Below are 144,179 nucleotides of genomic sequence, written 5' to 3' on the forward strand. Positions count from 1 at the left end.
GAAATTCCAGTAAAATATCAGGACAGCTTAGGACAATAAGGTTTTCAGTAGCCTACGAAAAGTGAGGTGATCAGCAGTCCCCTGAAGAGCAAAGGGGAGGACATTCCAGGCTTTTGCAGCCGTCACCGAGAAAGCTCGCCCACTGGTTCATGACAGTCTAATCCGAGGGACCACAACCAGAAGAGCAGACTCAGAGCGGAGGGGGCGAGTAGCCTTATTGTTGCAACGTGAGCAGTGGACGTGGCCAAAGGACGTGGCTACAAGCGAATGGCCAAAGGCCATGGCTGGTGGGATATGTTTTTTTTTCAGAAGTTGTTTTATGATCTGTCATGAATTTTGTATGATGAGAGTGGAATGAATGGTGTGAGAGTGGAATAGTGTTTTGAATGAATTCATCTAGATGCGAGTTTGCACAGCACTAGTCACCTTACAGGTTAGGAAATCAAAAAAGGTTTCATCTTTCCTGTGCCCTGTACTATCTGTTTTGTCTTCACCGTGACAACATTAACTAAACTGATGTGTCTTTGGTAAGATTTTAACCATGTTGGAATTATATCAAAATATGTAATTTTTTTAAATGTAATCTTGTATGGCCTGATCAATTGATATGATATGACATTTATAACGTGCCTATACACAAGTGTTTCAAGGCGCGACGAGGCAAGGGAGGGGGAACAGAGGGAAGACAGACAATGATCTTACTAGGCCAGGTGTCATTCAGATCGCGCAAGTGCAAGGGAAGGGGGAAAAGGAAATGTGCGCGGGGGGAGGGGAGAGTGCAGTACATGGGACAGTGCTGGAGTAGCAAGAATCTTCCTTGAATAACAGGCACTGTGGCCACAAGCGTTTTTCTGTTTGCTTACTGGAGGTGTTTAACCTGTTTGAGGGATCGCTTTCTGGTGCGTGTTCCCACATGCCTCTCATGGTTGTTATTTCGGGATATGGTTACTTACCAGGCAGGGGTATGTGGCCACTGTCATAGGCTGGGGCCACTGGCATTGGCTAAAGGCCACAGTCAGCAGACCTCAGCCTTTTATAATTATTGGTGCTAAAAGGACACAGGCCATGGGGCCTGGAGAAGATATATTCAGTGGTCGAACTGGGCGGGAGCAGTGCTCTTCTTATTTTTAAGTTTTACAATTATAATTTAATTTAAAAAATAAACCATTACGGAATGGTTTAGTTTTCAAATAAAAGCATAGGAAGAAGTTGAAACTTGCACTTCAGTGCCCTGCACCGAACATTTCCTGAAACAGCAGGTGTGTTTGTTTGGGGGTTTTGGATTGCACAGGGAGAGTGTGTGGCAATGGGGTTTGTGGGGAGCGGGGGCAGGCCAGCTGGGAGCATAGTCCACTACTTCTTTTCGCACACTTCGACCACTGGATATAGTATAACAAAACCCTTTCAATTCAGTACAAGAGCGTTAGTTAATACGCAGTTAAGATGATCCGATTTTTGGCAACCAAGCCCATGAAATTCAGCTGGTGTGGGAAATGAAAACCATCGTATTTCAGAGTTCCCCTGTTGCTCAGCACATGAGCATATACATGACATCACAGCAGGTGTGTTAACACTGAGATACGTGACACAGTGGGGAACATTTAAGGGGGTTCTCACAGTTAAGATAGTCATCACTTCCCACACCTGCTGAATTTCATGGGCCTTGTTGCCATAAAAATGCATCCTGGACATATGCGTATCATAGTCCGTGAGAAAAGAATTATCTTGCATGGTGCGCAGTATCATGCATGGTGCGCAGTTTCATGCATGGTGCACAGTAACGTGCATGGTGCACAGTAACTTGCATGGTGTGCAGTATCTTGCATGGAGCTCAGTATCTTGCATGGTGCGCAGGGCCATGTTAAGCACTTTTGGGGCCCTGGCACGGACATCTTTGGGGCCCCCCTCCACCAAACGAAAGGATCAAGAATATTGGTTGCGCCCCCCGGCCTCACCCGTCGTGCTCACAACCTATAGGTTAATATGATGTCTCGCAGCATAATAAGCACGTTTACTCCCTTTAAATCCCCTTACCTTCTTTGTTCTTGCTCTAATCAGAATGATAAACAAGTAGAATTTGAAGACCAACATTAGCAGTCTACAAAGAGGTTACTGTTCTAGTGCATACAGGATAATTTGTTATCCATAACATCCAGGAAGGCATGCAGCCTGTACTATTAATGCAGGGCCGTATGTAAAATGTACATGTAACCCATAATAGACAGAGAACTCACATTAGCTGCCTCACAGAATGCAAAAGTGCTCGTGCATGGATAGAGGAGACCAATTGAAAGGAAGGAGAAAGCTACACATACCGTAGCATGGATAGTGGATGCAGATTAGTAGCTACCAGGAAGGTGTCTTTATCCAGACAGACTGAGATTAAAAGTGGGATATGGTTTTCCAAATAGTGTTGCCATTAGATATCAAAGGAACACATGCCTGTGGTGTGCGATATAAATATGCTCACTATTAAAGTGGAAGCAACCCTATAGCCAGTGAAACCATGAATAAGTATTTTATGAAGATAATACCATGAGATGGAAATCACTTTGAAGGGCTGACAAGTTTGAAAGGTTTAGGGACTGGCAATATAAGATTACATGAGATGCCCAGGATCACACATTGGTTAAGGGCTGAAGAGGTAAAGCTGGGATGTGTGCCGACTCTGCAATTTCTTTATTTGAACACTTTCTTTTCCAGTTCTTACCATGAACTAAAACAATCTCATTTTATAAAAACGGACTTGGAAAGTACACAAATCACATTACCATACATGACAATTTTTGAACAAAATATTATAGAAGGGTGTTATTCAAAATGGGAATGGTTCTAGCTTCATCCTCTCCATCATCAAGGGAAGTATATAAGTGCCAGCATACCAATCAATGTGATTTAACAAATTTAATCTGGGTTTGTCTTTTGTATTTTAAAGCTTTAAATACTTCCAAAACAATGGCTTGTGACATTTTCATTTATAAACGTGCATAAAAACATTTGACCTTTACCAAAAAGCGAACCGTTTTTTGTGTCGAAACAATTAGACCTTAAACTATGCTTGCCTGAAGCCTGCAACCTCTGGTCTGCTCTCTTTTGTCTACCAACCCTTCCACAAATGGCCTACATAAGAAGAAAGATCAATTTATGGGCTAAACGATAAAAGCAGCATGCAAGAAGGCAAACCTCACAGAAGACAGCAAAGTAATGTAAGATATATTAGATGATTGGACCAGGATCACTGTATCGTCTGCTGGCAAATCCAGGATACAAGCATGAATGCTTTCGTTCCATAGTCTTGAATTTGGATACTTATTCATCTCTTGGACTAGCAGTTTATGCCATCGTTGAAGGCGATCGCCTAGGTTTTATAACACCCCATCTGAACAAACCGATTTCTAGACCTTCAGCATACGGATGATATGTTAGTTTTTATAGCATTCCCTATCTGGTGCAGGTACATTGCTGATACCTTCAGATGTTGTTCTGCAGAGCCAAGTACATATGCATGCAGTTTTATAAACTTCAGATAAAGGAAAGGCTCAGCCAGTCTTGCTGGAATGTGATATTCTAATTTTGCATATGAACACATATCTCTGCAATGGGTATTTCACACACTGAGCTAACTTCTGAACCATTGTGGCACTCAATTTATCAATATGCATTTCACTGTTGCCTATTGCACATGATCAACATTATTCCCACAGGAAGGAAAGAATGCGACAGAGTTGTGCCATAAGGAACACACAGTGAACACAGAAAGCAATACACGATGAATTGATCAAGGCATAATGTTCTTGTCAAAACAGAAAGGCAATGGGGTTTGAGCCTCAGCAGTACCCCATAAAATATCCGGACGTGTGCTATTTAAGACTGGTGAACAATGGAATCTTACTTCTTCAGATCAGACGGCCTTGTGGGGGCCCCCCTCCAAGGTGGGGACCGGCCCTGGACAAGTGCCCCTTTTGCCCTCCCATAAAAACGTCTCTGATGGTGCACAGTAACTTGCATTTGTGTGCAGCATCTTGCCTTGTGTGCAGTTTCTTGCATGGTGTGCAGTAATTTGCATGGTGTGTAGTATCTTGCATGGTGCTCAGTATCTTGCATGGTGAGCAGTATCTTGCATGGGGCGCAGTAACTTGCATGGTGTGTAGTATCTTGCATGGTGCTCAGTATCTTGCATGGTGAGCAGTATCTTGCATGGGGCGCAGTAACTTGCATGGTGTGCAGTATATTGCACGGTGCCCATTATCTTGCATGGTGCCCATATCTTGCATGGTAAGCAGTATCTTGCATGGTGTGCAGTATCTGGCATGGTGCCCAGTATCTTGCATGGTAAGCAGTATCTTGCATGGTAAGCAGTATCTTGCATGGTGTGCAGTATCTTGCATGGTGCCCAGTATCTTGCATGGTAAGCAGTATCTTGCATAGTAAGCAGTATCTTGCATGGTGTGCAGTATCTTGTATTGTATGGTGCCCAGTGTCTTGCATGGTAAGCAGTATCTTGCATGGTGCGCAGTATCTGGCATCGTGTGCAGTTCATCTGGTTGGTATAATCAATTCCACAGTGAGCCCATTGCGTGCGTAGATGACAGTCGAGGGCATTACATTTGAAACTCGCTGCTCCAGACATGACATTTCATCATAACCCAGAAGGACAGAGAGGTTTCAAATGTAAGGATGACCTGGAGCTAAGGACAACGTTAATCGTTTGAACACATTTCTGTGGCACCATGACACTTCCTTGATGAGCAATCGCCACTTACAGGAGTGGGGAAACCTCGTGAAAATATACCAATGAGCATTTAAATAGGGGGTTTACCCTGTTAGTAAGGACCCAGCCAGCTTGTCATTCTGGATCTCTGATTTCCTTACTTCCTATTAGATACCGAATTAGAAACAAACCATGTGATTTGTTCATTTTATTTATTTTCATAATGGGTCCTGATCTGATGATCTAGTTTGATCCATTTAGATGCAGTACACTGATATCTATCTCTTTAAGAACTGGTCTGCCCTCGATAGCATCTAACTGTCCAGATCACTCCTCAGTGTATGTTTTAAGTGAAAGCAGTTATTTTACCTGGCTCCTGCTGTGTGAGTGAAGTCCTCGCTGTTTCACCTTCAGCCAGATCATCATAGGTTTTCACAGGGCACAATGGTCATCGGAGCACAATAAAGGAACAAGTAGTGGTGTCAGGATATCGATAGCAACTGGTAGAAAAAGAGCAGAAGGTGATAAATCAAATCATAATTTTATTTTATTGAAATTTGAATAAAAAATCATCGTGAACATTTTTAATTAATTCATTTTTTATAAAAAAACATCCTAAACATCAAGCATTCATACATTCATTCAGCTAATAAAGATCTTAAAACATTAAATTATTTTAAGAAATTCGAGAAAGTGCAAATTCAATTCCATTATTATGCTAATAGTTGTTCATTCCAGACAAAATATCGACTATTAGTGCCCATACATATGAATCTTCTTTATCAAACAGGCTTCTTGGTAAATAGTTTCGACTTGGTTGATTATATATGTCTTCATCAGGATTTGGATGAACCTAACATCAATTCTAAAATCAAACAAACAAAAATTATTTCAATTAAAATGTTGTTAAAAATATACCTTACTGTCTCTTTCACTCAGTTACTCTCATCAAATAGCAAAGTCCAAACCCGGGGAGAGGCCTATATGGTCTATCTCTATACCCAAAAAATAAAAATAAAAAAAGGTTTGGTTAAATGAAGGGAACTAGTTCCGATTCATAATTCACAAAAATGCCTAAATACAGCATGTGACACAGAAGCCACCCAAATATACCGTGACTCACTCCCATCTACCTCTAAGTGAAGTTAGACAGTCAATTCAAAAGGAAAAGAATCAAAAATAGTCATTTCCCCATTCTTAGGCACTATCAATTCATGCCAATGTACTTTCTCTAGTCCAACACCCTGTCCCCTGCATGTCTCAATTTCGATTTAATCATACCTGAAAACCAAACTACGGCTCTTCGTCTGGTTTGTACTTTTTCAACCTCTGATATGTACCAGAGGTAATGGATTAGATTATAGAAAGACTGGCAATCTACTACTGTGGTTCGCTTGGATTTTACTGCATCCGCTTCTTGTGTATACCAAACGCAGGAAGTAGACACCATGGGTCCAAAAACGTACTGTTCCCTCCGTATTGGGAAAACCTATTCCCTGTGTAAATGCGCTCTAGAAAGCACAGAAAATCGGAGGTCAAAATCGCATGTTTAGAGATGAGGAAGTTAAAAGTTAAAAAATGTCTTCTCACCTAATGCTATTTACGTAGAACTTGCTACAGCGGCTTTGTGTTTATACTAAAGACAGAAAGTAGACAAAATGGGTCCCAGACATACAGTTCCTTGAGAATTGGAACACCTATTCCGTGTGTAATTACACTCTGAAATACACATAAAATCGGAGATCAAAGTCCCCTATTAGAAGTGAACTCCTTACTGCGTATTAAAGTGACCAAAAGAAGCTAGAAAGCGGAGCTGAATAACAGGCGGCAAACCGTTCCACTTACCTCGCAGTATGTTTCAAAAACAAACGCTGCCCGCAATGACTTCCGAGGAGCCAAGGAGACAGCCTATCATAATCTGGTCCCTCTTTTATATCCAATGTCCGTTTACAGAACACAAAAAACGGACAAATGCAAAAGTGAAACTTTCAAACATGGTGAGAAACATCATTGTTTCACCGCAGAACTTTCAAACATGGCGAGAAACATCATTATTTCACCGCGGAAATCCGTGCATGTCAGTAATGCTCGGAGTTCCATGCGGATAATGCATAACCATTTTGAACCGTACTAATCAAATAATCCAAACAATATTAACGAATGATAAAATGTGTTTAACTGATCATTACCAGGCGGCAAGATGGAAAAGTGTACAAAATCTAAGAATGAGTTAGAAAACCATTTAACAATAATATAAAGCCAAATATGATGCAAGAACAATCCTACCTCTCAAAAAGGTCTGAATAATGAACCTAGTTGCTTCTTACATGCCAAGGGCAGTCTAATATTATCTTGTAGAAAGCCACCTGACTCCAAACAAAAATAGGGGAATGAATAAGGCGCACTCAGTTCCTTTCCTCTTGCTGATTCAACCTATATTGAGGCTATTGGTGTGATAAATCCACCACTGTTCTTTCTGGGATAGTCGTGCCGCCACATTAGCCGCATCTGTGCCGAGTACCTTTTCTACAGCCCACCATTTTATGTCCTCTGTGCTGTGATTAAATTCCAAAAAATGCGTAGTCAATGGGGCATTTACTTGTCCTGTTCTAATCTTGGATCTATGTTCCCCTATGCGTAATTTTACAGCTCTGGTCGTCTTGCCAATATATGCCTTCTTACAAGGGCAGATTATTACATAAATAACATTGGAACTAAGGCAGGTGGTATGTTGCCTAAGTTTCCAATCCCTTTCATGGATTTTAATAACAGAAATGGCCGAGGTGCTAGAGCAGTTACAACAATTGCCACATGGGTAATGTCCAACAACTGGGGGCATACCCCAAGCTGCAGTAATGGTAGATTGAGTCTCTTGTAGATGATTTCTGTCCGCCTTAGAGACCCAAATTTTGATGTTCTTACCCTTTTTGAAGGCATAGATGGGTTTGGGTAACTTCTGCATATTCAGTTGGAGTAAATGCCAATGATTAGAGATAATTTTCTTAATTTGGTTGTGCTGTGTATTAAACGTAAGTGCACAAACTATTTGATCTTCTCTCAGTTTCTTTTCTTTTGAATCTTTTTTCAATAAGACCTCTCTATGCTGATAACGAGCTCGTTTTTTACAGCGTTTTAAAAGTTGTTTAGGATAACCTCTCTCTGTTAATCTCTCCTCAATAATAGAAGCCTGCTTGGTAAAGTCTTCGATTTTTGTACAATTTCTACGAGCTCTTAGGAACTGCCCGTAGGGGATATTAGATTTCAAAGATTGAGAGTGAAAACTCTGATGGTGCAGTATAGTGTTCCTGTCCGATTCTTTTCTATACAGATCCACAACCAAACTCTCATCGTCAACTTTTATCAACAAATCCAGAAATGCAATCTCTTTATTGCTAGTCTGAATTGTGAATTTCAAATTAGGATTTAAGTTGTTGATCCAGAGGAAAAAAGCATTGTGATCCCCTCTGGAGCAGTCCCAAAAGATAAGTATATCGTCAATATACCTCTTATAAAGTTTCAGGGCTGGTTTAAATGGATTGGATTCTGTCAAGATGTTGGACTCTTCAAAGTCCCACATATAAAGGGTGGCATAATTGGGGGCAAATGATGCCCCCATAGCCGTCCTCTTTATTTGCATGTAATATATATTTTTGAATCTAAAGAAATTCTTATTAAGCACAATTTCTAATAGTTCCACCAAAAACTCACTAGGGACTGAAAACTTAACTGCCCTAGTTTGAAGGAATCTCTTCATAATCCCCAAGGAATCACCCTGGGGAATATTAGAATATAACGACTCTACGTCCAATGTGATAAGTATATCGCTGTCACTATTGAAAGGCAAAGACTCTACTATTCTTATAACATCCAAAGAGTCAGCAAGGTAAGTAGGAGTATTTTTGGCCAGGGGTTTCAGAAAGAAATCTAAGTATTGACCAATAGGCTCCAAAATTGAGCCGCTCAACGATACAATGGGTCGGCCAGGTGGCACACTCATACTTTTGTGTATTTTAGGCAACATATAGATCAAAGGAGTCCTGGTATTGATGGGCAATAGGAAATTAAGTTCCTTTTGAGTAATCATTTTTCTTTCCAAAGCATCTTTGCCTAACGTTTCAATTCCTTTCCGAATTCTTTGCGAAAGGTCTCCTTGTAGTTTTACATATACCTCCTGGTTGTCAAGTTGTCGCATAACCTCATGGTCATATTTCATGGCGTCCCAAACTACCACTCCTCCCCCCTTATCAGCTTTTTTTATCACAATTGTTCTATCTGACTGTAATTCCTTAAGCCCTGCCCAATCTTCAATGGGGAAATTACTATTTTTGATTCTTTTCCTTTTGAATTGACTGTCTAACTTCACTTAGAGGTAGATGGAAGTGAGTCACTGTATATTTGGGTGGCTTCTGTGTCACATGCTGTATTTAGGCATTTTTGTGAATTATGAATCGGAACTAGTTCCCTTCATTTAGCCAAACCTTTTTTTTGGGTATAGAGATAGACCATATAGGCCTCTCCCCGGGTTTGGACTTTGCTATTTGATGTGAGTAACTGAGTGAAAGAGACAGTAAGGTATATTTTTAACAACATTTTAATTTAAATCATTTTTGTTTGTTTGATTTTAGAATTGATGTTAGGTTCATCCAAATCCTGATGAAGACATATATAATCAACCAAGTCGAAACTATTTACCAAGAAGCCTGTTTGATAAAGAAGATTCATATGTATGGGCACTAATAGTCGATATTTTGTCTAGAATGAACAACTATTAGCATAATAATGGAATTGAATTTGCACCTTCTCGAATTTCTTAAAATAATTTAATGTTTAAGATCTTTATTAGCTGAATGAATGTATGAATGCTTGATGTTTAGGATGTTTTTCATAAAAAATGAATTAATTAAAAATGTTCACGATGATTTTTTATTCAAATTTCAATAAAATAAAATTATGATTTGATTTATCACCTTCTGCTCTTTTTCTACCAGTTGCTCTCGATATCCTGCACCACTACTTGTTCCTTTATATTGCTTTACCTCAAGGTGTCAGAGATCTTGTGAGGTTCCCACCATTGTGTTAATTTCATCGGAGCACAATACCATGCGATGCAGGGAGAAAGGGGAGAAGGGCTCTGAACGTCATGCTTGAAATGATGGCATTGGCATCAGAAGTGGTTTTAGGACACATTAATTGTGTCGAGTTTCTGGCCATATCATTGTGGACCAGAGTAAAGGTCACCCGAGGGCCGGAGCGGGACGTGGACTAGACACTTGGAATATTGACCAATGAGAACAGCGAGTAGTGAACTGGTCGCCTGAGCATCGTAACTGAGCCAGAGTGGGTACTGTACTAGGAAGTGTGTGGCCTGTTGGGGAAGCGTTTGCAGTTCACAAAAAGACGGTTACTCGGGGGAACAATTCTACATTGGGTTTGGTTGCCCCTTTTATTGCATTAAATTTCAGGAGTCCTATTCAAAGGGCGCTGGATGATGAGTATGTGCTGAAACAAGGGGGGAGACAAAACACCCATTGCGTCTTAGATTGCTACGAGAATGAAAGAATGTCTCGTCGTGATGTCATACATATCTGGTGACTGGCATGAAAAGAGTTTCAGAGATGTTGGGATTTCCTGTGTTACTCTTTATTTACCCAAACAAACTGGAGGTATATTTCATGCGGGTGATTGTCTCCATAAAAAATGTTAAAAATAACAAGTGGTAAGAGTCATCACTTAGATAGTTATTTTTTAGAAGCTAAGAAATGCTGTTTATACACTTGAGGTGCTAAAAAAACCCCATCTGTGGCTGGGTTGTGATCTTTTAGTCTTGGGATCCTTCCTCTTTCTTCAAAAGGTATCTTGTGAAGGTGTGGAGAAGCCACACCTGTCAGGTCGACCGGTTTCGATGGTTAAAAAGTGTTGTAAACCATCTTCTTCAGGACACAGAAGTGATTTAAAGGGTGACCTAATCAAAATCCGCCCTCGGGTGTGGGGCAGTTTGTATGCGCCAACGGCAGGCTCATCCGTAGAATCCGGGTATCAAATAGCAAAAATGCTATCTGCTGGCGCGGTACTCAACGTCTCGGTAAATCGGAGGGAGTGTAAAGGGGCGGTTTACACTCCCTCCGATTTACCGAGACGTTGAGTACCGCGCCAGCAGATAGCATTTTTGCTATTTGATACCCGGATTCTACGGATGAGCCTGCCGTTGGCGCATACAAACTGCCCCACACCCGAGGGCGGATTTTGATTAGGTCACCCTTTAAATCACTTCTGTGTCCTGAAGAAGATGGTTTACAACACTTTTTAACCATCGAAACCGGTCGACCTGACAGGTGTGGCTTCTCCACACCTTCACAAGATACCTTTTGAAGAAAGAGGAAGGATCCCAAGACTAAAAGATCACAACCCAGCCACAGATGGGTTTTTTTTAGCACCTCAAGTGTATAAACAGCATTTCTTAGCTTCTAAAAAATAACTATCTAAGTGATGACTCTTACCACTTGTTATTTTTAACATTTTTTATGGAGACAATCACCCGCATGAAATATACCTCCAGTTTGTTTGGGTAAATAAAGAGTAACACAGGAAATCCCAACATCTCTGAAACTCTTTTCATGCCAGTCACCAGATATGTATGACATCACGACGAGACATTCTTTCATTCTCGTAGCAATCTAAGACGCAATGGGTGTTTTGTCTCCCCCCTTGTTTCAGCACATACTCATCATCCAGCGCCCTTTGAATAGGACTCCTGAAATTTAACGCAATAAAAGGGGCAACCAAACCCAATGTAGAATTGTTCCCCCGAGTAACCGTCTTTTTGTGAACTACTATAACCCTACGGTTAGGGATGGTACGAATGCTTTACGGTCAGAAGAGACCGCAATTTGCCCTGATGTCTATTTGCGGGGAAGCGTTTGCCCCTGATGTGTGGCACCCCCCTGGTCCCTGGACACCCAGCCCTGTATTGCTCCTATTGGTGGGCTCTTACCTCCCACGTCATCCTTTGACTGGCACTCTTATCCTGTGACTCTCAGGTGAAGGATTTGGACGGATACTGCACATGCCCGCCCAGTTCTCAGGCCTTTTAAAGTTATCACTGCTATAACCCTTTCTTCTAATAGCTTCCTGCAGTGCTACATTTGGATGGGGGTGTTGTATATCTGGGACCTGCATCTGGTTGCGGTCCTCCTCCCGTACGCCTGGGATTATGGTCTGCTGTTCCAATGGGCTTGGGCAAACCTTGAGATTACTGCTTGCCTTCTGCTGTGGCCCTGTAGATGGACCTGTCAAGCTTCCCTCTTTAGTTGGACGAGTTCAGTAGACAAAAGACAAACCAGTCACTCAATCCTCTTCTAATTTAAACCAAGAGGTTCTTGCTGTCTGTTAAAACATGTTATGATAGGTTATTTATAACGCACTTAATACCCAGTGGTTTCTTAGCGCGGACCCGGGGATTGAACCTGTGCTGCTCCGTGTTGTCTTCTTTCCAAGGCGAGCACGTTGCCCTTGATGGCGATAACGACATACCGGATGAAAGTTATACATTCAAATACCATAAAATAAAGCATTTGATAGTAAAATTATTGACGGAGACAGACCCACTTCTTGAAGCAAGTTGAAGCTTTTGCGCTGTATATAAAAAGCAATGATACTTGATGAAAACTATTGATGCAAGCAATAAAATAAGGCCATGTGCCACATGTGGATCTTTTGTTGGACTGTATTTGAAGACTAGACAATACTCACATCAGCAAGCAATCGTCATTCCTCGTCCTCTTCATCTTTTTGCATGTTCCTTGTCTGAACCTGCAAGCCCTGCTGCATGGGTGACCGACCTAGACTTGCGGGTGTAGCAGGTCCCATGGAAGAACCTGATGAGGGGGATCAAGATCCAGAGTAATTAGCTGAAGATCTCTGTCTATACAGCTCAAGCCATACTGTGCTGGGTCTGGAGCATCCCTGGTCACAGTCTCCTATACCACTAACTGTAGATGCACGCGAAGCAGACAAGACGGTGCTGCATTGTGCGAAGAAGGAAACCACGCAATGTTATACATTCGTGTTTGTAAATGGATATTTTGCTCAAGCATTGTTTATAGCATGGTGAATTCAGGTGTTCTGTCTCTTGATTTCTACCATGTTGAGAGACCCATCATGTCATGTACAGCAACTTCTGGTGCTCTAAAGAGAAGAGCCCAAATGTCTAACAGATGACAGCTGCTCTTCCCAAGCAAGGCCTTTATAAGCATGGGAGAAGGGAATGCAAAGGTCTCGTATTCTCGTCTCCATTTGCCATTTTAATTTCAAGATCAGCTTTTTTGCAGATTTGTGGTTGATTCTATCAGACTCTTCCCTTTGGTATGAAACAGAAGCAAAATCAAGATGGCTATACCTTCAGGATGTCTATACCTTCAGGATGTCTAGACCTTCAAGGTGTCTATACCTTCTGGATGTCTTTACCTTCAGGATGTCTATACCTTCAGGATGTCTATGCATTCAGGGTGTCTATACCTTCAAGATGTCTATACCTTCAAGGTGTCTATACCTTCAGAATGTCTATACCTTCAGGATGTCTATACCTTCAAGGTGTCTATTCCTTCAGGATGTCTATACATTCAGGGTGTCTATACCTTCAGGATGTCTATACATTCAGAGTGTCTAGACCTTCAAGGTGTCTATACCTTCAGGATGTCTTTACCTTCAGGATGTCTATACCTTCAGGATGTCTATGCATTCAGGGTGTCTATACCTTCAGGATGTCTATACATTCAGAGTGTCTAGACCTTCAAGGTGTCTATACCTTCAGGATGTCTTTACCTTCAGGATGTCTATACCTCCAGGATGTCTAGACCTTCAAGGTGTCTATACCTTCATGATGTCTTTACCTTCAGGATGTCTATACCTTCAGGATGTCTATGCATTCAGGGTGTCTATACCTTCAGGATGTCTATACCTTCAAGGTGTCTATACCTTCAGAATGTCTATACCTTCAGGATGTCTATACCTTCAAGGTGTCTATACCTTCAGGATGTCTATACATTCAGGGTGTCTATACCTTCAGGATGTCTATACATTCAGGGTGTCTATACCTTCAGGATGTCTATACATACAGGGTGTCTATACCTTCAGGATGTCTATATCATTAGCCTGCCAGACACATTGGTTGGTCGGAGATATTGAAATGAGGCATGGGTCTTCAAGGGCATATCTTATGGGGGCACAGACTTTCTCAAACTGCTTGCTTACCATTCAAAGAAGGGATTGCCCCTGCAATGTTCCTGTGGAAGACATGATTATCCCCCCTAATGAAAAGAAGTCTTTTCCATCAGTGGTGGAAATGTTGCAGTACACATTGTCAGCTACCCAGAAAATGCTCCACACGTTTTAAGGTCATTTGCATTTACAATCCATGATTGTAAACTGTGGAAACCGTTGTACCCTGTGCTTCAAGTGGGCTGGGACTGGCGGGAACCGAGCCAGCCAGCGTCAGAAAGTGTGCATGGGTGACTGAATGATTGATAAGCATACTGTGAAAGAAACACTTACAGAGAAGTCCACACCTGATTCCTGAAGTGGGAACGTGTCCAAAGCAAATAGTTCTATCGGACTCATGTTTTGCAGCCATTTTTCTCCAGGATGTCATTATAAATGAAATAGTCAGGAATGCCAGGGTGCCTTATGTGCTCAAAAGTGTTACAGGCTTGAATCACTCTCATTCATATCTCATATTTAATAATGTGCGCTCATTTATTTGTTCATATAATGCTTTTTAAAATTTTAGGCAAAGCAGAAGAATCTTGCACTGGTGTTTTCTCATTTGTGACTTCAGAACCAGGTGAAGATGCACGGGGGCTTGTGATGGCCGACCTTAACACTCCCCTCCTTTAGGCCACACCCGGCACAATTTGGCCACATGCCCTTTCCAGAGCCCCCCTCCCCTCGATTTCGTGCCCCACTTATAGCACTGGTTATTCCTCATCATGAGAAACAGTGAACCTTTGTCTGTGTAGCTCATCCACAAACACCCTTGATAAAGTCTCAATGGCGTTGAACACTAATTCCAAGTGGGACTGGCCATTTGAAAGATGCTTGCTCTAGAAATTGGCCTATGAAACCCTTGGACAGATTGACATCAATGCCTATCCTTGAAGCAAGACCTGTTTTGTCTTCAAGCATGCCATTTCTGCTGCAGAACTATGCATAGCTGCTGGGACAACTTAATTCCGGTTTGGATTCCTCTGGGGGATGCTTCAGTGAGACGAGAACGATTTTAGTTCCGGGTCTTCAGTGCTATGTTGCTTGTGTTAGTCCCCAGTTATAGTAGGAGGTGCATGGTAGATAGTTGTCAGGGTGTTCTTATCTTCCTAACAAGAAACATTGGGCCTCATTACAAGTATGGAGGTAGCCATGCCGCTTTTCCCCATACCGGGTACCCGGTCGGGGTTCCTGGAATGAGGAATTACCGGGCCATTCCAACCTTGGAGGGCCCGGTAATTCCCTTTCCAGGAACCCGTACCCGGTACATCCCCATTCCCATTGAGCCCTGTTAGGGCTCAATGGGAATGGGGACGATGCTAACAACGGGCCCGTTAATGACAGGCCCGTTGTTAGCATCCTGGTCCACATGGTAAAACCATGCGTCCTTAGCGGGTCCCGCGAGTGGACCTCGTAATGGGGCGGTAGAGGGTTAACGGCACCGGCAGCTCTAATCCCTCTACCGCATTCCTCGTAATGAGGCCCATTGTGTCCATAACGAAGCATTACATTCTGCTGAAAATAAGTACTGTATCAAGACAGGTTTTGCAGTCTGCAGCTAAGCATTGTGTGCTCTTTTGACAACAGAACATTAAAGATCCTGCCTCGTCCTCATTTTTCAGAGCCATACTCTTCCAGAAAGGCTCTGCTGCTTCGCTGTGTCGCTGGGATGTCCTGAGGCTCTCCTGGCCCATTTCCCTTTCTAATACTGATGCTCCCTGCCTGATGCTACTGAGCAAACGCAGCAGGCAGCTCAGGCATGCACAGCGCTCGTGCTTGCATAACGGCTGGCCAGATTCCATCCCTCTCTTCATACACAAGCTCCACTGGCGGAAACTGCAGAGTTGCGACCAGTGGAGCTTCTGATGAAGCTGTCGTGTCACTGGTATTGAGTGTATTACTACATTACTGCAGTGATAGAAGTGTACCAAAAAAGTAGTGGAACTGTGACTCCAGCGGGGGACCGAGTAGGAAGGAAGGGAGCATGGTGCAAAACATTTTCCAAGGGTTGCAGTCATGCTTGTTGACAGACAATTGAGTTGGAATAGATATCTGTTTAGCTGTAACTGATATCAGGTGGTAAAGTGGAGAAGTGTGCTTTAACTTCATAAAGATCGGATGTGGAATGGTGAAAATGGTTGCAAAAAGTAGTTGAGCTGTTCACAATGAAAAGTAAAAGTATTGGAACACCGCTCCTGACCGTTCCCGCTAACTTCGATTGCTGCATTACAGACAGTCCCTGAAGTGAACAATGGCTGTTCTGAATGCAGGACCAGACCTCTGCTCGAGCTTGTTATTAGCGTGGTTGTTTCCCTTTTTATTATCCTCTCTCGGTGTACTTGCATTCAGTGATTTCTCCCATATTCCTTATCTTGCACTGGCTATGTATAGCGCCATGAGATCCACAGGTGAACACAAGAGTTAATATTCATATTTACATGAAATCAGTACACATCTAGAACAATGATGTCACCCTCTTGGTCTAGTGCCTTGCAAGAGGTCCACAACCGTCAGCTCTTCAGATGTTATGGACTACAGCTGCCATGAGCCTTCACCATTGTCTCCGCTGGCTAGAGCTGATGGGAGTTGAAGTCCAAAACATGTGTAGAGCCAAAGGTTGTGGATCCCTGCTTGAACAGCAAGAGCGTCCCTGTGAATGGACCCTGAATGAGCACCTTGCCAGGGGGTTCACTCTCCCCCATTTTTACTGGACCTTCTGTCTGCTTCCAGCTGCTCTTCCACTCTACTTCGGCGACACCTGCCACTCATCTCAACAACATTCAATTGGCTCGCCGTCTCCGGGGTGACAGGGGCTCAGTTCTGCCAACTGCTGCCAGCTCGTTCTTACTGCACACACACAGCATCAGGTCTCTTACAAGATCTTTCTCAGCCTTTAAATCAGCAATGCACATCAAAGCGACTTGATAGGAATTCTGCTTTCTATATGAAGAAACTGCCTGGCGCCTGCGGCAAAGGGTCGGGCATCGCCATATATTACAATGCAGTTGCCGCTTTTGCTGGAATCCCCCCTAGTAAAGTCCAATTCAGTATCTCGGCAACAGAGTGATGTGCTCGGAGGATGAGGTGGAGCAGGGAGGGATGGGGGAAACGAAAGCAGGTCACCCACAACAGACGCAAGTTCACCCGTGGGACAATTCCGCTGAAGGACAGGCAGCTCTGCCTCTCTCCCTGCCGCTGTCTTCTGAATGCAGAAAGCGCTGGCAGCCAGTGGGTGCCGCTATATTCCGTATACTGACACAGAAAACCATACATGCCAACATTCTGTGATCAAAAATCTGTAGGAATCCTTAAGTTTCAAAAATAGTAACTAGCATCATGACGAAATGATGTCACATGAACTTTGGCCTTCAGTCACCACAGAAAATGACCTGAAGTAACATATGGCCTTGAAGAGATCACAGGAAAAGACTACCTGGTGTGGCCTATCCAAAAATCCTCTGACCCAGCATTAGAAAGAAATGTACCAAATACGTGAGCTGTGAGCAGTGTGACCAGCTTCTTCCTCATTAACACATATTTTCCTCTTCAAACATACCCGATGATAATCACGAGGTGGCCAGCAGGGAGCTGAAACACAAAATACCCACTGAAAAGCTATAAATCCTTCGATTTGAACAAGTGCCTGCTGTTGAGGATCCGGTGTGAAAGACAACAAGGTCATAACACTTCTGTATACCCAAAGAGAAGTGACAGCCGCAAGGACTCCCGCAAATGCAGCTTGTAAGGCAAGCCCCAGAACAAAAGTAATATAGAGAAAAATATATTGCTGTGTTATTCAACTCCTGACTGGCAAAATGCGGCAGTTGCTGGGGGCCTCCCTCAGGCTCATGGCCACTTTCAACTAAAAGGTTGAAAGGCCCTGATGCCTTTCATGCCCTTGACACATCAGATATTTCAAAAAGTTACTAATTAAACCTGCCTCACCTCAACGGAAGTGACAGTCGCAAGGGCTCCCACAAATACAGCTTGTAAGGCAAGTCCCATCTGAACAAAAGTAATATAGAGTTAAATATATTGTCAGGTTATGAGACAGCTAAATGACAACATGGGGCAGTTGCTGGGGGGGTTCCCTTAATCGCTGCTTGGCTTTTTAACAGTTGCTCTCATGTCCCCTCAGTGTCTCCTGCCCTCCTTTCATCTTTCTCATCCATCTGCCTGTTTTTTCTCATGTCCCCTCGGTGCCTCCTGCCCTCCTTTCATCTTTCTCATTCATCTGCCTGTTTTTTCTCCTGTTCCCCCTGTACCACCTACCTTCCTTTCATCTCATCCATCTGCCTGTTTTTTCTCATGTCCCTTCAGTGCCTCCTGCCCTCCTTTCATCTTTCTCATTCATCTGCCTGTTTTTTCTCCTGTTCCCCCTGTACCACCTACCTTCCTTTCATCTCATCCATCTGCCTGTTTTTTCTCATGTCCCTTCAGTGCCTCCTGCCCTCCTTTCATATTTCTCATCCATCTGCCTGGTTTTTCTCCTGTTCCTTCTGTACCTCTTGTATTCCTCTCATCTTTCTCATCCACCTGCCTGTTTCCTCACCACCCACAGCCTCCTTGATCCTTTCATTTTTCCCATCGCTTTGCTTAACTTCCGGATTTCATATCTCCCCCCCTCTTGAGGCTTCTCTTGTATAAGCACTTGCTCATTCCCTTCCCATTGACCCCCTGCTTACCTCTCTCACCCCTCCCCCACTCTCCCTCTCCCGCATTTCTCCTTACCTGCCGCCGAGATCACGTGGCTCTGCTCTTTCAGTCAAGCTTTTCCTTCTAAGTTTCAATCTACGTCATGGAGCTAATGGGTCTGTCCCGGGCCCCGGAGGGAAGGCAGCATTGACATGATTCTACCCGCTGCCACTGGGCTTTTGTACATGGCCCCCTACCCAAAAGCCTTGCTATTCAAGAGTCCATGCGCCTCCATTCACGAAGTTGCTTCTGCACAAGTGTGGGGCATTCTTTCACTAACCCAAGTTCTTTTTCCAACTCTAGGACAGGAGCCAAATCACATTATTGAGCGCCCATCACGAGAGGCTGTTGGCTCGAAAACAACAATAGGGAAAAGCAGCCTAACGTGTTTGTGTGCAATTGTTCCACAAGAGTTGAAACACATTTACTGCAGAGTGTGTGGCTTTTTTCCTTTTTCATTGCCTCCGGAGCCTGACTACACATGGTCATTTTCGCAGTGCTATTCTTTGATCTGCCACCCTCATTTTTGTCTGAACACTTACAAAGTAATAATTCACAAATGTTACCTGCAGAAATTTGGGAGAAGACGGGTTTGCAACTAGCAGCTGTATAGTTGCAGCTCAGCTGAGCAGAGACCGAGAACAGCGAAGAATTTCTAGTGAGAGACGCGAGCTCGGAGCTCATAGCACGATGATGAGGCAGAAAGCATCCTCTTCCAAGAGAATGTCACGGGATGCCAATGGCAGGCGTCGCACGCTGGCAGTGACTGTCTGGACTACGGGGTGCACAGGGCAGTGTAGAGTGTCTCTTTCAAGCTAGCCAGGCACGCAATGATCAATCAAAATGATGCCAGAGGATGCTGATCATGCTGTGCCGGGCCTCAGGCAGCCAGGCCAAAAAAAAACTGGTCTGGTGTGTAACACTATATTGCCTGCTTGAGGATTGTGTCAAGCACTTGATGAAACCAAGTGCCAGGCATTGAAACCATTTTTAACAGCATGCTAGCAGCGAGCGTTGTGTCCACACACTAGTCAGACTGTCTTTGGTTGATGGGCAATGCTGTGATGGTTCTTGCATTCTTGGACATAGGGCTCGCACACTGAAATCAAAGGACTTGAGATGTGTTCCTGACATTAGTCTTTCTCTTGTGTATGCTTTGGTATGGCAACATAACTGCATGAGCAGAACATGTGCCCAGTAAAGTTGTGTTGTACTATTGCAGCTACTGGACTAGGCAGAACCAATAGCTGCCACCAGCTGCACTGCAGTTGTTAGATGCAGTATCCACTGACCGCACACACATCACTAATACATGCTGCATCACTTCACCATGTTGAGTTATGCTTTTTTGTGACTCATCAAGCATACAATCATTTATCTTATCTCATTATCATTGGCAAACTGTCAGGAGAGACAGCCCAATCTGGTCTATTTGCATACATGCAAACATTCTGTGACCAAAAATCTGTAAAAATTTTTTTAAAAAAATGTACTTTTTTTTTAACAAAAAAATCGGTCTTTGTTGTCACAAAATCGGTAGGCGGTAGGACTGCTTAAAAAGCGGTATCCTACCGCCTAAATCGGTAGGGTTGGCAAGTATGGAAAACAGGCGAATTTCACTAGTCTTGGTGCTCATAGTAATTGAAAGAGGGTCCGGGAAGCCAAAAGTCCTGCTCCGCCGGGAAGGGGGTACATTTAGTAAACTATAAATATACTATGCATGGAAGAGCTACACAATGCTCCTCTAGTCCTCTGTGCCAACCGGAAGTAAACAATGTCATGTCACCACTAGGCTTAACACGGCCTCAGAAGTGCATATGAATACCAAACAGCTTTTTACCCACTGTTAAACAGTACAGAGCTCTGTCAGCGTGTTTCGTTTGTTGCCGAACTGCAGAAAATGCACACAGCTCCACACAGCACTGGCCTGCCTGTTGGCCTTCAGATTAATGTTACTTTGGCACAGGGATTGATAGAACAGTCTGTGAAAATGCCCCGAGCAACTGTGCTTCTTTGGTTTTCCAATATGAAAAGCTCAACCCGTCCGCTGCCTTCCTGATGAGCAGTGCTCCCTTGCCTTCACATGGGTTAGGTGTTGCTGCCTTCTTCCTGCACACCTCGTGCTTGCCCGTGCGGCCTGCCCCTGGCAGTAATAGTAGCAGGCAGTGCTTTAAGTGGGGTATGATATGATATGATATGATATGGCATTTATAACATGCCTATACACAAGTGTTTCAAGGCGCAACGAGGCAAGGCAGTGGGAACAGAGGGAAGACAGAGACAACGATCTTACTAGGCTAGGTGTCATTCAGATTGTGAAAGTGCAGGGGGAGGGGAAGGGGAAAAGTGTGGGGGGTAAGGGTAGGGGCAGTGCAGTACATGGAATAAATAGAATAAATAAAATCAATAAGTTAAAAGTACGGCCAGCTGGTGGCAAGTGCAAGGGTAAGTGCAGAGATCAGGTGTCAAGTGCTGGTAAGGGACTGTAGGGATACAGAAAACAGTCCCCAAGTGCAGGGATTGCCAGGGACCCAGTGCAGGTGTGCAACTGGCGGGAAGGGGACCTGGGCCCGAGAACAGAGGGTGGCCAGGTAACCAGTGCAGTGTCAGTGTCAGCCAGGAGTTCAGCAGGGGAGAGGAGGAGAGAAAGCAGAAGCAAAGAGGAAGATTTTAAGGTGTTTCCGGAACCGGAGATGGTTCTGCACAAGTTCCAGGGAGACAGGAAGGCTGTTCCAGAGGGAGGCCCCATCCGAAGAAAGAGATTTACCACCAACTTGTTGCTTGGAGAAGCGACTGACCCTAAGGGAGTTGGAGGCAGATGAGCCCCCCTCAATAAGTTGGAGGGGCCCTCCTCAATAAGAAATGGAGGGTGGGCATCATTTGGGTGTGTGGCTTGCCTGATGGGTGTGGCCTAAAACTTGAAGGCGTGGCCTAAAGAAGAGCATGTAAAATGAACCGGGGTGGTCTCATCTACATAACTAAGCTCATACTTCAACACTGCTGGTACAACCAAAACGTGTGGTCCTGGGCAAATCATTTAACTTATCTGCAGCACTTAAAGTCCTGGTGTAGTAAATAGTGATGATATAATGCTACGGTATACAGCAGTGTAGCCCCACAGCGTACAGTAGCGCTGTGGGGCTACACGCTGAAAAGGGACAGGTTGCGTTTTTGAATAATCATAACCATTTTTTCCAGAATTACAGAAAGCCAAAAACCTAAACAAATCTAGATAAGTCCCAATGGTAGAACGGCCAGCCAATCCTCAACCTCTGTCCTATGGAGGCCATAAGCCACTCCAGACATGGGTGAGCCTCATTGGTTTCAATAGACACATTGGGAGGTGGGAGGCACAACAAAGTGTCAAAAACTCTTATAGCAGGCGTAATATTGGGGGACTTGTAGGTAACGTGTGTCAATTAGTAAGAAGTGCTTCAGGTGCAGCTGGGAAGATCTCGAGGCCACTCGGGATCCAAAATATGAAACACAAAACAAACACCGGACATTGCCGACCGGTAGCCCTATGCTGCACTCCCAATAGGATAAAATACCAGAAGAAATTTCCCAACCTGGTGGTATTCACAGACTCCTAGAAGGAGCCAGTTGACCCAAGCAGTTGATGGTGTTAGGTTATTTTCAGACAAAAATACTCAGACATTTTTCATTTTATCACAAAATTATTATTAATAAAGCATATCCATGCTCACATCTTCCTGTCCACCAGCTTAAACACAGTCAGGTGACACCAAACTGAACTGAGGCAGGTTAGAGCAGGTAAAAATAGTGTTTATATGTCACAAAATCAATTTACACCACACTGTTAGGTACACAGTATGGAACACAAATTCAGCAAAAAACATACAATGTGGTATTTCAAAAAACAATAGTAACACAGCTGAGCTGATCATACGCTCAAATTATCCTAAAGGAATATGTAATAACCACGAATAGATTAAATTATTTCACATAACTTTTGTTTTGTTCTGAGCAATACAATACATTCTGCTCAAACAATCACCATCATAAAGAAACACTCCTATATGGTAGTGGGTGCCAACGCGTTTCGGATTATACTAATCCATCTTCAGGGCAGGGCGTGTTTAAATTTCACAATATGTTCAGGACAATTCCTCAAGGTTTGTCCTAAAAATGAAAAGAATATACTAATTAGGTCTCTGAGCGTAACTATGGAGTGGTTGGAGCTATAGTAAAAGTGAAAGATGCACCCATGCTGGTTCCTGAGAGTTGTAGATAAAACTTGTCTTGGAATCTGAAGAAGTTGTTCATCAATACTACTTTAAATAGTGTCAGCACAAACAATTTGTCACCCTGGCAGTTGTCCGAATTCAGTAGTAACCACTCCACGGCCTCTAGGCCTGCTTCATGCGCAATATTGGTATACAGGGATGTGACATCCATAGTGATCAAGGTGTCCCTTTCTCTGACAAACTCAATCTCATTTAATTTTTTCAAGAAATGCGTAGTGTCTTTAATGTACGTCGGGGTATCCTGTATGAGGGGTTGTAGGATGATATCCAAGTATTTGGCAAGAGGTTCCAGGAGGCTCTCTGTTGCCGCTATGATGGGTCGCCCTGGTGGGTCAACCAATCTCTTATGGATCTTCGGGAGGATGTACATCACAGGGGTGATTGGGTGTGTCTTCTCCAAGAATCTCTGTGTCTTCTCAGTGATCACCTCTCTGTTTTCCGCCTCATCCAGTATTTCCTTGATCAGGGTTCTCACCCATTCGGTTGGGTTGTAATCGATTTCCTGATATGTTTCACGGTCAGCTAGTTGACGTTCCACTTCGGCTATGTATTTGTTCTTGTCCATCAGGACGAGGGCACCACCCTTGTCAGCTGGTTTAAAGATGATCTCAGTGTTATCTAACAATCTTTTGAGGGTTTGCCATTCACTTGTCGTAAAGTTCCCTCTACCCTTAGACTTGAATGGAATTTTTTTAAATTGATCCAGTACCATTTTCTCAAAAACTTCCAAGACTTGGTTGTTAACTGGGGGATTGAATACACGCTTCGGTGCTAGCTCTAGAAATTCAGAGGGTTCCTTAACTTGTTCCTCCTCCTCAAGAGTATCGAAGAAAACGTTGAGTTTGAGTTTCCTCATCAATTTGAAAAAATAAATGTTCTCCCTCAAGAGGCTGGTGTTATACTGGCGTACAAAAGAAATGCCTTTACGCAGGACTTGTAATTCCAATCTGGACAATTGGTAAAATGAAAATGTTCACCACTATGTCTTTTTCTTGTTTGTTTCTTCCTCTCTGTTTGTTTTGTGAGCCTCATTGGTTGTCATGAGTAAAGCACAGACAGGAGGTCTGGGCACCGCCAGCTTCGGGCCACATCTAAGCATAGCCGTGCCACCCAAGGCATCTTTCCATCCAACACTTTTTGGTGTTGTTCATTTAGTGAGTGGGTCAGAAAGGTATCCCCTGCTCTTTTTGTTTACTGAACCGAGCTGCACTTCACTGACAAGGCCCTACACAGTCCAAATATTTCGGGGGTTCTTTGTATTCCCTTGCAGAGTGGCCATGAAGTTGCATTTAGAACGGATAACTCCTGGCAGTGGAAGGACGAAGACTGATTTGCGTTTGGTTGGTACCCTTGAGCAATGGTCCAAACAAACACCAGTCCACTTAAAGCACTGGTAGCAGGTCCACAGGCACATGCACTTGCATGGCTAACTGTGCCTGCTGCACTGCCAGACATCACATCTCACGTCGATCTCTCTATGCAGCCTCGTCAATGGGTGTATGTCACTCTAGCATGCATCCCCCATTTATTTAGACAGATTTGAACCGTTGGTCGATGCACCGCAATATTTTCCAAAAAAGCCACAACAGAAATACTAAAATATTCTCTGCCAATGCACCTCAGCCATATCATTTATCACAACTTCATATATAATAAGAATAGGGACACATGGCTACCAAAGAAATTACCTCACTCCCAAGAATTATTGTGCCGACCATATGAGTTACTGGTCAGAAAAAAGCTTTAATTTAACCTGGCTTACATGCAAACATCTCGAAGATGATTATACCTGGGTGCACTGGAATACTGCTTATTGTGGTTGGGTCACATTTAGAGGGGGCTGTGGGAGTGGAAAGGGGGACTCCAGGGGTTAAGGGTGACCTCCAGCTGAATGATATGATGAACAAATGCCTCCCCGGCATGGATAACCTGCAGAAAATGTCTCCAGGAAATCTCTTCTAACTGACAAACCAAAAGTGCCCACCGATTTTTCAAAACCTAAATTCATCACAACTTATAATACGGAAGCATAAACAATTACTGCCGCGAGAGCGTAAGGCGGGCCGCGAGCATGCTATGTGATGACGGCGCTGCACGATCGTGCAGCACTGCATGACGTCATTACGTGACACAAACGCGCTATAAAAAGTGCGTTCTGCCATTTTCACAATATGCCTCCAACAGGAAGCATCCAGGAACGAAAAGGCGGACCCAAAAGCCTACAATCAATACTTTTTTAAGCTCTAACAAAAGGTAAGCTAGACTAAGCAAATGATAGAGTGATATATTAATGACAAAATCTCCTCACACGGGTAAGAGTATACAAGCTCTTTATTGCGTGGACCCCACAGGCACCACCTCCTCCTCCAGCGTCCCTGATCAACCGTGGAATGTTGACTCCTGAACCGGCATCAACATTCCACAGGCGCCCGTGCACATTACAACATATCCTCTTCCCTTACATAACAAAAGTATTAACAACCTGTAAAACAGTTAAATGCAAAACATGAATTGAACAAATGGAAACATAAACGGTAACATATATGTGACCTTCATACATAACAAAATGCTTTGCAATAATGCAGTACCATAATAACAACCAGTGCATCTGAAACACACAATTTTGCACACTTAACAAATGTAGTCTCTAAACCTTATGGGGGGCCCACACCGCCTGGCAAGGCGGCCCCCTTCTAGCCCCACATCAGATTGCTGAGCAGGAACATTCTGGCACTCCACATTCACAGCTGAGCTAGAAGGGCCTGGAACAACCTCTTCCTGTTCACAAGTGACCGCTTGTGAACCCACAGGATCATAGTCCAGCACTGATTCCTGAGACTCCAGATTAAACTCTGCATCTGAACCATCAGCACGCTTGCGGCCATCCACCACCACCCGTCTCTTACTCCACACAGAGCCATCCTCCAATTGTACATGACCCTTTCCAACCTTAACAACTCTCCTCGAGGGTAAAAACGTGCTGTTGCCTTTGTGAACCATCCTGGGATTTTTTATGTGCACATCATCCCCAGGCTTGACCCTCAATTCCTTCCTGAATTTCTGGGAAGAGACCATAGCTTCCTGGCGCGCCAGAATACTACGATGTATAGCCTGTAGATCCACATTACATGGCCCACAACCACCCATAGCCAGAGTTCTCAACATTGTACCTGCTTTCCTGCCCCTCATGAGCTCAAATGGAGATCTACCCGTAACCACAGCAGGGGTTCTCCGATATGCAGCCAGGTACTGTGTCACAACTTCCTGCCAATCCAAACCGTTGGCCAAAGCCAATTGTAAAGCCGACTTAATAGTACCATTGGCCCTCTCAACCAATCCATTTGCAGATGGATTATATAAAGCCGTTCAGTAATGGGAAATAGCATGCTGCTCCAAAAACTCTCTCATGGCTCTGGATGTGAACTGCACACCATTATCTGTAACTAAACTGGCAGGTAATCCCTCACGATCAAATACTTTCCTCAGAAAAGCAATAACAGAATCGGTATTGACACTAGCACAGGCCGCCACTTCAATCCACCTGGACGTATAGTCCACCAACACCAACAGATATCTACACTCAGGCTGTAAGCATTCAAAAGGACCCATAATGTCCAAAGCTAATTTGGTCCATACTTGCTCAGGAACCTCTACTGGATGTACAGGTTGGGGATGCAGTACCTTGCTTTTATCACTGACAGCACATGCCTGACAGTCTTTCACCGCCTGTTCTACATCCTTGTCCATGGACAGCCACCAGTACTCCTCCCTAAGTCTCCTCTTAGTCAAAGACCGACCCAAATGACCAACATGCGCCAATTCCACCATTCTACCTCTTAGACTTGCAGGGGGAATTAACCTGACGCCTCTGGACACACCCCAGGGACCCTCAGCCAATTCATGCAAAACTTGGGCATAGCCTTTCCCCTCGGGTTTATGCTTGACGGTATGCCAACCTTTGACCAGTCCTTCCCTAATCCATTTCAATTCAACATCAGCCTCAGACTCCACATGCCACAACGATTTCTCTACAGCGGAGGCCACATAAGCAATCTGACACCCCTGCAAGTCCTCTTCTTTCGCCAACCCTGCCTGACTGTCCGCCTCCATCACCGGCAAACGGGATAAGCAGTCCGCCACAACATTAAACTTCCCTGGAAAATATTGCAAAGAGAAATTGTAATCCTGTAGCTCCACTGACCACCTCGCAATCCTCGGGGATACCGCCATGACACCTTTGGTAGAAAACACTTGCACCAACGGTTTATGGTCCGTCCTGACAATATACGGTATGCCCCAGAGGAATGTCCTGAAATGTTTTGAGGCCCACAACACGGCCAAGGTCTCTCTCTCAATTACCGAGTACCTAGTTTTCACATCTCTCAATGTTCTCGAGGCAAAAGCCACCGGCATCCATTCACCATTCACCCATTGTTCTAGCACTGCACCCAAACCCACCTCACTCGCATCCACAGTGAGAACAGCCTTGTTTTTTGGATCGAATGACTTCAGGCACAGAGCATTGTCCACATCCCTCTTAACCAACTCAAATTCTGCCCCACACTCCTCAGACCACACAAATCTGACAGACTTCCTCATGAGGGCTCTCATGGCCACAGTCTTTTCAGCATAATTGGATATAAATTTAACATAATATTCCGCAAGCCCCAGGAAAGCCCTCAGCTGGTCTTTATTGGTCGGAGCTGGTGTGTCTCTCAAAACCTGTACCAACTCCCCCTTGGGACTCACACCTTGCGAATTCAGGGTATGTCCTAAATAGGTAACCTCCTCCACACCCACCTGACATTTGGTTAATTTTACAGTCATACCTCTAACTTTAACAATCTGCATGACCTTCCTAACCCTAACATCATGTTCTTCCCTGCTACTGCCCCACACCAAGATGTCGTCCTGAAAATAACTTACTCCAAACACCCCTCCAAACATCTGCTGCATCAACCGTTGGAAGACCGCAGAGGCTGAAGCAAGGCCAAATGGCATGCGACAAAAACGGCATGCCCCAAAAGGAGTCACAAATGAAGTTAACGGCCTAGAATCCATGTGCAAGTCAATTTGATGGTACGCCCTTGACAAATCAAAGGTGGAAAAATACTTGGCCTCCCCCAAAGTCAACAACAACTCGTTAATGTTCGGCAAGGGATGCCGATCCACCCATATGCTAGAATTTAGCTCCCGCAGGTCTACGCACATTCTGATGCTCCCGTCACCCTTCTTGACCAAAACCACAGGAAACAACCACTCTGACGACTCAATAGGCTCAATTATTCCCACCGTCTGTAGTTTGGTCAACTCTGCTTTCAATGCCTCCCTTGCTGCCACTGGCACTCCCCTAACTTTGTGTACTTTGGGGACTGCACCCTTCTTCAATACAATGCGATGGGTAAAACCTCTGATCTTACCAAGTGTGTCTGAAAATACTTCGGGAAACTCCCTCATGAGCACTTTTGGGGTAACTATGTCGCCCTGCACCACTCCCTCCTCCATACTGAGAACCAGCACTTCCTCACTCGGATGAATCTGCATTTTCAAAGCTGCCTGCTCATCCCAACTCAACACACTAGTGCCCTTTGAAGCCACATACAGTTTACCCAAAGCATGCCTCCCTTTGAAGGAAAAATTAGACCAATTGTATCCCAGTATATCAATAGGGTTCTGCCCATATGCGCATGGCTTGATGTCCGAAGCCAACAAAGTTGAAACTTGTTTACCCAATACTTCCTGATACACCTCTGGGGCCACCAATGTGTAAGGTGACCCTGAATCCACCAGCATATCCACCGGATGCTGATCCACCAGTACTGACATCCATGGACCCTTCCGCCCACTTCCCTCCACATGCAGAATCACACCCTGTCCAGGTCCGCCTCCTGAGGCACCTTCTTGTAACATTGTGGAATCATCTGGAACCACATTAGCCACCACCTGCACCTTACACATGCGTGCAAAATGCCCCAGACGTTTGCATTTCCTGCATTCAACATTGCAAGCAGGACAGGACTTAGAATCGGCCACATGGCTGGACCAACCACAATTTTTCACCCATCCTTGCTCTTGGATCCCCTACTCCCTTGACCAACCACCTTATCCACACTTTTCTTGTTCCTTGGCATTACAGCATGGACCACCTCCCTAGACGTATCCCTTTCAGTAACAATCTGTACACTCGTCTTGGAAGCTTCAATTGCTCTAGCAATCTCCAATAACTTATCTAAAGATGGATCACTCTCAATCCACAATCTTTCTCTAATTTTTTGATTAGATGTCTTCATCATAATTTGGTCCCTGATATGTTCATCCCCATTAAGAGGAAACCCACACGTGGCCATGAGTGCGCGCAATGCCGTAACATAAGTATCTATGCTTTCCGTGGATCCTTGTGCCCTGGAAAAGAATTTACATCGCTCCAAAACCACATTAACTCTTTTACCAAAACGTATTTGCAATTTCCTTAAGGCAGTCTCATATGCGCATATAACCATCTCTCCCTCACCGCCCCCTTGAACCATTACATTCTCTCCAGGCAGGTGACGAAAACCACTCAGTACCAATACAATTGAGCAATGCCGCCTCCTTTTCATCATCGTTGAACTTTGCACCACCGGCAGCCCTCAGGTACACTTTGAAGGCATCCACCCACTGCTCCCAAGGGGCAGTAGGTTCACCGGGGTTTGGCAAAAAGGCAGGTGGAGGCCTGGCAGCTGTATGCAACATGTCAAAATTAGGATGCCTTGGTCACTAGGTCCCAAACCTGAATCTGCCCACCACTCTCAGAGCCTCTAGGATTCCTGTCCCCAACCAATGCCGACAGCACTCTTCAAGACAAACGAAGGACACAGGGAAAACACGCATCCGTGTCGCGTCGCAGGTCACTCCTTCACTAGTGTCCCAGCTGGACACCTGGGTGGCTGCCGGAGACCACCGCTAGCCTGCCCAGCCCGTGGCTCACGCAGCAGCGAAACGACGAGGCAAAGCTGCTCACATGCAGGCGGGGACCGCCTGCAACCGCCACTGCACTGCCCAACTCGACGGGGCAACAGCGCAAGTGGCACCAATCCTCCGGTACCCCACGGGGTTCCCAGCAATCCTCCAGCGCCCAAGAACGGTCTTCGGCTGTGGTGGTCGCCGCCAAGACTCTGGCGTCCCAGCGCTGATCAAGCTGGAGGTGGGTCTGCAGCAGCAGGGACAGCCGCCCAACGCACGCGTGGAACCGGGGTCCACACGAAGCCTCGTCGCCAATGACAAAATCTCCTCACACGGGTAAGAGTATACAAGCTCTTTATTGCGTGGACCCCACAGGCACCACCTCCTCCTCCAGCGTCCCTGATCAACCGGCCCCTGTGGAATGTTGACTCCTGAACCGGCATCAACATTCCACAGGCGCCCGTGCACATTACAACAATTAACTTTAAACTTCTCCATTTCCTCCCCCCTCTTTGGAGCAAACCTCTATAAATGTGTTTATCCTTTACTTTTCTTATTTTTTTTTCTCTTCTTTGGGGCACACAATAGCAAACTGCCAGTTTATGAAGAGAAAGCTTACTTGTGTAAATACATAAGAAAGTCCAATTGTTTGACCTTTTGAAAATAAGGAATCTTCATTTAGGATTAACCCGACTAAAGAGTAATCCACAAATATGTAGCATGTAACTTTGAATTGAATGTTTCTTTCTTTTTAAGCATAGAAGAATATGTTTTTGATAAATGACATTTTTGGTTTAAATCCTCTCAGGATTAACCTCTAGCAACTATTGGTAAATCTCTTCTGATGAGCCATTTAAGATCTTCTGAATGGTGAAACACGTGTTGAGAGTCAAGTCTGAACACAGAGAGTCTTAAAATAAATACTTCTCTAATTAAAAAAACTATCTATCATTGAAAGTTATTTCTTTTTTTTCATTTTATTAGATTTCACAAAGAAAAACCATTAAAATAAAACAAACAATACACACAACAAAACACATCTCACTTTCCTGATTTCAACTTTGTTCCTCCATTCGCTTTGTATTCCATCCCACACTTCCCCAACTCATATGTGCTGTGAATTTCCACCTACAGTGGTTCCAGCTGCAGCCGATTTTCTATTTCTGCTATCAAAAATGTTAAAGGAATTAACAATTTCATGTCTGTGCCAATGTACATTCTATGCCACCAGTCGTCAGCACACAAGGAGGGATGATTTGATGACCAAGGTCCCAAATGAATTGTCCTCACAGTTCTTAATTCGCCACAAAACAACACCAACAGGGTAATTCATAGAATTTCGCACAAAAGTAGCGCACAGTGTGCGCGTGCAAATGTCTGCGCCAGCCGCGTGCGCTAAAATCGATTTCCGCGCACAGCATATTCATGGATTTTAGCCTCCAAAACCACCCGTGGCGCAGAGTGGCGCAGCGACCCTGCAGCAGCTCCAGTTACGCCCCCAAGAACACCCTCGCGCAAGGAAAAGCCATCAAAATTCCCAATTCAGCGCAAAGGGCTGCGCTAACCCTGGACCAGTATACAGGGCTGCCAAACAGCAAACGCCAAGCGGGGAACGTGTATTACTGGGGTGCGCGGGAAGTTCCACACGCGATTTCAGCAGGGTACGTGTATTTCTGGGGTGCGGGGAAGTTTAACATGCGATTTCAGCAGGGTACGTGTATTTCTGGGGTGCGGGGAAGTTTAACACGCAATTTCAGCAGGGTACGTGTATTAATGGGGGGCGCGGGAAGTTCCACACGCGATTTCAGCAGGGTACGTGTATTTCTGGGGTGCGGGGAAGTTTAACACGCGATTTCAGCAGGGTACGTGTATTACTGGGGTGCGCGGGAAGTTCCACACGCGATTTCAGCAGGGTACTTGTATTTCTGGGGTGCGGGGAAGTTTAACACATGATTTCAGCAGGGTACGTGTATTACTGGGGTGCGCGGGAAGTTCCACACGCGATTTCAGCACGGTACGTTTATTTCTGGGGTGCGGGGAAGTTTAACATGCGATTTCAGCAGGGTACGTGTATTAATGGGGTGCGCGGGAAGTTCCACACGCGATTTCAGCAGGGTACGTGTATTTCTGGGGTGCGGGGAAGTTTAACACGCGATTTCAGCAGGGTACGTGTATTACTGGGGTGCGCGGGAAGTTCCACACGCGATTTCAGCAGGGTACGTGTATTTCTGGGGTGCGGGGAAGTTTAACACATGATTTCAGCAGGGTACGTGTATTACTGGGGTGCGCGGGAAGTTCCACACGCGATTTCAGTAGGGTACGTGTATTTCTGGGGTGCGGAGAAGTTTAACACGCGATTTCAGAAGGGTACTTGTATTACTGGGGTGCGCGGGAAGTTCAACACGCGATTTCAGCAGGGTACGTGTATTTCTGGGGTGCGGGGAAGTTTAACACGCGATTTCAGCAGGGTATGTGTATTACTGGGGTGCGCGGGAAGTTCCACATGCGATTTCAGCAGGGTACTTGTATTTCTGGGGTGCGGGGAAGTTTAACACGCAATTTCAGCAGGGTATATGTATTACTGGGGTGCGCAGGAAGTTCCACACGCGATTTCAGCAGGGTACGTGTATTTCTGGGGTACGGGGAAGTTTAACACGCAATTTCAGCAGGGTATGTGTATTACTGGGGTGCGTGGGAAGTTCCACACGCAATTTTAGCAGGGTATGTGTATTTCTGGGGTGCGGGGAAGTTTAACATGCGATTTCAGCAGGGTACGTGTATTACTGGGGTGCGCGGGAAGTTCCACAAGCGATTTCAGCAGGGTACGTGTATTTCTGGGGAGCGGGGAAGTTTAACACGCGATTTCAGCAGGGTACGTGTATTTCTGGGGTGCGCGGGAAGTTCCACACGCAATTTCAGCAGGGTACGTGTATTACTGGGGTGCGTGTGAAGTTTCACACGCGATAGGCCCTGTGCGAGTGGGGTATGTGTATTTCGGGGGTGCAGGGGAGTCCTACACGTGAATTGCTAGTGTGGGTCCTCCCAGGTGTTCCCTCTACACCCTCCACGGCCCCTGCAGGCAGCCCACACCACAGGGGACTACCCTGCACCCCTGGTCATGTCCCGCAGGCAGCCCATCCACCGTGGGCATGCCCCCCCAGCCAAGCCACATGTCACCTTGCACTAGTGATCACCAACGCATTACCCCCTTGCACCCCCACCCCCCAGCAGTGCAGGGCACCTGCCAGCAGGCCCCCACTCATGTCCCCTTGCACTCCCACCCCCCAAGCAGTGCAGGGCACCTGCCAGCAGGCCCCCACTCATGTCCCCCAGCACCCCCACCCCCCAGCAGTCAGGGGCACCTGCCAGCAGGCCCCCACTCATGCCCCCTTGCACCCCCACCCCCCAGCAGTGCAGGGCACCTGCCAGCAGGCCCCCAATCATGTCTCACTCATGTCCCCTTGCACCCCCACGCCCAGCACTGAGGGGCACCTGCCAGCAGGCCCCCACTCTTGTCCCCTGCCCCCCACCCCCCAAGCAGTGCAGGGCACCTGCCAGCAGGCCCCCACTCATGTCCCACTCATGTCCCCTTGCACCCCCACCCCCAAGCAATGCAGGGCACCTGCCAGCAGGCCCCCACTCATGTCCCCCGGCACCCACACCCCCCAGCAGTCAGGGGCACCTGCCAGCAGGCCCCCACACATGTCCCACTCATGTCCCCCAGCACCCCCACCCCCCAGCACTGAGGGGCACCTGCCAGCATGCCCCCACTCATGTCCCTCTGCACCCCCACCCCCCAAGCAGTGCAGGGCACCTGCCAGCAGGCCCCCACTCATGTCCCACTCATGTCCCCTTGCACCCCCACCCCCAAGCAGTGCAGGGCACCTGCCAGCAGGCCCCCACTCATGACCCCTTGCCCCCCCATCCCCCAAGCAGTGCAGGGCACCTGCCAGCAGGCCTCCACTCATGTCTCCTTGCACCCCCACCCCCAAGCAGTGCAGGGCACCTGCCAGCAGGCCCCCACTCATGTCCCACTCATGTCCCCTTGCACCCCCACCCCCCAGCAGTGCAGGGCACCTGCCAGCAGGCCCCCACACATGTCCCCTGACCCCCACCACCAAGCAGTGCAGGGCACCAGCCAGCAGGCCCCGACACATGTCCCCCAGCCAACACGTCATCACAATCTAGATCCCTGGCCCTTATGGCCAGCCTCCACAGACCAAAGACCCTCCCAAGTATTGCACCCACCCACATAGAAATGCCAATAACATGATACAACCCCAATGGCAAGTATGTAAATGAACACATGTCTGTCACACACACACAATGGGTGTAAGTGAATGTCAAAACCCATATCATGACATGCATGAAACCAATGAGATAATACCACAAATGCAAGTATAAAAAAATATATATTAAAGATAACATGAACGTAAATCAAATTAAACACACAATAATGGGAATAACAAAAGAAATGGTCCATGTCCGATAAATAATGAAAATCAAGAAAACATAAGCAAAAGAAATCCAAAAAGAAATGTTGTCCAAAGTCACAGTCTAAAAAAGCAAATCCAAGGGAAAATAAAAAGTAAAAACCATTGCTCCATGGTGAACACAAAAAAAATATTAAAAAAGATGAATCCAATGTAGAACTAGGTACAATTGAAGAATCCAGGGTCCATGAGCCCAACTTAAGAAATGAAACCTACCAAAAACTACTACCTAATAAAAAAAACTATATACAAAAATGTGGTGCATTGTCCAAGCGGTCCAAAATAAAGAAAAAATGAAAGGAAACCTAATGCTAACTAACTATTTACAAGAGCAGCGGGCAAGTCCAACGGCTCACTTGTTGATGTCCCGGGCCAGGGCATCATCGAACTCCTGCTCGATGTCCCGGAGGTGGTCCTCTTCCATGGCCCCGAGGGTTCGCAGGGACGATGACATCTGGATCTCCAGGTCCCTGCGAATGGCCTTGAGGCACTCGGCCTGCCTCAGGGCCCTACGCATGGAGTTCTCCACCCTGACCATCGTGAGCCGCGCCTCTTCCGCCCACCGCCGCTCCGCACCTATCTGCTGGCCCAACCGCAGCCACACGGAAGACACTCCCATTCCTGGGTCTTCCTGCCCTATGGCCGATGCCTGCCCCTCCGATGTTGATGGCCCGAGCCATCATTGCTCCCACCTACAGCCTGCTCCTGCTGCTGCTGTCCATGTGCCCTGTCCGATGGTGCCTGCACATCCTCCATCTGCTGGTCTCCAGTTGTGGTGTCCACCCCTGCTGGACCGCCAACTCCCGACTGTGGGAGGGATGGGATCTCCACCAAGCTGGCTGTGTTGGTCAGGCCAGGTCCACAGGGGGCCTTGGTGGAATCTGGGCCGGAAGACGATGTGGAGAACGACCGGCGCATAGCCTCCACAGACGAGGAGAGGTCCGCCAGAGTGCGCGTCACATGTAGGAACCCACTGACCAGGGCCCCTCCCAGCAGTGCCACATCACGACACTGCTCTTTGTGATGGCGTGCGTTCTCTGCCCAGGAACAACACACGTCATCACGAATGTCACGCGTGCGCAACGCGACACCCATCAGGACGGATCCCATACGGTCGCGGGACCCCTCGCCCACAGGTAGTGGAGAGGCAGGTGATATGGCACTCTCCCCTACCTGCGGACGTGCCTGGGACAGGGCCTCCCTGCTGTTGCATGATGGTGCAGTCACAGGGTCAAGGACAGCGACATGCACAGGCCCCTCCGCGGTGACCTGTGCTGCCTCCTGACCCTGGCCCTGGACTGCACCACTTGCACCAGTGGTACTAACCCCACCAGGCCCCATGTGCGGCTCAGTAGCAGGCTCCTCCTCCTCTGTGGAGACCACCAACCTGGATGTCTCCACACCATCTTCCGCCATTGGAAGCCCCTGTGGGGGCTCACCCGGCCCTTCCGCCACAGCCGTTGTGACAGACGCGGCACCAGCCCCCTCACTCCCGGATGATGGTAATTCCTGGCAGGGTGGCTGGGCCTTGTGTCGCCGCCCAGTGGAGGTAACCCCGCCGCTTGGCTCCACAGCGCCGTCTCCGTCCTCTTCTTCACTTGACGCTGCGTAGAGGGAGACATAGAACACAAGCATCAGGGAACAGCACAAAATACCATAGACAGGAAGCAATAACACATGAGTGGCACTGTCAAATGTCACTTCCATCCTGTCCTTCCACAACACATGGGTCAATGCATGCAACACACGTGCAGAAACACTCCCGGCACCTGCAATCAACATCAACACCCATGTACAAGGGCCGTGTAAACCAAGATGTTGCCTTCAAAGTCACATGCATCCATGGCGTTTCAAAGTCAAACACACACTTCTCTGGTGCACACACACACACACACGTGCACCATACATGTATATGACATCAGCACCCATTCCTCACCCCCCCTCCATGTCCAGGAACAGAGACTGGCATGCTTTCAGGTGTGCATTCTGCATAGAGCTCCCCATGTTGCATTAAAACACATGCACCTACCATGTGGTTCACACATAACTGGTCCCACATGCATGACCATGATGTCCCTGCACACACACATCCATACATGGCCTATGTCACACATACAGGCAAGTATCAGACTACCAGCACACTGCAACATGCCCTGTCTCACACAGCAATGCTTGGCCACTTACCGCTCAACTCCAGACGGGTCTGCCTCCGAAGGATCTGGGCGTGGAGCGCTGGGCCTACGCGTTCCAGGACCCTCATCTGGATGTTGCTCAGGCTGACCCGGCCCCCCTCCAGGAGGCGCAGGGCCTTGTTGAGGGTCCTGGACCTGAAGTCCTCCCAGCGCTTCTTGACATGTTGGTAGTTGTGGGTTGCCACCCCCTCCGCGTTGATGGCAACCACTGCGTCATCCCAGATCCTCTCCCGTACGTCCTTGATGGCGCGTCTTGTTCCGAAGAGGGCATCATAATGCCCCAGGACATGCTCCACCCTGACACCAACTTCGGTGGCAGTGAAGCTGGTGGCCCTCTGCCTCTCTGGCTGGGGGTTGCCAGTGGTGCCAGATGGAGATGTGCCCGACATGGCAACCCCAGAGGCAGGAGTGGGTGGGCAACTGGGTCCTGGGGCTGGGCTGTGGAGCGATGGAATCCCAGTCGGGAGTCTTCTGATCCAGCAGGGGTAGACACAGCAACTGGACCCCTGCAGATGGCTGACGTGCAGGCACCAAATAGCAGGGTATGTGGGCAGCAGACAGGCAGCAGCAGATGGCTGGTGGGAGCGTGCTCGGGGCTCTTGGGGGCAGGAAAATGACCTTCAGGGCAGGACTATGGTCTTCCGTGTGTGTACGCGTGGCCAGCTTGATACGGAGTGATTTTGCACGTGAAAATCTTGCACGTCAGCGTGTAATTCGAGGAAAGGCCCTTAGCGCGTAAGCGCGTCAGCACACGTACGGGATATCATTGGACCAAAGGCCCTTAGCGCGTAAGCACGTCTGTGACATATTGTGCACGGGCGTTGCCCTTTCGCGTGTAAAACTTCACGCGCACCCCTGAAATAAACGTACTCCCTCGAACAGGGCCCTTTCGCGTGTGTAACTTCACGCGAACCCCGTAATAGACGTACCCTGCTGAAATCGCGGGTGAAACTTCACGTGAACCCCAGGAATACACATACCCTGCTGAAATCGCGGGTGAAACTTCACGCGAACCCCGTAATACACGTACCCTGCTGAAATCGCGGGTGAAACTTCACGCGAACCCCAGGAATACACGTACCCTGCTGAAATTGCGGGTGAAACTTCACGCGAGCCCCGTAATACACGTACCCTGCTGAAATCGCGGGTGAAACTTCCTGCAAACCCCAGGAATACACATACTCCGCTCAACAGGGCCCTTTCGCGTGTAAAACTTCACGCTGTACCCCAGAACTACACGTACCCCGCTCGCTCGCACATGGCCAATATTCCTGGGGTGCGTGAAGTTTCACACGCGATAGGCCATGTGCGAGTAGGGTATGTGTATTACTAGGGTTCGTGGGAAGTTTCACACGCGATAGGCCCTGTGTGAGTGGGGTACGTGTATTACTGGGGTTCGTGGGAAGTTTCACACGCGATTTAGCTGTCAGAGCGGGGTACGTGAATTCCGGGGGTGCGTGGGGAGTCCTACACGTGAATTGGCATTGTGGGTGCTCCCAGGTGTTCCCTCTACACCCTCCATGGCCCCGGCAGGCAGACCACACCACAGGGGACTACCCCGCACCCCTGGTCATGTCCCGCAGGCAGCCCATCCACCATGGGCATGCACCCCAGCCAAGCCACCTGTCCGCTTGCACCACTGATCACCAACTCATGTCCCCCTGCACCCCCAACCCCCAGCAGTGCAGGGCACCTGCCAGCAGACCCCCACTCATGTCCCTCTCATGTCCCCTTGCACCCCCACCCCCCAGCAGTGCAGGGCACCTGCCAGCAGGCCCCCACTCATGTCCCCTTGCACCACCACCCCCCAGCAGTGCAGGACACCTGCCGGCAGGCCCCCACTCATGTCCCACTCATGTCCCCCTGCACCCCCACCCCCCAGCAGTGCGGGGCACCTGCCAGCAGGCCCCCACTCATGTCCCACTCATGTCCCCCTGGACCCCCACCCCTCAGCAGTGTGGGGCACCTGCCAGCAGGCCCCCACTCATGTCCCACTCATGTCCCCCTGCACCCCCACCCCCTAGCAGTGCGGGGCACCTGCCAGCATGCCCCCACTCATGTCCCACTCCTGTCCTCTTGCAACCCCACCCCCCAGCAGTGCAGGGCACCTGCCAGCAGGCCCCCACTCATGTCCCCTTGCACCATCACCCCCCAGCAGTGCAGGGCACCTGCCAGAAGGCCCCCACTCATGTCCCACTCATGTCCCCTTGCACCCCCACCCCCCAGCAGTGCAGGGCACCTGCCAGGAGGCCCCCACTCATGTCCAACTCATGTCCCTCTGCACCCCCACCCCCCAGCAGTGTGGGGCACCTGCCAGCAGGCCCCCACTCATGTCCCCTTGCACCCCCACCCCCCAGCAGTGCAGGGCACCTGCCAGCAGGCCCCCACTCATGTCCCACTCATGTCCCCCTGCATCCCATCCCCCAGCAGTGCGGGCACCTGCCAGCAGGCCCCCACTCATGTCCCACTCATGTCCCCTTGCACCCCCACCCCCCAGCAGTGCAGGGCACCTGCCAGCAGGCCCCCACTCATGTTCCCTTGCACCACCACCCCCAGCATTGCAGGGCACCTGCCAGCAGGCCCCCACTCATGTCACACTCATGTCCCCCTGCACCCCCACCCCCCAGCAGTGCGGGGCACCTGCCAGCAGGCCCCCACTCATATCCCCCACAACATGTCATCACAATCCACAATCATGGGCCTAATGGCCACCCAAATCCCAACCCACGCCACCCCAGTCGAAACACACAACCAAGTATTACATACACCCCACATTGAAATCCCCGTCACATGAAACATCCCAAATGGCAAGTATGCACATCAATACATGTCCATCACACACACACAATGGGTGCAAGTGAATGAGAAAACATGCATCGTGACATGCAGGAAACCAAGGAAAGCATACCACACAATGAAGTATCAAATAAAAATGTATTAGACACAAAAGCAAGGGAATGAAATGAAATCACACAATAATGTAAATAATAAATAAAAAGCTGCATGTCCAAAATATGAAAAAGAAGATGTGTAAAACCAGAATAAAAATCAATCCAAAAGCAAATGGGTCCAAAGAGTCTGTCCGTCAAATCAAATCCAAAGTGAAAAAAAAGAAAAATCCATTGATCCATGGTTAAAATAAATGGCAAATGAAGTGAAATCCATTGTGGAACTATATACAAAGTACACATCCAGGGTCCATGAGCCCAACCATTGAAAGGAAACCTACAAAAACCCTACATAATGAACAACTATATACAAAAAGGTGGGGCATTGTCCAAGCGCCCCAAATGAAAAGAAAAACAAAAGGAAACCTAACACTATATAACTATTTACAATGGCAGCGGGCTAGTCCAACGGCTCACTTTCTGATTTCCCGGGCCAGGGCATCATCGAACTCCTGCTCGATGTCCCGGAGGCATTCCTCTTCCATGGCCCTGAGGGTTCGCAGGGACGATGACTTTTGGACCTCCAGGTCCCTGCGAATGGCCTCGAGGCACTCGGCCCACCTCAGGGCCCTATGCATGGAGTTCTCCGCCCTGACCACCGTGAGCCGTGCCTCTTCCGCCCGCTGCCGCTCTGCATCTATAGCATGGCCCAACCGCTGCCACACAGAAGACACTTCCCATCCTGGGTCCTCCTGCCCTCTGGCCGATGCCTACCCCTCTGATGTTGAAGGCCCCGAGCCATCATGGCTCCCACCTTCTTGCTGCTGCTGCTGTGCCTCTGCCTGTGCCCTGGCTCCTGCTGCCTGCACATCCTCCTCCGGCTGGGGTGCAGTTGTTGATATGGCCACCCCTGATGGACGATCAACTCCCGACTGTGGCAGGGATGTGTCCTCCACCAGCCTGGCCGCAGGGTCAGAGGCAGCTCCACAGGGCACCCAGGTGACACATGGGTGGGAAGATGGCACGGAGGACGACTGGCGCATAGGGAGTTCAGTTGAGGAGGGGGTCAGAACAAGGTCCAGAAAACGGAGGAAATACAGCCCTGGTGAGCTGTCCCAGTGGGTCAACGCGGTCGACGAGACATGCGAGAAGACGTGCAGTCTCCTCATGAAAAGACTGCAGGTCAGCTCGCATGTCACGTTGACGCAACACCACACCACCCAGGACAGGCTCAACCCGGTGCCGAATAGCCACATCCACAGGGAGAGGAAGACCAGTCGGTGTAAGCCGAACCCTCCCTGAGAACGGGTCTGGACGTAGGCATCCCTGCTGGTGCGGGATGATGCAGTGACAGGATCAGGGACAGGATTACACACAGGCACCTCCACGGCAGCCTGTGCTGCCTCCTGTCCCTGCCCCTGCACTGCACCACTAGCACCAGTGGAATCCCCACCTCCAGACCCCGTCTCTGTCCCTTGCATGGCCTCCTCATCCACCAAACCCCCCACCAACCTGGATGACTCCGTGCCATCTTCCTCCGTCGGGCCCTGTGGGGTCTCAGCTGCCCCTTCTGCTGCCGAGGAGTCCAACTCCCACCTCCGCCTCTTGGACCTCCCCTCGGCAGCTGCAACCTGGGACGCGGCACCGGACTCCTCACTCCCCGACGAGATGACAACCTGGGAGGGGAGCCGGGCCTTGCGTCTCCGGCTGGCGGTGCGATCCCTGCCGCTGTGCTCCACAGCACCCTCTCCGCCCTCTTCATCAGTCGACTCTGCAGACAGGGAGAGATAGGACACAGGCATCAGGGCACTGTACAATGGACTCATACACACATGACAGTTGCACACGAGTGTCATTGTCAAACTTCAGACATGGCATCACAATCCCCAACACACATGTCATTTCAAATCACACACATGAGCTATTCCACAGCCATATCGCAACAGCCAGCACCATCCATACACATACAACAGCATGAGCCGGCAAAGGTGAGCCAGACATCACATGAGACACAGGGAGTGCACTAGACATGCACACACGCCACCACACTTACATGCATGTGTACACCTCCACCAAGTGTCGCAGTGATGAGATCGGCATCCATGTCACATCTGGCAATCAGTCTTCTACATATCAGTCTCACATGCATCCATGTTGCATGACAGTTGCACACTTGTCAGATACACATACATGCACATGTACACAGTGCAGATACATGCAGCTGGAACCAACATCCATGTGTGACACCACAACCTTGACAACTGATATACACAGTCATTCAAACATGTGTGCTCACACATCTGCATTTGGCCTGCATGCTTACCCACAAATACACCATCCATGTGTCTCACACATGAAAGGACTCGCATGTGTCAGAGCTTTCACGGCCCTGTATATACACATCCATACATGGCCCTACAAAACCACATGTGCAACCTGCACACTACTGGCACACCACCACACGCACAGCTTCCAATCAGTATGCATGTACACTTACCACTCGACTCCAGACGGGTCTGCCTCTCAAGTACCTGGACGTGGAGCGCTGGGCATACGCGTTCCAGGACCCTCATTTGGTCTTCCGACAGGTGGCCCCGGCGCCCCTTAGCATCCGCTGCCTTCAAGAGGCGCCGGGCCTTGTTGAGGGTCCTGGACCTGAAGTCCTCCCAGCGCTTCTTGACATGATGGAATTCGCGGACTGCCACCCCCTCCGCGTTGATGGCAGTCACGATGTCCGTCCAGATCCTGGTCCGTCCTTGCTTGTCGGCGCACGACCTTCCGAAGAGGGCATCATACTGCCCCAGGACTTGCTCCACCAGGACACCAACTTCGGTGGCAGTGAAGCTGGTGGCCCTCTGCCTCTCTGGCTGGGGGTTGCCAGTGCCGCCAGATGGTGTAGTGCTGGACATGGCAACCCCAGAGGCAGGAGTGGGTGGGCAACTGGGTCCTGGGGCTGGGCTGTGGAGTGATGGAATCCCAGTCGGGAGTCTTCGGTTCCAGCAGGGTTGGTCACAGCAACAGCACCCCTGGCTGACGTGCAGGCAGCAAATGGCAGAGCACATGGGCAGCAGGCAATCAGGCAGCAGCAGATGGCAGGTGGGAGCGTGCTCGGGGCTCTGGGGGGCAGTAATTCGGCCTTCTGGGCAGGAGCGTGGTCTTCCGTGTGTGAACGCGTGGCCAGCTTGATACGGAATGATTTGGCACGTGAAAATCTTGCACGTCAGCGTGTAATTCGAGGAAAGGCCCTTAGCGTGTAAGCGCGTCAGCGCACGTACGCGATTTCATTGGACCAAAGGCCCTTAGCGTGTAAGCGCGTCTGTGACATGATGCGCGTGGGTGTTTTCCTCATAGCACGTGATGACAGAGCACACGTGGAAAAGCTGCACGTCCGAGTGTCAGCGCGTGTACATAGAGGAAAGGGCACGTACACGCGTAAGTGACGTTTATGTGTGGGCCGGTTTAAAAGGTACATGTAGGACGCCATTTCCTTGTACGTGCTTTTTGTGGAGAGCGAGTGGGTGGTTTCTGTACTTCTTGTCGGTTCACACGTGATTACTTCACAGTGTTTCAAGTTCGTACTCCCTGTTACCTCTGACAGCTTTCATTTTTTTTTTTTTTTTTTGGGCCTGTTTCCTCAAACAGTGTTCACTTCTCCTTTTGTCCTGTCTCCTCAGACAGCGTACAATTCTTCTTTTGGTGGGGGTGTTGCCAACGTGCACACGCGCATATTTTTCACGTTCTTTTTCCAGGCAGACGGTGAGTTCTGCACGTACTTAGCAACTGCGCTTGCCCCGTGTGTCGCGTACCCCTTCAGAGGTCATTGTAGGCTGCGTGTATCACGCGTACGCTTATTTTTGTGTTTCTGGGTGCCACAGCATAGTGCGGGTTAATTTTTCCACACACGTGGTCTACGAGGGGTTGCGTGCACGTTTATTTTTGTTTTTGGGCTGCTTGTGCATTGCGTGACCCGTCATCTTCCCCCAGGGGTCACAGACAGCCTTGTTAGAGCACAAGGGTACAAATTCCATCTAGTACCCTACCCCTTTGACCGCCAATTGCCCAGGACAATAGTTTACTGCTCCTCCCATACTCACAACAACATCAGTGCCATGGTTGGGAGGCGACCAAGCGGTAAGGGAGGCAAAGGTGGCCGACCTTCAAAAGGTGGACGTGGTGGGCGCAGTAGGGGACGTGGCCAGGATTTGCAGGGTGCCCCTAGACCCCCATGTGTGGAGGACCAATCAGGGACACCCATGCTCCCCCCCCATGGTTGAGGGAAACGTGGCTGAGACCATCCCAGCTTAGCCCCTGTTGGACTAGCCCATTGTGGCTTCTGACCTGGCACAGGATGACTCCCTGGCTGACTTCCAGGTCAGCAAGTCTAGGCCACGTGTGGCGGTGCAAGTTGTCACCAAGGCACGTGGATCTGGGGCAGCTATGTCATCTGCTGCCCCAAGTATGCAGGGTGGTGAGGCTGCAGGGGCAGCTGCAGCTCCATCCGCCCCAGCTCTGACTCTCCCAGCCAGGACAGTGTCGGTCCTGGTCCATCATACTGATGTTCCCCCTGCCAACATCACACTTCAGACAATGCCTGCACCAAGTCCTATGGTCAATGTGTATTCGCACACTCCAACAACCCAGTCCACCAGTGATTCTGCCTCTACTTACCAGAGCAGCGTTAGCCACTCTGGCTCTGCTCCATCTTCTAAAAAGAGGAAGAAGGGTGCTCTGGCACGACAGGCTGAGACCCCAGGCACGGCTACACACTCCGGCACGTCAAGGAAGCCTTGCTTTAATGACGCGGAGCTTAATGCACTTGTGAGCTATGTGTTGCAACATAGCCACGAAATGGTGGTGAGGGCAGGGTCCAAGACCACACCTGGTCAACGTAAGGCACACTGGCAGACCATCGGCAACCACATAAGTGCCCTTGGATTTATGATTGCTACAAGCGGTGGAACGACCTGAAACGCAGAGCAAAGGACAAGCTGGCCTCAAGTCATGCCGCTACTCTGGTGACTGGCGGTGGGTCTCCTCAAGAGGACAACAAACTCACTGAACATGAGACTGTTGCTGGGACCTTCGTCACAGAGGAACAGATCCGAGGTGTGGGAGAACTACCCGATTATGACACATTGTCCTGTGAGTGCCCATGTGTGTGTGTGTAATGCATGTGTATGTTGTTTGGGTGACGGGTTCTGATTGAGTGCCAGGTGAGGGTGTGTGTGACTGAGTAGTATGGGTCACCCATGTGCTTCATACAAAACACTCTGCGGCCTTGAATTTGGGTGTGACACTATCCCTTCTGCCCACAGTAGTAATTTAGCGCAACATTACGGCAGTTGCCCTTGAGGTGGCATCATGCAACAACATTGTTTGTATTTTTCAGTGTTCTTTCAGGCTGATTGTTTCAATTCTCCCACTTTTGCAACACATTCCTCATCCCTATTGTGACATATGTGACATGCTTCTGTCAGTGAAGAACCGCACAGAGGCCCACATGTGTCACCTTGGTAGTTGAAAGATTTGACCATTCAGGCTGAATGAGTATTGTCCTGATCACATGATGTTTTTGGGCCTGTTTGAATGTGGAACATGCTAGTTGTTTCCTGTCATTTTGAGGTGCACAACCATTGATGTGTACATGGCCCTGCAATCACTGTATTTTTGTACACTGGATGTGTTGCAGTGTGTGGCACATGGCGTATCTTTTCACACTATGTGGCATTTTTCATCTCTTCATGTCCATCTCACATGGATGGGTGACAGTACTCATTCACTGACATATGGATGTACTTGTGGAATGTACCATGGCTATGGTACATGCCATCTGTGTGATGGCATGTGTCATTTATGTGTATAGGACATGCCACTCACAGGCCAATGTGTGATGGCAGTGCTACCCAGCATGCAGCAAATGTGTTGCTCTTCCATCTTGGTGTCATCAGTGTCAGACTTTTGCCTCCCCTTCCAACTCTGTGACAGTGCATGCATGGGAGGGTTATAGTCATGTGGGACATGTGTAAATCATGTACTGGTTCTGTAGCTTGTCAGGCCTATTTGTGTGCTATGGTGCTAATGCCTGTTTCCATTTTTTGTCTTTCATGTTTTTGCAGGGGATGACGCACTTGATGCTGGTAAGGTTGAGGAGATGGTGCAGACCCAGGAGGAACCTGAGGCACAACCGGCCACCAGTGGGGGACGTGGTGTGGTGGTGGGTGAGAACCCACTCTTGCTGCAGACGATTCTGTCAAGGGGTGTCTCTGGGTGCACCTCCCCAGACCTCTATTCAGGTGTTGATTCGGATGATGAGACCTATGTGGCGTCGCATGTAAGTGTTTCTGGAAGGGGTTCTGTTCTGTCCAACCCACCTGCACCAGGGGTAGTACCCTCTATGGGGATGTCAGTGTTGGTTAGTCAGCCTTTGGCGGTTACGGGTGCAGGGTCACACTCCACAACATCTGATCCTGTTCCTGGGCCAGCAGATCAGAGGGGGAATGCAGTCCTGCAGCCTCACGCAGTGCTGGCACAGCAAGGCGCAGATCGCCTTGCCCCAAACAGGTGTGGTGCCCGCCAACGCGGTGGCCGTACGCCACCAGGCAATACCGCATGGGAACAATCCATTTACGGTATGGCAACCCAACAGGCAGCATCAGTTGAGATGATGGCTCAAGCAATGGAGAGGGTGGCCACTTCCATTGTCCCCCCTGAAAGGCAGATGGAGCTACTACAGCAGGCAACAGACTCCATTTGCCAATCACACAGGGAGGACATGGTGGTGTCCAACAGGGACAGACGGGCGGCACTGGAGACTCTACACCAATTGATATCAATAGAGTCCCAGAACTCCATCACCTCAGGTTGTTGACCTTGAGACTTCCACTAACTTGAGGACAGAACAGCAGCTGGAGCGGCTCACACGTTTTCTCTCAGCTGAGATGCAGGCAACTCGGGAGGAGATCCGGGCATCACGTCAGGTGCAGCATGGGGATCTCTGCACTATAATCCTCCAGAACGAGACCTTCCGCACCCGCATGCTTGCTGCCATGGAGGACCATACCAGGGCTTTGCGTGGGCTGCCTCCCATAGCACCACCACCTCCTGTGGCAGCAGCAGAGGGTGTTCAGAGCGACAGCAGCAGTTCTCCCACATTGGCATAGCCATGCAGGCCATGAGGCCATGGAGGTGTTTTTTTTCCCAACATCCACACGGGCGGCTGTTGGTGCGCACCCTGTCCTCGGACCTCCTGGGGGGCCTCCCCCCCGGCCCACACATGGCCATTTTTGATTTTTGCTTTTTTGATTTTTGATTTTTGATTATTTTTTAACAGTGTGTTGCCTTGTGTGGCTCCCGTGGGCATCCACTGTATTCCGGCTGGGCACATGCAGGCTTGTCCTGAGTTTGGGTTCGATGCTTGGGTTTGTGAGACACACACCCCTCCTGCTTCCTGTTTCCATGGGCTTCCAAAGGGTGTGGCCAAGTGACAGTGATGTACACAGTGATGTTGGGGTCCCATGAGCTGTGTGGGCAGTCTGTAGTCAATACTGTGTAGACATTCCTTGTGTATATTGTTGTTGTATTGTACACTGCATGTTGGAATTATGTATGCTTCTGCTTCCATGTCTCCCTCTGAATTTGCAGGTTCATTCCTCATGTCTTCACAAGGCCGTCTACTTTGGAGATGGAGTTCATGTTGTATGCAGTACACAGACAAGTTTTGAAGCCTGCAAGACTACAGTTGGAAGGGGGCGATGTGGTGGCATATTCAGGTTGTAAGACTACGACTACTTTATCTTAGTACTGTCATGTTTTAGTTATGTTTGAGCTTGTGTAGCTGCATTGTATTGTTGGTAAGTATTTGGTCATGTGTGTTGTTAGTTCAACATTACTGGGAGCATATTGTGTGTGGCCAGTTTCCATTAGGGACACTGTACTTTGTGACACTTGTGTCAGGTTTTTGGGATTGCTTTGTTTGCTCTCACATAGCATGACATGCCATGGTGTGTTGGGTGGTGGTGCTGGGGAGGGGTTGGGTGATTTGGCACTGTTCTCATGATGTATTTTGCAAGGGGGTAATGCATTTAGCAGCATATGTGTCTTTTGATGACACAGCATTGGTGGTGTTTCTGTAGGTAGGAATGCACACATTGTGACACTTCCAGGTGACCAATCTCAGGCTGGTATGGTTGTGACAGTTCATTGTCCCTTGTGTCATCATTGATTTTCAGCTGGTATGTGGCAGGGCTGTGTGCACTCCACAGGGGTGTGATTCTAAGTGAAGTAATTAGCCACCAGCTGCGTTCAGGCTGCCTCAACCGTGCCCTTTCCCCTCCCATACGCAGCGGGCGTGCATGTGGTTGGGGATGTGGGGGCACCACCATGTCCACCGGCAGGCCCCGGCGTGTTGCAATGTTGTGCAGGACACATGCTGCCACTATGATCCTGCACACTGCTGGGGGAGCGTATAACAGCTGCCCGCCAGAACAGTCAAGGGAGTGAAAGCGTGACTTGAGCACTCCGAATGTGCGCTCCACTATGCCCCAGGTTGCAATATGGGCTGTGTTGTATCTTACCTCGGGTGGCATGGTGGGGTTCCGAATTGGCATCATCATGTGGGTGCTCAGAGGGTAGGCACTGTCCCCTGGGGAGGTGGTGATGGGTATCATTAGTAGGGTTGTGACATTACTCAGTATCTGGCATGCATGCATGTGCTGTGGCATTTATACTCACTGAGCAGCCATGTATCGCCATGCCGCCCAGCTTCTAGGTCCAGGTTTAGGGTTGACATTCTGTAAATGAAACTGTCGTGGGTGGACCCTGGATAGTTGGCATATACTGAGGTGATGATTCCCTTGGCATCACATACTACCTGGACATTGATGGAATGCCAGTGCTTGCGGTTTCTGTAGATGTGCTCTGATGACCTGGGGGGACGTAGAGCCACATGGGTGCAATCAATGGCACCTAGGACTTTGGGGAATTGTGCCACCCCGTAGAAATCCTGGACGGCAGCCTGCCTTTCTGCAGGTGTTCTGGGCAGGTATATGTGCCTGCGGACTGATGGGCGTGCAGTCATGATGGCCAAGACCTGGTGTAGGCAGCGTGACTGCGTGGCCTGTGACACCCCCGCCACTATGGCACTTGTCCGCTGAAATGATCCGGTGGCCAAAAAGTGCAGTATATTGAGGACCTTCTCCAGGGGACTGAGTGCTTGGGAGCAGAGGATGGGTGATGTGAGGTCATCCTCCCACTCACTGACCAGGTCGAGTATTATGTGAGGTGGAAGCCTGTACCTGCCATACACCTGGTCATCAGGCATGCCAAAAAGACTGGTTCTGGGTGTGAAAATTCTGGGCCTGACTATCCTCCTCCTCCTCCTGCGGTATCCCACGACCACTGCTGCTAGGAACGGTATGTTCATCCTGGCGTCTGAGCTTGCTGGTTGTTTGTGTGCACTTTTATGCTGCGCGGGTCCACGTACGCCTGCTTCCTGCTGGCGTACGTGTTTCCGGATTAGCGCGTCTTTTTTGGTGCGTGCGTGTGGGCGTTCCGCGCATTTGCCTCCTGTACTTCCCCGCCCACCCCAGTAATACACGTACCCCGCTCGCCCAGGCCTAATCACGTATAAAACTTCCAGCGAGCCCCTGAAGTACACATACCCCGCTCACCCAGGCACAATCGCGTGTAAAACTTCCCGCGAGCCCCTGAAGTACACATACCCCGCTCACCCAGGCACAATCGCATGTAAAACTTCCCGCGAGCCCCTGAAGTACACGTACCCCGCTCACCCAGGCACAATCGCGTGTAAAACTTCCCGCGAGCCCCTGAAGTACACATACCCCGCTCACCCAGGCACAATCGCATGTAAAACTTCCCGCGAGCCCCTGAAGTACACGTACCCCGCTCACCCAGGCACAATCGCGTGTAAAACTTCCCGCGAGCCCCTGAAGTACACATACCCCGCTCACCCAGGCACAATTGCATGTAAAACTTCCCGCGAGCCCCTGAAGTACACGTACCCCGCTCACCCAGGCACAATCGCGTGTAAAATTTCCCGCGAGCCCCTGAAGTACACGTACCCTGCTCGCCCAGGCACAATCGCGTGTGAAACTTCCCGCTCACCCCCGCAATACACGCTATTTTTGACACATCAGGTGTCTGTGTTTGTCGCGTACCCCTTTGCACGTCATTTGTCCTAGAGGGCCACAGCATGAGACATTCATCAGAGCTGTATATACAGGCTTTTTGTTAGCGCAGGGACGCTACCGCCTGTCTTCGTGTAGCAGACATGTGTTGATGTACATAGTTGACTTTTGCTTTGTGTCATGAGATCGCCATTTCACTGCTGGGGGGTGGGGGTGTAAGGGGACATGAGTGGGGGCCTGCTGGCAGGTGCCCTGCACTGCTGGGGGCTGGGGGTGCAAGGGGACATGAGTGGGACATGTGTGGGGGCCTGCTGGCAGGTGCCCTGCACTGCTGGGGGCTGTGGGTGCAAGGAGACATGAGTGGGGGCCTGCTGGCAGGTGCCCCTCAGTGCTGGGGGTGGGGGTGCAAGGGGACATGAGTGGGGGCCTGCTGGCAGGTGCCCCTCACTGCTGGGGGGTGGGGGTGCAAGGGGACATGAGTGGGACATGAGTGGGGGCCTGCTGGCAGGGGCCCTGCACTGCTGGGGGTTGGGGGTGCAATGGGACATGAGTGGGGGCCTGCTGGCAGGTGCCCTGCACTGCTGGGGCGTGGGGGTGCAATGGGACAGGAGTGGGGGCCTGCTGGCAGGTGCCCCTCAGTGCTGGGGGGTGGGGGTGCAAGGGGACATGAGTGGGGGCCTGCTGGCAGGTGCCCTGCACTGCTGGGGTGTGGGGGTGCAATGGGACATGAGTGGGGGCCTGCTGGGAGGTGCCCCTCAGTGCTGGGGGTTGGGGGTGCAAGGGGACATGAGTGGGGGCCTGCTGGCAGGTGCCCTGCACTGCTGGGGGGTGGGGGTGCAATGGGACATGAGTGGGGCCTGCTGGCAGGTGCCCCTCAGTGCTGGGGGGTGGGGGTGCAATGGGACATGAGTGGGGGCCTGCTGGCAGGTGCCCTGCACTGTTGGGGGGTGGGCGTGCAAGGGGACATGAGTGGGGGCCTGCTGGCAAGTGCACTGCACTGCTGGGGGGTGGGGGTGCAAGGGGACATGAGTGGGACATGAGTGGGGGCCTGCTGGCAGGTGCCCCTCAGTGCTGGGGGGTGGGGGTGCAAGGGGACATGAGTGGGGGCCTGTTGGCAGGTTCCCCTCAGTGCTGGGGGGTGGGGGTGCAAGGGGACATGAGTGGGGGCCTGCTGGCAGGTGCCCTGCACCGCTGGGGTGTCTGGGTGCAATGGGACAGGGGTGGGGGCCTGCTGGCAGGTGCCCCTCAGTGCTGGGGGTGGGGGTGCAAGGGGACATGAGTGGGGGCCTGCTGGCAGGTGCCCTGCACTGCTGGGGGGTGGGGGTGCAATGGGACATGAGTGGGGGCCTGCTGGGAGGTGCCCCTCAGTGCTGGGGGTTGGGGGTGCAAGGGGACATGAGTGGGGGCCTGCTGGCAGGTGCCCTGCACTGCTGGGGGGTGGGGGTACAATGGGACATGAGTGGGGGCCTGCTGGCAGGTGCCCCTCAGTGCTGGGAGGTGGGGGTGCAAGGGGACATGAGTGGGGGCCTGCTGGCAGGTGCCCTGCACTGCTGAGGGGTGGGGGTGCAAGGGGACATGAATGGGGGCCTGCTGGCAAGTGCCCTGCACTGCTGGGGGGTGGGGGTGCAAGGGGACATGAGTGGGACATGAGTGGGGGCCTGCTGGCAGGTGCCCCTCAGTGCTGGGGGGTAGGGGTGCAAGGGGACATGAGTGGGGGCCTGCTGGCAGGTGCCCCTCAGTGCTGGGGGGTGGGGGTGCAAGGGGATATGAATGGGACATGAGTGGGGGCCTGCTGGCAAGTGCCCTGCACTGCTGGTGGGTGGGGGTGCAAGGGGACATGAGTGGGGCATGAGTGGGGGCCTGCTGGCAGGTGCCCCTCTGTGCTGGGGGGTAGGGGTGCAAGGGGACATGAGTGGGGGCCTACTGTCAGGTGCCCCTCAGTGCTAGGGGGTGGGGGTGCAAGGGGACATGAGTGGGACATGAGTGGGGGTCTGCTGGCAGGTGCCCTGCACTGCTGGGGGGTGGGGGTGCAAGGGGACATGAGTGGGGGCCTGCTGGCAAGTGCCCTGCGCTGCTGGGGGGTGGGGGTGCAAAGGGACATGAGTGGGACATGAGTGGGGGCCTGCTGGCAGGTGCCCCTCAGTGCTGGGGGGTGGGGGTGCAAGGGGACATGGATGGGGGCCTGCTGGCAGGTGCCCCTCAGTGCTGGGGGGTGGGGGTGCAAGGGGACATGAGTGGGACATGAGTGGGGGCCTGCTGGCAGGTGCCCTGCACTGCTGGGGGTTAGGGGTGCAAGGGGACATGAGTGGGGGCCTGTTGGCAGGTGCCCCTCAGTGCTGGGGGGTGGGTGTGCAAGGGGACATGAGTGGGGGCCTGCTGGCAGGTGCCCTGCACTGCTGGGGGGTGGGGGTGCAAGGGGACATGAGTGGGACATGAGTGGGGGCCTGCTGGCAGGTGCCCCTCAGTGCTGGGGGGTGGGGGTGCAAGGGGACATGAGTGGGACATGAGTGGGGGCCTGCTGGCAAGTGCCCTGCACTGTTGGGGGGTGGGTGTGCAAGGGGACATGAGTGGGACATGAGTGGGGGCCTGCTGGCAGGTGCCCTGCACTGCTGGGGGGTGGGGGTGCAATGGGACAAGAGTGGGGGCCTGCTGGCAGGTGCCCCTCAGTGCTGGGGGGGTGGGGGTGCAAGGGGACATGAGTGGGGGCCTGCTGGCAGGTGCCCCTCAGTGCTGGGGGGTGGGGGTGCAAGGGGACATGGGTGGGACATGAGTGGGGGCCTGCTGGCAGGTGCCCTGCACTGCTGGGGGGTGGGTGTGCAAGGGGACATGAGTGAGTGGAACATGAGTGGGAGCCTGCTGGCAGGTGCCCTGCACTGCTGGGGGGTTGGAGTGCAATGGGACATGAGTGGGGGTCTGCTGGCAGGTGCCCTGCATTGCTGGGGGGTGGGGGTGCAAGGGGACATGAGTGGGACATGAGCGGGGGCCTACTGGCAGGTGCCCTGCACTGCTGGGGGGTGGGTGTGCAAGGGGACATGAGTGGGACATGGGTAGGGGCCTGTTGGCAGGTGCCCTGCACTGCTGGGGGTGGGGGTACAAGGGGACATGAGTGGGGGCCTGCTGGCAGGTGCCCTGCACTGCTGGGGGGTGGGGGTGCAAGGGGACATGAGTGGAACATGTGTGGTGGCCTGCTGGCAGGTACCCTGCACTGCTGGGGGGTGTGGGTGCAAGGGGACATGAGTGGGGGCCTGCTGGCAGGTTCCCCTCAGTGTTGGGGGGTGGGGGTGCAAGGGGAAATGAGTGGGGGCCTGCTGGCAGGTGCCCTGCACTGCTGGGGGTGGGTGTGCAAGGGGACATGAGTGGGACATGAGTGGGGGCCTGCTGGAAGGTGCCCTGCACTGCTGGGGGGTGGGGGTGCAATGGGACATGAGTGGGGGCCTGCTGGCAGGTACCCTGCACTGCTGGGGGGTAGGGGTGCAAGGGGACATGAGTGCGACATGAGTGGGGGCCTGCTGGCAGGTGCCCCTCGGTGCTGGGGGGTGGGGGTGGAAGGGGACATGATTGGGGGCCTGCTGGCAGGTGCCGCTCAGTGCTGGGGGGTGGGGGTGCAAGGGGACATGAGTGGGACATGAGTGGGGGCCTGCTGGCAGGTGCCCTGCACTGCTGGGGGGTGGGTGTGCAAGGGGACATGAGTGGGACATGAGTGGGTGCCTGCTGGCAGGTGCCCTGTACTGCTGGGGGGTGGGGGTGCAAGGGGACATGAGTGGGGGCCTGTTGGCAGGTGCCCCTCAGTGCTGGAGGGTGGGTGTGCAAGGGGACATGAGTGGGGGGCTGCTGGAAGGTACCCTGCACTGCTGGGGGGTGGGGGTGCAAGGGGACATGAGTGGGACATGAGTGGGGGTCTGCTGGCAGGTGCCCCTCAGTGCTGGGGTGTGGGGGCTCAAGGGGACATGAGTGGGATATGAGTGGGGGCCTGCTGGCAGGTGCCCTGCACTGCTGGGGGGTGGGTGTGCAAGGGGACATGAGTGGGACATGAGTGGGGGCCTGCTGGCAGGTGCCCTGCACTGCTGGGGGGTGGGGGTGCAATGGGACATGAGTGGGGGCCTGCTGGCAGGTGCCCTGCTCTGCTGGGGGGTCGGGGTGCAAGGGGACATGAGTGGGACATGAGTGGGGGCCAGCTGGCAGGTGCCCTGCACTGCTAGGGGGAGGGGGTGCAAGGGGACATGAGTGGGACATGAGTGGGGGCCTGCTGGCAGGTGCCCTGCACTGCTAGGGGGTGGGGGTGCAAGCTGACATGAGTGGGACATGAGTGGGGTCCTGCTGGCAGGTGCTCCTCAGTGATGGGGGTGGGGGTGCAAGGGGACATGAGTGGGGGCCTGCTGGCAGGTGCCCTGCACTGCTGGGGGGGTGGGTGTGCAAGGGGACATGAGTGGGACATGAGTGGGGGCCTGCTGGCAGGTGCCCTGCACTGCTGGGGGGTGGGGGTGCAAGGGGACATGAGTGGGGGCCTGCTGGCAGGTGCCCTGCACTGCTGGGGGGTGGGTGTGCAAGGGGACATGAGTGGGACATGAGTGGGGGCCTGCTGGCAGGTGCCCCTCAGTGCTGGGGGGTGGGTGTGCAAGGGGACATGAGTGGGGGCCTGCTGGCAGGTGCCCCTCAGTGCTGGGGTGTGGGGGTTCAAGGGTACATGAGTGGGACATGAGTGGGGGCCTTCTGGCAGGTGCCCTGCACTGCTGGGGGTGGGGGTGCAAGGGGACATGAGTGGGACATGAGTGGGGGCCTGCTGGCAGGTGCCCTGCACTGCTGGGGGGGTGGGTGTTCAAGGGGACATGAGTGGGGGCCTGCTGGCAGGTGCCCTGCACTGCTGGGGGGTGGGGGTGCAAGGGGACATGAGTGGGACATGAGTGGGGGCCTGCTGGCAGGTGCCCTGCACTGCTGGGGGGTGCAAGGGGACATGATTGGGGGCCTGCTGGCAGGTGCCCTGCACTGCTGGGGGGTGGGGGTGCAAGGGGACATGAGTGGGACATGAGTGGGGGCCTGCTGGCAGGTGCCCTGCACTGCTGGGGGGTGGGGTGGAGGGGGTCATGCGTTGGTGATCAGTAGTGCAAGGTGACTTGTGGCTTGGCTGGGGGGCATGCCCATGGTGGATGGGCTGCCTGCGGGACACCCCTGCACCCCAGATATACACGTACCCCACTCGCACAGGGCCTGTCGCGTGTGAAACTTCCCGCGCACCCCCAAAATACACGTACCCCGCCTCGCCCAAGGCCAATCGCGTGTGAAACTTCCCGCGCACCCCAGATTTACACTTACCCAGGCCAATCGCGTGTGAAACTTCACGCGAACCCCAGGAATACACGCACCCCACTCGCACAGGGCCTGTCGCGTGTGAAACTTCCCGCAACCCCAGATTTACACGCACCCCGCTCACCCAAGGCCAATCGCGTGTGAAACTTCCCGCGCACCCCCGAAATACACGCACACGCTATTTTTGACACAGCGGGTGTTCGTGTTTTTCGCGTACCCCTTTGCACGTCATTTGTCCTAGAGGGCCACAGTATGGGACAATCATCAGAGCTGTATATACATGCTTTTTGTTAGTGCACATTTTGGCGCACATTTTTTTCATGCGCAGGAACGCTACCGCCTGCCTTCGTGTGGCGTACGTGTTTAGGCCTGTGCGTGTCTTCGCCGGTGCGCTGGTTTGCCCTATTCGATGCCATGAATTCGTGTTGTAGGCGAGCGTGTGGGCGTTCCACGCACTTGCCTCCTGTACTTCACCCGTGACGCCCACATTTTCATGCGTTGTTCCCCATTCCGCGTGTCACGCCCCGTGTTACGCCTACTTTTGATATGTGCACCGCGCTATGTGCGCTTTCGCTGTGGCCGTAGCGCACGCCGTTAGATGACCTGTGCGCAGGCGTGCGCCACGCAGTTTTTCAGCGCACATCCCAGATTTTACTCGCGCACGGACTTCCATGAATCGATGTGCGCGTGTTTTGCTGCGATTTTCGCACTTGCACTGCGATTCGCATGGTTTCGCACGCTTGCGCGGGAATTTTCAGCGCACATTAATTCCATGAATCGGCCTGTTAATATTTAAGGGTCTCCCTTTCGCTTTTACAAAGTCTACACAGTCATCTTTGCCTGCATTCTCTGACCATACACAGAGACGCTCTTTAGTTCTAAAGGCGTTCAAGCGGAACAACATAAAAGTCTCCTCGCATAAGTCGGGAAATCGGGCAATGTATCGTTGGATGTTATTGAAGGCCCTTGCTTCCGGTGGTACATCTGCCATCATCTTTGAAGAAGCTCGCTGTGTCGAGGTCTGATCCCAATCAGCCCGCCAAATCTTGAGCTTAGCCACATTTGGGTTCCCATGTAACTGATCTAGAGTAATATCACACTCTGTCAACAGATTTTCGCAGCGCCTTATCCACATCGAGGTGATGTCAGTGCCGTTTGATGTTGCGCTGTGAAGAAGTTCAAATTGAGAGATTTGTTCTCGCAATATAGTTTTTCAAAATAGAGACAGTAGCTTCCAACAGATTCTGCCATGAATTGTTATTAAAGATAGTTCATATCTCATGCACGCCGTTGCGTCCCCTTTGGAAGCCGTAAGACTTTCGACCAGTAGAAGTTCTCTATAGTAGCCCACAAGTCGTGAGGGCATCCAAGTGTGTTTTCTGCACCATAAATTACAATCGGGATTACTTTCTGTTGGTAAAAAGCTAATGCCGGTTTTAAAGAGAATTTGCCGAACATTCTGTTCAACACACACGTTTGGCTTGCAAGTTGTTTACATTTCCTTTTAATTTCAAGAATCCAAGGGCCGTCATAGATGCTTGCGCTTATTGCCATTCCCAAGTATTTTACACTACTAAGGATGTTCAATGGTTCCTGTGAGAGGTACCAGATGGTTTTTTTGCAATTGATTGTTTTTTCGCGGATTTCAAGTTTTTAAGCAAAAGAATGGCGCATATTTTTGTATTGATCTTTAAGTGATTGCAAGTCACATATTCCTGGACCGCATTGATCTTTCTCTGTAGCCCAGTTGGCGTTACGTCCAACAGAATCAAATCATACGCGTATAAAAGCCAACTGAGATGTGTTTTATGTAACTTGGGTGGAAACGATTTCACAGCGTCTATACTGACTCCAATATCTGAAATGAAAAGACTGAAAATTGCTGCAGCTAAGGGGCAGCCTTGTTTCACACCCTTAAATGTTTTAATCTCCGCGGACAAAAGACGAGACTGATCTAACCGAATTCTGATGGAAGTTCCATTATGCAATTCTCGACTTGCAGCCATCAAATCTGCCGGACAACCCCAGGCTTGTAGCTTTCCCCACAACATCTCACGATCGATGGTGTCAAAAGCATAAGAAAAGTCAATGGAAGCTAAGTAGACTTGCGTGTGTGTTCTCAGAGCCTCCATTTTGATTAGGTTTAGGAGCAACAAATTCAATGAGCATCCTACGTTTTTAACAAATCCCGATTGTCGCATATCCACACATTTTGATTTCGTGGCCCAATCGACTCGTTTTTGTTGTAATAGGGTAGCATATATTTTCCCCTTACATCTAGTAATGCTACTGGCCGATACATTTTTGGACACAATCCATTTCCTTTTTTAAAGATAGGCACTATCACCGCAGTTTTCCAAGACATCGGTGTTTGGTGTTGCACTTTTATTCTTTCAAATAATGCCAAACAAACCTCGGCCCAGATTTCTGGGTGTTGTTTAATCGTGAAGTTGGTTAGGCCATCCGGGCCTGGTGCTCTGGAGATTTTTGCATTTTTAATTACCCTCTCAATGTCATCTTTTGAAAAGGATAAAGCCCAGCTCATGTTCCTGCTGACCAATGGTGCGGTGGCCTCTTTATAGGGCTTATATTACACCGTGAAGTGCAAGATCCACTCCGCCTCAGACACCATGCTGGTTTGTAGGGCTCTTTGGGGCGCTTGTGTGTTGTTAATCAGGCCCCAAAAGTCCCTAGTTTTTTTATTGCTTAAACTCTCCAGCATTTTTTCGGCATCATTTTGCAGCATTTGATGTTTCTGTGATTTCAGACAGTTTTTATAATTTTGTCTGGCTACACGATTTTTCAGCTTTCGTACTTGTAACTCGCACTTCTGATTTTGGCGAAGCTCTGCTCTCATCTGGCCTTTTCGTTTCAATATTTCCACATTGAAACGATGTGTATGGTCAAAGTTCGGGTATCTTAAACCTGTATTTTTGGTCTTAAATTGGAATAACAGGTCTTCATATTCAACTGGCATAGTTCTCAGACCAAACTGTGTAGAGAGCTGCACAACTTCCATCGGTTCCAGTCTGAGTCGAACACTATTGGCTTGTACCGAAACCTTGTGTGGCCAGACTGAGCTTGACTGACTATTTGACATCGATAGCTCTGCTTGTAACATATCATGGTCGCTATGTTTCATTTGTAATACTTGCATGGATTTCACTCTTGGGTGAAGCGCGTCAGAAACAAACATATAATCAATAATTGAAGTTTGTTCCGCACAGCGCCAAGTTGGTGCAGGTGGTATGTCTCCTTGAGTGCATCCATTCAACATCTGTATTTATCTTGCGTCCATTTCATCGAGCCATTCTTTTGCAGAATTCAATTTGTCGAGTTGCGTATTCTTAAAGTAATCAATGTTCAGATCCCCACAGACAATTATATTTGCGCAGTTGCCGTCTTCTAACGAGTTGTCTAATATCGTTGATACTTTATCAGGTTTTATGGCCGGATTGAAGGCAAGTTCAAACTCTGCCACTAAAGGAGATTTGCAGATCCAAGTTTCTTGTAGACATTCAATGTGTATCCCTTCGAACCAGTTTGTTATGAACAAGTGACTGAAACTCTGTGTGTTCCAGGATACGATCAGACACCCTTTATCCAAATTCACATTCTGGCATTATTTACGCCTATTAGAATTCACGGAAGATGCCAACCATTGCCATTCAAGGTTTTAGTCTATCTTGGAAGGGTTTTTATTGCCTTTGTCGTTCGTGAGGTCTCCATTTTTGGCACCTTGTGTGGTTATTTGAATTGTATCTTTTGGGCCGTCATTTCGTTCTACTTCATCTCAGCCGAACTTGACTTTCTGATTTTTGTGCTCTGACTTTCCAATCGATTTTTCGTTGTCTACTATTGGGGTCTTTTTTTCTCTCCTCAAGCTTTTACGCTGTCGATCACAATTTATGACAGCAGATGAGGACAGTGGTGCCATATCTAACGTCAATGAGGCTGAGTTGTTGACGGTCTTGTTTGCCAATACGGACGGCAGGTCATTGTGATGTTTATAAACGTCAAAGCCCAATTATAGTAGTGCTTTGTAAGCTTCAAGAATTACTGATGTAATTATAGTAGATGCCAAATGGAGCACTACTTTATCAGTCCGTTCTTCTTCTGGAAATTCCACTATCTTCACGTTATTTGAAATAATTAGACGTAAACCTGGCACATGGTGTAATAATTTTATCATATTGTGTCTGTTTAGGATCAGTTTGTCTCGGGAATCCACTCGCTCAACACAAGCTTAAATATAGCTTGCTTTCCATTGAATCTTCTCCGTTCCACATGGTTTAATGTATTTTGACTGAAACTAGAAGATTTTATAAGAGAATGTTCATCACGCAAATGTGATTGTTTTCGATTTATTACAGCCTGAGGTAGTCTCGAGTTGACCATTTCTATTGATAAAACAAGATTTGGGCTCTGATGATTCCTACTAAAACTGCTACGAGAGTCTATGTGCATTTTTTCACATAACTTCTCTCTTTTCTCGTGTAGCATGACAAACACTGGACTCAAGGGAACCGTATTCTCTGAAGGACAAGGGTCAATAGTGTGGATAATAGCACATGATCTTCCGGCATTGGCCTTACTTCCAGTGGCCGACAGAGCCCTGCCACCACGCTTCAAACACTCTGGTTCTTCGACTTGGCCTGGATCCCTGCCTCCTCGTTTGATTTGTTCGACGTACCGTCAAGCTGGACCTTGAGGGTCAGTTTCGGATCGATTACTTTCACCAGTCCAGATGGTATGACGATCCCATTCGGGTCTTCAGAATCAATATCATCGTAGGTTGACATATTCATGAGTTCCCCTGAAATCTCGTGTGCGGAATCAAAAATCTGTATCGCCTCACTACATGGGGTCTCCATGGAGGCCTTTTCTTTAGTTTTGCATGCGTCATTCTGAAAGTTATTTCTATATCAAGAACTGGCAAAAATCAAAATTAAGAAATAAGTTGGCGTAAATACTGATAACCCCCCTTTCACCAATTCTATCTCTTTGCTGTGTAGCAGTCGCACAACTGGGATAATTCATTTTGCATGACAACCATTCCTTAAACTCAGAAGTGTGGGTGGATTCGCAATGAGACAGATACCTATGACTGCAATCTGTTAGATTAACCTGCTTTGGTGGTTGGGTCACATTTAGAGGGGACTGTGGGAGAGGAGAGTGGGACTCCAGGGGTTAAGGGTGACCTCCAGCTGAATGATGTGACCTATGGAGGCAGTAAATGGAGTAACTCAAGGAGTGCAGTGAACTCACTGAGGTTTCTGAGTGCCATCCATGAGCCTGCATTTATATCGAGTGGAGTGTCACTGAGATTCTCACATCATTTTTTGGAGCAAGTCATGAGATACCCAGTATAAAACGAGGTAGAATGAGACCATCAGGCCAATTCCATGCCCCTCCGTACAAAGATCAACGTCTACAAGGTGATCATCAGACCTACCCAGACATATGCCTCCCCAGCATGGATAACCTGCCAGGAGTGACACTCAATGAGTATTCAGAAAGTCCAGAGCGAGGCCCTGTGGATAGTGACTGGAGCTCCATTCTTCACTAGGACAGCTGACCTTCACAGAGAACTGGACATGAGATTTCGGACTGGAGATTTCGGACGAACATCTAGTGAAGCTGAGCAAGAACCTCTTGCAAGGAGTGGAACAGAACGTGAGCCCTCTGATCAGGAGACCCACTGCCACCACTGCAAACCCTTTTGACAGCTACCCACGGCCCATCAAAGCAAAGACCCTGTGACACCAGCCTTACTTTGACAAGTCCACACAGAGCATGAAGAAATCCAACCCACCACTACACACTCAACCCGAGAGGATTTAGTAATGAGGCTCAAACCTCAGCATCCAATAATCATTGCTGATGGGTAGAATCTGTCAGCAAGAAGAACAAAGAAGCCCATCAGTGAGGGAGTGAGGATGGTGTTCCGTAGACATGTGTCCTTGCAGAGCAGTCCGTTGGAGCGACAGTATGTTAAAGCGGGAGGAGGAGTTTGCTGAGTAGTGTAGCTCAGTGTGAAACATTGCAAAAGAGGTGCCTTGACAAAACCTGATAGGAGCTACAATACCTGTCAGTGCCATTTCTAATCTCGGCAAACACATGTGCCACTGATGCATGATACAATATCTCTCTTTCCTGCAAGCTGCCTCCCATATCTCCCTTTTTTAGTTTGGGCTATTAGGTGGTGCTGTAAGCGCTACCTTTAAGCCGAAACTATTGTCATCAAAATAAGAGCTTTAACATAAGAGCTCCAAATATGTCTCAGGAGGATATTTTAGGGGCAACGTGCTCCCCTTGGAAGCACGATAACACGGAGCAACACAGGTTCGATCCCCGGGTCCGCGCTTAAAAACCTCTGGGTATTAAGCGTGTTATAATTAACCTATCATATCATATGGGCTTTGAATGATGGTATGTAATGCTTTTCAATGGAGATGACATTTGAGGAGGGATACACAGTTGTTAGGTTATTGAATCCCTCCCATTCCCTGCCCCTAGCATGCTAATCCCTATGGCTAATCCCACCCATTCCTGCCCATCTTGGAACTCTTTGAGCTCTTCAATGGAGGCAGACATCTTAGATGACTGTCTCTAAAGAAGCTCTCTGGAAACAAGCCAAAGCTAGCGCCCATCTTTGAATGGGAAAGATACCATACATCTTTCAAATAAAATTATACATTGTATAAAAAAGCTGAAAATAATTTGCATTTTGGGAGCTTGTTTTTATTTGTTTTGATTTGCAATGAAATGAGGGCTAGAAGCATGTTTTCTTGTTCACTTCAGCTTTCATTGCAGAGCCATAGTCGTCGTTTTGGTATGGTGTATTTCTTAGTTCAATATATAGTGTGTGAAAATAAGCATGAAAAAAAGGTGCTTACGGTAAAGCACAGATGATTAAGGTGATTCTCTCCGATACACGAGTACATCACTACCGTGAAATTTCGATGTGTGCACGTTATGTCTGAAAGAGGCTTCCAGGGGAGCTACTGGACACACAACATACTTTAAAAAAAAATAAAAGTTGTGATTATGTTTAATTAGGAATTCTCAAAAGGACACATTCTGTAATTCCAATCACAAAGAGGTTTGAAATGCAGCTTGGTTCTCGCGCTGTATGAGCGTTCTCTTCAGGAATGGCTGGCTTTCTGCACTTCTGCATTTCTTTCGTACAGGATACCGTGCTCTCTTACTCCCGCCGCTGGCTACCCCATTGCAAAAATCGAAATATTGGGAGGGCCATCGTACCCGACAGCAGAGGGTAACCCAGAGCTAGAGCGCGGACCCGGGAAGTACTAGGCATTTGCCACTCGAATACTGGTCCTCATTGCTTCACGACACGAAGTTGACAATGAGTGCGCCAGGGGTGTTGCTAGGTCTGGAAAAGATCGGGGCTAAGCTAATGTCGGGACTGGCGGAATTCGGGGCTAGCTATAGCCTTTTGGTTGTAGTCCCTGAGCTTCTATTCGGGGCTACAACCAAAAGACCCGGGGCTATAGCCCCCCTAGCAACGCCTCTGGAGTGCGCAGACCCTGCGTTCTACTACAGGCAGGGGCTGCAATTTGTACAATGACTTTGCATGTAGTCTCAACATGGTGTGCTATTTAGACGCATATTAAGAATCTAAAACGCGGCACAGAGGAAATAGTCCTATGTCATGCTATTCCTTGATGTGTCAACGAGGCTTAATGGACAATGGTTTTCAACTACGTTGGTGTGGCCGTTGAGTGTAATTGTAAGTGTCAAGACATGGGTACAGTGTGAAATTGCAATGTAACGCCAAATACACTTGTACTGATGTGACAGCTGGGTGTATTGGTTCCCAACCACTGACCATTCGAATACTGTTAATGGGTTGTGCTTTGGGGATTAATTCAGCTAATTCAGAGCTCTCAAGTTCTCAATTCCACGCGTCAGAAAGCCATCCAGTCCCGCTTTTATGGAGTTCTGGGTTTTAAGACCTACATTTAAAAGACTGGACAGCGAATTCTAAGAGAAAACAAGTCTAGAGGGCTTTCTCGGGCATAGAATTGGCAAACGTGAGAGTTCTGCTAAATAATTACCACCACTGGGTTGAGCTGCATAACTACTATAACCTCACTGCCAGCAGGGCCCTGCCTTAGCCACGAGAATTCTGTGGCTGCTGTGCAAGCCAGCACACAAAGGGTTCACCAGGTAGAGTCCTGCTCCTGACTTCCAAAAAAGAAGAACAAAGATGAAAGGAAAAATAATGAATACATGAATTAACTGTCAATTGAAATGACAATAAAGGTGAAATGTGCTTGATTGTGGATAAACAGCCCCATCAGTATTGTATTGTAAAAAAGCAGTGTAGGATACTAAGGGCCTGAAGCACAGAAGCTTTTTATAATGGCGCAATCCCATTGCAAAATGCTCTCTGAATAAGGCCCTAAATGTATGAAGCACAAGCTATTCCCCTTACAAGTACACCAAGGCACTGACTGCATTTGGAGAAGTATCTTCACTACAAACTGCCTTGTTGCGTGAAGAGGTAGGTTTTTAAAGATTGCTGAAAACTAAGACAGTGTCAAAGTTCAGAAGATTCTGAAGTAGTGCATGCCATGGCCACCCTGCTTCAATTGTCACAGATGGCACAAAAAATCACTGCCACTCTCAAAGGCGACTCAGGTGTTTTCATTGAAGAATTGGTGGCCCCTATGGACTTCCTCTCCAGGCCAACAGTCCTAAACCCCAGGTTAATGCTAGCGATTATTGCTCCCTGAGCAGGCTAAATTGGATATGAGCTTGCAATGATACATTGAAGGCACTTGGCCTGATCTCTCTGAGGTCTCTTAGAGACATCGGGCCTCATTACGAGCCCGGCGGTACCTGAGGCGGTAAAACCGCCTGGTTACCGCCAGACTCGTATTACCATTCCGCCTCCGTGACTCCCGGAAATAGCAGGGCATTAGGACCCTGGTGTCCCGGGAATTCCAGAGGCAGAATTCGGTAAATCCCCATTCCCATTGACTCAATGGGAATGGGGAAGTGGAAACACCGGCACCATCTCGTGATGGTGCTGGTGTTTTCACGTCCACCTGCAGGCGGGCGGTGTTAAACCTGCCAGGTCAGACCTGGTGGGACCATCACCTTCCGCCTGCAGGAGTCGGGATTGGGCGGTCCGGAATTAACAGTGGCGGCGGATTTACCGCCACTGTTATTCCCGGACCGCCCAACCTTTAATTAACTGCCATGGGTTTTCCCCCCCAGTGCCAAGGCCTTTTTTGGTCATTTCAGTATTTTACCATGCAAAGCCTTCTAACATTTTCTCCTTCATTAACCCCTTAAGTGCCAAGGACGAGCTATCTCGTCCTTGGCACTGGGGAAGTAATCCCAAGGACGAGATACCTCGTCCTTGGCACCTAAAGGGTTTGATGCTCATCCTAGCCTGTTGTTAGTGGTCTAAAGGGAATAGCGCCTTACACATGCTCTGTTGGCTTCAGATCACCATCTAGTATGCTCACTCTCTCCCTCCCTTCCTACACTTTCATCTTCTGGTTTTGCCCACTTACTGCTTGCTCCATTCCACGTGCCTTCAATGTTCTCAGGCCTCTGTGGCCTTTCCTCCACCCTTTGATGTTACTCTTCCTTCCACTACTCTATGTCTCCCTTCCCAACACTACTACTCCCTCCTTCACACCACCACTCCCTCCCCACTTTACTATGCCCTCCTCCACACTACTACTCCTCAATCCTATTACCACTTCTACTCCCATCTCCACACTACTGCTTCTCCCCCAAATTACTACTCCTCTCTCCTACTACTACTCTGACAACCACACTAATACACCTACCTCCAAACCACTACTCCTCCCTCTTATTGCTCCTCCCTCCTAATACTCACACCTCCAAACTAATACGCCTCCCTTCTAATCATTACGTTTCCACCTTTCTGCTAATCCTCCACCACGCCACTCAAACACCCTCTTTGCACTCAGTACCATCCGCCTCACAACCACTCCCTACATTGTTCTTCCTGCACACTTGCCAAACAAACACGCAGACTCACACATTGCTGTACCACTTCCACTCTCTAGCCAATACCTCACCTGCTCAACAATTCGCCGCCTCAGTCCACCACCCATCCCTCTTGCTGTTCTCTCGGTCATCGTCCATCCCTGGCCATGCTCCATCCTTGGTCATCTCCAACTCGGACCTCACCCAAGTGACCCACACTTCCTGCTTCTTTCTTTTATCCTCCCTGCTCCTTGGATTGGGCCTCTACCCCTAACCAATTCTGTCCTGTCTCCCCCGCCACCTACTTGACAGAACCAGGAAATATGATAAATAGTGGGCTATACTCAGCCCACTTTTGCCGTGCAGATGTTCTGCGGGACTGCCAAGGTGGGCCGGGGAGGAAAATGTCCAAGTTTGTATTGCGGGGCTTTGGTATTTGGCCCTCACACATAAGTATGGTGGTGCGGAGGGTCGGTATCCCATATGAGTGTCCCTGGTGGTCTAGGGTTTCAAGCGCAAGCTCGCCGGTCTTTCCCCTGCTGCTCTGCGCTGTCTCACTTGCTCGCTTGTGACCTCTGGCTCTAGTTCTCTGCGTTGTGGTGCTATACTGGTGGGTTGCTGCTGCTTCCCTGTTTCATACTGGGCTTCTCGTTCTCTACAGCATCTGGCAGCCAATCAATGGTGGCTGGATGTACTGTCTCTTTTGCAGGTTGGGAGGCACTGGATCCACTCTCACTTCTGGGTCTTTACTGGTTGCCCGTTATGATGTGGGGTTTCTACAATAAATAGAAGTACACGGGGGAGCATCTGCTAATGGAGACATGGCTTGAGATAACCATAGTCTGCTTAGAGTTATGCTTGCACAGAGGGGGGGGGGGTTGGTTTAGGAACTGGGGCCCCACTTAACTGTCACTGTCCATCTGTAAGATAGGACTAGCTCTGGATTCCTCCCTGGTAGGCTTCCCACCCCCAGCTGAGAGGGGTGCCAGGACTTCCAATGTAGGCTGGCCTTGACAAGGCCAGCTTACATTCCAGGCTCTGATTTTAGAGCTTTTTTGCATCCCTGGAGAATGCTAAACTTCCCACATTCTTTTTGAGGTTTCCCTCGCAGGGCACATCAGGGGTGGATGTGATGTGATGGCAGTCCAGTGTCCGGATGGTCTCTTCTGACCAAAGTATTGTTGTGGATCAGGGAGTGATCAGGGAGTGATCATCATAGCTCCAGTATGGTCAAGGAGGTGCTGGTTTCCTCTTTTGTTGGAGCTGGCAGTGGAGCCCATGCTCCACTGCTGAACAAGCAGGGGCCACTGGTAAGGGCACTGGGTGCCGGGTCGAGGAGCAGGATCAGATGAGGGCATGGCTGTGGAAATTGAAGGGTGGCGCAGACAAGGACTAACATCCCCTATGGCATCCGTGGTTCAGTGATGCTGAAGACTGGCTTCTAGGAAGGCGTATGACTGGCACTGGAAGTGCTTCTCATCATGGTGTGGCAAGTCGAACGTAGATGCTTTACTGTGTCCAATTCCAACGCTGTTATAGTTCTTAAAGGGTGGTTTTCAGTGGGCAGCCATCGGGGCTCCGCAAAAAACCTTGGTATCAGGGGTCCAAAAGGGAACAGTTGGTCACCAAGTTATTAAAAAGCTGTGCCCACTGCAGGTCTCAGGAACCGAAAGGGATACCGTCCTGGGACTTAACACTGGTGCTTAGGGCGTGATGCGTGTGTGTGTGCACCCCTCTGGCCCACCTGATGCATGTATGTACCCCCCTATGGCCCCGGGATGCATGTGTGCCCCCATTTGATCCCCCATGATGCATGTGTGATCCCCCCTCTAGCCCCTGGTGATGCGTGTGTGTACCCCCCACCCCCCTCTGGCCCTCTGTGATGCATGTTGATGCCCCCCCTCTGGCCCCTCGTGATGCATGTGTGTGCTCCCAGCCCCCCTGGCCCCTCATGATGCGTGTTGATGCCCCCACCACTCTCTGGCCCTTCGTGATGCATTTTGGACACATTGGGGCCTCACCCGCTCAACTCTCTTAGTGGACCTTCCTTGGATCCCCCACTCAGGTTGGTCCGGAATCATGCTGTGCCCATTGTCCTTGTAATTTTCTTGCCTACATTGTTCCCCTGCAACATTATGTGCCTCACTGACCTCTGCAACTGTTTTCCGCTCTCCCCTCTGCTTCTCTGCTCTTTACACTGTTTTATTCTCTGTTCTCTTCTCCTCTCCCTTCCCCCCTTTCTCTCCCTCTCCTCCTCCTCTTACTTTTTTCTATGCACTTACTCTATCTGAATGGTCCCTGACCCTATTATGATAATAACTTTGTTCATCTCCTCCCCGCCTCCTTACTTGTTATTCCCCCCACCCCTATCTCCTCCAGCACTATCTGAAATGTCGTCAGGCCTAGTACGATGGCCGCTTGTTTTGTTCCTCTCCCCCTTCTCCTCCCATCTCCCTAACCTTGTGTAATTCTACGGCTATACCAGAAATGTCATCAGGCCTAGTACGGTAGTCGCCTGTCTGTTTCCCATTTCCTTCCTATTTGTATCTTAGCACTTGCACTATCTGAAATGTCGCTAGGTCGAGTATGATAGTTATTTTCACATTCTTGTTGTTCATGGCCTGTAAGACTGTTTTGTATTTTCCCTTGTTCCCTCCCTTGTCGTGAAGAGCTTTGACAAACATTGGGCCGCATTATGACTCCGGCGGTAGCCGTGCCTGTAAAACCGGCACGGCTGCCGCGAAAGTAATTTATTTTCCCATTCCCGGATGCCGGAAAATATTAGTCCCCATTCCCATTTGAGTCCCATTGGTGCCGGTGTATCCGACATAGTCTGCTCGCGGATGCCGGTCCGCCCGCCAGGTCACTCCTGGTGGGCAAAACGGCACCCGCGAGTAGAACTCGTAGTTTGCTGGTCCGGTAACAACAGTACCGGCAAGCTTACTGGTACCGTTGTTACCGGACCGGCAAACTCACAATGAAACCAATTGTGTATAGGCGCTATTTAACTAAAACATCATATCATATCATTGCAAAGTGCTCCACTAGAGCCACTGTAGTCAGTTGATTTGAAGTTTTTTACTTTAAAGGTTGCCTTTTTAGTGGCAATTACATCTGCCAGAAGGATGGGGGAGCAGGGGGCATTGCAGGGGTCCCCACCGTTGCTGACTATTCTTCCTGAAGACCTCGTGTTGAGATGGGACCCAATATTTGCCCAAAAGTGCTGTCTAGGTTTCATCAATCTCAGGGGGTGGTGCTACCAGAGTGCTTTCCTCGTCCACCTCCTCGGAGAAAGAGTCTTGGCATTTGCTAGATGTAAAAGAGGCTGTGCTGCTGTATCTAGAGCGGACAAAAGGGATGCGTATGGCAGACTAGCTTCTGTGGCAGGTGGATTTGAGATGCCATAAAGGCAGCATATAAGGTGGCGGGTGTTGAGGTTCCATTTAGAATACAGGGAAGGATCGCAGGAGGGATAGCCGTCTTGTGGGCAGATGCCAGAGGTGTTTCCGTGGTGACGATTTATCGTTCAGCCACCTGGGCCGACCCAAACACATTTATTAAGCATTACCACCTCAATATTCATGCACATATTTCCACAGCCTTTGGTGCAGGACTGTTGGCGGCAGTCACTGATCACTGCTGGAAGATGCGTAATACATGATGGTGTCAGTGCATTTATTGCCCCATCCGTCGGAATGCTTGGATAATCTTCAAATATGTAAGTACTGGGATGAGAAAGGACAGGGAGGTAATATGTGGATTACTTACTGGTAATCTTCAATACTCCTTATGCTTTCTTCCTCATCACAGTACTTATGACGCTCCATGCACACCCCTTCGTGGATGTCTGGGGCAATGTCAACAGTTGATACATAACTGAAGAATGTGGCCCAAGGTTATATGTGACCGTTGGGTGGGGCAGGGAGAACTACAACTAAAAGTAAAAAAGGGTCCTGGTAGCGAAGCAGGATCCTCAGATACGTAAGTACTGTGACGAGGAAGACAGGCCAAGGAGTGATAAAGATTACTGGTAAGTAATCCCCAAATTCTTTACCTACGTTGTCAGCTGCAGTGCTATTGCCGTGAAAGGGAAGCACTCTGGCGCTTTGGTCTGTCCTGCACCTAGAAGGGATCTGTTTCCCCTGTATGGGATTTCATGGCAATTCACCATGTTAAGTAACCTAGGGCAGAAAATAAAGATAGGGCACAGCAGAAGCCATTCATAATGGTGAAATCTGATTCTGATTGGATACTGGTTTATAGAAATACATCCCCTTTGGATTAGTCACTGAAAATAGACAAAGTAACACCAAATCTGTAGCTCATGTTTAACTCACCGTCTAGGTCTGCACACCAATGAATAGAAAACAATATTCTGGAAATTTGAATTAACATGATAGAATCCAAATTATACTATAGTCATTCCTGCTAGAGTTAAATCCCACACGTTTTCCAGTTTGTTATTATGCCGTGTAGACAGTGAAAAAAAAATATGAGTCCTTGTTGCTAGCAAGTGAAGGTGGTTAAAATGTACTGCATTGCAATGATGCTTTGAGGTTTCAGCAGTCACGCATGCGTGGATATGTTTATTTTTTTAACATAAGAACGCCTGGTGGCTGAAGGGAGAAATATCCCCCATGGAGAGTCTTCTGGTTAAAGAGCTCCAATCTGAAGGTAATTTGAAGGTAAGAAAAACATGACACTATACGTCCTCCCATGCCCTGGGTCTACAGGCTTCCCAGGATGAGAACAGAAAAGGCGACGTACCAGGCAAGAAGCATGAACATGCAATGCTGGCTCTCACGTGCGTTCCGCAGGACCATACCCCATCCAGTCCGCCAAGAATGTCAAGCTGCCGCAACGAATGCGAGAATCACAGGTTTCGCAAACCTCGTACTCAGGCGTCCCAAGCAACAGAACAGGAGGTGGGGTCCCCCTTAGCTCGATCTGGCTCATCACCATCCACAAAAGGTTTCACTAAAGATGAGTGGAACACAGGGCGAATTTGCTTCCAAGAAACGGGTAAACCAAGACGATAAGCAACCAGATTAACTACCTCCAAAACACGAAAAGGGCCAAAGTAATTCAGGGACAGTTTGGAGGGAACCAAATGTTAAGGTAAGTGTTTAGATGAAAGCCAGACTTGATCACCCACTCCATGCACGGAGCCTGTTCTTTGCTTCTTGTCAATGATTTACCAGCAGAAGCTAACGTGGATGATTTGGACTGGGCAGAGACACGGCATGAAGCCGCATAAAGAACCATGTCTGACAACATGGAAGGCCACCAAAAATATCGGACCAGCTTTTTCTTGGTGGTGAACACTCCCTTGTGACCAGCCAAATGGTGACATGGAAGGTACAAAAAGCCTATCCTGATCAAACAGACAACCTTGAGTTGACTTGCATCATAAAAGGAAGAACGCTTTAAGGAATTGCAAAGCAGTAAGAATTCTTTACCGGTGAGGAGGAAGGAGATCTACCTCAGGATACCATCGGGAAAGGATGTTATATATCAAACGAAAATCATATTGTTGAAACAAATACACCCAGCGGGCCTCCCGACTATTCCTACATTCCACTTGCTACAACACCTGGAGATTGCAGTGATCAGCCCCGACCTCCACCGGGATTCTAGCACCCAGCAACAAACGCTGCCACTCTTGTAGAGCATATTTCATGGCTAGTAATTCCTTTTCCAAAACAGAATATTTCACCACGTTGGAGGCCAATTTCGGTGGTAGGTAGGCTATAGGATGCTCCAAATCATCACCAGTTTTCTGCTTCAGAATGGCTCCAATAGCAAAATTAGAGGCATATTATTGAAAAACATAGGGGCGACTCAAGTCAGGATGGTGCAGAATCAGAGGTGAAGTAAACATCTGTTTAAGCAAAACAAATGCTTGATCACTGCAGATAGTCCTGGAAAATGTATTCCTGTCACATAACAAATCGGATACATGAGCAAAGACTTTAAAAAGCTTCAGAATGAATTTCCTATAAAAATTGCCCAAGCCTAGCATATTCTAAATGTCGTTGATGGAACAAGAGGCTGCAAATCCAAAATAGCTGTAACCTTTGGGGGATCTATGCCAACACCTTCTCCAGAGAGAATGTAACCCAGATAGTCAACTGTAGATTGGTCAGAGCTACAATTCTCAGGTTGGGCATACAAATGATGAAGGCGTAATCTTCGCAAGGTTTCCCATACACAAGTTGCATGAGTCTGGACAGTAGATGAAAACACCAGAAAGTCATTGAGGTAAGCGATCACAGCGTGTTTCTACAGATCCGCAAAGTCAAGATAAATAAATATTTGAAATACTATAGGTGCATTGGGTAATCCAAAGGGCATTATCCAGTATTCAAAATGCCGGAAAGGGTTCTGAATGCAATTTTCCATTCATCGCCAGACTTAATTTGAATCAGATGATAAGCCCCTGGCAGGTCTAATTTGGTGAAAATGACAACTTCTCTGACGGCCTCCAAGATATCAGATATCGACGGTAGAGGGTTTAAGCCGTGGTATTCCAGGCAAGGTCTCAACTTAGAAGTGTTCTTTTTGGGCACGAAAAAAGATGCACCAGCAAGTGATTTTGACTCAGTAATGAAGCCATTCTTCAAGTTGGTTTGTAGGTATGTCCACAAGGCTTCTTTATCTGGCTCTGATACAATAAACATCCAAAAGGCACCAGCACCTTGGGCAGGAGGTCAATAGCACTATCAAAAGCACGATGTGGCGGTAGGGTCTTGTCCTCTGCATCTAAGTGCATATAAGCATACAGAGCCTATTTCTCTGTCAAGGACGAAATATGGACAATGCTAGACACCGCAATAGGATGTTCATGTAAGGCTTGAAGGGTGCCTAGAAAGTGTCTGGAAAGCAATGTTAAACCCAAAAATCAGAACCAAAAAAATATTGTACAGGAGGCCAAATTTATATATGGGTTATGAAGACGTAACCAGGGTAACCTCAAAATCTCTGCAAAGGTGGCTGTTTTAATCTAATAAAACGGTGAGCCCTCAACATGATGTGCCACTTTCATGTGAAGGCAAACCATGTTCTCTTTCACAGGTTCATAAATCAGCAGTTAACCGTCCACCCCTTCAATCGGGTTAAGAAATGTCTTGCCTTGTCTCAGAATTTCATTTTTGGATGCCCACTTGTCATCCTTGGAAATCCTTTTGCTCCTGAATCCACCAAGGCTTGGGCTGTAACTGACCAATGTTTATCGTCAGTAAGCGTGAAATTAATTACAAAAAGATACTTGTGTTAAAGGATCTGAACCTGTTCAGGTAGGGTGGTTGAATCGAAAGGGATTATCTCTGTTAACCCATTCCTCTATCCACTCTAGGATCGGGATGGATCGTTTCCCGACTTCCTCTTATGGGTGACTGTGCAGTTACAAACAAGAAGACTTTTTCGCACAATTCATGCATAGTCCTAAGGCTTGGCTTTAAGACCTTTCTTCAGCAGTTGGTGGTCCCTGAACCATACCAAGTTGAAGAGGTTTAGAATCAGTCGCTGTAGAAGTAGATGGAAAGTCAGATTTAGGTATGGATGGAACATTGCCAGAGCAGTACTTGCAGGCAGTGTTCCTTCAGTCTAAAATCCAACTGCAACCCCATGGTCATGAGATCAGTGAAGGTGGCTCATCGAGGAACCCTGGCAAGTTCATCCTTCAATTCTTCTTGCAAACCTGTACAGAAGAGTGCAAAGGAGATTTCCTTGGGCAATCGAGTTTCATTAGCTAGCTGTTTGAACTTCATCACATACGTCAAGATATCCAAATTCACTTGTTGTAAATCAAGGAAGGCATCCTGAGCAGAATAAGTCAACTCAGGATGATCAAACATCCCTATAAGGGTTTGACAAATGCATCAAATTGGTCCAGCAAGGGATTAGCATCCATAACCAGGGCCGTAGTCCATGCTAGGGCTTTCCCGCCATGTTACCAACCATGAAGCTCACCTTAGCTCGATCAGTGGTGAATTGATGTGCTTTAAGCATGAAATGCACCATGCAGATGCTCAGGAATTCAATCAGCTGTTTTGGATTACCATCAAACGTTCCACTGGATAGCACAGACATAGGAATGAGTAATAAAAAATTATCCCTTTTTGCCACAGTTGTCTTAAAGCAGCATTTGCTTGCTGCCACGACTGGACTTTAGCAGTCAAATTTTGGAACGCCCCAAGAACTTGTTGCACTTTGTACATAGTGGAACTTTGATGGACCAGGGGACTTTGGCGTCTCAACCTGACAAGTTCAGATCTCACATGAGAACGATCCTGTCTAGATTTGGAGAACATTGGTCTACGCCCACCCAATGCCACCATGCCGACACATAGGGATCACCCTTTTACAGGGGTCTGTAAAGGACAAGAAGGACTGTGGGGAGAGAAGTATGCCAGAAGTCAGCTGGCGGCGTTCAGAGAGGAGCTACAGTCAAGAGGAAGCAGAGGGTGCACAGCAAAACCGTGCATGGAACATGGTCCTGAAAGCAATGCCGGTCTTGGCATTGTAAAGAAGGTCCTTCTGCATCCCCTCAAGCTCGCTGGCATCTGTGGACCCTAGCACTGGAGCCTGGACCAAAGGATTAACAGACTACAGGTCGAAAGTCATCTTTGATGCAAGTGTAAACGACACACTGGAAGCACACAGAGCTCCTGCAATCAGCTTGCTTATATAGGCCTTTTCAATGATGCAATACTTTCATGCAGTTTCAGGATACATATCGGATTGGTTCTCTCAGCCAGAGGAAAAGCCCTCCACAACTTTGATGAAGCCCACATTAGTCACTCTTGGCAAGCCCTGGTTGACTGACACATAGACTGATAAGCTTATTTTAGGCCCAGATGGACACAATTACACATCCTTTAACTCCTGCCAAGAAACAGTACTTATCTGCTTCTCGGGGTCCTGCCAAATTTCAATTGTCAGCTTACACCGTGGAAAACCCCATGAGCTTGTTTGTTTGCTGCCAACTAACGCAGCTGATCTGTACTAATTGGTAACTTTCCTTGCCTTTATCTGATTTACCATCAATCATGTCTACTTCCCCTGCCAAAAAGTCTAAATATATCCTTCCAGACATGCTTATTTTATATTAAACTTCTGCCAAAGAATATTCATTATGTGCATGAGTTAGGGCGTTGCACACCTGGTCTCATGATGCCATTTAGTATCTGGCATCCATTTAAGAAAATATCTCAGTCTGTTCAGCCTCGCTACCAAATGGTAAGTCGTTGTTTACTTATGAGCAAAACCCATTTTCTATCCAGTTTTCAGAATATATTTTTACATATTCATGATGTGCGTGTAATAGCTGTGGCACCCTTCACTTCCTGGGCCATTCTGAACCCAAAATAATTTGTCACCCCACATGCATCTTTAGCTTCAAAAAGCACTATAATTCTGTTTTTTGCAATACTGATACCATTGATCAATCTATCATGTTATCTGTACTCAGTTTGAGTGGGCTCGAGGGTCTGGTACCCTTATACAGCAGCAAAGGCTGGAAGAGCCGACACTAGCGGAACTCTGTCACTGAAGGTGAGCCAGCCCCTCGATAGCATCTCTCAACCACAGCATGAATAGCCTATGAGTCAGACTTATTGTGAAGGAAGCCCCCCCCGGGATAAGCGGATATGCTGATAAGCATATGAAAAGTACTTTTGAGTTACTAATTGAATTAAATGGAAAAGGCGGATGTTGTGGAATTTTTCTGACATGAGATGTCAGTTGGGGGAAACCTAGGACCGGCATTACCTAAACCAAGAGACATTGCCAAAAGAACAAAAGGGGCAACTATGGTGCAAGACTCATGACTTAAAGAGGTCAGTTGAGAGATACTTAGAACAAGCATGGCCAAGAGTCAAGAGAGATTTTTAAAAGGAAAAGCTTGAACAAACCCTCAGATATTGGATGATGGTTTGGGGGAAATTGGCACAAGTAACAGTTAAGGAGAAAGTGAATGTGTAGAGAAGCCTCATAAGGGTATCAGGAAGTGAAACCATTTTAGACAAGGGTACCTGGCAGGAGAGTAAACCAAGGGATCTAATTGGGCCGAAAGGAGGATATTCCTGGCAGGAGGGTAAACCAGGATATCAACAGTTTACAGCTGATGAGTTTCCTGGCAGGAGAGTATACTGGCAAACTAACTTTGAATTGGTATGCTGAAAAAAGATTTGTTCATCTTAAGTTCTTGTCTCCTTTGTACATTTGTCAGCAGAAACTTTAAGAAGATGTGCCTTTAGACATGTTTGAACCTCCATTCTGAAAAAATACATGTGTCTTGCCATCCTGAACATTAATAAAGACTTTCCCTTACCTTATTCAAACCATCACTGTGTAAAGGATACTTTGTTTTGCCATTCTGAAAGATCAGGAGAGACTTCCTCTTTTCCATGACAGTCTCATGGAAAGAACCTTTATTTTATCACCTTGAGGAGAGTATTGGGAGAAAGAGACATTTGTAATGCCTTTAAAAGACTGGTCTTGGCACCAGAACATTGTGAATAGTTTGCTTGAAATAATACAGGAAAAGGGAGCCAACCCTTGGATAAAAGAAGTGTTTTGTTGAAGTTACATTTTGAGTTATTGCACTTTTCTGTTGAGTTGAACTTTGAAAGACATACCTTGCATATTTTGTTTATATGTATTAGTGTGAGGGTCATATTGAGTTTGGAACAAGGTTATCCTGCTTTAGTTTTAGTTTTATAGGTAGGGACATTCTACTTAGGATAGGGAAAGGGGCCTTTATCCAAACCCCTTTTTTAATTAATAAAATGGCTAATGTTGAGATGGATGCCTCTTCGTGTCCGCCTCTCATTTCTAACCTCTCACACTGGTATGGAAAAGGGAGATTGATTTAAGAGTTGAAAATGATCATAAGGCAGTCATAAAGCAGTCACCATGGTTTTGAGTAATCCTATCAAAGACGGGATTATTAATGTAGCAGATTCTGCAGTCAAGGTTCACGTCTTATGATGTAATAGAAGAAGACTGAATTGGGAATATTGTGACCTTAATACCATTTTACCAATAATACATTGTGGTCTGCTGCCCGTCTTTGAAAAGGTAATGGAAACTTCTCAACTGAATCCAATGGTTGTTTGGAATTCCAGTTAAGTAATATCAGCTACCCTGGCCTCATTAATGACTAAACCAGTGAAAATAATGGCAGCACATCAAGTCACAAAACACAGCTGGTTTGATAGAGAGTGTAAGGGTAAAAAGAGGGAACTGGTGAAAGCCCTACAGTCGATCGACTCCTTTAGATGCAAAACAGTCAAAGGTCCTGAAGAGAATATAACCGTATAGTTGAGCAGAAAAGATCTGCGAAAGCCGAGGAGAAATGAGAGGCACTGTTATCTGCCTCGACCTCCAGGGACTCTAGGCCTTTTGTAAAATTGTTAATCGAGGCACATATTCCATGAATGTCCCTTTTTGAATTTGCGATAACCGAAGATACATGGTTTGATCATTCCTCAAGATTACATGAGGGAGCAGGCAGCTTTTAACAGTAATACACATCCTTTTTCAAGCATTATACGTGATTGATCCCACCCTTTAGATTTCACCCTACCTGAATATATATATGGAAATCAGAAGTCAAACCTCAGATAAGGCTCCGGGTCCCAACAGGATATCCGTGGATGTATACAAAGATGCGCCAACTGTACAGACATCGTACCTTTTACTACTCTTTAATGCCATAACTAAATTAGGAAAGGCCCCAATCTCGTGGAAGGATGCAGAAATGGTACCCATTTAAAAGAAAGGTCGCTGTGACATTATCGTCCCATTTCCCCATGAATGCTAGTAGAAAGATTTTTGAGAAAGTACTTTCACTTAAACCAGAGCCATGGACCCAGCCAACTATTCTATAAGTCATCTACAAGCTGGATTTACTAAAGAAGTTAGCACAACTGATCAGGTGTTTAGGCTCTTTTTATTAATGAATACGTCTGTTACTTCAGAGCTGTGCTTTGTATCTGATGTTTATTGACCTGAAAGTGGATTTTGATAGGATCACAAGGCTGGAAATTTGGAAAACACTGAGGAAGAAAAATTGCCTTAAATCTTTACTGAAGGCTATTATTGAACTCTATTATGACAGCGGTGGTGCCTCGTCCAGATGGGGGTCTAATGTCCCAAACCTTTTCGTGTGGAAAAGGGTGTAATGCAGGGTTGTATCCTTGAACCAACCCTCTTCAAAATATGTTGTCACAGAGTTACCCAAGAACTACCAGTCATGCCACAATCATAATGACAAAGCCTATTTGATGCTAGGTAAAAAGTGTAATGTTATGATATGATATGATATGATATGGAATTTGTAATGCACCTATACAAAAGTGTTTCAAGGCGCGACAAGGCAGGGAGGGGGGAACAAGGGGAAGACAGACAACGATCCTACTAGGCCAGGTGTCATTCAGACCGCGCAAGTGCAGGGGCAGGGGGAAGGGAAAAGTGCAAGGGGAAGGGGAGGGGGGAAGTGCAGTACACGTAAGTAAATGAATAGGGCCAGCTGGTGGCAAGTGCAAGGTAAGGTAAGTGCAGACAAGTGCTGGGAAAGGGGGGGCTGTAGGGATACAGAGACAGTCCCTCAGTGCAGGGGTTGCCAGGGAGGCAGTGCAAGAGGAGAGTGGCTGGGCCCAGGACCAAGGTCGGTGAGAGTGGCCCAGTTGCAGATTCGGTGCAGATTCAGTCGAGAATTTAGCAGGGGAGAGGGAGAGAGAAAGCAGAAGCAAAGAGGAAGGTTTTGAGGTGCTTCCGGAACCGGAGATGGTTCTCCTCAAGTTTCAGGGAGGCAGGAAGGCTGTTCCAGAGGGAGGCCCCTGCCACGGCGAGAGATCTACCCCCAGCTTGTTTCTTCGAGAAGCGGCTGACCCTGAAGGAGTTCGAGATGGATGAGCGAAGGGCTCGGGAAGGAAGATATTTAGGAAGAGAGAGTTGAAGGTATTTAGGCCCCAGGCCCCAGAAGGCCTTGTGGACAATGCAGAGGGTTTTGAACTTAATCCATGCAGCCACTGGGAGCCAGTGTAGAGATTTCAGTCCTGGAGAGATACGGTCCCTGGGCTTGAGGCCAAGGACAAGTCTCGCAGTTCTGTTCTGGATAAGTTGCAGGGGGCGGAGAGTGGAGGCAGGCAGATTAAGATAGAGGCTGTTACAGTAGTCCAGCTTTGAGAGAACCAGGGCTCGGGAGACAGTGAGCTTCTGGGGGAAGGAGAGGAAGGGAAGAATACCTCTGAGGATGTGCAGCTGGTAGTGTGACTTCTTAGAGACGTCAGATATATGAGGAGAGAAGGAGAGTGTGGAGTTGAAGATGACCCCAAGGTTTTTTGCCTTGCTGGTAGGAGCAGGAGGAGGGCCAAGCGAGGCTGGCCAGAGAGCTACAGGGAAGGAGGGAGTGGGTGCGCCGATGAGTAGAATCTCGGTCTTACTAGCATTAAGGCAGAGGTCATTGGCGGCACACCATTCCTGGATGGCAGACAGACAGTCAGAGATGAGGGAAGGAGAGGAGGAGGCTGAGGGTAGCCTGAAAATGCCTGAAAGAGACGTCAGATATATGTGGAGAGAAGGAGAGTGTGGAGTCGAAGATGACCCCGAGGTTTCTTGCCTTGCAGGTAGGAGCAGGAGGAGGGCCAAGCGAGGTTGGCCAGAGAGCTACAGGGAAGGAGGGAGTGGGTGTGCCGATGAGTAGAATCTCGGTCTTACTAGCATTAAGGCAGAGGTCATTGGCGGCACACCATTCCTGGATGGCAGACAGACAGTCAGAGATGAGGGAAGGAGAGGAGGAGGCCGAGGGTAGCCTGAAAATGAGCTGGGTGTCGTCCGCATAGCACTGAAAGTAGGGGCAGAGAGCGGCGATGCGGTGGGCAAGGAGTGCCAGATACTGGTTGAACAGCCAGGGAGAGAGATTAGATCCCTGGGGAACACCACAGGTGGGGAAAAAGATGTCAGAGAGGAAGGACCCAAGTTGGACCTGGGAGGGTCGATTGGAAAGGAAAGAGGTCAGCCACGCCAGAGCCTGACCAGTGATACCCAGGTTATCACGGAGACGGTTGAGCAGGATGGCATGGTTGACAGTGTCAAAGGCAGAAGAGAGATCGAGCAGAATGAAAACACACGGAGTGTTGGAGTCGAGGTTCAAGAGCAAGTCCTCACGGATGTTCAGAGAGCAGTTTCCGTGCTTCTGGCCGCTCTGAAGCCAGATTGTTGGTCATGGAGACTACCAACAGTTTCAGCATGGAGGTTAAGCTGGGAGATGGCAAGTTTCTCCAGGAGCTTGCCCAGGAAGGGAGTGATGGAGATTGGGCGATAGTTAGCCGGGCAGGATGGGTCGGAAGAGGGTTTCTTAAGAAGAGGGTGCACAAGGGAGTGCTTGAGGGGGAATGGGAAGACTCCAGAGGCGAAGGAGTGGTTGCAAAGGTCAGCCAGTGCAGGAGCCAGGGAGTCTATGTGGTCCTTGATAGTTTTGGAGGAACAGGGGTGAACCTGTTTAGATGAGACTTTCATAGATCGGACTTGTCTGGAAACCTCGTCAGCAGAAAAAAGTGGAAAGGCAGAGAAGGAGGGAGGACGGGTGGCTGCAGAAGGGCCAGAGGAAGAGCCAGGAAGAGAGGGAGGGAGGTGATAGGAGGAGAGTGAGGACAGGATGTCCTGAGTTTTTGAGATGAAGTGAGAGGCCAGTGCAGTGCAGAGGGCCTGGGAGGGGACAGGAGAGGTAGAGACTGCAGCAGGGTTGGCCAGCTCCTTGCAGATTTTAAAGAGTTCAGCCGAGTTGTTGGATGCCGCAGAGATGCGGGCTTGGATAAGGGCTCTCTTTTTGGTGAGAACAGAGAGACGGTATTGCCTTTGGAGCAGGCGGCAGGCCAGTTTATCAGAGGATGAACATGAAGCACGCCATTTCCTCTCAGCCACCCTACACTTGCGTTTTAGGGTGACGAGATCCGAGTCATACCAGGAGTTACATTTGGCTTTGGGCTTCAGGCGGATTCTCATGACAGGGGCAAGGATATCAAGAGTATCAGATATAGCAGAGTGGAGCATGGAGAGGGCTGTGTCAGGGTGGGAGTCAGCCGAAGGGAGGGGGGGGGCGAGAAGGTGGCAGCGAAAGCCTCAACTGACACGCGCTTCATGGGTCGGATGACCGAGAAGGTGGGTGGCAATGATGAGGGTGGCTTTGCCTGTGGGGTAGGGAGGGTGAGGTGGGAGGTTAGGAGAAAGTGATCACTCGTGGAGAGAGGGACAGAGAGGGAAGGTCAGAAGAGATCAGAGCATCAAGAGTGTGCCCTGCAGAATGAGTAGGCCCAGACGGGAGAATAGAGAGTGAGAGAGAGTCGCAGAGGTCACGAAAGAGTCCAGTGGGGGGACAGGAGGCATCAAGGTGGATGTTGAAGTCACCAAGAAAGAGGAGTTGAGTGGTTGAGGACAGGAGTGAGGAGGAGAGGTCAGCCCACTCAGAGAGGAAGGAGGAAATTTGACCAGGTGGCCGATAGATAGTAGCCACGGTAAGGGAATGGCTAGGAGAGAGAGAGAGTCGGCAGACAAGACATTCAAAAGAGGAGTAGGTCTGCGTAGGAGTGACAGTGGCAGGAATCCACTCAGGGAAGATAAGGGCAACACCCCCCCCCTGCACGGTTGGGCCTGGGCACGGAGAAGATCTTGTAACCGTCAGGTAGGAGTGTGTCAAAGCTGGTGACAGAGCTGGCTGTGAACCATGTCTCAGTGAGACCGAGGACGTCAAGGTCCAGTTCAAGAAGGCGACAGATATCAGAGGAATGCTTGATGGCAGAGCGAGAGTTAAGAGTGGCAATGTGGAGAAGGTTGCCAGCCTTGAAGGACTTCTGGGGAGGGGTACATATCAGAGGTACGCCCTGCGGAGGTGTAGAAGAAGGAGGTGAAGAAGGAGCACAAGAGGGGGCAGGGAGGGAGGGTAGAAGCAAGGTAGCCGAGGACAGAGGAGGGGGGACAGCGGGAGAGGAAAGGAAGTTGATGAGGCGAGGGAAGCGTCTATCAAAGAGGTGAAGGTTGGCCTGAGGACCTTGGACCAAGACCGTCCCATTAGCGTAGACATTAATGATGGCCTTAGAGGAGCGGAAGGGGGCCAAGAGGACATCCCAACGGGTGGCACCATTAATGGGAGCAGAGGAAAAAGGAGAGAGCACAGAGACCATATGAAGGGTCCATAGGTCAGGTGAAGGCACGAAAAAGAGGATGTCAGTGAGAGTTTCCTTAGAGCAGGCACTAGTGTAGGTGTCAGCGATAGGGAGGCCTCGGTTGGAGACCAGGATGTCCTTTTTAAACTTTTTCCTACCAGATTTAGTGAGGAGAGCAGGATAGTCAATGGAGAAGCAGTTAGAGAAGATAGGCGAGATAGAGAGCACCATGGAGTAGGAGGGAGTGGGGGGGGAGACAGATGATGCGAGAGCCCGCAGACAGGAATAGAGCGGCAAGCACAGGTTTACCACAATTCAGAACAAAAACAGTAATGCGTATTAGGTACACAGAGGAGAGCCCACCTAAGTTTGAGAATCCTGCGAGGGGAGAAAAACCCTAGTTTACCACATTTCAGAAAAACAACAGTAATGCGTATTAGGTACACAGTGGAGAGCCTACCTAAGTTTGAGAATCCTGCGAGGGGAGAAAAACCCTAGTTTACCACATTTCAGAACAACAACAGTAATGCGTATTAGGTACACAGTGGAGAGCCCACCTAAGTTTGAGAATCCTGCGAGGGGAGAAAAACCATAGTTTACCACATTTCAGAACAACAACAGTAATGCGTATTAGGTACACAGTGGAGAGCCCACCTAAGTTTGAGAATCCTGCGAGGGGAGAAAAACCCTAGTTTACCACATTTCAGAACAACAACAGCAACAGTAATGCGTATTAGGTACACAGTGGAGAGCCCACCTAAGTTTGAGAATCCTGCGAGGGGAGAAAAACCCTAGTTTACTACATTTCAGAACAACAACAGCAACAGTAATGCGTATTAGGTACACAGTGGAGAGCCCACCTAAGTTTGAGAATCCTGCGAGGGGAGAAAAACCCTAGTTTACCACATTTCAGAACAACAAAAGCAACAGTAATGCGTATTAGGTACACAGTGGAAAGCCCACCTAAGTTTGAGAATCCTGCAAGGGGAGAAAAAAACCCTAGTTAACCACAACTGTTGAACACAGTGAGGTGAAGACTTCAATGCGAATGTAGTGACCCGGTGTAGGTGGGGTGGGCCGGGAGAAGGTGGAGATAGCAAGAGATGCTGGCGCCTGGCGTCCCCTGCGGACACCTGCAGACACACAGGGAGCCGCAACTGTAGGAGTCACCCTTGGCCTAGGGGCCCTTAGCCGCATGGGTCTGCCGGGCAGAGGGCTGCCCAGGAGGGAATGGTTATAGGAAGAGGAAGGGGAGGGGGGGTGTGGGCGGGCAGGGAGGCGGGAGGGAGAGGAGGACCAGGAAGTGGGAGGGGAGGGGAGAGCAGGCACAACAACGCGCTCAGAGCGCGGATGCAAAAAGCATCAAGGAAAAAAAACACTTGTTCAACTCACGGAGGCCCGCTAGGGCCGGGCAGGGCTTCCAAGGCCTGTACTTCCAACAGGGCTACCGGCGACCGCTCTCCCACGGTCAGCTCAACAAAGAAGCGAGCAGGGGGAGCGGGCGTCGAGTAGCCCAGAAGGGAAGCAGCCGGACAGCCAATCAGAGGGGGGGTGGGCGGGCAGGGAGGCGGGAGGGAGAGGAGGACCAGGAAGTGGGAGGGGAGGGGAGAGCAGGCACAACAACGCGCTCAGAGCGCGGATGCAAAAAGCATCAAGGAAAAAAAACACTTGTTCAACTCACGGAGGCCCGCTAGGGCCGGGCAGTGCTTCCAAGGCCTGTACTTCCAACAGGGCTACCGGCGACCGCTCTCCCACGCTCAGCTCAACAAAGAAGCGAGCAGGGGGAGCGGGCGTCGAGTAGCCCAGAAGGGAGGCAGCCGGACAGCCAATCAGAGGGGGAGGTGGGCGGGCAGGGAGGGGGGAGGGAGAGGAGGACCAGGAAGTGGGAGGGGAGGGGAAAGCAGGCACAACAACGCGCTCAGAGCGCGGATGCAAAAAGCATCAAGGAAAAAAAACACTTGTTCAACTCACGGAGGCCCGCTAGGGCCGGGCAGGGCTTCCAAGGCCTGTACTTCCAACAGGGCTACCGGCAACCGCTCTCCCACGGTCAGCTCAACAAAGAAGCGAGCAGGGGGAGCGGGCGTCGAGTAGCCCAGAAGGGAGGCAGCCGGACAGCCAATCAGAGGGGGGGGTGGGCGGGCAGGGAGGCGGGAGGGAGAGGAGGACCAGGAAGTGGGAGGGGAGGAGAGAGCAGGCAAAACAACGCGCTAAGAGCGCGGATGCAAAAAGCATCAAGGAAAAAAACACTTATTCAACTCACGGAGGTCCGCTAGGTTATAATCGGTTTCTTGAAAACTTTGGAAACAATATTCTGGCCCCAGCATTAAAAGTACTTAGAGCACAAGCTATTTCTGCAGCCATTGTGGGACTGAATTATGGGGCAATTGCAGAATTGTAAATCGGATGACCACTGAGAATGTGTTTCTTAAAACATTGTGGCTACATCCTTTAAGTTCACCCAATGCCACATTAAAACTGGAGATAGGTCTTTCCTCTATTGAGGACTATTCCACCCTAAAGCCCTTACTTTATTGCGTGTGCGTATGGTCTTGTAGTGCCCTGATATAGAATATGAAGTATAGAAGAATGACGTATAGAAGAATGAAGTATAGAGAGGTCGGATTGATATATTGAGCTGCCATGGCATTTCTTCCTTCCCTTGGTTCAGGTATATCAGGGACACTTTGAGGACATTAAATCCTGAGGCATGTTGGTCAAACCCAGCAAGCACCAAGATGTAGCAAACTGTTCTCATAGATGCTCCTGCAGAGTGAATGTTCAATAAAAACATTGCCAAAAGCCTTCGTCTTTCAAAAGGCTTATCATATTTGACCATTAACGGTACTATAGTCAAGAAAGGTATTTGTCTACCATCACTAAACCTTTGTTCAGATCACTGTGCAACAGAATGGTACTGGGCACTTTGCTTTTAGCGTCATTTCAGGCCTGCTGGATCAAACTACTCTCTGGTGGTTCTCCTTTCTGTTATGAGACTGTGGAGACCTTAGAACACTTCCTTTTTATTTGCCCTACATATGATCATTCAAGATGTAGGAACTTGAAAACATGCTTGATAAATCATCAAGGTCGAACTCTTAACTCTGCTCAAGATTTGTGTAAAAATTCAAACCACCTAGATCTAGTTTTTGCTGTGTCAAGTTATATTGGAAATGCTTGGTCTTGGAGGAGTAGATATATATAAATATTATGCAATGCACATCATTGGACTTGATTGATTGTTCATTAGGAATATGTTGTTGTTTGGTGTCCAGGAGAATGAGGAACAATCATGGTATGAAATTGTAAATAATATTTATGGAGCTGTATGTACATGTTTGACTTTTATGGGCCAAGGTGCTGCATTAGAGAATGATGATGATAATGATGATGACTTAAACAAGTTAGAATTTGAGTGACTGAAAGCCACTCAAGAATTGGCAAGATGAGGGGGAGGATTTTTGAAACTGTGTGAAAACCAACACCTTTCTTTTGGTTTATTCTGGTCATACCTTGAAGAGAAACACTTCCTTTTAACGGAACCTTGAGGAGATGCTAGCCCGACCATTCTTCACATTTATCTTTCTCACCACGTTTATTACTTTGCCTTTCTGCATGTAATAATATCCTTCATACACACTAGAAGCCCTATAGGCTGCGTCTACCTGCTATTTGACCCATGTCCTCTTCGAGAAAGATGTATTCTTAGACTCACCAGAAAAATGGTTCACAAAGACAATGGGCCTCATTACGACCCAGGCGGTAAGTTACCGCCTGGGCCGTGACTTTACCACCATGGCGTAAACTACGTTTACGCCATGGTGGTTGGCGGACTTACCGCCCCATTCCAAGGTTGGCGGGGGCGGTAAGTCCCCAATCCCCATTTACCCTTCCCCATTCCCATTTTTGCCCCATAGGGCATAATGGAAGTGGGGAAGGCGTTAATTACGCCACCAAAATTACGGTGGCGTAATTAACTCCATGGTCCCTTAGCGCCATGGATTTTAACACCTTAAAAGCGCCATGGCGCTAAGGGACCTCGTAATTGGCGGTAAGGGGTCGGCGCAGCTAACGCTGGCGTAAACCCCTTACCGCCAGGGTCGTAATGAGGCCCAATGAGCCTGGGCACACAAGATAAATCTGCCCAATGCAGTGTAGGGAACAAACTACACATCCCACAAAGCATACCCACCAAAAAATGCAATGATTAACACGCGCAGTGTATGGGACAGGTGGAGGGCATTACACTCTGCAGTAGAGTGAATGGGCTGTGTTCCCTATCACTATGGGTGGTCCCTACCTATCTTACTCGGGTGCTTGCTACTCAGTCATGGAAGTCCAAACAATGAAGTCCACCGTCCAAAACTACCCTAGCTGACCCTTACACTATGTAAACTAACTTAGGTTAGGAGAGTGCCACTCCTCTAGCTAGTATCAGCTAGAAATCAATAGAGGATCCTTAACTATCCTCGAATTACTTCTTTGATTTGTCTCTGTAATTCGTCAATGGCGCTTGTGAATATTCTTCTTTCTTTAATATGTTCCTTTATGGCTGCCTTACAAAATTTAGCTTCCTGTTTGGGCTTCTCAGTATATTCTAGGATTTCCTCATGGTGTGGGGTGTCTACCCCTCTTACAGTATTATCCTTCAACTTATTTCGGTATATCGGATTTTGAATGTCTTGTACTGTTTGTGCTCTCTTCCAGGGTGGTTTATTATTGGCTTCCCAGTCTTATTGTTCAGCTTTTCAATAGTTTGCTCATTCCTGATTCCACACTTAAGTTTACTTTAAACTCGTTTCCCTTTTCCCAGGGTATTCAGATCACTGGACTTTCTCTTGCTTTGTTCAGGTTCCCAATAGCTTGTTCTTTCGTGTTATCAGATTTGATCTCACTTTGTTTCAAGATAAACTTCCTTTCAGAATAAGTGCTGAGACGAGTTGGCTGTGTAACATAATGAGTGCCCATTTGAGGCCACCCATGACTCCTGTACTCCCTGTTACCTTCTTTTCTGACAGGGTATATCTTCCAGAACCATGTTCCTCGGAATCCTCCTCGCTTGGCTTCAGTTGCCAGTGCATTTGCTTCACCAGCATCGGCTTTCTTACGGTGTCTCCTCTATGCCTGGTTTCTAGTCTCTTCTCGCCCCCCCCCCGTACACGTCTATGAGGCTGGGTCCCTTGTGGCTTCACATACGCAATGGTATCAGCGAAGTTAGTCGGATCAGCGGTCCACCATGGGTCCTTGACTGTGCTCTTGCCACCACCTATTCCTGGGCTTTTGGCTACCTGGTTTCTTGGGCTGTCATAGCTCTGGCATACGGTTTTCTGCACTTGAGCGAGTTTGAAACTCACAGGCTCTCTGATGCCTGCTTCCTGCAGGTGTTGTGCGTCTCAGGACCTTCCCGGGCTGATGTCTGTGTTCCTCTCTCTCCTCTCTCACTGTGTGTTTTGGAAACTACGTTAATCAACGTATTTGTCTCAGTAGATTTTTTAAAGGTCCATGTTCCTGTTCAGTAACATAATGGCATCTCTGTAGAGTGTCTTTGTCCCAGTTTTGCTGTAAACGATTTCAGATATATGACGCATCCCATGTAAGCCATCATGTATACAGGTTTAGGCAGTTCCTCATGGTAGTCCTTGTCCTTTAAGGGGGAGTCTCTCCCAGTGAGGTCCACTTGCCTCTACCTATAGGGAGGGAATAGCTGAGCGGTCTCACCTCCCTAGCCTCAAAGGGGGGCTACCATGTGGGAGAAGGGACAAATTCTCTTGATTCGTCGCAGCTGGTAGAGTACAGTAGGAGAACAAACCAGAAGCCCACAAAAATGTAAATGCGTCAGAAGGGTACAGTAGTAAACAAGATACCCCATAGATTACTGCCCAGTTGTTCCCTGAGTGGCAGCAGGGGCAAAAGGCAAGAAGCAAATGTAAATCCACCCGCATTCCACAAGTGCTCCAATGCATGGCACCTAAATGTCCTTTGGGAGAGGGGGAATTGTGGGGAATGAGAATCAATTGTGATAATGCTGTGTGTGGGGCCTTTATTGACCACTGTGCCGAAGGTGCTTATGGCAGGACAGTGGTCATGGAAACGTCTGAAGCTGTTGGTGAGGCTATTACTGGGGCAGTAAAGAGGAAAGCAGAGACCCTGTAGCAAAGCAAAGACATGACTAGTGACAAAGGTGGAGATAGCATATTGAAAGTGTTATCAGCTCAGTTACATTTAGGGGCAGTAATCTCAGCTTTTTGTATCACGAGATAGACGGATTGAAAGTGGCACAAACTGGTGATGTTTCAATGTATTGTGGTCAGGTGCTGTATAGCCAAACCCGGGCAGAAGCCAAACACCACCAGAACAGAGAAGGAGTTTTTCAGCCTGTTGGGGGCCACCTACCAAGAGTTTGACTTTACTGACAATCCATAGAGCATCTGGCAAGACCAAGAAAGAACCATGCTGGGGCACATTAAACAGCCTTAGAGTGTGAGTGAACTAAAGGTTTTCATGGGGTGAGACAGTCCTTGGCTCCGGGGAATTAAAACAAAGAACTGGGTTTTGGTACGGGTCGTCCGATTCACCTTAGTGTAGAACCTTGCAATTGTCTTGTCTTGATCCTCTGCCTTGACACTTTTGACCATAGACTCCCACGCGTGTGCTCAGGGTAATGAAGCCAGAGATCATGTAAGCGTGCCTTTATCCACTATCCTTGAATTCCGCAACCTGGGGAGGAGGCTAACTGTCATGCCATAGGATCCGCAGAGCCTCAAGTAAGTTGCTTTACTGAGTTGCATCTTAGGTGCAGGGGTTAGATCATTTTAACATGCACCCACATTCGTCTCATGACATCACAAACTCTCTGACACGCACACACTGTCATTCACCGCACACACACAGCGACGTAAACCAATTGTGGGACATTCCTTTGTGGAAATCTTCATACATCGACCATCAAAACAGATGTATTTAGGTTCACAGATTTCAGTGGAATAAGTCTCAAAATACTGATTGCCTCACTAGTATTTACTGTGACTGTGTGCTTGTCCCCTGTGGCAAACCATATATGGACAAAAAGAAAATACAAGATTCTTGAAGTTGCATGTCGAGATTAACAAAACAAACAAACAATGCATACATGATCTGGTCTAGAACACGGTTGGATTTTGCATTTTCAGTCACATGACAGGAGTCTAAAAGAAGCCATTTTGTTATTTGGTTTGCATGTGAGGACGTGTACGTGATAGACTGCAACCATAAGTAGCGATGCCTAGAGACTGCCCAAAGTATCTGAGATGTGAGAATGTTTGGAGGTCCAGGCTTCCTTCTAGAGATGATCGGTGGAGAAGAGCAACTGGCTGAGAGAGGAGGAGCGGGGGAGTGCTGAGGTTCGTTGGTGTGCTCTGGGGGTGGGGGGGTAGGTTGGGGGCACGGTGTCTGCAATCCCACACTTGGTTAAGCTCAGATGAATCATTAAAATAAAAGATGAGAAAAGGCACAAACTTCGTTATGTGATCATTCCGGAGAAAGTAGAAACTTTAATACATTGACCGGGTGGCACTGCCACAACCAATATATAGCCAATATTGCATTGACTAACCCTTGTCGTTGGGGTGTGGCAAATTGAAATTGTACTGGATTGTGGCTAGGGTAAATCCATTTTCAAATATATGTGTCTGCAGGCAATTACTTATAGACCCTTCTTGCAGGGATTACATTATATGCATCATTTTAATGTTACAGAGATGTGGGTATATAATTAACTGAACATATCACCATATGATGTTTGCTGAAATTAGAGCTTCCAAAGATGACTGGGCATTTGCAATCTATTAGAAAGCCATTAAGGCATCAGCCTGGAGGCTGCATAACATGTGGGAGGGGGGCGTCATTTTATGCATTGAATGTAACAGGATTACAGACTGTCTTTCTTGACTGAGGCGTGGTCATATTATGCACATACTTAGGAGAACATGATCACACACTTTAAATGTCCCATCAAGAAAACACACACGTACCCAGACCACAAAACATGCGATCTCATACAAAATGACGGAGGGACGAAGATTTGGCATGACACGTATGTGTTCTGTTCTCTGGTTCCCTGAAATGTGGCATATTTTGCTAGTGATTGGATTTAAAAATAAAAACAAGTCGGCTGGTTCGAGGTAGATTTTCTATGTTGTAACCAAATCCCTTTTTTCCTTTTAGGATGTGAACTAGAACAGTTTAACGATTACATATCCAAAAAGAAAGATAGCTTCACCCAAACCTCACTCTAACTTTGCTCAGTGGGCCTGCTGGGACTTTTGCCCAACAGAGAAATGAACAGCGTTTGTCAGGCATTCGTCTCACCATGGCGTTGGGGACCAGAATCTCTTGTTCTTTGTCCCTGGAGTATACAACACCTCCACAAATCCTTGAGCCCCCTCAAGCAGCGCGCACAGCCAAAGGCCAATAATGCCCGGCCCCCATCTTCTGGTGTTGAGACCTCCACAACGGTTTCTGAATGGTGCTGAAATCCTCCCAGGGGTTCTTCATGGGTAGGTCGATGAGATGAGGAGCGGGAAAGATAAAAGGTGGAGTGTGGATTCCTCACAGTTCCCCATGCACCTGGGTGCACCATAACTTAATCTTAAGGAGGTGTGTGACTTTTTCCTTTAAGGGGCTTCCAGCTAGCACCACGAAGGATAATGACTTCTGTGTATTTGTTGGAGAAACAGGAAACACATCGTGCATCGAAGTGTGTAGTATATCGAGATTAGGTGGATATTGGTTGTGAGATGAATTACTGGAAGCCCATGGTTACTGGGTGGAGCTCTATCTGAACATCAGAAAGATATCGATAAAAAAAACACTAGAGCATCATGACATTTGCACATTATCCGTACTTAGCAGTACGGATAATGTGCAAATGTGCACATGTCATGAGGCTCTAGTGCGCTAATTAGCATCGTGAGGTTTCCAGAAACCTGATGATGAAAAATGATATGTTATTAGGCGAGAGCTTTGGGTTGTGGAGGGAGAAAGGCAGCCAGGCTCTGGTAACTGCAGTATAATTGCGTAATGATAAGTGGCACTGTCAGGCACAATAGCCTTACCTATTAAAGGTGACAAAAGTATTCTATCGTTAAATAGTCTGAATCATCTGTGAGTCCATCCCTGCACGTTGCGTAGTCATGTAATATGGAGGAGTACTGTAGGATACAGATCAGAGCGGAGGGTGGCATCAGTGCTGTGTGCAATAACACACATATAATCTAAAAAGAGAAATGCAGGGACGTCATTTGGGCGTTACCAGGGGTCACAGATGCGACCCTCAGATCTCCCTTGCTACTCCAAAAAAGTCAAATAAATATATATATATATATATAAATATATAAATATATAAATATATAAATATATATAATTTTTTTTTTTAATGGAAGCTGCTGTGCTGTGGCCAGAGCCAGGTGGTTCTTTGTTTCTAGAGTGGCTGGCTTTCTTGTTCGGCCGTCTTAAAAAAAACAGGGGGTTTCATAAGTGTAACACTTTGAGCAGTGATCCTAAATAAGAAAGAATATGAATAACAAATCATTTGTATTTCTGGAATTCTATACACTAATTGCTAGACTCATTTAGGGGCCGATTCATGGAACAAACGTGCGACGAAAAAAGTGGCGCAAGCTGGCGCAAGTGTGAAAAAGGAAGCGCACGCGCACGCGTGCGATTCATGGAAGTCCCTGTGCGTGTTTTTCTTGGGCTATGCGCAAAACCTGTGTGTGGCGCACACGGGCCTACACGTCATTGCAACATCCCGAAAGCCGTGCGCGATGCGCACAGGGAAAGTGTACAATATCCGCGCACACACCAAAAAGGGGGCGGGACACGGGGCGTAACACGCGGAATGGGGAACAACGCATGAAAAAGAAGGCGTAACTGGGGAAGTACTGCAGGGAAATGCACGGAACGCCCACACGCACGCGAACAATCCGTATTCATGGATTCGAATACGGGAAACTGCGCACGGCAAAAGACGCACATAGGCGTCAACGCGTCCGCCACACGAAGGCAGGTGGAAGCGCCCCTGCACACAGTATAAAAGTGCACGCAAACAACAAACACGCATATACAGCTACAATGAATGCCCCATTTGTCGCAGCACTGATCGTGGGACACCGCAGGAGGAGGAGAATAGCCAGGGCCCGTATTTTTTTACCCTGGACCAGCCTTTTTGGGATGCCTGACGACCACGTCTATGGCAGGTATAGGTTTCCACCTCATATCATCCTAGACCTCGTCAGGGAGTGGGAAGATGACCTTACTTCCACCACCCTGTGCTCCCAAGCATTGAGCCCCTTGGAGAAGGTGCTCAATGTCCTGCATTTTTTGGCCACTGGGTCATTTCAGCGGACCACTGCCATAGTGGGGGGGATTCTCACAGGCCACGCAGTCACGCTGCCTACACCAGGTGTTGACAATCATCACTGCACGCCCCTCAGTCCGCAGGCACATATACATACCCAGAACACCTGCAGAAAGGCAGGCCGTAGTCCAGGGCTTTTACAGGGTGGCACACTTCCCCAAAGTGCTTGGTGCCATAGATTGCACCCATGTGGCCCTATGTCCACCCAGGGCCACTGAGCACATCTATCAAAACCGCAAGCACTGGCATTCCATCTATGTGCAGGTTGTATGCAATGCTAAAGGAATCATCACCTCTGTATATGCAAACTACCCTGGCTCCACCCATGACAGTTTCATATACAGAATGTCCGCCCTGAGCCGGGCCCTGGAAGCTGGGCAGCATGGCGACACATGGCTCCTAGGTGAGTACAAATGCCTGTGCACATGCGTGCAAGTCACACACAGACAAATACCCAAACCCTAATAATCTCAACTATCATCACCTTCCCAGGGGACAGTGCCTACCCTCTGAGCAACCACATGATGACGCCAATCCGGAACCCCACCACACCACCCCAGGTAAGATACAACGATGCCCATATTGCAACCAGGGGCATAGTGGAGCGCACATTCGGAGTGCTCAAGTCACGCTTCCGCTCCCTTGACCGCTCTGGTGGGCAGATACTATATGCACCCCCAGTAGTGTGCAGGATCATTGTGGCAGCATGTGTCCTGCACAATGTTGCAACACGGCGGGAGGTACCGGTGGACATGGTGGTGACCCCACATCCCCAAACACAGGCACAGGCGCTGCCCATGGGAGTGGACAGGGCACGTGGCGAGGCAGCCCGGACCCAGCTTGTGGCCACATTTTTCACCTAAACTCCCACCCCTACGGAGTGCACACAGGCCTGGCACATACCAGGTGACAATCGATGATGACAAAGAGACAGTGAACTGTCACAACCTTACCACCCTGAGAATGTTCCCACGGAAGTGCCACATTGTGTGTATCCCTAGCTACTTAAAAACAAACTGTGTGACCAAAAGGAATACATGCAAGGTGTGTATCACACACCCCTGCAAAACAGTCCATCACAATCCCTGGTATGTCACCCAAACCCTGCCAAACCACATCACCCTTGTCTGCTACACCATGACATGGCATGCAATAGCAAAAGACAAACACATGACCAATAACATACAAAGAGACATGTCATAAATGAAAACTGGCATGAGACAATGATGCCTCACATGGAATCAGATGAAATGACTGACCAACAACCTCCCACACATACAAAGTCAGACACAAATGCCTTCCAACAGTAGTAGCATGAACACAACAGTGAATGCCCGTTCACATGCACATTGGCCATGGCAGAATCCAAACTCCTGAACCCGTGTGCTGTGTGTGTCTCCTGCAACACACTACACTTTGAGCAGCCATAGTGTTGCAGATACACCTTGAGCATCACATGAAAAAGACCAATGAAATCTACCACCAAATGACGCATGCACAGGGTACCCAAGTGGAAATAGATCATGTGCTGCATGGACACGGCGGGCCTGAAAATGCAATCTGTGTGCACCTGTGGCCATGGAAGGGTGGATGTACGTGTGGTGGATCATTGTGCAACTGTGTGTGTCATTGGGAACATGCACTCAATATATTCATGTGAAATCAAGTGACCCTCAGTGTCCTGTACACATCACATGTGAACATTGGCCATGTGAACACCCCAGCATGTCAAACCACACCAATCCCCTGACACCTGAAAAGTAAAGACAACACAGGAACATGCATTGAGCAGCACAACACATCCTGTACATAGTACCCCACAATTACAATTTCAGAGTGCCCAAAACACTGTAGGCCAAGCCAACTGTCCAACAACAAAAGGCCCTCATGTACACATCACTGTGACCTTCTGAACATCTGTCTCTGGGGTATGTAGCCTTCTTCCTTCAAGTCTACCTGTCTACAGGATCACCCTACCTCTTGGGCTCCATGTTCCAGCTTGCATGTAAATAGGGTCCAGCCCCCTCAGAGCCCACCTTGACTGGTAAAAATGCCACATTGCAGAGAACTCCAAGTAGGCAAACCCACAAACCAGTGAAAAAGGCTGTAAGCACCAAAAAACCCTGGAAGAGTCTCCAGTAGATGACATGATGTAGCATGAAATGTCAAAGCACATGTACAAGCACAATGATAGAACAACCAAGGTAGCACAGTTGAACAATGGTCCAACAGGATGGGTACCATTCACGGTACAGAACATACAATGATGATGCAACAACTGATGGGTACTGTCACAGCTCCGGTGTCCAGGCGAAGAAGTGGCACGAACCAACCTCCCCCTCCGTGGTCTGCGTGCCTGCAAGGTCAAACTAATACAGGCCTCTGAGACCCCGGCGGGGAAGGAGGGTCAGGGATATGCTGCATGGACAGGCATTGGTATTCAGGAAAGAGTGGCAGTAGAATGGATGTGGATTTGCAAGGTAAAGTAGGCAAAATACAACAAATCACAAAAACGCATACTCAATCAGAGAAAACATGTTCATCATGCACATTGTACCAAATCAGTCAAATGAAAGCCAAAGAGACACTTATCTCTGGGGTGAGTGCTGGCCTACTGCCTGCGCACTCTCAGGTCCGGTAACAGGAGCACTTCAATGCTGCAAAGAGAGCGTGGGTTACTAATCTGAATGTGTGTTTACAACACACACACACACCCCCATCCATGCCCCAAAGTAAGTGACATCTCCACAAACTAACTCCCCTGTCTGCTGCTATGTACCCATACGTTAGCTTGGGCCACCAATGGTACATACACTGTCAATGCAGTAATGCTGGCGCATGTGGCCGTGCAGGAAATGGAAGACCAATGGGTCAAGAATCAGACATGATACAATGGTCCCTGGGTGAGCTGCTAGACGCGTATAGCAAGGTGCAACTTCAGTACAAGTTGCGTTCTGGCCGCCGCAGGTTTAAGTAGGTAGTGGATGTGGCAATTTGCACATCCAAATGACATGCACTCACCACAAGTCTGAGCCTCGCTGGTTGTCCATGTGCGCTGTATCAGTTTCTGGCCAGGAACGCTACTACCCTAATTACTCTGCTTCAATGGAGCAGTGGGTACTCGAGGATATGTTTGATGGCCCCTGCGTGTGCCCCTGACAACTAGTAAAGACACTTTGCATTTGGCCCTCAACGCATGTCAACTGTACTGTGTGCTTCTCCAACAATGCCTGGCAAAGCTCCACAGCACTGGTGCCACTTAGCACTCATGTGCAAGTGGCCGGGTGGAAGGTAGTCTGCGTTGTGGGCCCTTGTGTTGCTCACCTTGCCAGGATCTCCTGGAAACACACCTGCTTCTGTCGGATGTCTGAGCACAAGCCCTGTGCATCTGCTTGTGCACACATCCACACGTCTGCACCACCGAACGTGCCCATTTTCTGTATTAGTCGTCCCTGTGTCTGCTGGCAAAAGTAGTCTGGAGGCTCATATTCCTGCAGAAAGGGCATGAAATAAATTAATAAGGCTTGACAGTTCCCTGAGTGTGTGTCTACATGCTGGTTGTCACTGGGCCAGGTTACAGAGCTACATCCAAACTCCTCCCACCATCATTGTCACTTTGACAGGCCAAGGTTGCAGGCTACTGTCTACGGCATGAAGTCCATCAAGCACATATACAGGCAAGAAAATAACATACATCACAATCCACATCAATCAATGGAGAAATCAATCACATACTCACCCAAATTAATTACAGACATGGGGTGGATGAAACGCAACCAATCCCCACTAGGGGTGTTAACACAAGTCGAACAGCAGCAGACAGACCACAGTAATTAAGGAAGTCCAAAGCCATTGTGAAATATTTTGTAACACCGAACCATCCTAGCGAGCCCATGGATAAGGGAAGCAGGAGTGGCCTATGTGAGTCAGAACCCCAAGCAGCAAACACATACACAAGACAAGCTTGAAGCGCCCAGCTGGAACAGACAGTGGATGCTTTCAAAAGCCACAAAGCACCACACCATCACATGAATGCACAATAGACAAACAATATTAAACTATGTTAACTAATTAAACTAACAATGAACAACCTACATAACCTAATTAAAATAACTATCAAATAGTTAATATTAATTAACTAAACTAAAAGGAAAAATCAAAAATGGCCACATACGACCCAGGGGGGGAGGCACCCAGGAGGGGGAGGTACAGGGTGCACCTCAAAACCCACATGCGATGATGTTGAGACAAACAAAAAAACCTCCATGGGCTCAACGCCTCCACACCACGACCTGTGTGGAAGATAATCTGTCCTTCAGGTCTGCCTCATCCTGTAAAGGATGACGTGGCACAGGAGCCTGACCACGTCTAGGTGCAGCTTGCCCCACGTCGACAGCAAGTCTGCCGGACGGGTGAGCTTGGTTCTGTGCGGCAATGACACGCAGGTCTGCATGCAGAACCTCCCGTGATACACGTCCTTCCTCTTGCAAGGTAGCACGTGTAGCACAGAGTTCTTCCTGCGTGGTCTGGCTGGACAACCGATGCACCTCCCGGCAAGCATGTAGCTCAGCCGAGATGGTACGCTCAAGCTGCTCAAACCTCTCCTCTGACCGCACCCTCTGGGATGTCAAGAGGGCATCCAGAGTGGATCTGAGGGACTGAGACTCAGCCCTCATGGCCGTCATGTATGCCTCTGAGTGAGCAGTAATTGCTCGACGCAGAGACAATATTTCAGCCTGGCGTGCCCTGTCAGAGGCCGCCATGCCCAGCCTGAGCGAGCGGGCCGTGGACTGCGCCGCCTGCCGCTGGAGAAGCACCTGCCTAGCAGGGGGGAGCACAGATTGGGCCACACGTTCCATGCTCGCAGCGATGTTATCAAGTGCTGCCCCCTGACGTTCTGAATTGGCAGTCATGTCTTGCTCCCACTCAGTATACCTCGGCGCCGCGCGGCCACTGCATTGCTGGACTTGACACCTGCGGGACCCAAGGACTGTGCGTCCTCGTTGGGTTGGCACCGCCTGCGGCTGCACGACTACATGCCCCCGTCTACGTGATGCCCCAGGCACATCAGCGACTGGTGTGGAGGGTGACCCTGCGTCCCGATCCACCACAGGCGGAGGTCCCACCACTGTCCGGCCCCTCAGTGCAGGTGTCGCGGACAGAGAAGTGTCCACATCAGAATCACTCACCCCTGACGTATGGACCTGATGCACATCCAACTCAACATGGCTGTCAGAGTGGCCATCTGTGCTGGACTCATAGCCAGCGAAAGACAAGATGGAATGGAGCACACATGGGTTCTCGTGGTCTACCACCCCACGACCCCCACTTGTGCCGGGTTGTGGTTGTGATGACAACCCTGTGCCTGGCATGACAACACCATCCTCTGGCTCCATTGCGCCATCACCTGAAAAGTGGAGATAAAAAAATATTAGTACACATGTCAGATGCACATGACACACATACACATAGACATCACACAGACAGCCAACACATGAAGCAGACATGTCACACACAAAACAGAACCTGCCATGCATGCCTGGTCAATTTGACATTGCATCAGTGAGTAGGCATGTAGAACGTTGTTACATGGCTCAGAAGCGGATTGATGCAGTGCAGAACATGTGTACGTTACTCACTATCTACATGAACAAGTACTTCATGATGTGTATCACAAATCGTGAAGCTAGTGGAAGGGCTAGTTCAGGCATCACGTGCAATGTGCATCCAATGGGTTGCATGGCTACAAGCAAAGCCCCCTCCCCCTGAAGTGAAAATGCAGGGATGCCTTGCTTGGTAGCAAAAGGCTGAACAGAGACCTGTGTATTGGCAGACTGTGTTGACTAGCATCAATGGCATCATCTTAGTCAACTGACAACACAGCAGATGATGATGGGACAGTAAGCAGGACACATGACGAACCCTCAGTAGTACACCCAAGTGTGAAAAAGCCACTACACCAGTTGGACAGAGTCAGTGGGCCTGAAACTGGGAGAGGACTGTGCCCCACACAGACTGTGACACCCTAAACATTTGTGTGATACAGGACAGGGCCAGAGTGGGCATGGGATGGCTGTAGAAATCCAAAGAAATGTTGCTCATACAAGACACGTACTACAATGATCATCCAGGCAAGGACACATAGGGCCATGCATGGAATGCACATGGAGCATGAATGGGCACTCATGTCCCTGCGGAGCATCTGCCATCTGCACAGTCCAAGTGATACACCCTGCATGAAGGGCAGAGGATGTGCCCCACTGCATGTGTCTGGCAGGTTGGCTGGTGGAAGTTAGCATGTATACAGGAGGCTTGAATAGGCCATTGCAGTACGCCAAAATGATGCACAAAAGTGCAATGGTGTAATTGGGATGCAGGGGGGGTGGAGGGGCAAGGGGGCATGCTTACGTGGAGTACCCGCATGCAGGCAGAGGACACATGCATGTCAGTCATGCAATGACATAGTCCCAGTGCTGAGAGGAAAACCACCCCTGGCTACATGCAGAAGGGCCAGAGAGCAGGAACATGGACCGGAGGGTCATCTGGGTGACTAACATGTGAGTAGGGTGCAAGTGTGGTGATGAGGACAGTCCCGGTCTGCTCTACATGTCCACCATCCTGCACTGCAAGCATGCATCAGTGAAGCATTGCATGACTAGCACATGAGAACCATGTACACATAGCATGTAGTGGCAGTCAAGCACAACACATCACACAAGCAAAACACACATGGGCTGGACATACACGCAACAACACTCACTGGACTGGGCCTCAAAGTCCTGCATCTCTCCCACTCCTTCGACCAATTCTTGTGGTAGTGAGTGCCTCGTGCGGAGTGAGGTGATCCTCCTCAGGTGGTGGCCCACCGCCAGTCACCAGAGTCATGCTGTAATTAGAGGCACACTTGGCCTTAGCGCTGCGTTTGAGGTCATTCCAACGCTTCTTGCACTCGGCAGCTGTGCGCACCTCATGGCCGAATGCACTCACATTATCCGCGACATGCTTCCAGTGGGTATTCCGATGGGCAGCCGTATTTTGACAATTCGGCCCCACTAGCATGTCACGTCTGTGGGTCTGCACGTAGTCCACAAGGGAGTCCAGTTCCTGTTTGCAGAAAGGCTTCTTCTTTGACGTGCAGGAGGCCGTGGCTGTGTCTGGGGTCCCAGCCTGTGCTGCAGATGCAACCTTCCTCCTCTTGTATGGTGGCGCGGACCCTGGCTGGCGAATGCCACCCTGATCAGTATGGCCAGTGGGACCGGTGGATTGAACCAAGGGAGTGGCAGGTTGAAGGACGACCGAAGGCCTAACTTGCGTCAGTGGCTGCTGGGTGCCCTGGAATGGACCCTGCGCAGCAACATCCTCTGTGCCAGGGTCATTGACCACGACTGTCCTGGTTGGTAGACTCACAACCGGGGTGTTGTTGGCTGCATCTGCCCCTGCACTTGCCAACACCCGGCTGGTCGGGGCAGCAGATGACATTGCTGCCCCAGGGACACGTGTCTCAGTCAGGGCAGTCCTGTGTGCACCTACGGTTTGCCTCCTGCCCTGTTGGACATCTTCCAAGGACTCTTCAGGTGCCAACGCAGCCTGCGCTGGCAGACCCTGAGCCTGTGTGGTGGTGTCCACAGCTGCACCTGCAGCTACCACTACCCTTGGGCCCGTGGCAGTCGAAGAAACGGACTGCCGGGTCACATGGGCACCAGTGCCAGATGCAGAAGCTGCATCTCCCGGAACCACAGGGGGTCGTGGCACGGACACATGGCACAACATCGTGCACAAGTGGCGCACCCCTGCCTCTTCCCCCTCTGCGGCCACCCTGGACACCATGGAGTCCCCCTACTCCCTGGTCACCCCAGCCATGTCCCTGACCACTCCTGCCACAAGGATTACGCTCAGCTGAGGCACCCCTCACCTTTGGTGGCCTCCCAACCATGGCACAGATGGAGTAGTGCTGGCACAGATGGAGAAGTGCCAATGGGAGGTGTACACCACAATTGTCCTGGGCAATTGGGGTGAAGGGGGTGGGATGCAAGATGTTAACAGCACCCCTGCACCTGCAAGGCTGTATGTGACCCCGGTGATGAAGTGACGGGTCATGCAACGCTCAGGCACCCCAAAACTGCAGTAAAACCGTGCATGCAACCCCTGCAGACTACATGCGTGGAATTAACCTCCCGCAGTAGCGGTGGCACCCAGGAACACGAAAAACGCGTACGCGTGGGACATGCAGGCTACTATGACCTTGAAAACGGGTATGCGATAAACAGGGGCACCCGCAGTGGGAAAAATAGCGTGCGCGACTCACTGTCAGACTAGCGCGATGATGAAAAACATGCGTAGCTAATACCCCCGCCAAAAGAAGAGATACGCCCTTGATCCGCTGTGAAGTTGTGATGGCGCGCGAAACAACACGAAGTAGCAACACACATGTTGGTCTCCACGAAAGGCACGTACAGCGAACTGCTGGCCCCGCTCACCTTTAACCCGTGCTGAGGGAAACACCCACGTGCATCGATTCACTTACGCGCTTAGGCCCTTTCCTTGAATTACACGCATTCACCCACGGACGTGTGTTTTTTTCACGTGCTGATCCATTATGCACCCGTGTTGAGGGAAACGCCCATGCGCGCTACGTCACAGATGCGCTTACGCGCTAAGGGGCTTTCCTCGAATTACACACTGGCGTGCACTTTTTTCACATGCCAAATCACTCCGTATCAAGCTGGCAACGCAAAAACACACGGAAGGCCTCGCTCCTGCCCAAAAGGCCATTTTCCTGCCCGCAAGAGCCCCGAGCATGCTCCCACCTGCCATCTGCTGCTGCCTGCCTGCTGCCCACGTGCCCTGCTATTTGGTGCCTGCACGTCAGCCATCTGCAGGGGTCCAGTTGCTGTGCCCACCCCTGCTGGAACAGAAGACTCTCGACTGGGATACCATCGCTCCACAGCTCAGCTCCAGGACCCAGTTGCCCACCCACGCCTGCCTCGGGGGTCGCCATGTCGGGGCAAACACCATCCAAGACCACTGGCGACCCCCAGCCAGAGAGGCAGAGGCCCACCAGCTTCAGTGAGAAGGAAGTTGGTGTCCTGGTGGAGCATGTCCTGGGGCATTATGATGCCCTCTTCACACCATCGCGGGCCGACAAGGAAGGACGTGAGAGGATCTGGGAGGACGTAGTGGTTGCCATCAACGCAGAGGGGGTGGCAACCCGCAACATCAAGCACGTCCGGAAGCGCTGGGAGGACTTCAGGTCCAGGACCCTCAACAAGGTCCGGCGCCTCCTGAAAGAAGAGGATGCAGAGGGGTGCCGGGTCCACCTGAGAAACATCCAGATGAGGGTCTTGGAACGCATAAGCCCAGCGCTCCATGCCCAGATCCTTTCGAAGAAGTCCCGTCCGGAGTCGAGCGGTAAGTGGCCATGCATTGCTGTGTGAAACAGGGCATGTTGCAGTGTGCTGGTAGTCAGCTACTTGCCTGTATGTGTAACATAGGCCATGTATGGATGTGTGTGCGCTGGGACATCATGGTTATGCATGTGAGACCAGTAATGCGTGAACCACATGGATGGTGCATGTGTTCCAAGGAGACATGGGGAGATCCACGCAGAATGCACACATGAATGCATGCCAGTCCCTGTTCGTGGACATGGATGGGGGGTGAGGGATGGGTGCTGCTCTCATGTACATGTATGGTGTGCATGTCTGTGTGTCTGAGAAGTGTGTGTGTGACTTTGAAACGCCGTGGATGCATGACACATGTCCGTGACGATATGTAGATTCACTCATGCAGTACGGTCACCGTTGTATCCACTGTGTCTGTGGTGTAGGAGCCATGATGCATGACCCTCCGGTGATGTGTGTGCATGGGATCAGTCTGAGCCATGATGCATGTGAGTTTTAAGGCAACATTTTTGGTAACAGAGGCCCTTGTACATGGATGCTGATGTTGATTGCATGCGCTGTGCCTGTTTCTGCATGTGTGTTGCGTGCATTGACCCATGTGTTGTGGAGGGACAGGATGGAAGTGACGTTTGACAGTGCCACTCATGTGTTATTGCTTCCTGTCTAGGGGACTATTGTACGGTACCCTGATGCTTGTGTTCTATGTCTCCCTCTACGCAGCGTCGAGTGAAAAAGAGGGCGGAGACGGCGCTGTGGAGCTACGCGGTGGGGATGCCTCCGACGGGCAGCGATGCAATGCCCAGCCACCCTCCCAGGAATTGCCATCATCCGGGGGAGAGGGGACTGGTGCCGCGTCTGCCACTGCAGCTGTAGCGGAAGGGCCGGGTGAGCCCCCACAGGGGCTTGCAATGGCGGAAGACGGTGCAGAGACATCCAGGTTGGTGGTCTCCACAGAGGAGGAGGAGCCCGCTACTGAGCCGCACATGGGGCGTGGTGGGGGTAGTACCACTGGTGCGAGTGGTGCAGTCCAGGGCCAGGGTCAGGAGGCAGCACAGGTCGCCGCGGAGGGGCCTGTGCATGTCGCTGTCCCTGACCCTGTGACTGCACCACCATGCACCAGCAGGGATGCCCCGTCCCAGGCCCGTTCGCAGGTAGGGGGGAGGCCCACATCATCTGCCTCTCCACTACCTGCGGACGAGGAGTCCCATGACCGTATGGGCTCCGTCCTGATTGGTGTCGCATTGCGCACGCGTGTCATTCGTGATGACGTCCGTGCTTCCTGGGGGAGCACACACGACATCACGAAGAGCTGCATGGCAACGTGGCACAGTTGGGAGGGGCCATAGTCAGTGGGTTCCTACATGTGTCACACACTCTGGCGGACCTCTTCTCCTCTGTGGAGACTATGCGCCAGTCGTTCTCCCTGCCGTCTTCCGGCCCAGATTCCACAAGGGCCCCCTGTGGACCTGGCGCGACCAACACAACTAGCTTGGTGGAGATCCCATCCCTGCCACAGTCGGGAGTCGGCGGTCCAGCATGGGTGGACACCCCAACAACTGGAGACCAGCAGCTGGAGGATGTGCAGGCATCATCGACAGGGCACATGGACAGCAGCAGGCTCTACGTGGGAGCAATGATGGCTCGGGGCCATCAACATCAGAGGGGCAGGCATCGGCCAGAGGGCAGGAGGACCCTGGAATGGGAGTGTCTTCCATGTGGCTGCGTTTGGGCCAGCGGATAGATGCGGAGTGGCGGCGGGCGGAAGAGGCGCGGCTCACCATGGTCAGGGTGGAGTTCTCCGTGCGTTGGGCGTTGAGGCGGGCTGATTGCCTCGAGGCAACTCGCAGGGAGTTGGAACAGGCCATGGATGCATCCCTGCGAGACCTCGGGGCCAGGGCAGAGGCCCGCCTCCAGGAGATAGACATGGAGTTCGATGATTCCCTGGCCCACAACATCACAGAGTGAACCGTTGGACTTGCCCGCCGCCATTGTATATAGTTAGTTAGTGATAGGTTTCCTTTCTCTTTTTTTTTCTTTTGGGACGCTTGGACAATGCCCCACTTTTTTGTGTATAGTTGTAAATTAGGTAGGGTTTTTTATATAGGTTTCATTTCATTTGTTGGGCTCATGGACCCTTGTTGCAATATTTATACATAATTGGACAGTGGATTTTTTTAAAAACATATTTTACCCTCACCATGGATCAATGGATTTTTTTTTTTTTTTTTTTTAAACTTCTTTTTATTCATTTAGCGTGGCAGCAAAAAAGACAGGCGAACATCGCCAGACAGGTACAATACAGGAACAATAAGTATACAGTGCAGGTAAAACAGGGGTTACAACACAGATGTGTACAGCCATTGGGCACTTTCATAACGTAAACAACACAAAGTCCGGGAGCTATGGTGGAGGCGTGAGCCCTGGTCGGTGGGGAGAGGTGGCTAGGGGAGATGTGGCTGGTGTCACGTTCAGATCTGACATATAAGATCGGAACCTGAGCCAGATATTCCTGGGCCTAGAGTGAGTGGGTTGTAGGAGAGACCAAGTTTCCTCCGAGTCCGAGGCCCACGTGACCGCTCTTAGCCATTGGGCGTGCGTGGGAGGCCAGGGGCGAAGCCAGCACAGCAGGATGGAGCGAACAGCAAGAAGCATGCAGAGGCCCGCTAGTTTTCTGGAGTTCCGGGGGAGGTCCGGGAGGTCGTGAAAGAGGCATACCACCGGGGAGGGATTGATGGGGTAGTCGAGTATGGCTGACACCGTCGAACAGACCGCTTCCCAAAACTGTGAAAGGCGAGGGCAGGACCAAACCATATGAATGTAATCAGCCGCATCGTGGCCGCACCTAGGGCAGCTAGAGGGGTGATCATTGGACATGTGGTGCAATCTGATCGGGGTATAGTGGAACCTATGTAGAATTTTAAACTGTATCAATTTGATGCGGGAGTTGAAGGACACCCTGTGTATACGATCACATAAGTGCGCCCAACGCTCATCAGACATTTCAACACCCAGGTCCACCTCCCACGCCCGCCTCAGCTTAGTGAATTCTGGAATAGATCTGGATTGCAGCATAGTGTATAGTCTAGATATTTTACCTCTAGTGGGTGAGGGTGAGGTGAGCTCCTCAATGATAGGGTCATCCGGTGGTAGAGCCGGAAACATCGAATAATTACGCTTAAAGGTCCTGCGAAGAGATGAATATTGGAGCCACACACTCCGGCCTCTTCTCAAGGACAATGGGAGGTCGGGCCACTCAACAAATATTCCCTGATCGAACACATCATGCAGCAACTCATATCCCGACTCAGGCCAGCGCTGGGCCATGGCCGATGGTACCCGTGGGACCCCAGGTAGGAAGTTCCAAAGTGGGAGGTTTCCATGGAAGATGTGAGTAATACCAAGCAATTTCCACATTTTGGCCAGTGCCAGGGATGTGCAGGTAACTGGGCTCTGTGAGTCCAGCTCCAGAAGGGTGGGCTGTATCAACAGGGAGCGAATGTCGCGGTCGCAGACCGCAAGCTTCTCGAGTTTGACGTGTGGGGGGGGTCCGTTATGTCGAACCAGTAGGATGTATATTGAATTTGGGATACCAACCAGTATTTAAAGAAGTCAGTGGCGCTGAAGCCTCCGTGAGCCATGGGGGTAGATAAGGTGTCCAGTTTAAGGCGGACCGCGCCCGAATGCCAGAGAAAGGAATTGACCGTGCGAGTCAGTTCCCGGAAGAAACCATCTCCCGGCCACAGGGGGATTTTAGCGAACTTGTAGAGTAACTGGGGTAACACCAACATTTTCAGTAGGCCTATCCTACCTGCAAGGGATATTGGAAGTTTGTCCCAGGCTAGGACCTTAGATGACAAATATGTGAGATACTTTTGATAGCTCTCATTGAATGTCAACGCTCGATGACGTGTTATCTCGATCCCCAAATAGGTGAAAGTAGACTGAGCCCATGTGAACCCCAGGGTGTCCGGGGGGGGGAGGGTGCATTCTGTAAGAGGGAAAAGTGTAGATTTCGAACAATTCACCTTGAGGCCAGAGATCCGACCGAAGTGCTTGACGTCTTCCAGTATTGGGAGCAAATTGACAGAAGGAGAACGTATAAGCAGCAAGGCGTCATCGGTGTATAAGGACACTATGTCTGCCTGGCCCGCAGTACGGAGTCCTCTATGTGCGTGAAATTGACGGAGCATGTCAGCGAAGGGCTCTATTGCTATAGCGAAGATCAGGGGAGAGAAGGGGCATCCCTGTGTCGTCCCTCTAGCGATCCCAAAGAGGGGGGAACAATGGTCACCTGTACGGACCCTAGCCACGGGGTCGGAATAGAGCAATCTGACCCAGAAGAGAAAAGAGGGGCCAAACCTACAGCTCTCAAGAACCCTCCACAAGTACCTCCATGAAACCGAATCAAACGCCTTCTGCATGTCGAGGGTGGCCGCTACCGCGTGTGTCTCTGGATTTATTCTATTAATTATGTTGAAGAGGCGTCTAAGGTTCAGGGAGGTAGAGCGACCAGGAATGAATCCCCCCTGGTCCGGATGGATGACAGATGGCAAGAGGGGAGCTAACCGAAGTGCCAGAGCCTTAGCAAATATTTTGACATTGCAGTTTATAAGTGAAAGCGGGCGGTATGAACCGCATTGTGAGGGGGGTTTGCCGGGTTTAAGAAGTACCGTAATTGTGGCTTCACGGAGAGAGGGGGGGAATACCCCAGCTTCAACCGACTCCTCCCAGAGAACTAACAGGTGAGGAAGCAAAAGTCGTTTATAGCGCTTATAAAATTCAACTGGGATACCATCCGAGCCGGGGGCCTTCCCCGAGGATAAGGAGTCCACTGCGTCAGAGAGTTCCTCAAGCGTAAGTGGGGAATCAAGAGAACCCGCAGACTCCGGAGAGAGAGTCGTCAAGGGAAGGGTATCGAGGAAGGAGTCGATCTCTACCGCTGGCACCTTATCAGAGTTGGAATATAGGGTTCCATAGAATTCGAAGAATTCATTGTTGATGTCTTGTGAGGCGACAGCCATAGAGCCATCCAGTCTCTCAATCCCAAGTATATGTGGGGACCCCGTCTCGTGACGGATCAGCCTCGCCAGAAATCGGCCTGGGCGCTCACCCTCCCCGTATCTCCTTGCCATGCCAGGGTTCCCGGAGTGGAGTGAAGTGAACATTGGGCCTCAAGGGTCGATAGCTTGGATTCGCTCTCTGCTAGGTTTCTACGGATCGATTTAAGAACCCCGTTCTCCTTCGACAGCGCCATCCCTCTAATGTAAACCTTGAAGGACTCCCATAGAGTGGCCTGTGATGTTACCGATCCTGTGTTTGTCTCAAAGAACTCCTCGATAGATAGCTCGAGCTCAGAGCAAAATTCCGGGTCTAGCAGGGAAAAGGGCTTCAGTCTCCAACGCCGGGTACAGCCAGGGTCTGGCCCCCAATTCATGGTAATGGTCACTGGAGAGTGGTCAGATAGGGACCTGGGGAGAATCTGTAGCTGTGTGACATTCTTAACCAGAACATTGGAGATCACCCACCTGTCAATACGGGAGTAAGAGTCATGGACCGAAGAATAGAAAGAATAAACGCGGGAATCCGGGTAAAAGAACCTCCATGCATCGACCATGGCGAGACGGGGAAGAGACGATAGCGCCGCGTAGGCTGCTCTAGAGAGCCGTCGAGGCCTGGACCCAGACCTATCGAGGGTTACATCAAAAATTGTGTTGAAATCCCCCCCCCCCAGAGGATAGGGACAAGGGGGAAGCTATCGAGAAGGGATGAGACCTGTACATAGAATTCTGGATCATCTATATTGGGGCCGTATATGTTCAGTAGGACTGTCTCCCTATTTTGAAGCATAGCATGAAGCAGTACATATCTGCCCTGAGGATCTATGTGTGAAGAGATGAGAGTGAACTTGAGACTCTTATGGATGAGGGTCATGACCCCGCGGCTTTGGGAAGAGAAATCAGTGGAGAATCTGTGGGGGCCCCATGATTTGGCAAACCTTATGCACTGTTCCGTGCGGGCATGCGTCTCCTGTAAGAAGAGAACCTTGGATCCATGACGCTCGGCCAGTAGCAGTAGCTGCCTCATCTTTTTATAGTTACCCAACCCCCGAACATTCCAGCTCATAAAAGTCAAGTCGCTCCCAGACATTGAAGTGAGAACAAAAATATCAGAGAAAGTACCAATAGCCAGTGGGCCAGTTTAACCACACTGCAGTAACAGTCATGGAGTACCATATCGCGGTCCGTAATTGCTGCCAACGCCAAGCTTTTTGTAACATAACCCCCAACATGTTCCACCCCCACCCACATCCCCCCCCAAACAGAGGGATGACAATCCCAAAACCCCTCAACAAAAACTAAACCAGTGGCATCAGCGCCTGGGGGCCTGCAGGCCGAATTGGCCGTGTCTCTCCGGGCACGGCAGGACAAGTGAAATGAAAAGTGCCAACAGTGAAAACTTGTACGTAGCTTGGGCGGAGATATTGCACATGTTAATGCGGCACGTATTCATGACAATGATCATTTTAAACAGATTACAGAATATAAAACCAGCGTGACTCCAGTATAGGAAGGTGGCAGGATGCGGGTCCTCCTTGACCGGGCTGGAGGGTAGCAGTAGGATCTTGGACAAAGAGGGGGTATTAGCCTGGGAAATGCTCGTCCAGGAACTTGGAGGCCTCTTCTGGAAGAGTGAAGAAGAACACCCGGTTGGCGTGCTCCACCCGGAGTTTGGCAGGGTAAAGCATGGCATATTTAACTTAGAGATCACGCAGTCTGCGTTTTACCGCCAGGAAAGTCTTGCGCTCACGTTGAACGGCCACAGAGAAGTCTGGGTAGAGGTGAATCCTCGCACCGCCCAGTGAGAGCTCCCCCCTGAGCCTCGCGGCCTTGAGGAGGGCATCGCGGTCACGGTAATTCAGCACACGGGCTATGATGGGCCGAGGAGGAGCGCCGGGCTTGGGTTTAGCCGTTAGGGCTCGGTGCGCGCGCTCTATGGAAAATTGCGGGGAAAGTTTGGGTGAGTCGAGGAGTGTCAGCAATGTATGTTCAACAAAGTCTTCCATTGATTCATGAACTTCGTTCTCAGGAACGCCGATGATACGAAGGTTATTGCGTCGTGATCGGGATTCCAAGACCTCATTCTTCCTTTCCACGTCGAGGACCCGATTGGAGAGGGCAATGACCTCGGAGCGTAGAGCCCCCAATGCATCTTCAGCGGAGCCCACCCTTGTCTCGACCTCTGCTACCCGGCTATCCGTCCTCTCAATATGGGCCTTGATAGAGGATATAGTGCCGTTCATATCATCTAGTTTTGAGTGGAGTGCGGTGAAGCCCTCCCGGATAAAATCCATCATGTTTTGGGACTCCGGTGCTGTGGTGGACGATGACGCCGCTGGAGCCTGCTCGGTGGTTTCTTCCGGCGGTCTCACCGATGACTTCGCGAACAGATTGATGGAGCTCTGTCTCTTTGAGGCCCCCTTGGTCATCCTGGCAAGGTTGGAGTTCCAATAGAGTAAATGGGGGGTCCCAGCAGCTCAAGGGGGTAAGGTACAAGAACCTCGTGGGACGTGATTTTCGGGGGGGAGGTCGGCGCCTGTAGGCCCGTTGTGTTGGGACCGAGGCGGCACGTGAAGACAAAGTCAGGAGAGATTCAGGTGAGAGTGGCCCAGGGGCCGAAAGCAGTGGTATGTAGTGGCCGCTGCGGGGGCTGGGTGGTAGTTCAAGCGAGTCTGTAGGATGTGTAGGGAGGAGCCCTGATCGACCCCCCAACGAAATGGACAGGCTGAGACTCCAGATCAGCGATATAAAATGAGCCAAGTCCCAAGGATTTTCAGACCGTGGGGTCCCTGAAAGTGGATAATGATAATGTTGTGGATGACTGGGTCATTTTGAGAGATTGCCAGATCCGCAGGGGAGAGGGGCCCCCAGGCGGTGTAACTCCGGGGCGAGGTCGACCGCGCTGGGCGAGCACCAGCACACAGAAAGGTGGGCCCCAAGTCGCTGAGGCCGGCGCTACCCCAACGCACCACGTACCTTATTGGGCCCGGGGCCCCACAGTGTGTGTCAACAGGGGGAGCACGGTGCTAGGTGTCCAGGGAAGCACCGCCGCTCGACCCCTCCGCAGTAGTGTCTCCAGCCGTCCGCCCCCACGTCGAGCAGGACCCCAGTCCGGAGGGAGCCAGATCACAGCGGTGGTGAGGGCACACCGCGAGGCGGCGCCGGGTTCGACGCGGCCGCGGCTGTATGTGTGCCGCCCCACCGCGGAGGCCCCACAGTCAGTAGTCCCCCGGCGGGGGCAGGCGAGGATCCCCGCTGGGGTTTGAGACGGCTCCAGCCGTTCGAGAAGCCCGGCTCGACTCGCAGCCGAGGAAGGACGTCGGCTAGAAGCCACCCTGCAGGTGGGGGAAGGGTGGAGAGATCACTGGTTCTCGTTCGAGAAGCCCGGCTCGTCTCGCTGTCGAGGAAGGACGTCGGCTCGAAGCCGCCTTGCAGGTGGGGGAGGGGCGAAGAGATCACTGGTTCTTGGGGCTCCGGCCCCGTTCTGCGTCAGGGTTCGGCCCAGATGGGGCTCCGATCGTCCTCGATCGTGTAGCGCCCTCTGGGGCCCGGGTCACAGCGGCAGCGAGGGCACACCGCGAGGCGGCGCCGGGATCAACGCGGCCGCGGCTGTATGTGTGCCGCCCCTCCGCGATGGCAGGATACGCAGGGTCCGGGCTCCGGCGGGGGCAGGCGAGGATCCCCGCTGGAGCTTGTGACGGCTCCAGCCGTTTCGAGAAGCCCGGCTCGACTCGCAGCCGAGGAAGGACGTCGGCTAGAAGCCGCCCTGCAGGTGGGGGAAGGGTGGAGAGATCACTGGTTCTCGGGGTTCCCGGCCCCGTTCAGCGCCAGGATTCGACCCAGATGGAGCTCGGGTCGTCCTTGATTGTGTCGCGCCCTCCGGGGTCCGGTGCGGATCGAAGAAGGTGCCGCAAGATAGGATCCTGTGACTGCCTGCCACGGAGAGTCACGTTCAGGCGGCCATCTTGTTCGGCGCTCAACAGCGCCCCCGGATCAATGGATTTTTGAATTTTGATTTCCTTTGGATTTACTTTGTTGGACAAGGATTTTTGACAAACTTTATTTTGGATTCATTTGGATTGTGTCATCATTATTATTATTATTTTTTTTTGGACATGCCTTTTTTTCTTGTTTCTGATTCTTTACATGCTTTGAAACTTTTTTGATATTTTTGTGCACAATACATTTTGATTTCTTACTTCCAGTATTTGCTCTTTGGTTTACTGCATGTCACAATGTGGGTTTACACAATCACTCGCACCCAGTGTGTGACGGACATGTGTTGATGTGCATATTTGACTTTTGGTTAGTGACAAGTAATAGGCCTTTGAGTGTGGGGTGGATGGGAAACTTGGTTGTGTCTGAAGACTGGGGTGGCGTGCAGTGGGATTTTGTTGGACATGAGGCCCATGAATGTGCATCTTTATGACATGTTGGGTGGGGACCTGAGTTGGGGCCTGCTGGCAGGTGCCCGGCAATGCTGGGTGGATGGGGGTTCTGGGGGACATGAGTCGGGGCCTGCTGGCAGGTGCCCGGCAATGAAGGGTAGGTGGGGGTGCTGGGGACATGAGTCGGGGCCTGCTGGCAGGTGCCCGTCAATGCTGGGTGGGTGGGGGTGCTGGGGGACATGAGTCGGTGCCTGCTGGCAGGTGCCCGGCAATTACTCGGTGGATGGGGGTCGCTGGGGGACATGAGTCGGGCCTGACCCTCAATGCTGGGTGGGTGGGGGTGCTGGGGGACATGAGTCGGGGCCTGCTGGCAGGTGCCTGGCAATGCTGGGTGGATGGGGGTGCTGGGGGACATGAGTCGGGGCCTGACCCTCAATGCTGGGTGGGTGGGGGTGCTGGAGGACCTGAGTTGGGGCCTGCTGGCAGGTGCCCGTCAATGCTGGGTGGGTGGGGGTGCTGGGGGACATGAGTCGGGGCCTGCTAGCAGGTGCCCGGCAATGCTGGGTGGATGGGGGTGCTGGGGACATGAGTCGGGGCCTGCTGGCAGGTGCCCGTCAATGCTGGGTGGGTGGGGGTGCTGGGGGACATGAGTCGGGGCCTGCTGGCAGGTGCCCGGCAATGCTGGGTGGGTGGGGGTGCTGGGGGACATGAGTTGGGGCCTGCTGGCAGGTGCCCGGCAATGCTGGGTGGATGGGGCTGCTGGGGGACATGAGTCGGGGCCTGACCCTCAATGCTGGGTGGGTGGGGGTGCTGGGGGACAGGTATCAGTGCTCACTTGTGCGTGGTGACATGTGGGCTGGCTGGGGGGCTTCGACAGGGTGGATGGGCTGCCCGTGGGGCATGGCCAGGGGTGCAGTTTGTTCCCCTGTGTTGTGGTCTGCCTGCAGGCCTTGGGGAGGGGGGAGAGGGCACACCTGGGAGGACACACACTGGCAATTCGTTGGGGCAACCCTGAAACTTCCTGCGCAACCCTGAAATACCCGTACCCCACTCGCACAAGGCCAATCGCGTGTGAAACTTCCCGCGCACCCCCGAAATACACATACCCCGCTCGCACAGGGCCAATTGTGTGTGAAACTTCCCACGCACCCCCGGAATACACGTACCCCGCTCGCACAAGGCCAATCGTGTGTGAAACTTCCTGCGCAACCCCAAAATACCCGTACCCCGCTCGCACAAGGCCAATCGCGTGTAGAACTTCCCGCGCAACCCAGAAATACACAAACCCCGCTCGCACAGGCCCTATCGCGTGTGATTCGCCCCGCGCACCCCCAAAATACACGTACCCCACTCGCATAAGGCCAATCGCGTGTAGAACTTCCTGCACACCCCCAAAATACACATAGCCCACTTGCACAGGGCCTATCGCATGTGATTCTCCCTGCGCACCCCCGAAATACACATACCCCGCTCGCACAAGGCCAATCGCGTGTATAACTTCCCGCGCACCCCCGAAATACATGTAGCCCGCTCGCACAGGGCCAATCGCGTGTGATTCTCCCTGCGCACCCCCGTAATACACGTACCCCGCTCGCATTAGTGGTTGGGGGGCTGTATGCTGGTCCACTGGCCTGTGCGCCATGTACAGGATTTGAGCGCTGTTCATGGCGCACAGGGAGGGGTTGGGGGCGTAACTGGCGCTGCTGCAGGGTCGCTGTGCCACTCTGCGCCACGGCTGGTTATGGAAGTTAAAATCCATGAATACGCTGTGCGCGGAAATGGATTTTGGCAAACGCGGCTTGCACACACTGCCGCACGCGCACACTGTGTGCCAGCCGCGTGCGCCACTTGTGTGCTGAATTCTATGAATTACCCCCTAAATGTTTATTTCAAGCACACTTCAGAGGGTGAGTGATTGATTTTGTCTGTTCTTAAACACTTCAAATTCACAATGCAGACAAAAACTTCCAAAAAACATTTAGAGTAGAACATGCATCCATTTCGGATTTACCTATCTCTGATAGGATTTTCTCCCAGCACCACATGGACATAAACCCTAACTCTGTCTACCTTTCCTGTGAACACTTTTCCACGGCTTACACTTTCATACTGCTGGTGCTGCAATTCCTTGTTGCATTATTTTCCGCTCACTAAAATCAAATTTAGGTGTGTGCACTGTTTTTACTGCTCACTGAAATCGAATTTAGGTGTGTGCACTGTTTTTGCTGCTAACAAAAATCGTATTTAGGTGTATACTCATTAGGCATCGTTTTCTGCTATCTGAAATCAAATTTAGGTGTGTGCACTGTTTTTACTGCTCACTGAAATCGAATTTAGGTGTGTGCACTATTTTTGCTGCTACCAAAAATCGAATTTAGGTGTATGCTCATTAGGCATTGTTTTCTGCTATCTGAAATCGAATTTAGGTGTCTGCACTGTTTTTGCTGCTACTAAAATCAAATGTAGGTGTGTGCACTGTTTTTACTGCTCACTGAAATCGAATTTAGGTGTGTGCACTGTTTTTGCTGCTAACAAAAATCGTATTTAGGTGTATGCTCATTAGGCATCGTTTTCTGCTATCTGAAATCAAATTTAGGTGTGTGCACTGTTTTTACTGCTCACTGAAATCGAATTTAGGTGTGTGCACTATTTTTGCTGCTAACAAAAATCGAATTTAAGTGTGTGCTCAACTTGCATTTTTTCTGCTATCTGAAATCCAATTTCGGTGTGTGCACTATTTTGTTGCTACTAAAATCGAATTTAGGTGTGTGCTCATCTTGCATTGTTTTCTGCTATCAAAATGCAAACCAGGGTTGTGCTCATCCAGCATTTTCTTGGACTTCATTGATTGGTTACACCCTTTGCTCCCTGTTTTCTGTTCCGCCACCCTCTCCAGTACCCACTGTTCTGTCTCCTTCTGCGGCTGCTCCCTCCTTGCCTACTTCCTCCCATGCACCTCACCTACTCAGCTTGGGCTTAGTGTACCACACTATGTGTCCCTCTCTATGGCGCTTTCTATCTCTCCTATCTTCTCTAACTGCTTCTCTATTTCCTATCCTTCTCCTCTCACTAGGTCTGGCAGGCAGAAACTCACGAAGGACACACTGGGCTCCAACCCAGGCCTGTCTATCGCTGACACCTACGTCATTGCTTCTGCCAGAGTGACTCTCACGACATCCTCTCTGTCATTCCTTCTCCCCACCTATGGATTCTTCATATGGTCGTCTTGCTCTCTCCTTACTCTTCCTCTCACAATAATGGTGGAACCCGCTGGGAGGTCCTTCTTGCCTACAAGCACTGGTCTGACAACCTTGTCAGCTGCCACCACTCTGGTTCCCCTGCCATCCACTGCTGCTGCTTCTGGGGCCATCTTTTTCCCTTGTGGCCCCTCTTACACTAGCTCCCTTGACATCTACTACTGGCCGGGCTCCCTTGCCTAGACTCCCTTCACCGACATTCTTGTCTGCCTTGGTGCCTCTGCCCCTCTTGCTGCTTACTGGGAGGACTACTATTTAGTTATTTATTTATTTATCAAGCACCGGAATCCCAAAGGCATCAGGGCACCACAAAACCATGCAGGATGAAGAAAGAGAAAGACAGGACAAAACAGGATCTCAGAGAAGAGGGGAAGCTTTAGGTGAAGAGGTGGCTTTTCAGATGGTTTTTAAAGCATGGCAGGTGGGATTCTTTCCTTAATCCAAGGGGAATGGTGTTCCAAAATTGGGCAACCAGGACCGGGAATGATCTTCCTAGTACCCTGCCTTTTCTGTCTCTGGGCACCGCCAACAGTTTCTTGGTGCTCAATCGGAGCTCCTTCATGTATTTGGGGGCATTGCCAGATATGTATTTCTGAATCATGGGCATGACCTTGAAATGTATCCTGGCCGAAACATGAAGCCAATGCAGCTCCCTGCGAGCTCAGAAGATGTGCTCTCTTTTAGATAGATTATGTACAAAGTGAACATCATCGTTCTGCACGATCTTCAGCTGGTTGATGCAATGCGACAAGGCCCACAATAGCAGTGCATTGCAGTAGTCGAGTCGGGGTAGTATATTTGCTCTAGCCAGTGTGTCTCGATTTTTTGGGGATAGGCAGGGATTTGGCATGTCTTAATACTTTAAATGGTATTGTGTTCCGTAGACGATACCATCTTGATGAGCTGTAGACTTTACGTCTGCATTCATTAACACCCCTTGGATTTTTACTTTATTCCGAGTGGGAATAGCATGTTTATCGATGAGCATGCAGACATACTCATCTGAGAGTCTACTTCTAACATGTGCTGACCCAAAGACCAGCAGTTCAGTTTTGGATGGATTGAGGCACATAGAGTTAACGTCCATCCAGTTATTGATGATACAGAGGATGTGCTCTAACCGTACTAAGTCTTGGGTATAGTTGGGAATCAACTTAAAGATGAGTTGAGTCTCATCTGCATAGTTCAAGAAATATACATTAAGCAGTGTCAGCAGGTCGCACAGGGGCCTAATGAATAAGTTAAATAATGCGGGGGACAAGCATACTTCGTCAGTGACACCTTCCTTAATGGGTTCAGATCCCGAGGGGGCTTTTCGGAGCATTGGCCTGGTGAAGTCAGCCGATTTAAGAGACAGGAATGGTCTAGCAGGTCAAAGGCAGCTGATAGATCTAAAAGTATCAGTATGTCTGACTTCCCCTGTTCAACAATGCTCAACATTTTGATCTGGAGGTCCACCAAGGCTGTCTCCATCCCATGAGCAGGCCGGAATCCTGCTTGGTATGGGTGAAGGATGTTCTTGATTTCCAGATGGTTTTGGTATTGGCTGGTGGCAATCTTATCAATCACCTTAAGCATAAAGAGTGTGTTAGTTACAGGCCGCAGATTGTCTAGGCCAGGTTTCTTCGGCAGTGGTGAGACAACCACATGTTTAAGGCTGTCTGGTAAAGAGCCATCTCTGAATGAGGCATTGACAAAATGGGCAAGAAAAGGGGCAAGATGTTAAGGTTTTTTGTCACAAATTTGGAGGGCAGGATATCACCCGTGCAAGCGGTCGGCCGCATGTTTTTCAGGATGTTAAGAATGTCCAGAGTGGTTACGGGCAGGGAGGAGAATTGCTCCTTGTACAGTACCTTCCTGTTAATTTGGAGGATAGGATCCCGTGTAAGTGATTTCATGTAAGCGGCGATTTTACCGCGAGCCAGTGATATTTTGTCAGCAAATACCTGCTGGACTTTGCAACAGTCTTCAATCGAGGGAACAAATTGGTCGGGTTGTACCATGGGCTTTTCTAGAATACGGTATATTTCAAACAGCTTCTTAGGCTGTTTTTTGGCTGTCTCAATTTCTTTATTGAAGAAGTCCTTTTTTGTATAACAAATTAGTTGGTTGTAGGTGGAATGGGCATGTATGCAGACCTTTTTATTGTCCCTAGATGGGTCTTTTACCCAGGCTCTTTCTAGCCGTTTCTTTGCTTGTTTGGTTTAGACCAGTGAGGGAATAAACCAGGGTTGTTTATTGGAGGAGTCCCTTAGAGTTTCCTGTGTCAGGGGGGGGTGCCTCGTCCAAGAGATGGGTCAGATGGGTGTTGTAAGAAGCCACTAGTCCCTATCCCTCGTACTCCCCTCAGAAGTCTTTCAAAAACAGCAATTTGCTCCACACTTAAATCTCGCTCTGCTGTCAAGCACTCCTCTGATATCTGCCACCTCCCTGAACACTTGGATCTGGATGTGCTAGCCCTCACTGAGACATGGTTCAAGGTTAGCTCTGTCTTGAGTTTGGACAAACTTCTCCCTGTAGGCTACAAGATCCTCTCTGTACCAAGGCCTAACAGACCTGGAGGGGGAGTAGTCCTAATCTTTCCCGAGTGGATCGCTGCCTCCATCATTCCCACTCAGGCCTACTCTTCTTTTGAATGTCTGGTTTGCAGGCTCTCTCTTTCTCCTGTCTACTCTCTTACTCTGGCCACCTTCTATTGGCTGCCGAGCCAGACCACCCTCTTCCTCTCCGAATGGGTTGACCTGGCCTTCTGTCTCCTTTAATCCTTCTCTCAACTCCTCCTGATTGGGGATTTTAACATCTGCTTTGATTCTCCTGACTCTTCAGGTCCTTTCTGTAACCTTTACAGTTCTCTTTCTCTCTCCATTCTTCCGTCTGGCCCGACGCACATCACTGGCCACACCTTAGATGCTCTTATCCCCATAGACATATATCTCTCTACCCCTCCCACTACCCTACTCTCCTGGACTGACCATTCTCTTCTCTCTTCCCACATGAAGCGCTCTTCTCCTCTAGCACTGGCACACCCTTCACTACCTCCTGCCTTCAAGGTCATCCGACGCATGAAAAGAGTGACAGTGGCTGCTTTCTCCTCCACCTACTCTCCTTCTCCTACTCCTGCGGTGGACTCCCACCCTGACCCAGCCCTCTCTAACTTTCACCACTCCATTTCTAACACTCTTGACATTCTTGCCCCTGTCATGAGGGTCCATCTGAAGACATCCAAAAAGTGCAACTCCTGGTACGACTCCGAGCTGGCTGCCCTTACACAAAAGTGCAGAGCAGCGGAACGGAAATGGGGATCTTCAGGTGCACCATCTGAAAAACTGGCCTGCTGCCTTCTTCAAAGGCAATATAGACTCTGCATCAACTCCAAGAAACAGGTCTATATTCAAGCCTGCATATCTGTGGCATCTAACAACATGGCTGAACTCTTCAAAGTCTGCAAGGAACTGGCCAATCCTACTGAAACCTCTTCCTCTACTGCACCCGCCCAGGCCCTTTGCTCAGTCCTGGCTGCACATTTCACAGCTAAAACACAGGAAATCCTGTCCTCTTTCCCCTGCATCCTCACATGCACCCACAACTCCTGGACCCCCCCTCTCTTCTCTCCACCCTCTCCCCTGTCACACCTGGGGAGGTCTTCAGACAAGTCTAGTCTATGAAAGCCTCCTCCGAACATGTTGACCCTTGCCCTCCTAAAAGCATCAAGGACAACATTGATTCTCCTGCTCCTGCCTTGGCCGACCTCTGCAACCTCTCCTTCACCACTGGAGTTTTCCCCACTTGTCTCAAGCACTCTCTTGTGCACCCTCTGCTCAAAAAACCTTTTGCTGACCCTTGTATCCCCACAAACTATCTCTATCACTCCGTTCGTGGGCAAACACCTTGAGAGATTAACCATTTCTCAACTTACCCTCCGCACTGATTCTGTTGGTTGTCTCCATGACCATCCATCTAGCTTTAGAGCATCCAGAGTCATGGAAACTGCTCTTCTGAACAGCGGAGAAGACCTGCTCTCAAATCATTACTCTAACTCTCCTTCTGTACTCATTGTTCTCGATCTCTCTTCTGCCTTCGACATGGTAAACCACAAAATCCTGATCTCCCATCTCCATGGTACCCTGGGCATCACAGATAGGGCCCAGGTGTGGCTTGCCTCCTTTCTCTCTGACCGTCCTTCCCAGGTAGAATGTGGGGCCTTTCTCTCCTCTATCACTCTCTCCACTTATGGTGTCCCCCAGGGATCTAACCTATCCCCATAGTTCTTCAATGTCTACATGGCCCCTCTGGCCCACTGGATCTCTACCTTCACCATTAACTTTCATTGTTATGCAGATAACACTTGTGTATAGGCGCCTTACAAATGCCATATCATATCAGATGACACAAAGCTCTCTTTCAGGCTACCCTCAGCCTCTTCCTGCTCCTCACTCATTCCTGACTGTCTTTCTGCACTTCAGTCTTGGTGTACTGCTAATGATCTCTGACTCAATGCCAGCAAAACAGAGATCATCCTCATTGGGACCCCTGCTACCACTTTCCCAATTTCTCACTGGCCGGCTTCCCTTGGCCCTGCATCTCCACCTACTAGTGAGGCAAAACATCTGGGGTCATCTTCAAGTCCACTCTCTCCTTCTCTTCTCGCATCTCGGACATCTCCAAAAAATCCCAATACCAGCTGCACCTGCTCAGAGGTATTCTTCCTTTTCTGACTTTCCCCCAAAGGCTAACCATCTCCAGAGCCCTGGTTCTCTCGAGGCTAGACTACTGGAACAGCCTCTTTCTGAATCGTCCTACTTCTACTCTCTGCCCGCTAGAACTCATCCAGAACAGAACCGCAAGACTTATCCTTGGCCTCAAGCCCTGGGACTGCATCTCTCTGGCAGTGAAATCCCTTCACTGGCTCCCTGTGGCTGCTGGGATCAAGTTCAAGACCCTCTGCATAGTCCACAAGGCTTTCTGGGACCGGGGCACACTCTATCTTCAACGCTCTCTTCCTAAATACTCTCCTTCTAGAGCCCTCCACTCGTCTTCCTCCAACTCTTTGCGGGTGAGACATTTTTCTAAGCAGAGATTTGGGGGTAGTTTTTTATCCTCTGCAGGTGCCTCCCTCTGGAAAAGCTCCCCGCCTCTCTCTGCATTGAGCTGGAACTCCTTAAATTCCAGAAACTCCTCAAGACCTTCCTCTTCGCTTCCCCCTTCACCCTGCTAACCTCCTCTCTTTTTCTCTCCTACTTCATTCTGTCTTCCCTTCCTAACTCTGTTCAGTTTTTCCGGACTGGTCGTCTGATTCACCTTAGAGCCTTACAGGTCCCAGGCTTCCCCACCAGTCTTTGCACTTGCCTCTGTGCATCTGCACTATATTCAGAATACTGCACTTGTAGCATATGCTCCATGAGAGGTGTAACCTCTCTGCACTTGACCCAGGGCCCTGCTGGATGTGGGCGCACGTACACCCCCTCCCTCCCACGTCTGTCTGTACACTTGTATAACCCGAATTTACTAGACTTGCAAGTTCTGTTCTGTCCCACTTTTGTCTTCCCTCCCTAGTTTGATTGCCCCTGTAACACTTCATGCACTTGAACTAGGAGAAATGCTGTCAGGCCTAGTACGCTAGTTACTTTTTGTTAGATCATTTGGAAATTGAAGGCCTAAAATGAATACTGTATTCCCTTGCTCCCTCCCCACCTTGAAGCACTTTGAAGCACTTCACTTGTGTATAAGCACTGTACAAATAAACAATAAATAAATAAAAGAAATACATTTATTTTGCTTTTCGCAAGTTGCATTTATAGCATGATTTTCTGCCGTTGTCTCTGTTACGATCATCACAAGACATTCCATCTTGGTGTCCTTGGTCATTCGACAAAATCCTTGTGCCTAAAAGCTTGCGTACAATGTAGAAATGTTTGACCATAGCACATAAAGTGTGCCTTTGTTGTAATGTGTCTATCTTTCCTATCTCCCTGGCATGCTGTTCAGGAAGTTTGTTTGTATGTATGAGGTAATGAGTGCCCAGAGTAGGGATGCCGTGTAAGTGTGCTGCTTCCCTGCGCTACTATAAATTCTTTAATACACAGTTATAAACCCTCCCAATGGTATGTATTTTGCCAACCTCTGAAGCCTGAAAAGTAGATCCACGCAGGCTTGACATGTGGCCAACTTTGCACCAGACCTGCAGATGAACTGGCCTGCTGTTAAATCTCAGTTACCAAATTACTGGTATCCACTACAGAGTGTAATTTGCTTTCTGACTTTGAGAACATTCAGACATGTAAATGCTCATTTTGCTATAGCCGGTAAGATAGCTATAGCCATTAAGATAGCTATGTGGGTTAAGCGCTCACTGCTGCGATGTGTGTGTGTGATCTGCAGATTGCAGGTTAAAATCTTAGCCTTTCATCCTTCTGAGGTCGGTAAATGAGTCCCAACATAGTTTGGGTGATATTGTATGTATATTTGATCTATATAAAGCACTTAAGCGTAAGTCATTTGGACCTGGACGTCTGCTTGCATTCACAATAATTTGGTCATATGGGCCTATACACATGGATATGAGCGATACATATGGTGATCCATTCTTGTATGAAATGTATATCACATTACAGTGATATCATAACCATATTTTTCGTAGTGTACTTAGGAACAATGCTATGTGATGCCACTTCCTGTTTGTCAAGGGGTGAAAGGCCGTGGTCCATCGCTTCCTGTGATGTCACTTCGGGGTGGGGTCAAATGGCATCACTTGATGTCATCAGAGATCAAGGGTCATGTGATATCACTTCCGCTACCCCTGGCATTTTGGTGAATTGGCATCCCTGGAGAAATGACCCCCGATCGAATGTGTTACCTGTACAGCCAGTGAGTGTGGGGAAGGCTACCTGCATCAGTACATGCCATATTACCGCGAGTCAGATCAGAGGCCACTTACCCTGGGAGGGAACTAAAGGGTACAATGCTTGTCTACTTTTTGCTTCAATCAGCCATCATTCCCTTACTTTTTGTTGGCTGACAACCTTGCCTGACTGCAGGTAAAGGACACATTTTATGTTTTGTTTGCTGCCCCCTTGCTGGGGATTCGAACCTCAGTCACATCCTGTTAAGCTATGTTGCAGCTACTGGTTTGCTGTTGTTTATGTAGGTAGCCTGCTTGGGACCTAAACCCCATTCCCGAGCTACCTGCTGGCCCTGTTCCAGCAGTGACCAGTGTTTGTCTACTGCATTTAAGCAACCGATTGAGAGAAATTGTTGCAGGCAATGCTGTGTGTGTCAGTAATGGGTGGGAAGGAGGGGCGACTTTGGCCTTTGTCATGTCCCTTAAGAGCTGTGAGTGGTGGGTGACTAGAAAGGGGAGGGCGTATAAATCTGCAGGATGTGGGGGACCATGACTGAAAGTAATGGTGGTCTTTGAAGATGCATTTTCTTACACTGTGTTTCTATCAGTCTATCAGTCTTTGTAGTCCAGATGTATTCCAGATGTAAATCACAATGGTGGGGTGGAGTGGAGGAAGGACAGGACCCAGGTAGGACCCAGGTAGAGGGTTTGCATTACAGGGGGCAATGGGGTTTCTCTGTGGTTAGGGGATCAGCGAGGAATGGGGGCAAGGGCCAGCAGTGAACATAGTTCCACTACTTTTTTTTGTACACTTCGACCGCTGTACTTACCTATCGGAGATTGGTTGCACTGTCACACTGCGGCATGAAATGCCATCCACGTGGTGAATGAGACTGTGTACGACCTGGGTGGCCATTTGGAGTGCAGTTATATACTACCAGTGTAGGAAACAAGTTAGACCTTTTACTTACACAGGTCAGCCATGTCGGAGGAATACAAAATGGGCAAATGGGGCTGGCATGCTCCAGTGTTCACTTAAGGATGTGTGAAACCCGGCTTAATACAAAGCAACTTCTATGCACTTATACACTGGTAAGCGGTGAACAGGGTCATAATCACCATCAAAAATATTTAGGATGAAATATGAATCTAATAGATGAAAAGCTGGAGATGACAAGTGCCTGTGTGAGAGAGCGTAAGCATCAGTTATTAAGTAATAATGGCATTTCACCTGTTCACTGAACGGATAAGAATGACTTTAAGAGAGGTTTTTGCAATTATTAAGAAGTATGTTCATGTCACATTGATTGAGTTCTTGACAACCTCAAGTACACTCGGTTTTAAGTCATTTTTGAATGGTTGTTTTTAACAAAGTGCCTAGGTATAGGTGCTTGAAGTGTTTCTTGCCTGGTTTTAGACCCTTGTTTTGAAAAACACAGGCTCATATTTCTTGTAGTCCCACCCACATACATTTTGGCAAGTGCATCATCGTCTTCAATACACTCCATTTGTATATTGCAAAGGGAGAGTTGCTTAGGGGGGCAAGTCGTGCTGTAGGATATTTTGGGTTGTAGGGTATATTTGTGAGACTACACTCACGTTAGGATCCCTTGCTGGAGAAAAACAAGACTTAGGATTTCAATAGGGGCACAATTTCTCTACCTTATTTGTATTGCATTGGTGGTTCAGTGTAATTACTCAGAATAAATGTATCAGGTTACCTGAGAAATAATACATCGATAACACAGGAAAAGCATGATTATGCTTACAGAAATAATGTGTCATGAAGGAAATAGCCATAGACAGCCTTCGTTATCTCCTAGGATACTTTATAAATGTCTGCAGATCAGAACAAACACACACACAGGAAAACACAATATGCCATCATTGTACACTGAACATTGTAGGCGAGCTGAAAGCAAAGAAATGTACACTTGTTTATCAGCACATGCTGGTTTCATGAATTGTCAAAAAAATGCAATGCATTTAAGCCAGTTTGTGCTCTCTCATCCCAGGTCAAATTTCCCTTCTGCTGCCCAGTGAAAATACTGCAGCCCTCTCCTCCTCTAACCTTTCAGGAGCACACACTTTCTTTTTTTTTAAAATCTGAACCTTGAGATAGCTGTTGCTCTTAGTTTTTGAGAGGGGCAGCTTATTTCTTTTCGTAGACAGCTAATTTTGCATAGGAAAATGCAGTGAACAAAAGGCTGTCCTGATACCCTCTATAAACCTTTAACGATCAATGAAGTTCTTGGCAGGCAAAGATAGTGTTATCTGTGAGCTTTTGACCTATTTTTCAATAAAATTTGAAAAAGACTGCCTGTATGCAGAAAATGATCACACTAGTTCAATCACACCCACACAATCCTCACTTGTTACTCACCTAAAAATGCCAGCGAACGACAAGCTCTGTCTGCCCTGGACTGCTAGACTCAGATTCTGCCTCTGCCTCCCTTCTTATCTGCTACAGAAGGTCTCTCAAATATGGCCAGCCTGGTTTGCACATACAAACGGAAAAACCCTTTTTCTCTGGGATCTTTCTTCTCTCCCTTTTGCCAGGAAAAACCCCAGCAAACAGCTAACCAGTTCCGCAGCCTTTCTCTCATTTCACCTTTTTAAACTCTCCCAATTCTCCTCCTTTCAAGGTATATCCCCCTACAGAAGGTATAGAATATCCCTGCCTCTCACAGTGATGTCATCCCTTCAATAAGCCATCCCCTCTGGATAGACACACCTCCTGGAAGTTTCCAGAGTGTTAACACATGGCCCTTCGCTTTCAGCTTTTACACAGAATTCAGCTCAGCAAGTGGATGGCCGATCTGTAACAACTTTCCTTTCGGCTTCCTGCACTGGAAGTTTAAACAATGAACGTAGTTTACTGCACATTCCATGTCCTCTAATAGTCACGTATCCATCGCAAAATACATTTTTATTACTTATTTTCCAAGCAACATCGCAGTTTGCTTGCAGCCTCATGAAGAAGCGCAGTTTGCACCAATGATCATTAGAAGGTTTAAGGTGTTATTAGCAAGTAATTGTTATATCTACATTTCATTGCAACTCAGTCCATGCTATACCATGGTATGGTGCATTGTGCTGTGGTATCTGCTACTAAGCAATGCTGAATCCAACCCCTTTCTGTTTTATTGTACATGAATTCACATAACTGACTCACACCAGAGGGACACCAGAGTCTCCCATAAACACTTATCAAACCTCTTCTGCAAGAGTCTGGGTTTTTTATAACATTCTACCCTAGTTGAAATTAGGAGTCTGTAATTTGCTGAAGAGCACACTTTTTGAAAGCACCTTAGATGATCTTTTTATTGTGTGTGGCCTCCAGGAACATTTCATAAAGGATTGAGATGCTTATCCTTTTTCAATGTAAGTTAAGCGTAATTGTTGTCCTTTTTTTGGTAAGATCTTAGCATTGTCATCCTTGTTTGATTCTGATTCCATTAGGAATGCATATGGATCAGAAATTGGCTGGGAAAATGATACTGCAATACCGCATGGCTCTATCTCATGTGGCACATGTGATTAATTAAATTATGTTGGATTTTGTCACCAGTTATGTGTACACAAGACCATTGAGAGACTGCAGGGACATTATTTCTTTCAATCTTATTGCTTACAAAGGTGTTCCTATGATTTTCAGAATCCATTGGTTACCCATATGTTATATATATATATATATATTATATTGGAGTATGCAATCTGTGCTAAAGGGGTTTAGGAATTGTCACTTTGGAACTTGACCTTGAGTCCCATTGCTTAAAAGTGGAGGTTTAGGTGGAACATTTTGGGAAGAATGCAGAGCTAATGTTTTATTTGATCCATCTCTATACCTCTATTCTTTATGTATTTCTGAACCCTCAAGGCAAAGCTTTACCTCCTTATGGCTATGGTAATTGCACCCATGAATTAGTTCCTAGGGCTTCGTTTCTGGTCACATGCCTAATCTTTGTGAAAGTGAAAATGAAGCACTTGAGAAGTATTTGCAAGGCAATCTTCAAATTGAATTAATTTTTCCTTCTAAGTCTCCAGCAGGGGCATCCTTATGTTTTTTACCAAAATAATCTTTTAAATTGCATCCCTTTGTCCACTATCAAGGGTCGAATGTTGTGGCCTCAATCTTGAGGTCTGAGTGTGGATGTGGGATCTTTATGGAAAAACATGTAATGCTCTGTGCAGGGATTTTCAATTTGTATGGATAAGAGGTGCTTACGAGTGGATAGTTGCTTGCAGAACACCCCTTTGGCATTATGACAATATTGTAATATGCAAATCATCTCTTTGCTAAGCCTGATAATATGAGTTTAAACATAACTCTGGTGTTTGTTCTTTCACCTGCAGGGTTGACTGTGAAACCTAAGAAGGTTGGTGTGGTAGTAGCGGTATCGCTACAAATAATCAAGCCAAAGAGTGCCCAATGCGCGTTTACGGCGCATTCGGCAGTGACGAAAATGCTGAAGCCAATTATACCGAACACGGGGAGCAGAGGTTGTGGGGGTGTCACCCGCCCTCTTTGAACGGTATAATGTGTTTAGGGGTGTCTCCCGCTTCCATTACATTGATTGCAGGGGACAATACAGTTTAACACAAAATAAGGATGCAATGGCGGAAGTTTCTACCCACTGTAGGGTTTCAGAACTGACGTTGCATGGAGAAGGATGAAAGGCGAGGTACGGGAAAGTAGGTAAGTGAACCACACAGAGGTAAGTATGGGTAAACGGGTAGCTGGTATGTGGGATGCAGGAAAGGGTGATCTATGTGATCACTGTGCGTCACAATGTTCGTATTCAGCATTTTCGTATCTGACATTTCGAGGCGCCCAGTGATCACATAGGTCCGTAGTAGCAGGACCTGTTGCTTCTATTGTCAATGAAAGTCAGTGTTTCCTTCGGTTTTGTACATTTTTCAAAGGCAAAATTATGCTAAATGTATCCTTCTATATCTCTACCTTTTGAAAACAGAGAAATGTTCTTAAAGACTTTTGTTTGGACAGTAGAGCTGAGAAAGTCTTTGAAGTTTTAAAACAAGCATTTCCTTCAGGTCTGTAGTTGAGACATCATGATCATTATAACTATTAAATTGTAGAACTAGCGGCTCAGACAGAGAAATAGGCTTGATACAGGTGCTGGTGGATAGAGCATCCAGCATTATATATGTTGGTTTATTGTGAGGGAAATTGCTCAACTGATGGAACTAGAGCTATTTGGCAGAGAGAAAAGCTTTCTCTGAATCCTTGTGCAATGAACATAACAGTCTATTTGGCTGACTCTTGTGCCTGCTGTATGTGTGTGACTGTGCTATGGTTTGTAATTAAAATAAGTATTCCCACCTAAGGCAAACAGACATTGTAAGGCTATTGAAATTGGCATAAACACAGAAATACTATTTCAATTCATTATTGTTCAATTGCCTTTGCCGAAGAGCTATATTCTGATCATGGCTACTATAGATACTTCACTAAAATGGATCATGCTATCCCTTCGAAAACGTTACCCAAGATTAAGATATTTCATATTCATGGACTATCTCACCATATTATTTCTGACCGAGGTTCATAGTGTACCCCGAATTTTGGAAAGTTCTTGGTAAGGCCCTTTGAGCAGAAAAGGCTCTGCCTGGATATCACCCTGAATCCATTACTTAGACAGAAAGAGTGAATCTGATATTGGAGCAGGTAATTCTAATGAGTGGTGGAGGAGTTGGGGTTGTTATGTGCCATCATTTTCAGCGATGCACTCACCTCTATTGGAAGAAGTTGTTCACATGAGAATTTCCTTGAACGGGTCCACTTGATTCCCATAATCCTTTAGGCACACACAAGACCACTACAAGCCATAATTATAGTAAAATGGGTACTAGGTAGGGATCAATATTCGCTGCTCACTTTTTAATGTTTACATGTCGTAAAACTGGCGACCACAACTCGGTGCATGTACGTGTTGGACATCTCACATCTTTGACTGTCCAAAATGGATTATGGAAACTCTTTTTCTTCAATCGAGCATACCACTTTTTTCAGTGTCCTTAAGAACAATGCTGTAGGTTGCAAGCCTGTCTTACCCTTGTCTAATATGTTTCCTGATCTTATCTTTTATGCACATTCATTGCAACCAACGTGCAAATGTAACAGGTCCCCTCTGTGTAATTCATAAGGAACTCAACCGGCTCATTTTCCGAATCCTTGTAGCGTAAAACTGTGGTGTTAATTCAAGATTAAATAGTTTACGCCTTGAATTTACACTTCGCCACATACTTGTTGCAAATGTGTTTGTGCCCTGTAACTTTACACAGGCATAACATCTGTATGTGTAAGGCATGAAAACAATGCTTATTCATTTATGGAGGTAGGGAGGTCTGGCGTTTAGAGGAATGGCAGACCCCTGCGTTGTCACTTGATTTGAATGAGTGAATAGTTACTTCCTGCGGCCTGACCCATGGTTTGCTTGGGACACAAAACTCTGAAGTTCCCAGCTGTAATTGTATACTGGTGGGTAGGCAAACCTTGTTAGTAGTGGCGCTGGAATTTGGTAACGACCATGGTTGCGATTGCTAGTAGAAGGACATCAAGGACACCTTGTTGATGTTAAACACCTTGAATTTTTATTTGTAGGTTATGGTAACAAGAGTGTGCTAGGTGCATGAGAGAAAAGTCAACATTTGTTTCAACTGAAGTCTTTGTCAAGGCAGAGAATGGGTGGTTGGTGATCCTTAAGACTGTTGGTGGCCCGGGGGTTGTAGCAATACCAGTTCCTGAGTAGGATTGGCTGAGTAGCCACTGTTGGTTAGTTTGGCAGCGATTCCGTGGCCTGATGGCGCTGGTCATTCATTTATGCTTTGGAATCACGCCTATGGGATGCTACTGAAACATTGCACTGGTTTTTACACTGGCTTTTACTAAAAAAATAAATACACATGCTTAGAGCACGTGCAATTTGGCACAGTAAAATTGGCCATACGGACAGCATGGACCAATCATCCTAACACTGCATGCAAGCCTCAGAACAAGTCACACATGCAAGGAGCCACTCATTTGGGGTTGGGGACTGCATAAAAAGAACTAAAAACACCATGTTCACTTTTCAAAGCACTGTGGATAAACTACCATTGTTGCTCCAACTCAGGCAGCTTAGGATAATAATAATAATAATAATAATAATAATAATAATAATAATAATAATAATAATAATAATAATAATATAGCATTTATATAGAGCTACGAACCCTCAGGTATCTGAGGTTTACCAGACATTTGGTCGAAAAAAATTGGTCGACCAGACAAATGGTCGAACCAATTTGGTCGAAAACCAAATGGTCGAATTTTTTTTTTTTTTTATTTTAACCCTTTTTTTAATTTTTTTGGGGGGGTCCCCCCCAACCCCCTTTTTTTCTCTAAAAACCCCTTTTTTTTACAAAACGAAAACCCGAAAAATAAATATATAAATAAAAAAAAAATTCGACCATTTGGTTTTCGACCAAATTGCGTCGACCAAATTGCAGTCGACCAGTTTTTTTTCGACCAATTGACTGGACACCGTATCTGAGCACTGCTTATTATTACCCACGGTGTGTGGTGCTCATTTATCGACCTCAGAAGGATGAAAGGCTGAGTTTGGCTCTGCCGGGATTCGAACCTGCGTCTGCAGGCTCTTCACGGATGTCAAAGCGAGCGCGCTACTCGCTGTGCTATCAGACCCAGCAGCAGCAACCTTGACACCTGCCCCCAGCTCAGGTACCCCATTAGCCTCTTCCTAGACAGCACATCTGCCTGAACTAAAGCCCCTAGCACTGACAGCCCATCAGCCCTGACACCAAGTTCCGGTCCCGATAGCTGATCAGCCTGTAACCCAGGCCCCAGAACAGCAGCTGTACCAGGACAGGAGGAGGAATAGGAGAGCCAAAAGGCCCTACCCAGAGAGGGTGCACTGACCCAGGATGACCCACAAAAGCCTCACAGACTAGCAGGTCCTCACTCCCTCCTCCCTGGTCATGCCCACCCATGTCAGCCTTCTGGCAGAAATCAATCACTATCAATCCTGAAAGGGACACAGTCGCCTCCAAGCTCCCACATTGATGTTTCTCACAATACTCAATTTCTGTGAAACAGGAAGTTCCCAGCACACTGTGGCCCTTGCACATGTTATCAGCCAGTCATGCTTCTCCTGTATAGTTTCACAGGTGACACTGAATATGATAAGAATGTGCCACCACATTGCCTCCCCCAAAGACCCTACAGCCATAAACCAGATAAGCCTGGTTCTATGCAATTGTTGGCTTTCCCGACATGTTTGGAGCCATGGACTGCACACATGTGACTCTCGTACCACCCAGGGCACAAGAGCATGTCTACATCAACAGAGGCATGCATCATACCATCAATGTGCAGATGGTCTGTGATGCAGACATGCACTTCACACACATGTTTGCCAGATTTCCTGGCTCCATGCTTGACTCCATGATCCTGGCTCAGAACAACCTGCCAAGCATCATGGAAGGACTTTATCAACACCAAGCGTGGCTGCTAGGAATGTAAATGACAACCTACCACCAAATCAGTGTATAGAAGCACACACTCACCAGTGCATGTGATAGAACCAGAACCAACTGGGCATGCATATAGGTAATGCCATCCAGGCAAGAAGGGCCACACAGAGCATTCATGGGTGGGGGCTGACTGTGGCCGTCATCACACAGTTATTTGCCTAAAATTGTGAACTGTACAAGAATTAGTTGTTCTATTGCCGATGATTCCACTTTAGCACTAATTTCACATTGTATTGTACCAGTGTCAGTATTGCTCGCTTATTGTACTGTATCCTGTCTCGCTTATCACTTAACGTATGACAATTGTTATATATCACTTTGTGCATCCATCTTTTTGTTGCAACTGAATCTTCTTTGCGGTGTACTGCAATGCGCCCAGATACCCACGGGTGAGGTGCGCTTTACAAATTAATAAACAAACAAACAAATCAGAACAAAAGAACAGCCAACACCTATCTAGCTTTGAGAGCTGACACCCTGTAATGGCCATTGCCCTCCCTTCACTGGATGACTACTGATAGCAGACAAACCACCGACAGCACTCTGGTGACATCTGCGCACTCCCAGCTCAGTGGGTAGGGTTCAAACCCCAGTGCCATAGAATGACTGCAGTATTCCACCAACACCTAGCCAACCCTTCATAGGAATCCAGGTGGGAACGCATTGAATGTATGTACACCAGACATGGAATGGCGTACACTCAAATGGAACCCAACCCCTCCCTTGCATGTCAATCACACCACTTGCTAGATAACCCACCATGTCACTCATTGTTATGGCCCTGTCAGTCACAATGGCATGTGTGACCAGGACAAAAGTATAGCTAACATGTCCAGCAACACACATCCACGGGTCCCCATCACCAACACTTCCAGGCTCACATCAAATAGATTTCAGCCCAGAGGACCTGAACACATTCCATGCATGTCACATGGGGAATGCAGAGCCATGTCATGGGACGCAGTGACCCCCTGACAATCCAACATAGCCTGAAACTAATTGTGCCACCTTGGATACCCCCTTCAAACCCAAAATAACACCATGCAAGTAGCATGAGCCTGCACATAGATGACATCCACTGTTTCCTGATAATTGCATGGGTGCCACATGTCTGCCACTGACGCGTGAGAGGAGTGGAAGGTTACCAACCTTGTAGCACCAAGCAATGCATGATTCCATACACATTCCCATATCAGTCTTGTACCACCCAGCATACCCTCGAACGTACAAGAGTGTAACCCATACATTGCCCTCCCGAGGTGATGCCCCTGGCTGAGGACAACATTGATCAATCCAGAAATTCAGCAACAGCACTGATACAACAATGCCCACACCCACAGCATCATCAAACAGGCCTTTCGTGTACTCCAGACCCGCTACCATTGTCTGTATCGATCTGCCAGTGACTTCATGTACCACCCAGAGAGGTTGTGCCACATAAGTGCCATATTCTGCATGTCGTACAATGTAGCCATCAGCCACAACATCCCCGAGTCCCATGATGACATCGAAAATGCAAAGTCCGATGATGTCGCCAATGGCCTCGACAGAAAGTCAACAGGACATGAACAGCCACCGGACAATATTAATGATTAATGGCTGTGTCCTGCTTGATGAACCTGTGAACAACTTCTTCAAGTAGCGGTCAGTGCATCTCTGAAAATGATGGCACATAACAACCCCAACTCCTGCACCCCTGTGACCAGATCACCTCTCAAGAACATGCCATAGAACACATGTATGCTTCTGTGTTTATTGCAGAGGGAATGAAGGGTGGTAACCAGCGGAATCCTGTGGGTTGATTAAACATATCAGGGGAAAACTGCATGTCCTGGACAATGTTCAAAAATAATGATCAGAGCCCAGTTTGGGGCAAATTCCATGGGTGAGGAGTCTTGGTAGTGGTCGAAAAAGGGCAGATACTAACAGGGGGAAAAAGAAGACATCAGTACAGCAAACACAAATAGAAGTACAAATTGCAGCAGGGAAGTCCAACAAGAAAGTAGAGATAAGAGTGTGGGTGACCAACCCCGCCATAGCGCTTCTCCAGAAAACCCTATCTAGTTGGAGTTGGTGGTCAGAGAATCCACTGCTAGTGTAGACGCCGGCCTAAAATAGACCTCACTGGAGACTGCTGTGCCAAAGGGATGTAGAGGGGCAGAGGCAATGCCAGATGAGAAAGAGGTGGAATCCTTCCCCACAAAGTTGTGCATTAGGGTTAGGGACTAATCCTGGTGAGTCAGCATGTCTCTGATGGCAAATGATTCACAAGGCATCATGGCCAGGTACTCAACTGGATCCCACTATTCGTTCTTTTCAAAACCTCTCCTACCACTTCCTGCTCTCCACAACAGGCATATTACCTTCCACGTCATCTATAGACTGCTGAAGCCCAACATCTCCTTTATCGAGACATCACAGACTTGCTGACTGCTATGTTTCTCACACACAACAAAAAATTCTTCCTCTGCAACGTCAGCATCCCTGGCAACCAAGCCCATGAAAGAGATCTCCACTGCCTTCCCAACTCTGCGAACCTCACACAACACATGAAAGGGAAAGTAATATCTTCAAACTCATTATGAACTTCCTCCCCATCCTCCGTCACAGCTCTCCAATTTCACTCAACTGGTCGAGCCATCTGGCAATCCCTTTGTCAACAGTCAGACCATCCTAGTGAAGCAAAAACATCAAAAGCCCAGCACACAAGCTTTCAGATCATTCAAAGACTTCCCAGTGGATGTTCTCACAGAAACCTTGTCTATCTCCAGCTCCCATGGGCTGATCTACTGCAGATGAACCAGGACTATGACTTACTTCTAATTACCATCCTTTCAACCAAAATCAATCAACAGGCCCTGGTGCCATCAACTGTTTCTTCATCAACAAAATCAGCAGGATCCACCAGCACATAGACACCAATGCCACAGCTGACAGCACAACACACATCTTGCAAAACCACAACTATCTCGACATATTTCATGACACTCATCATGAAAGTCCTCACTTCAACCCTAGCATCCCTCAAGATGACATTGTAGCCAGATGATATCCTCTTTTCCTTCATACTAAACAAACAACCAACTGAAGCACTCTGACCTTAATTGGTAATCATCAACAACTCCCTCACTCATGACAGCATCCATTCGACCTTCAAGACTTGACTGATCCAAAAAACCAACACAAGTCCACAAGGACCTTAGCAACCTCTGCTCCATCACCCATCTTCCCTTCCTAGGTGCAATCCTTAGGGAAGCAGTAGTCACACAACTCCTCCAAAATGTTGATGCGAACAACCTCCTTCAGAACTTCCAATCTGATTTTAAAACCCAGATGCAGCACAGAAACAACTCCCATGAAGGTGCTTGATCTTGCCCTTAACATTCTTGACAATGGTCTGGCTGTCCTCAAGCTCTTAGCAGCATTTGCCCCTGGGCTGCTTGCGCGCTATACAAATTTAATTAAATAAATAAATAAATAAAATAAATTTGACACAGTAGAGCACCAGACAGTCACCAACATTCTACATTGATGCATGTGGATCGACAAGACCTTCTTCAGCTGGTTTAACTCCTATCTTGTTAACTGACACCAATTTATCCAATGGATTCCTCCAGATCACAAACTGTATCCATTACCTTACATGTAGAGTGCCACAATGATCCACCCTCTCCCGATTGATCTACAATATTTACTCTGAACCTTTCTGAACCCTATTGGCTCCACACATCATCCACATCCACCAATACGCAGATGGTATGCATGCCTACATCAAGATATGCTCCATTGAAGACATCCAGAGGCTCAAGGCCTTGAGTTAGAGTGCTTGCCTGAAGATCAAACCCTCGAAGACCCGCCACAGCAGATGCAGAAGTCTGCTCTCGGGTCAATCAAGCATCCTCTCTAGCCTAGGCATATGCTCTGCAGCAGTCGCAGCTGCTTCAGAGGCCTGCTCTCAGTAAATTGTGCATTCTTCCTGGCCCCATCGTAAGCCTCTGCTGTGGCCGCACCCACTGCAGAAGCCTGCTCTCGGGCCATTCGGGCCTCCTCACTGGCCCTGGTGTAGGCCTCTGATACCAGCACAGCTACTTGCTCCCTGGCAAGCCAAGAATCCTCCTTTGCCTGCGCACAGCCATCTGCAGCTTTTGGAGCAGCAGCAGATGCCGAGGCCTGATCTTGAGCAAGCCAATCATCCTCTCTGGCCTCTGTCTTGCTGCCTGTGTCTCCTCATGTTACTTAGCCCTAAGCCGGTTGGCTAGCACCAATTCGGGGTGTACATCCTGCAGCGACTGCTGGACATCCCCCAACAGTGGCCCAAGTACGAAACAGGTCTCCAGCATTTCCTTCCCACTGGCCTTTACCCATGCCTGGGCTGCCTCCATGGCTGATAGTCTCTCAAGGATGTCGGCCGAGAGACTGCCAGCCACCGGGGAAGGTGCAATGGGTACAGTGCGTCGGTTGGAAGTGCTGGATGCTGTTTCCCCAGTGGGACGATATCCAAGGGTCCCTGGAGGAGGCGAAGCACAGTCCCCACCTAGCCTTTGGAGAGATGGCTTCACAGAGGGGCTATGATCTCCACCACAAGCAGGGTATCATCAGCTCACAGCTGCAGGATGTCACATGGGGCCACAATTACTTTGTCCATGATGGGGACTGTGTTGAGAGTCTACTGGTCACCATGGCCATGGAGCTGTGTAGTATGGCTGGAGGAGGGTTACGTTCACTGGTGTCGTCTGCTGGTAGGACAGTACAGTGTGGACCAGTGCTCAGTGTCTTGGTAGCCAGGTTGGCTTGTTCATTCTATGGAGTCATCACTATTGCTGTCATCTTCATCCACATCTTCATCCTCTGCTGTGTCATCTCCATTCCATTGAATGAGAAAACAATGGCAGTGTGGAACAATATTGGCGCTATGAACATTTCAGCACATGTGCATGCTAGATAGAGAAGTGCACTGCACATTGTCCACTTGCTGGTTCAATGGCAGAGTAATGTGTACCCAGAGTAATACGCATATTCACCTGTGGGAGTTGGCCATGAGAGAATGCACTGTACAAGTTGAAAGGACTGAAATAGATAGGTGTCAGTAGGCACTGTGTGGTGGCACAAAAAACTGGATGTGTGTTGTTGATGTGTGAGCCATGGGGCATTTAAAACTGTTCCTTCAGATGGAATCCCCATATGCATTTATTCCAGATTCCTATTGGTGACATTACTCCAGCACATGCATCCACTCACTAGCCATGGAAAGGTAGAACTTTACTTCTCCTGTTGACCCTACACTCTACTGTATGGATGTTTGGATACCACAGTGTACTTAATCACATTAGGTGTTCCTGCTTCCATTTGAGGACAACAACGCAAGCTGGTTGCACACTTCGCTGGGCCATCTGAGCCTCCCCTATCACCACGAGGCTTGGTGCACATGGCGGCATCAAATCTGCAGGTAGGTCTTTTCAAGCATCAACGATCGAGTGGGCGCTCCATTGTGCCTTATAAAGTGTGTTTATATTTACATGCAGCAGGAATTTGGCAGATGTAATTACAATCGTGAGGGTGCTTTGGATTCAGTCTGTTTTTGTTTTCTGGTCCATACTTTCTTGCTAACTGCACCCTCTTCAAAATGGCCGTACTCATTGCATTCATAAGTCTCATGCCTGCCGCAGCCTGAAGCTGACCTGATTGGCTTCTGTTCCACACTCCGGAAGCCGGCAAGCCATAAGCCTGCAGGCGAACGCCAGCTCCCCCTACAAAGGCCCCACTCCGAAGGCACCTGTCCGGGCCTGAATGGGCTCGGATGAGCCCCCTCCTTGTTGCCTCCCTGTTAGGGAGAATTCTCATAAATGGCTAATTTCCCTTACCTAATGAGTCCCTCAGCAGCTTTGCTGGATTTCTAGGATTTATTTTTTTCACCTGGTAAGAGTGTGAGCCTTTTTCCCACTCTTACATGTGTTTTGCTGTGTGTGTTTTTTTCCATGTGTGTGATCTTGGGCTCTGGAGCCTCACCTACTCCATGAGCATCATTTTTATGTGTGTTACACATCACCTTCAGTGCAGTGACACAGGGTTGTCTTTTAGACTTCCCACTGACTCCATTTTTCTGGGACTGACTACTGTCTCCCAGAAACATGTAAAGTTGCCATTAATTTTATGCAGTCTCTTTAAATCACAGACCCAGTGCAAACCATCTTACATGGAGTATTGGAAAGGGTTAATTCCTAACCCTTTTTGTCTGTCCTTCTTGGAGCACTGTTTCGCTCCCTTTACATCAAGACTTGACTGGTGGCAGTGGTAACTACCCTAATATTTCTACCGCGGTTATCTTATATAACCATGGTATTGTTTTAGGCTATTATATTAGCCTCGAACATAAACTCGCTTGACCAAATACATTTTATTTTGGCTCCGGCTGGGTTTATTTGCCATTTCTTTTTTTAAAGTCTTTCTCGTGTTTTTCTCTGTGCGCCCTCCAGGGTTGATTCCTTTGTTTGCGTCTTTTTGCGGGCTTCTGCACAGAAGCACTCCTTAAGGCGCCTGAAAGTCTGGATAGGCAGGATGTGAGGGAGGGGTCGTAAGACCCCTGCCATGGGTTCCCTTGGTAACCCAATTCGCATTCCTGTTTGATTGGCTGGGTGACTGTCCTTGCCAGGACAGCCACCCTGCTGTGCGATTGACAACCAGGCTGTATGAATGGGGGAAAACTGCATAAAAAGCAGGTCTCTGGAACTGGAAAGGCAGAGTCGCCACTGGAACGAAAGAACCAATGAGGAGCTGATTGAAGAGGACCCCTTCAATGACTGAACCGCCCGGTGAAGCCCTGCTGCAGGTCCGAATCTTCAGAATCCGACGACAGAGAAGATCCTCCAGGAAACTTCTTCCCTTGATCTGGTGGGACCAACCAGTTTGCCCAAACTGCAAGCCAGGACCCCTCCTCTGGTTGAATTCGCTGTACAGAGCTATAGTGGGACGGATAGCCAGGAAGGTTGGACCCTGCTTGGGTTTTAAGGAGCGCACCTTTTATCCATTGCTTTGCTCTGCTGCTGGTTCCTGCCCTGGGTAGTGCAGGACCCTCCAGTCTTCCTACTTTGTGTCAGTCTGACAGTCGCTTCAGGAACTGTGAGCCTGCTGGAACTACCAGGAACGTCCGCCTCAGTTACAGCTTCTTCTCCGTTTTAAGGTACTGTGCAAATCCGGTTGTTCGTTTTGTTCAGCCGTGGTGAAAGTGTTTGAAATCTTCCTCCAATCTGAGGGCTTATCCTTCTCTTTGAACTAACTTTTCTACCAACCAACCGCGTCCAGAATCCGTGGCACAAACTTTACCGCAAACTACCTTGAACTGTGTGATCTTGAGCAAAAGACTTTTGTCCTATTGACTTTGGCCCTTAGCCTTTCTACCTGATTCTGTCACTGTAGTTCCTCTTGCTCTATTGCCCTGAGTACCTACCTGTTAGTGTGGTTCAATTTTGATTAAATTTGTCTTTCCCTCCCTTTTAAATTGCTGGAGTGCCATTTTGCTGCCACTTTATTTTGTGAGCTTAACTTGTCTGAAATTTAAAGGAAGTGGTGTGGTCTATTAAGAGTGTGATTTTTAAACTGCTTATAATAGTGTAATTTTATACAACTGAAGAGTAAAATAAATGTATATTCTTTTATTTGAAAACCTTGAGTCAGTGTTTGCCTGAATCATAGTAATTGCTGTCCTTTGTGTAACTATTTGATACTGCTCACTTACTCTTGAGATACTCAGCCATCGCTACCACTTTAATATGTAGTACAGGCTTGTAGCAAAGGTGAATTTGTACTGTCACTTGTAGTCTTAATTGTGTGTGGTGTTCCCGAAGGGTACTGCATATAATTCTGCCTAACACTGGTGGCAGTGGTGGGATCAAAGTATAGTAATTACACTTAGAGTGCTGCTATTACCTTGGATCAACTAACCACAAGGCTAACATCACTAAAAGCAATATTAATCATGTCTGATATGGAAAGCCACAGTCAGGAGACCCTCCTGAGTTACACTGCTGATTATTTAAGAAATATGTGTAAAGAAAGGAAACTCTCTGCCATAAGCAAAAAGACTGAATTGTTTGAAAAGTTGTTAAAGAATCCAAGTCTGGGGAGTGGGTCTGAAATGCTGACTCTCTAGTAAATGTGGAAAGTATTGAAGATGATAGCATGTCTGGTAATGATGAGTTGGGAGAGGTAGATGTGTCTTTTAATGCAGGTATCTCTGCTCCCTTGCCTGCTCAGCAACCTCAATCCTTGTCCACTGGGACACCCACATGGCCTACACTCAGTCCTGAATTCATTGCTCTAGAGAAAATGAGGCTTGAACTGGAATTCAAACGTTTAAATGTTCAAACTGAACAAAAACACCAAGAACTTAAGCTCAGAGAAATGGAATTGAATCATGAACTAGAAATGAAAAGATTGCCTCTTGAAAATGCTTCTCTCCCAGAGTCTTCTAGGTCTTCTAGTCCTAAGAGACCCCGTATGCCTAAAGAAATTGTGGGTATGTATGAGGTTAAGCTTGATATTTTGGATTGGTTGGCAATGTTTGAATATAACCATAATATTCAAGGTCTTACAGGGAATCAATTGCTTTCCTGGCTCTTCTCTAGGCTACACACTGTTGCATCTGATGTTGTGATGGAGTTGGGGGAGGTGGATAGGATGGATTATGAGTCTGTGAAGCTAGCTTTAATTGCTAGATTTGGGAAAACTCCTTCCCAGTACCTTAAGAGGTTTAGGACCCTCAAAAAGCATGATGGTGCCCCTTGGGCTACCTGGGTATGTGAGTGTTTGAAAAACTTAGATGATTGGACTAAGGGTTAGAGAGTAAACACTTATGAAGGAATGAGAAATCTTGTTATGTTGAAGTTTATTTTTGATGTCTGCTCTCCTGAGCTCAGACAGCACTTGGCTGATCCTAAGGAGATAGATCCAAAGAAGCTAGCTAAGGCTGCTGACTTGTGGGTTGCCAACAGGGCTACTCACAATGATTCTGGGGCTACTCAGAAAATGGATGAGGGGAAACAGCCAAAGAAAGACAACAAAGAGAATTCTAATGCCTCCAATCCAAAAGAGGGCCACATACAACAACATAAGGGTAAACCACCAGGGAAACCAAGTCAGGCTAGTGCACCATCTGGAACCAAACCAGATGGAGGTCAGAACAAACCCCCATTCATCAAGACATTTGGGAAATGTTATTTTTGTGGGTCAACTGACCATGTGAAAGGGGATCCCAGATGTAAGGGTAAACCTTCAGGGGTCCACACTGTCTCCTTAGCCTTCTCCCCAGAGGAAGAAGTACCTATGCAAGTGGAAACTTTCACCTACTGGCTGATGACCCCATGAGAGTCTCAGCTAGTGTTTCTTTAGTGTCCCTGGGCTTGTGGGAACAACAGAATTTAGATGTCTATAATTCCATCCCAGATAATACTAATGAGTATTATAAAGATAGTGTTCTTGTGAATGGTCAGGAAACCCCTGCCATCAGAGACACTGGAGCCAGCATACCTGTGGTGGATGAATCATTTTTCAAGGTGGAGGATGTTGCTGAGTCACACAAACACCTCACTAAGTTAGCTGGAGGCCCTGTGCAAATGCCTCCCCAGTTACCAGCTCTCTTCCAGTGTAATGATATGACTGTCAAAATACCTGTTAGTGTGCAGAGTGAAGTGCCTGCGAGAGTCTTGTTGGGTAATGACCTGGAAACTCTTGGACTTCTGTCAAGCACCCCCAGGCCTACTAGTAAAAGGAAACAGGAGCTCACTAGGTCTGCAAGGGAGAGAACCCTGAGAGGCTCTCCAGAGGAGTTGATGGAGGAAACTATCACTCCCACTCCACAGCAGTTGCTCACTGCTATTTCTAAGAAAACAGAGGCAAAGGGGAAATCCAAGACCTCCAGGAAAAAGTCAGACAGCACCCCTGTGAAACCAACAAGGACATCTCCAAGATTGTCCAAAGTTACACCTCTGACTACTACACCTGCTGAGGCAGGGTGTGTGTTGCAACCTTGTGTGGTTGAGCCAGTATCTGAAGAATCAGATCTGGAAGAAGACTCTGTCTTAGTTAGAGATCTTGAACCCAACAGGGCATAATTCAGCAAAGGACAGATAGAGTGTCCTACTCTTGAAGGTCTTCGACAACAGGCTGCTAACCAACTTGATGGGCAAGACGTTGGAAAGCACAGGTTAAGCTGGGAAGATGGCCTCTTCTACAGTGAACCACCTAAGTCTATTCCTGGGGACTGCAAAAGAATTGTAGTGCCCCTTGCCAACAGTCTCCAGTTCCTACAGTTAGCCCACGATATACCTTTGGCTGGTCACTTGAGCTTCAAGAAGACCAAGGAAAGGCTCTCTCTCTACTTCGACTGGCCTAAGATGAGTGCAGAAGTTGACAAATTCTGTAGAAGCTGTCACACTTGCCAAACCTCTGGCAAGAGTGGAGCCAGGAATGTGGTACCCCTGGTACCTCTCCCAGTGGTGGGAGTTCCTTTTGAGAGGGTGGGCATTGACATTGTCGGCCCCCTTGACCATCCTACATCTTCAGGGAACAGGTTTATCCTGGTTGTAGTAGAACATGCTACAAGATACCCAGAAGCCATACCTATGAGAGCTGTTACGGCTCAGGCTGTGGCTAAGGCTCTACTTGGTATTTTTACCAGAGAAGCATTTCCTAAGGAAATTCTATCCGACAGGGGATCCAGTTTTATGTCCCACTACATGCAAGCCATGTGGAAAAACTGTGGTGTCACTTACAAGTTCTCTACAGCCTACCATCCACAGACAAATGGACTGGTAGAGAGGTTTAATCGTACTATGAAGAGCATGATAGGTGCCTTAGAAGAACCCCTTAAGAAAAAGTGGGACTTTCTACTGCCATGCCTTCTCTTTGCATATAGGGAAGTCCCTCAGGAGGGAGTTGGTTACAGTCCCTTTGAACTTCTCTATGACCATCCAGTCAGAGGTCCATTGGCCCTGATCAAGGAGGGGTTGGAGAGTGCTCATTCCCCCAAGCCAGTTAGAGTAGCTGACTATGTGATAGGTCTCCGGAGGGGAATGTCACACATAATGGCAGAAGCAAGTGATAACTTAAAAGCAGGTCAAGCTCTCGTCAAACATTGGCATGACCAGAAGGCCAGCATGCTTGAGTTTACTCAAGACCAGCTTGTATTAGTTATGGTGCCAACAAGGCAGAGGGCCTTGCAGGACAAATGGATAGGACCCTTCAAGGTTGTGGGCAAACTTGGAGAGGTGCACTATTTGGTGGACTTAGGCAGACCTAAGGAGGCTCCCAGAGTCTTTTGCACCAACCGTTTAAAGGCTTATGTGTCGAGACCAGAAATGGGAGCTTTGATTCTAGCTTCAGCTCAAGAGGAAGAGGAGAGTGAACCTCTACCTGACCTCCTCAGAGGCCAAACTTTAGATGGAAAAATAGAAGGAGTTATTCGAATGGATTGTGTCCTCCCACGTATTCCTCATTTTAGATATATCCTTACCTTTAGGTTTTGCCTCAGAATTTTTTTCTCTTTTTCTCTCTCCAGCAGAGGGCACTCCACTCGAGGCCACGGCGTCGATGTCCCTCGGCGGCATCCGTCGAGCACCAACGTCATCCTCTGTATAAGAGCCTCGAGCGCGCCCGTTGGCTTCAGTTCCGTTTTTTCTGTTAGTTTCGCTTCAGATCGAGTTAAACGGCGCTTCAGTATTTTGTGAGAAAAAGCTATGTCGTTGTCTTCGAACCCTTCCACACCGAAGACAGGCTTTAAAAAAGGCCTAAAATGTGGAAAGAAGATGTCCCTGACGGATCCACATAAGAATTGTCTATGGTGCCTCGGTCCCAACCACCGAACGGAAGACTGTGGTTCATGCCAGTCGATGACCCACAAAGCCCTAAAAGAGCGTAGAGGTAAACTGGCGATGGGGGAGGGTTTATCAAAGTCCACTTTAAAAAAGAGAGACTCGGACGAGTCTTTAAAAACATCATTCGAGGAGTAGATCGAGGAAGTCTTCTTCTTCGTCTTCTAAGAAGGCTAAGAAGAGGCAACATCGATCTCCCTCATCCTATTCGACATCTTCGGAAGAGGTTATCACATGTCCATCTAAACATGACTCTCCAAGAAAATGGGAAGCTTTTCGAGTTTCCATGCTAAACATTTTTTGAGAATGCGGCCCAGACCCCCTCAAAAATAGCTAAAGAAGACCATGCTCCTGTTCACAAGAACATGACAGAGGGAGGTCCAAAACAAGAAAAGCTGATAGAAAGACGTCGAGAGCGTCATCGAGAGACTCTTCTCGATCACCTGGTAAGTGAGATCCTTTGGTGCATAAATCGAAGGCAGTGGGAAATAAAATGGCGTCAAAAGATCATACGCCATCGAAGTTGACATCGACGTCGTCGAAGACTTCGAAGGTCCTCGAGTCGACAATTCCCTCGAAGGAAGCTATGTCGAGTTTGTACTCGAAAACCACGAAAGCTCCTTCGACCGTTTCCACGGCTCCCTCGACGATTACATCGACATCGTCGAAAGCTCCTTCGACAATGTCGAAGGAGGTGATTAAAACTTCGGCGCCATCGACGCTTTCGTTGACGCCTAAACCTTTAATAAGGGAAAGGCCTGTAATGCCTGAAAAGGTTTTTCAACCTGAGAGTCAACATGATTTTTTCAGGACCATGTCATCCATCTATGAGGGAGATTCATCAGAAGAGGAGGAAGTAACCTCTGCTGGTGTTAATTTTGGCACAAGATCTGTCCCAGAGGAGTTAATTAACCCTCAATCAAGAATTCAAGATCTGCAAGAATGTTTGCAAACACCAAGTGGCCTGGATACTTCTCCAGAGTATGAATTTGACAAACCAGACCCATCAGAACAGGTTGATATGAGTTATAAAAAACTCATGCGCAGAGTTACAGAATTTATGGGGTGGGGTAGGAGTTCACCAGTCTGTCAAGATGATGACATGACGGATATATTATCTGGAACACTCCAACAAGACCCCATTCTACCATTTCATATTGCCTTACAAAGAAGGGTTAGTTCTGCATGGGAACGTCCTGAAGCCATAGGGGCAGTAAATAGAAAGTTTGTGGCAAAATATGGACCTTGCACATCTTATCCGGAATACCTCAGCAAACACCCAACTCCGGAAAGTTTGGTAGTACAGGCAGCCACGTCCACAAAGAATGCGGCATACCCTACAATCCCTCCAGATAGGGACGATAAAAAGGTGGATGCATGGTCTAGGAAAATCTTCACATCTGGCAGTATGGCTTTGAAGTCTACTAATGTAACTTGTACCTTGGCAAGGTTCACATATTCCCTGTGGGACTGCATGTCAGCGGCAGCTGAACACATCCGGAAGGTGAAGAACGTGATGGCTTTCTAGCAATTATAAGGGATGGAAAGGAGGCTTCGGGAGAATGCCTTCAATCAGGGTTGGGCACAGCTGACAGTATCAGCAGGTCCATGGCGACTAGCACAGTGCTATGTAGATTTGCATGGCTAAGAAAGTCTGGGTTTTCTCCTGATGTGCAATCCAGGCTTCTTAATATGCCCTTTGTTGGCTCGAGGTTGTTCGGTAGCAAGGCAGATGAAAGTTTGGAGAAGCTACAGACCTCCAAAGCAGCGGCAAAATCTCTCAGTGCCGCTATAAGACAACCTCAGCAACGCCCCTACACAGGCTCATCTTCCTGGAGGGGTCATCCTTTTCGCTATTATTCCTCAAATGGAAGAGGAAGAGGGCAGGCCAATCAGAGAGGTCAAAGAAAATTTCTTCGGGGTGATGAAAAGGTGCTAGATCAGTCCCAGCAATGGCATCTGTACCGTCAGCCGCTGCTGCAGCTGCCGCAAAACCACTCTGAGGTTTTGACCCACAAGACCCCGGTGGGAGGTAGGATCTCACAGCATCTAGAAGAATGGTGGGGCATTACTTCAGATGCTTGGGCACTGGAAAAAGTATCCCAGGGTTACTGCCTTCCTTTTCAAAAGAAACCTCAGAATCACCCCCCGGAATACAACTCTGCCAAACATCCGGATCCGCTCCTGTTGCAGGAAGTTTTAGCCCTGCTACAGAAAGGTGCAATAGAACATGTACCTGTAGTGGAGAGGAACAAGGGTTGGTATTCCCCATACTTCCTTATTCCAAAGAAAGACGGAGGACTGAGACCCCTCTTGGACTTGAGAAACTTGAACAAGTTCCTAAGGAAGGACAAATTCAAGATGGTCACACTTTCTCAGATCTTTCAGGCTCTCCAACTCCAGGATTGGTTGGTATCATTGGACCTTCAGGATGCTTACTTTAATGTGCCAATCCATCTCAAGCACAGAAAGTACCTGAGGTTTGCGATTGGCAATTCTCACTATCAGTTTCGAGTTCTGCCATTCGGGTTGACCTCCGCCCCAAGAGTTTTCACCAAGTTGATGGCGGTGGTGACAGCGAGTCTCAGGAGAGGGGGGATTCATGTTTACCCCTATCCGGATGATTGGATGATCAGAGCACGTTCTCCAGAACAAGCCCTGGATCATCTGTCCAAGACTTGTCAGTTCCTTCACAAAATAGGTTTTTCTCTGAATTTAAAAAAGTCAAACATGATACCATTACAGAAACTCCAGTTTATTGGAGCAGTCCTGTATACCTGCTCGGGGAAAAAGCCTCGCCTTCCGAAGAGAGAGCTCACCACATTCTGCAGATGGTAACAAAATTCCAGAATGCCCAGTATCTTCCGGCCTTCGATTTTCTCAGGTTGCTCGGTCTGATGGCATCCTGCATTTTTCTGGTGCCAGAAGCCAGATTGAGAATGAGATCTCTTCAATGGGCTCTCAGAACTCAGTGGTCCCAATTCTCAGGGTAAATGTCAGATCTGCTGCAGGTCCCAGCCCAAGTAGCACAGGATCTACCATGGTGGGCTTGCAGACATCATATCCTCAGAGGAGAATCTTTTTGGCAGCCATGGCCGGAGATAACAGTCGTGACGGACGCCTCACTAATGGCGTGGGGAGCCAATATCAACAATCTGACAATCAGCGGATGTTGGTCTCCATCTCCATTTTGGAGTTGAGGGCAATCAGACTAGAGCTGAAGGCCTTCCTGTCCTCTGTACGGGGAAAGAATGTTCTGATAATGACGGACAACACAGTGGCCATGTACTACCTCAACAAGAGAGGAGTAGTGGGGTCACTACCGCTGTGCAGAGAGGCGATGCAACTCTGGTTCTGGGCAATA

Source organism: Ambystoma mexicanum, chromosome 1p (genome assembly GCF_040938575.1).
Source record: "Ambystoma mexicanum isolate Mex_15411 chromosome 1p, UKY_AmexF1_1, whole genome shotgun sequence".
NCBI classification, from domain to species: Eukaryota; Metazoa; Chordata; class Amphibia; order Caudata; family Ambystomatidae; genus Ambystoma; species Ambystoma mexicanum.